Source organism: Alosa sapidissima, chromosome 12 (assembly GCF_018492685.1).
Source record: "Alosa sapidissima isolate fAloSap1 chromosome 12, fAloSap1.pri, whole genome shotgun sequence".
NCBI lineage: Eukaryota > Metazoa > Chordata > Actinopteri > Clupeiformes > Clupeidae > Alosa > Alosa sapidissima.
This window is the reverse complement of record NC_055968.1, coordinates 2798367-2909685: the sequence shown is the minus strand read 5'-3', so window position 1 is coordinate 2909685 and position 111319 is coordinate 2798367. Positions and strand designations below refer to the sequence as shown.

Here is a 111319-nt window from a genome sequence, read left to right as displayed (position 1 = left end):
AGGTCAACCCTATGCTCTTAAAACAGGTTATGCAGTAGGATCCTCAAACAACTTACACATCAAATAAGTATATGTGCACACACACACACTTGCACAGCATTTTCTTATCTTGAATGTAGTGTACATGTGCCTGTGGTTGAGAGGGAGACCACAAGAGGGAGGAAGGTACAGACAGGGATGCATACGGGGGAAGGGTGGGTGAGCAGGAGGGAGTGAGAGAGCGACTGAGAGGGAGGCGATGATGGAGCGAGAGAAATGAGGAAGCATGTAGGTGCAAACCTTCAGTTCTCCAGTGCATGCATCCCCGTCGAAGCACCTCTCTTCTCTGGTCAATGTGCTTGCTCAAGCACACACAATACATCAAACACTGTCAGACAAATGAACAACGTAAGCACAGGAAAGCCTATGGACTGAAGCATGGACGATGTTGCCAGGTTGGTAGATAATTTGATTTATTTAGCCTGCTCTGCTCCTTTCTTTTTGCAAGCATGTTGCTGTGAATATGGTTGAAATGTAAGCGGTATTAGCCTGTCTTGAGTACATGAAATTGTCTTGGATTAAATGATGTGTCCTTTGTGAATGTGTGTGTGTGTGTGTGTTCACATGCATGTTTTGTGTGCCTGTGGGCATATGCTAGCACATGTTCATGTTGTATGGTCAATGCTTAAGGCTTAGTGTATGGTGATAGCTCGGGTTATATATAAGATTCTATTGCAGTGACCCTAGAGAGGACACTGAGGGAAGATGGAGGCTGCACTGCAGGCTCTAAAATCTCGTTACAGCTGTGTATGGCTGTACATTCAGACATTTAGGGGTCAAACGCACACACACTGCATTTGCTTCCAATTTCTTAATCTTTACCTCTTGGCAGCTAGATAACAGTTTCACCCACCTCTGTTAAAGCGGTCACTTAGTCTGATGTCTTCAGCTGTGAGTCTGTTATGACCTACACACACTGACCCCTATTTAGGACACTGAATTAGGGTGATACACCTACAATGTGTTTAGTTTCTCCTTGAAAATGTATAGCCTAATAGATCTTCGTTCTCAACAACAGGTTGGGATCAAACTGTGTTCTAAACCCTCAATACTATGCTCAAACAAATCTGACCACAGTTTTCACTTATTCTTATGCTCTCAGATTGGGTTTGTCCTTCTTGTCCTCCAGGATTGCTGAGTGCTCTTGTCTTTTTGGTGTAATTTCTTTCCAGCTTCACCTGCAACTGCTGCTTCATGATTAACTGTAAATATATATTTTGTGGATGCACAAAAACAAAAAAACATTTATTGTGACAGGGCAGTCAATTTTGTATTTTCATGCATGCTCTAGTCTAGACTGTCCACCACGTGGTGATAAAGTGTCCTGATAATTATTGTGCAGCTATAAGTTGCAATATAATGCTTTAAATGTGTACCTTTCAGAGCACCATGGCATGCCAGAGTTAAAATGGCATGCCTCTGGGTCTTCAGTGCAACATAATAAATGTGTAGACACATATTGTATTTAATATAAATATATTTTTACGGGTATTTTATTGCATCATATTCAATTTTAAACCAATTGTATTATAGTGTAGCCTTTCTGACTCACAACTTAGAGCAACCTCTATCCTAGCTAAGCACATGTTTCTTAAGGGATCCTATCCCATTCCTACATGGCAAATTGTTCCACCGAGCATAGACTTTAACCTTGATCTCCTACCATAGACTCTCAATAGGACTGAAATCTGGGTTTTGAGAGGGTTATTTTTGGACCTTGATTTGGTGTCCTTCAAAAAGTTTTGGACCAACTTCAAGGTGTGATTCAGGACCTTGTTTTGCTGGAAGACCCAATGGCAATTTGACAGCAGATTTATTTACATTATCCTTCAAAACCTCTTAGCCCATACACCCAAACAAGGTTCCCTGTGCCTGAAGCAACAGTGGGAAATGTGTTTTAGGGTTAAAGACTCTCCATTCCTTTGCCAAAAAGCCACATCCATATGTCTAAACAGCTCTGGTGTAAACTAATATCTGTGTTTCAAATGGTCAACAGACAAACTTCAATCTGGCTTGGATGTGCCCTGCTGTGTTGTGTGATCAGAGCAAGTTCAGTGATCTAAAGGGTTAGACTGACAATTAGAAGCTTGCCAGTGAGAATCCCACTTGTGCATGTGATTGTGATTTTGAACAAGTGAATTATTTGCAAATGGATTTGCATAGAAATGTATATTGTGTGGTCATGGCCAATGGTAATGTTTGCATGGCTGAGGTACTTATTCTGCAATTATATTGTATCATGTGGTTATTGATTGTATGTTCATAGAGGGAATCAGGCAGAGGTATGGGGAGCTGCCAGGGGATTTAGTGCTAGTGGACCTGGAGAAGGACCAACAGGGCTTGGGACTGAGCCTGGCTGGGAATCGCGACAGGAACCAGATTAGTATCTTTGTGGTTGGGATCACTGCAGGTGGCCCAGCATACAGAGATGGCCGCATCCATGTGGGAGATGAGCTGCTGGAGGTAAGCACACACACACCATTTATATGTTGATCAAAGGCTGGCTCTTGGGGACACCTGCATGGAAGTGTTTTTTAATGTTTGTATATGCTCTGTGATTGTATATACTTAAAGGAACACTAAGAGCTCAGACAGAGTTTAGTATGTGCACTAAGAGTTCAGACAGAGTTCAGTATGTGCACTAAGAGCTCAGACAGAGTTTAGTATATGCACTAAGAGTTCAGACAGAGTTTAGTATGTGCACTAAGATGCACGTAGATGGAAGGAGACAAGTGAGGGATGCTGGTGAGTGAATCCAGTACAGAGGGTAGTGTTGGTGCAGAGTTAAAGTACTTTTTTGGTCTGTCCTTCTGTCACATACTGTAATTTAAATTTAAAGTAACACTATGCAAATATTTACTACTTTTTGAGCTTTGTTGTTTATAGGGCAATTCCATGGAAAATTACCTTGGAACATCCATAACGTAATAAAATGTGATGGTATGGTATGATGTGAATGATTACATGAAATTTGAGCATTTGCTATTTTTGGCTGAAGAATGTACATGAGGAAAAAATGCACAAAAAATGAATGTTATCATTCACATCATACAAATGCCAAGGCATTTCACTGGTGTTATGGACGTGACAAAAAGTCAATTTCGTGGAATTGCCCTATAAGCAAGTACATTGCTATTTTTGAAATGTTCAAGCTCATCACATGCAGCCCATCGGAAAAGGAATGAGACAATTTGGGACAACATGGGCCAAGTTATGGACTAGCAGCTTAAAGCAGACCCATGGGGCAGTGGGGAGTTACTTTCAGTTTCCGTTTTGATGCCCCCATGGGTCTGCTTTAAGCTGCCTGTCCATAACTTGGCCTACGTTGTCCCAAATTGGCTCATTCTTTGGCTATGGGTCAATTTACACTTTAACTAAAATATGGATTTATTAACCAAATAACAAACAAACAGTGTGAGGTGGGTCAAAGTCAGTCATCATGGTAATGCATGGATGTTGTGTGTTTGCAATGTGTCTGAGTGCAGTGTTGCATGTCCAAAACCCACAGTAAGAATGGCCCTCCTGAAGGGACACCTGGACACCTGCCCTCAGGTGCAGCTCATCAGCTCGTTAGCTCTTGAAGCACCTGAAGACAAGCAGACAAAACGAGTAGAGGACCTAGTGGCCCATCACATGTTTGTAGGACTACTTTTTTCCGACACATATCAACTAATTTCTCAACTTGCAGGACAAATTGCCGTTACTAGTTCTAAATGGATGGTTGCTATGGCCAAAGGCCAGTCGTTAGTTCCAGCTCTCCCATTGTCCAGTAGGCGTATCCCAGGATTCTGATTAACCTTATCTTTAAAACATCACTTTTTTACTTAGCCTACTGCCATCCAATAGCTAAAAGCCACCTCCATCATATGCTAATAGTTGCTATGTTCTGAATGTCTGTATTTTAAGGCTTGGATGCAACGTGACAGTTCATTTAAACTTCACAACGAGTTTGGCGAATTAAAGGCACACTATGCAGGTTTTTTAGCTTAATATGCAAGTTTTTTAGCTTCATTTACCTTCATTTACCAGCTCCAGAGTCATTGAAATGGTTATATGACTTTTTTCGGGTTGAATGGTGGCCGTCTTGCTTCCCCCTAGCGCCTGTGAGCGGAGAAACCACCCTTGCAACTGTGGGCCGGCGGGGCGACGGCCTCCGTGTCAGGAAGTATAACGAGTGAAACGAATTGCTCCTTTTCTGTCTCATGCATATAGCCTAGAAATCTAGATGCACCCTAGCGGCAGCAAAAGTAATTTGCTGCCAGGGTAGTCTAGCAACTCTCCGTTGGCTTGTGAGCTGGAAAAATTCAACTTCGATCAGGCCAATCACATTGTGTATAGAACCGGTAGGCGATAGGCAGGCTTAACATGATGGCAGAGTTGCGACGGTTCAGCGTGGGTAACACTCCAAAATAAGGTGCCATAATAAATAGCAAACTAGTAATTACCTAACCCTTTGTTAATATTTGTTAATTGTTACTAAAATATCTATTTGGCACAAGTTAATAGTTTTTTCATCATTAATTAAATATTAGTTGTTTGCATAAAATCTGTATGTTAATGTTTTAACAAATCTATGAACTAATATTGTATTAATATATGTTAATAGTTAACTAAATATATTTTTGGCACTAATTAACAGTTATTTCTTACATCATTTAAATGTTAAATGTTTATTTACAAACTATATGCTAATATAAAAGTTAATGACATATTATTATTTATCTAGCTTTTCTGATTAGCTTTGTGGATAATTTATGGTTTATGGCTTTATGGTCTTGTGGGGTGTAGCTATAAGGCACCCTACTGCCAGTGGTTGGTTGTGTGAGAGTTTGCGCTCCTCTTCTTCCACTTCATCCTTATTGGATACCTCTGTGGTTGGCTGTCCTGTAATTGGTGACTCTCTGTCTAGTGTTTGAAAGTAGTGTACTCTTTGCCTTTGGAAGTACTATTTGGTTGCTGCTTGAATTTGGTGAAATTCAGGGGAGGGGGGTGTAACAGAGCTAGAAATGTAGTTTAGTGTTTGTATGTGATTTTCGCCGTAATTACAGTTTTTTCTGAATGCTTAAACACATTTTTTGTAACTATGGCTTTTTTTGCAAAACTCTACACACAAATGGCAAAACCACTCACTGAGTTCGCAAAACTAAAAGCACAAACACTGCTTTGCACTCAGTTTGCAATTTTGTAACATACACTTTGCACAACTGTAGGCACAATGGCTATTATTTACACTATTTTGCCAACTCTCTGGCACACTCATGTGAAAACTGTTTTAGATAATTAGTTCACTTTGCAATCAGCCTAAGCACTATAAATAAGCCACAGGTAATGTACAATGGGTACGATGGAGTGAGCAGGAAGAGTGAGAAGAGAAAAAAACAGACAAAAAAAACAGTCTACATGTGGGGATATTGTCATGTCAGGCCTGGATACGTCATTCCAGAATATATTTTTCCCGGTGCCTTGGACTAGGACATTGCATGTGATGTAGACAGAATTTTGAGAGAGACGACCCGATGTAGACTGATTTGTTTTGTCTCAGTGAAATGCTATTTTGTGTTTTGACTTGGAAAAACACACTTGTGTTTGTTTTGATGTGTGTAAATAAACACTAGTACTTGAAGTTGGGATCCCTGTATGTTTACAGAACTACAAGACAAAAGTATGACCTCAAACTGACATAGTCTACCTTGTGCACAGAGAAAGCAAAAGCCAGATGTGTTTTTTATTCATACCATCAGTGTGTTGTTGGCACATTGTGTGCTTACTATTGTGATGGCTTGTGTTTACTATTAGATACGAAAACACCATTTTTACGAAGGTGTGAAGAGTTAAGCAAGGTGTGTTAGCTTTTGCAAGAGAACTACAATGTTTTGCTGATTGGGTGAGAGGTTTTGCCATTTGTAGAGTTTTGCAAAAAAAGCCATAGTTACAAAAAATGTGCTTAAGCGATCAGAAAAAACTGTAAGCAGCTTTATTGAGATTGGTGTTTTGGAGCCCCCTTTGGAGAAACGCTATACTGCAGCTCTGCTGCGTTTTGTCCTTGTATTGTTGCCATAGCCGATCAGTAGCGGTATGCTTTGCATTGCGTAGGTTGACTGTATAAAGCTCTGTTACTTTACATGTATTGTTAAGATTTGGGTGCAATTCTAGCAACTTAGAGAACGTTTATTAATGTTTTCATTATGACCACGAGTGCAAACCCCTAATAGGAATGATGCATGTAATATAGCCCATTCAACTACTTGTTTTAACTTTTCCTAAAGGAATAAATGTGATAAGCCAGTTTTGGTCTCAGTCCCTTCACCGTCTAACAAGTTATATATTACTAATATATTAAAGCTACAATATTAGTTAATAGATTTGCTAAAACATTAACAAACAGATTTTATGCAAACAACTATTTAATTAATGATTAAAAAACGATTAACTTGTGCAAAATAGATATGTTAGTAACAATTAACAAATATTAACAAAGGGTTAGGTAATTACTAGTTTGCTATTTATTACGGCACCTTATTATGGAATGTTACCAGCTTGGGTAGGTAATTTTTATGTTGGCAAAAGTTTGAACAACTAGCCAACTAGCTCCGCTGGTGGGAAAACGCATGGGACTCATGAGTTGTAGTGCTATTCTATTGCGTGCAGAGGGAATTTGAAAGACAACCGTTTATCCCGCCCCTCGGACTGAGCACTGCGAATGATGAGTCCCCAGATCCTACATCTTGATGTGGGTCTGGCTCGTCAGGCTATTATGCATATGCATTCATAGGAGGGTCTGGGGAAAGTGAGAATTTCATGTAAAATACACATAATTAGGTATTCCCCTGTATGTACAAATACTGCCTATGAAAGCGCACATCTGTTTTTTTGCGGTGAAATAATTGTGCCTTGTAAAAGCAGGTGTTAACCCAAATTGCGGTTAAATGTGTCAATAGGAGTTGTTCAAAGACAACAGAATCGATATTCAGAGCACCAGTTTTGCTCTTTTGCGCTATGTCAAAAGCAACCTTAACTTTCGCCGGCTTTTCTATTGCCCTATTCGGACGACATTATTTTTACGTGGGGACGTGGAGTAAAGTAATTATTACCAGGGGTCCGACTGTCTATGGTCCGAATGCGCCATGTCGGTTTTTTAAAATAGGTAACCATAGCCTTTCCACAGCAGCGACACCTCTGTTCAGGAGAAGACTGCAACTAGTGTTGCGACCACCACGCGCGGTAAATGGTTTTGCCACATCACAACTGATGACCAATGTGTCAAGCTTTAGGCTAATGTCTAACTTTTACTTTCCCGTCATCCACTTAAACTTTCCTACCTGCTAGATTTGGCTATTAAAGCCTACGTAGTTCGAGTATATTCTTATGTGGAGTAGAATACTGTTCTGCATTATCTCTCTGCTTGTTGACATTTTAACATGTACAGTATTGCATTATTTCATGACCGCTAAACCCATTCATTCTTACGCTGGGATTTGTGTAATACGAAAGTTTCATGAATCTCATATGAGCCAGCTGTAGTAAGACGATTTCTGCGCTCAGATCTGTGGTGGTTTGATGGATTGATTAATGAGGGCCAATGTCTTTCAAAAACAGTCTAAAATCTTTCTTCTTTTTCTTACTACTTTACCACACTTCTTTTAGATCAACAACCAGGTGCTGTATGGTAGAAGTCACCAGAGTGCTTCAGCAATTATAAAAACTGTTTCACTGAAGGTCAGGATTCTCCTCATCAGGTCAGTAACTTCAAGCATTTTGCTTGATCTCAGTGTTTTTGCAGTTGTCTCTGGTTTCTGGGAAGTAATTTAGTAATTTATTCCTAAAGAGATGGACAATGACAATCTCACAACTTGGATGTCTCAGTCAGATGATGATTAGAAAAGAAGCATGGTGATATCCTTGGTCGGGCCCCTAATTATGTTGCATTGTTAGAGGTCATACATGCTTCAGAATGTTTGTTTGAAGTAAAGCAGCAGTGTGTTGGATTTAAGGTGATCTATTATGCAGTGTTTTCATTAGCTTAAAACAAGACCCTTATTTCTACATGGGGAGCAGGTGGCCCTCCCTGGAGGCTAAGGGCTAATCTTGACACTGACTAGGCTTTTTCCTTATTTTATACTTCTTAACACCCACCATATTTCTCCAATACGTTTGAAAATTGGATGGTGTTCAGATGGTTTCAATTAAGCAACCTCACCACTAGGTGCTACACACTGTAACTTTAAATGGGCCATCCCAACATTCAGAGGTCTCATATTTCTTGACAGGGAAACAGTTGTAACAGTTTAAATTTGTTTAAATTCTCTGAAATTTCACAGAACATCCTGAGATGAGATGAGCCTTTAATGTCTCTAACATAGAGAAATGTGTCTTGGGCAATCAAGATAGTGTGGTTACACAAACTACATTAACATAGAAGCATACATTAACACAGAAGGTGAGCTAACACCAATAACACACACACAGGCTAACCTCACATCCACACACACACAGTCACAACCCCCCACCCCCACCCACCCGCACAGCCTGTGATTATAGGTGTAATGACATCTCCAAAGTACATTTGAAGTGTCATCAAAGTTTTCCATCCTTGTCAGAAGTAGTGTCAGAAGTCAACACTATTGAGCTTTGATAGGAATATATGAACCGTGTCATAATGATCACTGAGTTCCGATCTAGGCAGTGATTTACATCTGTCTTTGATTTGATATATTTTAATTATCTTGTCTTTAAGTATTAGGAGAGTTCAGTTGGTTTTGGAAAAAATTGTGAGGTCCCAGTCTTCCAGACAAAAAATTTGCATTGACATGCCACAAAAACAATATTGAAGCACTTTGCTGTTCCATCCATTTATCATTGGGACATAGGTCTACGAGCCAACTTTTGGTAAACCATTATGTGTTGTTCTTTCTCCTCCAGGAACAAAGATGCCATCAATCAAATGGCTGTCCCTGCATTTCCTACGCCACCTCCTTTTATTTTGTGCAATGAAGTAAGGAAATGCTTTAACTCTTTGGGATGCCTATTATTATCCTTCTACTATTGAGGTTATACCATAGGTGACTTTAATTCTGTACATATGATATGTGTGTATATGGACCATTTTCATGAAAACGTGCAAATAACAATGAAGACATGCCGAATGAAGGTGAAGCTACCAAGAAATGATTGAACTGGGGGAGCTATGGCACAAGCAGCAACATCTGTACCACATACAGGTCCAAGTGCCCAGGAACCGGGTTCAAATCCGACTTGTGCTCATTTCCTAATCCCACCACACCTCTTTTTTGTCTATGTGCAGTCTGTCTCTTCACTGCCCAACAAATATACTTAAAGACCCCCTATGCAACATTTTCAACTTAATGAATCAGTTTAGAAATCATTGTGATGGTTAAATGACCATCTGACAATAAAAGTCCCAAAAGGTGTGCAACAGGTGTAAGCAGGACAAAGTTCCAGATTAGCCATTCAAATGGCATGGCAGTGACTGGTCTAAATTTTAGAGAATCCTAAACAAGTAGCCTGATCCAACTGCCTGTACTGAATGTCCAATGTCACTCATAGTCAACTGCTACTTCATGGGATACTGTGCTGCATCTTACAGTCTTGATCTGTTGTTCATGTACTGTATGTTGCCTTTATAGGAACTGGTGTCCAGTAGTGTTGCGCCTCTGGAAGAAGTTGGAAAGAACCTGGAAATGGAGAAGTCTTTAGTAAGCCCTGACACACACACTTTCTCTTCCTCAAACAAAGAATTATTGTTGAAAGGCATCTTTACAGAGACAAATCAGAGAAAGTTTGGCAATGACACAAATGTCAATGATTTTTGTCTTGAAAAAGAAAAAGCTGACATTTCTCATGTGACCTTAAGGAAAGTTTACATCTTTGAATAACAGCATTTAGACTTAAACTAGAATTACATGTTTTTAATTTGCAACTTTTTATGAAGGTCATGTTATAAAAGGTCTCTCACTATGCTTTCATTACTTTTCCTAAACTCCTTCTTCTCCAGAACCAAATGTCTATAGAAAGAAAAGAGGAGGCTCCTGATGAGGTGCAAACCAAGACCTTCTTGCCGTCTGTAAGTGTGGACATATATGCTGCAAATGCACATCGGTCTTTAGAGATTTTCTTTTGTCTGCTTTGTCTGTTCAGCTGAGATAGAAGTATAATTACACTTAAGGAGCAAATGCTTTCAGCCAAAATGACTGAAGAGGACTGGGGGGAAATAATTAACACATATTTATATTTGTGCATTTACAATGCTTGACTTCAATTAAGTGGTTTCGGCACAGTAACAGAATTATGATATCATGGCTTTTACTGTACCAACAATACCAACACTGACATGGTACCACAGGAAAGCATAAAACATCAGGACACGTAATAAAATGACAGACAATGGAATTTAAAAATGTTTATTTTTTCATTGATAGGTAGAAAAATAGGTAGAGATCATAATTGGTAGATCATAATTGTACGATAATAACAATAGGTTCAATATATGGTACAGTGTTGCCTCCAGACAACAGCCTAGTTCGGCTTGTTTGTACAAAATGAGCCATCCTACCATTACTAAAAAGAACATCACGTATAAGTATATATACTCTTTTGATCCCGTGAGGGAAATTTGGTCTCTGCATTTATCCCAATCCGTGAATTAGTGAAACACACTCAGCACACAGTGAACACACAGTGAGGTGAAGCACACACTTATCAGCAGTGAGCTGCCTGCAACAACAGCGGCGCTCGGGGAGCAGTGAGGGGTTAGGTGTCAGGGTTGCAGTATGGAGAGCTGGACCGAGGGCAAGTCGAGAACGAGGCACACTTAAACTTGAAACCAGGAATCTTTCATGCAAATGCACACCACAACCACGAAACAACATCAATGACCGACAGGGGGCTGAGGGAGACAGAGGATTTAAATACACAGGGGTTAAACAAGGCACAAGTAGACAAGAAACAAGAGACAGGTGAACACAGGGCTGGAAATCATAATTAAACTAGCAGACTAATAATGAGGAACAGGTGAGGGGCGGAGACACAGGGAACTGAGACATGGCAAGACAAACAAAGGAGCACATGGCTGACAGGAACTAAAACACAGTGACAGGAAGTAAACACAGGAGCACATGGCACAGGAGGTAAACAAAGGAGGGACAGGGAACACAGGATCGTTACATTAGGTGCCTTGCTGAAATTCAAGCGCTACAATTCAAGCGCCACTGCAAAAAAGTTGCCTAATTAAAAAAAAAAATTAAAAAACGCAAGTGAACTTATGGAACACCTGCCGTTCGTTCAGGTTTGATGTCAACAAATAATAGTAGGCTAACGTTGAAGGCGCAGTCAGGGATTCCACAGATCACGTTGTTTGTTATGAGTTTATTAGCAGATGCAATTTTGTGCAAAAAACGTAGCCTACATTATGTTAACCAAGGAACCAGATTAAACACGCCAGCGAGGTAGCTCGCCTCGCCCCTACCTTCAGTAGCCTATTCCCAGATGAATTCCACGCATTGTTTCGTTATACAGTCAATGCTTTCAAGCCCTGTGTTGCTAATCCTAGGCTGTGAAACTAAGGTCTAGCCTATGGTGGGTTTAATTGAATTTGAGTAATAGGATACGCAACCATTTGCATCTGGAGATAGTTTGTAATTCCTGTAGAGCTCACCAAAATCATAGAAATGATACAAGACACTATCTCCTATAATCCAAGATAAGTTTTCTTCGAGTTGTTAGGCTTTTGAGCATTTATTTTACCAAATGACATGGAAAACATAATTGAATTTCATCCACATATAGCCTACTTAAGCACGATGCACAACAACGCTACTAAGTTAGCTTAAAAATCGTAAGAATCAAGCAAGCATCACGGGCCGTCACGGCCTTAAAGTGACAGGCACTCAATTCGACCTGCACAGCACTAAGTAAGGGATAATGTATAGAACGCCGGTCATTGTCGGGAGATAGGTCCCGACAGGGCGAACCGGACCCTGACGCGCAGCGGAGTACACGGCTACTTACCAAAACGACACAATAAACTCCCCACGATATGACTCTTTAGCCTACATAGCCTAGGCTATAGCCTATTTGTTACCGTTTCATCATGGCTTTTGCTGAGAAACAAATAGTTCGCAACAACACACGCTGAACTTGAATCAAACATTCTTTAGAACACAGCTGATCAACCGTCTGCTTTCACTTTTGAATGAAGTTCCAATCCTTGCGTAGTGATATGAAAGAATTGACTTAGAAGCACAAAGCCCATATTCCTTGACAGCGGTCTGTTATACTTAGCAACGGTCTGTTATTCAGAATTAGCAGACCGCCGAACGTTGGGAAGGCCCATTCAAGTGAATGGAGCGTTCTGCAGCACTATGAAGAGCCGTGTAATAATACAGTGTAATGACATGAAAGAGAAGTCTATATAGTTTATACAGTGTTGTGCAAAAGTTAAGACAACCATGCTAAAATTGACTAAAAGGAGGAATAAAAATCTTATCTTTTAGAAATTGATCTTAATGCCTTAATCTTAATCAATTCTTTTTGAATGTAGCCTATCATGTATGGTAAATAAATAAATGTTATTATATAAATAAATGTCTTAACTTATGCACAGCACTGTACATTCTAAATAGTAATAGTTTGTACAGTGGCCTGTGATTAAGCTTTATTTTTTGTAATTAAATGTAAATAATAATTTTCTGTTGTGTGTGTGTTGTGCCATTTCATTTTTGTTTCATTTCAATTTCTAATAATAATGTTAGTAATAATTACTAATAATGTAATAATAATGTTCAAGTACTACAATAATCATGCTTTGTAAATGCTTGTGTTGATGGTTATGTCATAATTTGTAACTCAATCTGTCAATTTCTTTTGACAAAATCCACCAGAAGTCACCATTTAAGGAGTATTTTTTTCCCTACGATCAACAGTACCGCTGCTGGAAAAATTTCTAGGGGAAACACTGTTGATATTGCCATTTTCTTACAATATAATGTCATCTGATGCATTCAGTAAAGGGATTGCTTGACAATTTTATTGGTTGTCTTTTATTATTTTTCATATTTATTTTATTGTTATTTTATGAAACCTTTCACTAATTAACCTTAAACTGGCTCTGTCCATGTAGTGCCTTTGATCACACCTTTATGCTCACTGCTTGTGCAAAAGTGCACATTTCCTCCCTTTCTGGCCAAAAGATATTCATATCGACATAACCAGGGTATTACTCTATTATTTGCAATATTTGTATCCTTTCATGGAAGACTCTCAGCTTTCATCTCTTTTCATGAACTCACTATTCTCCAGAACCTTAAGTCATTGGAGAGGGATAAAACGGTTCCTGACGAGGAGCCAACCAAGACCTTCTCAAAGCCGGTGAGTGTGGGCATGCCAAATATGCCAAACAAATAAACAGGTTTCTTATAGTTTTTTGTCTTGAATATTATGTACTGCCTTATGTGCTGCTTCCAGATTGACAGTCTTCCTAATAGCCCTCAGACCAACAGTGAACTTCCTGTGAAATCTTTGGATACTTCCTCCTCGATATCAGCAGCACCCCCTACCTGCACCAATCCAGACTTTGATTATTGTAGTAAAGGTTTGTTTTACTCATACAGTATGCTTTTCATTGACTACATACCATTTTCCACTAACCCTGCTCAGTGCCGGTTCAGACCTCCATGGGGCCCTAGGCAAAATCCTGCTAAGGGCCCTCCTATCTGAACTCTGAGGGACAAAATGTAACCTTTTTATATATATATATATATATATATATATATATTATCTGACACCTCAGTGCTCCCAATACAATCATCCCACCCCATTTTGGATGTCTACGGAAGTTACCAAATATAGTGTTTTTCCCCAAACCTTCACAGCTATAAATGGCCAGTTTTAGGGTCTGGGTTGTTTGCTTTTGATGCTTTCTGTACATATCCCCTTACAAAAAAATAACTGCAGTTTTTAACTGCAGTACAGTTCAGTTTTCATGTCCAAAATACTGCATTTCTGTAGTAAATTAAAGTACTGTGCAGTTTTTTTGTGTCCAAAATACTGCATTCCCTGCATAAGAACTATAAATAATTCCAAAAAACTGTGGGTTTGGTACTCAGAAATCTGCAGTTTGACACTTGACACTGTTCATTCTCGTGAAGTTTCTTTACATTTTTCATGCCCTGAATGGTAATTCGGTTTCATGTTCATCTTCCTACTGTATGAGGCACTGTCGCTATAACTGTACACATGTCTGTCACTAGCTTGACTCAAGGGGAGACGGGGGAGGGGGACTTCATTAACTTGCGGGGCCTTACGCAACTTGCGTAGTGTACGTATAGGGAGAACCGGCCCTGACCCTGCTTAATTTTTCTTTTCTTTTATTAATCACATAATGTCATCATCTAAAGCAAAATAATACCCACCCAACACGCAATTATTGTGTCATATTTTGATTATTAAGATATTGGGGCAATTCCACGCAAAACTGTCACGTCCATAACGGCAAAAAAATACCATGGCATTGCGCGGAATTGCCCATTGATAGTTGGCTATTTAAAAGTATGTTATCCCTTGAATTGAATAACAACAGTAACATAAACCAAAGCAGGGACAGAAGCATTGTCTCACAAAAGTATTCAACCCTGTCAAAGTTATCACTAATTTCTGAACTACAAAACATATAAACATATTGTCATGCTTGCTGCAGTAGAGGACAGTGCTACAAGCCGGGCTTCAAGTTGACTGTAGGCTACTGGAATTCAGGCTGGGGCTATACTGTAACGATTGATGAGACACACGTTTGTACAATGAACAGTTTATTAGCAGAAGCGGGGATCACACATACTCTTATGACGCCATTACAAAGAACACACAAGGGTAGTCACTAAAACATGCACGATACACAAACAGGGTAGTCACATAAAACACACAGGGATAAACACATGACATACAACCAAGGAAAGACTACGTATACTAACACACATGACAAAGTAAACGCAATTACACCTACAAAAACCGACATTACACAATCTAACATTCACACACATTGCATTCTGGGAGGATAGCACTCAGTCCGGAAGACACAGACGTTACAATACAAAGGCTTTGAAAGTTCTGATTACTTTAAGCACCTACATTTTCAAGTGCTTCAACTGAAAAATAATGTTCTGGTTAGGATAAACCCAGGAGGAGAAGGAGAACACGACATTTCACCTTCTCTGGCCTCATCCACAAGAACTGTATGTAGACTATAGGTGTGTGTGTGTGTATATATATATATATATATATATATATATATATATATATATATATATATATATATATAGAGAGAGAGAGAGAGAGAGAGAGAGAGAGAAAGAGAGAGAGAGAGGCGGGGGGGGCACCTAACACCTAACATGCTGGCTACACCAGGTGCACAACTGGATTATTCTGTGAGCGTAAAAATGATTTCCGAGAGACTTTTTCTTTGTGCCACTTTCACATCTGGTGTTGCCACTTCCATTGTTGCGTCATAAACTATACAAATGGAATGCATTTAATAAAAATATATAATAATAAAATGTATTTATACAAAACTTTTTAAGCATAGAGCACAATGTGTTTTACAGACAAAGGATAAAGGATAAGTTCATGTGCACAACTGCTCCGTGTGCTTACTTACTACTACTTACAATACAACACATATATATAGCGCTTTTTCTATGCACAGAGTTCAACCCAAAGCGCCCCACACACAAAAAATAAACAAACAAATGAAAACAAAAATCCATAGTGAAATCAAACAAAAACAAGATGCCGGACGGAGTGGCGTGACTCGCCAGCGTACCTCTAACTTAGCACAGACAACAAACAAATTAACAAATAATAAAAATGAATGTGTTCAATTAGTTATTGGTTGAATTAAAGCGGCTGAAGCAGCTGTGAAACAGCACACCGCATGATGACTTTGAACCAAAAAATAGATGGAAGATGGATCTCAACAGAGCTAGGGATATGGCTCTATCCAAGCTCTTCACTTCAGCCCAATAGAGTAATGTTAACATTAACGTTCACTTAACGTTACAGGTATCAGCGAACCAATAGGCAGAAAAACACAAAGACTAACACAAAAACAATCGAAAATAACATTTATATACAATGACTAAGTCTAACTAGACAAGTAAAAACTAAAATCTTAACAAAAAATATAAAAAATCAAACAAAAACATGAAGCCAGATGGAGTGGCATGACTCGCCTAAGTACCCGTAACCTAGCAACATTATACCATATACATTATACGTTACGTGCCTGGTGTCTGTTACAAGTTGAACATTTGTCACAACCAGCCTGATTGCCCTCATAGATATAATACTGACTAAATGTTGTCCACACTGCCGCCATCTTGGCGCGGGGATCTAAAGCTCTAAACTAGTTCTCCCTTGTTCTCAGTGTTACCTATTTAGTGACTTTTGGCCATCCCCAGCGACAGAAAATCTTATCTAATGACTAGCGATACATTTGGTGACTTTGATAAATTTGATGGCAAACTCAGTTCCATTGAAATGTCAGAAAATGACCCTCCATATGACTTTTTTGCTTGTGAATTAAGCTACTTCTAGTTTTCCCAAAGCCCCATGATTATAAAAGTAATGACTGGCCTGTGTAGTATTAGATCATGTTATTGCACGGAAGTAGATATTCTATAGATCTAACAGCTCAGCTGCAGCAACTTCTGGTGAGATTACAACCAGAGTCAACAAGACGAGAGGTAGGTTATGTAGCCTCAATCAGAGCCCATCTACAGGGAGCTTGTTCATTCCCATTGTATCGAAACTGGTTGCAGTTCAACCATATTTCCCATAGGGGTGGTCACGAGCTAGCGCAGAATAAATGGGAGTCTACAGGGCTAGATGGCTCCAACAGTATACTGTGTTTTAAAGAGTGCCTAACAGCTATGATGAATTAAAAGCGCTGTGTTACACAAGTGCTATACAACCATTTAAATAATACACTTCTCTCTCTCTTTTCTCATAGATCCTACCATAAGTCCCATCTTGCCCGGGCAGGAGACTGTCATTGAGATTTCTAAAGGTCGCTCTGGACTTGGTCTCAGCATTGTTGGTGGCAAAGATACCCAGCTGGTAAAGGCATCACACAGCCTCACAACGTCACCATAGAATACAACAAAGCCATCCAAGAATCACACACCTGCATCATATCAACACACTTAATCCAATCCACGCCTGGAAGTGAAAAAAGGGAATGCCACCTTAAAACTTTCTGATTCAAAGTAGTCACAGTCATCCAAACAATACAAGCCTAACATTAAATATTTTAGGAAAACAGCTTGCTTATCATTGCTGAATGGCTAACATTATACAGGATTATTGCATTAGAAGAAATTATTCTGTTCATAATGGACAATGAAGACATTTGTAATTTGTTGAATTGACTTTGGTTGGATATGATGAAACTACATTTATATGACTCAGGAGAGGCTGAATGCTTTTGCTATGCTATTAAAAAAAGACAATGGCTCTGTTCGAAACAGGAAAAAATGCTGCATTTTAAGATATCTAACAGGGGAACGAGGCAACAAGTGCTGTTCGAAACCGATACACTCTCTTTTCCTGACTTCTAAGATCTTAGAACTACCCCCATAACGGTCGTTTTTGAAGGCAGCAGCGGTGTATCTTCTATGCTGCCTATTATCCACAAATCTGTGCGACAATGTCTGAAACAGCTGTGTAAATTAAATGAAGATGGTGGATGACATTCGTATCGGCTGCTGATTGTGTTGAAATGTCATTTGTGTGACATTTCTTTGCTTAGATTGGTAAAAATCTAGCGATAAATAAACACTGTACTATGATTATACAGTACCATTGTTGTAACCATTGATAGCGTCTGATCCGTCTGTCAGACAACATTATACCGTTCACAACAAAAATAGTGTAAGTAAAACAAAATAAAAAAAATAGTGTAAGTAAAAAAAACTTATCCGGCTACTAGGTATGTAATGATATGCATATCAAATCCGATACCATCCATCTTCTTTGTTTTCAAGTAGCAGGGAATTCACGCGGAACACTTGCATTGCAACTCTGCTGTCATGATGTTGAGCCCGTCCACTGACTATACACGATGTGATTGGCATGACTTGAGTTTGGTTTTTCCAGCTCGCAAGCCAACGGAGAGTTGCTACAATACCCTGACTGCAAATTACATTTGCTGCTCCTAGGGTGCATCTAGATCTCTAGGCTACTAGGATGAAGCCCCGGATGATGTACCTCCACACTATGGTGTGGGAGTCTGCATCGGAGAACTCCTTCCTCCCTGGCATGCAGCGTTCAGCACCGAGGCAGGCGTACTCTGTGGTGCACGAGGCTGTAGCAAAGCAGACACAGACACAAAGACCCACATAGGCCCACACACATGGCTTTACAAACACATACACACACATATATTGGGTATAGTATATACACACAGAGGTATGGTAGTTACGGATGATAACACAAAATGAAAACAGACAGAATTATTTATGCATTTACTTTAAAGGGGAACTGCTATTTTTTTAGCTTAATTTACCTGAACTTAACAGCTTTGGGGCTGTATTTTGCACCCTGGCGCATGGCGCATAAACAATGCGCCCAGGGGTGTGGTAATTAACAACCTAGGGAGTGGCCTGGCGCATGTATAAAAATCGCTATTGTACACTTGGTCAGAAGTCTATGGCGAGTTGTTTATATGCTATTTTAAGAGCGCATTGTCAACAGTCATATTGGCGGGTGCACAACGCACCATCCTTCTATCATCCATGCACGCACACCAGCACACGTCCATGCAAAACATTACAAATTGCACGATTATAATTGGAAACATAATTACAATAAAGACATTACGAAATATTGTACATCTCATGATGAGTAGTTATTCACCATATTTGGGGCAGCCATTAGTCTACTGGTTAGCACTTCGGACCTGTAACCGGAGGGTTGCCGGTTCGAACCCCGACCAGTAGGCACGGCTGAAGTGCCCTTGAGCAAGGCACCTTACCCCTCACTGCTCCCCGAGCGCCGCTGTTGATGCAGGCAGCTCACTGCGCCGAGATTAGTGTGTGCTTCACCTCACTGTGTGTACACTGTGTGCTGTGTGTGTTTCACTAATTCACGGATTGGGATAAATGCAGAGACCAAATTTCCCTCACGGGATCAAAAGAGTATATATACTATACTATACTACTATACCATCATTTGCAAATTGGTAATGACAGTTAAAAGTGATTAGGGAAGAGGCACAGCTGAAGCACAGCTGAAGACGACGCACAGCTGAAGACGACGCACAGTCACGAGATATAAGCAACTCCTCTGCAGGATAACTGTTTTTTTATTCAGTCATTTGAGCAATATAGGGTAGATGTTGCTTTTTCCAACCTATTTTTTTGATGGTAACCCATTGTCAGTCAATAGTGAAAGTAACTGCATATAACTGTCTTGTCGTTGACTGACACCATGGTGAAGTTAGTTTCACTTTGCTAATGAGTTCAAATAATAGAGGAGTGCAAATGTGTGAAGGCTATGCTAGGTTTTAGTAAAGTATGGTTTAGTGGAATGACTATTCCATACGGTATCGCAAGCAGCCTCCTTTAAATGCGCCGTTGAATGTCAAAATACCGATGCATTTATTTGACATCGCGCTTTGCGCCGTTAAAGGGAATGTCAGATGTCATTCTCATTGGTTTAAATGATGTTACGCCCCAAACACACCCATGACTGATTAAAAAAACCTAGGAACACCTTGTTGCGCCATGCGCTCGACGAAAACCCTCCCAATGTGGACTGGACATCCTACTAAATTTGAATAAGCTTTTGACGAGTGACGATGCGCTTTTGACTGTCATGATAGGGTCCTTGGAGTCATTGGAATGGTTATATGACTTTTTCTGGGGTGAATGGTGGCCATCTTGTTTTCTCCTAGCGTCTGTGAGCGGAAAAAACAGCCTTGCAACTTTGGGCCGGCGGGCTGGCGGCCTCAGAGTCAGAAAGTCTCGGCTAGAACAAGGTAGCGGTGGAGTTTCCCAGACATTTGTCATGGCAAAGCCAGCAAAAAGAAGCAGAAAGCACGCACACCGTTGTCGAAGGAATAGGGAAAGAGGAAACGTCAGACTGACCGAGCGAGAAGTGTCGTAAAATATATACTCTGAAGCTGTAGAGGGAGCTCTGCAGAGAAAACTGTGAGCAAAAAACGAAGTCCATGTTACAGTGTCAGAAACCTAGAAATAAGTGCTTCCAATGCCTAAAACACGTGAAATTTAGCACACACATTAGATGTGTGCATTTGACACACACACCACATGCGAGTACATTGTTGGATGATGAAATGTGGAATTGCGGAATCTTAGGTGCTCGGGCCTGTCATTGCTGCTTGCGGCTATATTATTTAATTTGCTTTTGCTAAATCTTACACCCATCAAACCTTCTGGCTCTTCTCTTTGTTAACTTTTTAAAAGAACTTTCTCCATATATATTAGCTAACTTACTAAAACTCTTCAATCTTCTTTTTTGGCTAACATGTATCTGGTTGACATTGCACTTGCAATTCACTAGGAAGAACCATAGCCATCAGTCTTGGCTGCTTAATTTAGCTCTATGATCAAACCCCAAGAAGACTGCAGTGTGACACATGTAAACACATATCTCTCTGTGTGCTTCCTCTCTGTCTTCTTATCTTTAACATCACTCACTTCCCACCATCTTCAGGATGCTATTGTGATTCATGAGGTTTATGAAGAAGGAGCAGCAGCAAGGGATGGGCGTCTGTCGGCTGGAGACCAGATACTGCAGGTGAGACTTATCTGAGACCTCGGTTTACACACAATTTCAATTATACCTGTACCTGATTGTTTACATTGTCTGCTTACACCTAACAGTATACTTGATTTGTATCTAATAGCTGTATTTAAACCAAGTCCAAAACTGACCCTTGAAACAAACCATGTATGCATTCAATTGCTGGTGATAAAACATTGGTAGTAGTAATAGCAGAGTTACTTCTTTTGCAAATAGCATTTATTTGGAGTTAAGACCATTCCCAAGAGGAACATTGTCTCAAAAATGTATTTTCTTTAGCTCACGAGAAATAAATCAGCTAAATAAGGTGAAATAAGAATAGATTGAGAAAAAAACTATCTTTTGAGATCTTACGGCTACGTTTAGACTAAACTTCTTTTTTGAAGCTGCCAGTGTCCGTTTAACATCATAATACTATGGAGACTGTGTTTTCAAAAAAGTCCTCGGCTTCTTTTAAAACACGATCGTGGGCGTCTTTTTCTGCAGATCAGAGCTGTTGAGAAATGTTCAAGTTCTAAGGGTAAAACGCCCTATGTCATGCTGTTTTTTTGACAGCTGACCAATCACAAGCGGATAACCAGAAAAGACACTTTTTGGAACAAAATTCTCTTTTTTAAAAACTGAAAAAGTGGTCTGCACAACTTTCCATTGTCAGAAAAAGATGCCAAGTCTGAACGTAGCCTACCCTAAAGGTGAAGTCATGAATTTTATGCGATTTCAAGCTCATACCTTTTTTTGTCACATTCAGCAATCATCTCTTTACAACTAGCTGCCCATTCCGTGATTACACTGTAAAAAAATTGTCTCTGTAGGCAGCTCAGGCTCTGAAAACTGACCAAATAAACAGAAACAAACAAAGTGGGGCAGCCTGTCCCCAAACAAAACCAAAACACTGTGTGGAATTTCTCTGGGAATAGGTGGCTGAAGGTGGCATGTTTCGTTTGGTCCTTGGTTAAAATATAATATAGGCCTACCTTTTTTTTGCACAAAAGCGTAGACCTGCTAATAAATTTAAAACAGACAAACGCGACTTCCAGCGCAATCCCTGACTGTACCTTTAAGCTGAACCTAAATCGGACTTGGGCTGAGACAAGAGGAGGGCATTTACTCACATCTCATTATTGGTGATTTTGAGGCTGTAATAGTGTTGTGTTCAGTCTGCACCATTTTGTTTGTTTTACAGAGATTGTTAACTCATTTACAGAGCCAGGACTAATACTGCCATCATGACGAACATAAACTCGGAAGACCTGACTTTAAGAATCCCAAATTCCAAAAAAGAGTGTTCATGACATCAGCTCGGAAAACAAATATAGATTCCTGCAGTAGCCTAGCATGATTGTATTTTTGGGTAGTCTTTACAGGGAATGCCTAAACAAGTTAGTAGAACTGCTTACTATGGTTCAAATGTTTATATTTGTTTTAATTTAGTGATAAATTACCTTGCCTATTTGTAATGAGAGTAAGGTTCACCTTTTGTTGTGTTGTTGCAACGGAGGCCCTTGCCATTAGAGAGCTTGGTTGTGATGTCAAGTCAGGCAATTTGGGGTAGGCTCCAAGATTTCCGCATGAGTCTCCGAGCATAAAATCTGACCCGACTTTGTGTTCAAGTCATCTTTCTGAGTCGGAGGTCGAGATTTCCAAATATCTGGTGCTAACCTGACATTTCTTTCTTTATTTTCCTACATGTGTGCTCTCCCTATTTGCACTGTCACATTGCCACCATTAGGCCCTGCTGCAGCACTACTACTGCCAACATCTTTTTACATTGATTTTGAAGCACTGTTTGCTGTTTACCTTAGGGCTGTTTCACATTTCCTACGTCTGCATTACAAAACAGCTGTGTTGTGTTACTGCTCAGGCTAGCTTGCATGTGTACCCACAATGCCAGCATTGTTGCTGCAGCTCTGTTTCATTCTGACTCTATCTTTCCACACTGAGCATAAAGAAATGTACCCTCCACCTTCCCCTTTTATAAATCTATGTTATTTTCATTGCAATTGTGCTCACAATCGCTTCCCTCACACTTACCTCATACGTGCAAAATAGGGTCCGAGCCCAAACTAGATGACTTGTAGTTGCAGCATGGATTGAGCTGCATCTGAGATGCACATCTTGTGCAGGCAATGTGAAAGCTCTAATCTGTTGAAATGGAGATTAAATGAAGTCAGATCTATGTGCTGCATCTTCGACTCTATAGAGCAGTGGTCCCCAAACTACGGCCCGCCACCTCATTTTGGGTGGCCCCCCAAAACATGTCCGTTGGATTTAGCATCTGCCCCGCATGGGAGTATGACATCATCAAACTATAACCTCCATAATTTCCCCCATTCATTCTCTATAGCGAGTCTTAACAGTACACATGTAATACTCTTTTTGTCCACTGGTGGTTGTTTTGGCGCTGTTTCGCGCTTGCCATCGAAAACGGAATGAAATGTAGGCCTACTTGCAAACAATGTAAGAGGCCTATGCTGACTGTATCAGTGCTCAAAGTATTCTAAAAGTTTATCAATTAATTGCTAATAACTAACTAACTTCTATTTAAGTCATTTTTCTGGGACTTTCTGGGATAATTATTTCGGTTCTCATCAGGTGAGTGAAAGTGGTCATTTCAGATGTTTTTGCCAGCACTTCATAAAACTCTCATAGTTTGAGAACTTTAAATTATTTGTAGGATATTGCTTGTTCACAATTTGAGCTGTGTTTGCAAAGACACAGAGTTCAGAGTTCACATTTTGAATATTTCATTTGAGCTACATTTTACACTGATATGGCATGATGGCAATATAAACACAGCTAGCAATGGTATTAAATTACAGTAGCCTATGATTAAATGTAATGGAATATTCAACTAAGGTAGACTGTTCACAGCACTAAGCTATTTATGGTTACTGATATACTCCGAATCTCTGGCCCTCTATTAGAGCCAGGCATTTTGAGCTGACCCTCGGAAGAAAAAGTTTGGGGACCACTGCTATAGAGCATACACTAGTATTGTGTCTGTTCCACTCAATTTTGCTAACTCAGTTACAATGTCAGTGCAGCGCTCACTTATTCAAAACATTTACCACATTAGTAGACTATATGAATGAGTATTAGGCCTTGACTTGCTGAGAGTAATGGTGGAAGACACTAAAACAGTCGTACAGACTGAGGTTGGCTCCTCAACCAGATGATAACAAGGCGTTCTGGTGTTGCTTGTGATTAAGGGCCCTATCTTAGCGATCTAAAACGCATGGTCACTGGTGAATAGCTTACATAAATTTAGGGGTTTGTCCAGTCCACATTGGGTGGTTTTGTTATCAAACGTCGGGCGCCTGGCACAAAAAGGCGGTTCTTATGTTTCTTAATCAGTCATGGATGTGTTTTGGGCGTAACATCCTTTAAACCAATGAGAGTGACATCTGTCATTCCCTTTAACAGCAAGCAGGGTGACTTCAAACAGCACATTGGTATTTTGATGGTCACCGGCGCATTTGAAGGAATTTGCTTGCACGCGAGACCGTATGGAACAGGTATTTCACTAAACCATGTTTAACTAAAACCTGTTTGTGACTAGCAGAGTATAGGCTACACACATTTTGCTACTACACACTTTTGTTATCGAACGTTATCAAATGCCAGGCGCCTGGCGCAAAAAGGTGGTCTTATGTTTCTTAATCAGTCATAGGTGTGTTTTGGGCGTAAAGGGAGTATAGTACAGTGGGTAGTACAGTACCCTACAGTGGGTACTATTGTCCGGCTTCACATGTGAATCATGCGTCTTTTATTTATATTTCCCCAGTGAAGCTGCAATGACCCAAACAACCACAGGTGGCACTTGTGAGCAGGGTTAGGAACGTCGGCTTTTGCCGCTTTGAGTCTATGCGCGCCAGTATGTTACAGTATGGATGATATATTAGGGATGTCCCGATCCAGCTTTTTGCACTTCCGATCCGATACCGATATTGTAGCTTTTAGCATCGGCCGATACCGATACCGGCCGATCCAAGCATGTATTAAAGATTAAAGATATTTACTTATTTTGTTGTTATACTCATGTAGAAAAGGGTTTTACTCTTAAGAACAACTAGCCAACTTAATTAGGTTAGTTTGAATAATCCACAGTGGTTGGTAATGAGAAGCTGACCTGTTTATTCTTAACAGGGTTAAATAAACACAAAATAATAAATAGTCAATTAACCACACAAACTGAATTGGCATCAGTGCTCTGCTCTTGAACAACAAGAGTGTAAACCAAGGCTTAAAAAGCCATTAGTGCAAACAATATTGTAAACTGTATAAAAAAAACAAAACACACAGAAAAGCTGAGTAGAAAATAAATAGTCAATTAACCACACAAACTGAATTGGCATCAGTGCTCTGCTCAAGAGTGTAAACCAAGGCTTACCAAACCAAAAAGCCATCAGTGTAAACAATATTGTAAACAATATAAAATTATATATAAAAGCAACACACACAAAACCTGAGTAGAAAATAGTCAAATTACCACACACACACTGAATTGGCTATAACAACACAAATAACAGTCACGCCTTCTACAGTATTGCTATCTCCTCCACACTTTACTGCTCCATCTCCATACTCCCTTCAATTTCTACTGTTTGCCCTGGCTGCAGTCTGAGCATGATGGGGAGATTCTTCTTCTATTCACAAAGGTGATCATTTCAACATGCTCAGGTGTCAGCCTGCTCCTGTGCTCATCAATGATAAGTGAGACTGCGCTAAAAAGCCTCTCACTGTTGCGTTTTAAAAGCGAAACTGATGCCACAACTGGTCTGGGTTTGCTGAAGTAACCTAGGCTACAGGCTGCATTTATTACAGAAAATCAAGCAACATAGCACGTAGGCCTATCTACACTATTTAGTGACAGGAGCTTAAGTTTACCGCGACAACAGCTGTCACTAATTCACATCGTCGTAGGCTGCGCCGATGCACAAACGGTAAAAAAAGTTATGATAGCCTACTGGAAGCTTCTACCCTTTTGGATGTGTAGAGTTGTAGGCCTAGGTGCACTTAGTTGTTAGCGATTGACCAGGTTGCTTTTTGAAATGAAATGCGTTTGTTAGGCTAGCCGATTGTAAAAATAGGGAAATTAAAGTGCGTGCTGTGCCTATACATTACACAAACAATCTTAAATCGCGGAGATAACATTCGTTAGACAGGCAAAGCTGTCAGCAGCAACATGCATAAGAGCCTTAACCCTTTCGTGCCCGTGCCGAACATTCCATTTTTGGTGCTGGATGACCTCCTCACACAAAAAACTTTATTTCTTGAGTGTAATACATACCATCAATGGGATATACATACCATTGTAATCAGAAGGATCAGTTCTATGAAATGATGTAAAATACATATGGTAATGTTGATATAGTAATGAACAGTATTTGAAAATCCTCTCCAAATGTATATCCGGAATTTGTCAAAATTTAATTTCATTCACATAAAAATGAATTTTCATCATATTTCTCTACAAGATAGAGAAAAATATAGACTGTAAAAGACTGTATTGGAATATCATTAACCTTTCAAAAGTTATGATAATTTTAGTGATCAGTGTAAAAAAATGCAGGAAACGGGATTTAGAATGTTGACAGAATTCACATTCACTTTCTCACCAACAACATAAAAGTATGCATAAAAACTAATAATCAAGTCAGAAACAATGGTTTAGATGTATTTGGTCTATAAGAATAAACCATTTATTTGTATATAAGCAAATGCTACAGTCAATAAGAATGACATAAAAAAAAAAAATACTGTACCTTACCAGTAATACAGGAAGTAAGTATACTGTATTCATTGAAGACCATTTCGGAAAAGAGACATAAAATACATCTGATTCAACAAATACAACTTCCTTATATAAATCAGTATAATATGAAAATTATATACATATATAAAATTTATTATTATTCATGAAAAGCTAGGAATACAATCAACATCACTCAAAACTCAATGTGTCCTAAACATTTGAAAGTGGATTACATACTTAGAACAAGCCTGTAGAGAATAAACACATACACACATATACACACAAACTCATACCCACACACACACACTTACAGAGGAGGATAGGGAAAGGTGGGGTGGGGAACCTGAAGGTTGAACACAGAAGAGCTATGACCTAAACGCATCCCCTTTTGCAGAATGCCAAATCTGACAGCAATTTGTTTATCAATAAAACAAATTTGCCTACCGTTACACTCCAGGGCCATACAAGCTACTTTAGTTTTATTATGTACGTTTTTTATAACAAGCTCCTGCTGTACAGGAATATGTACTTGATGGAAAGACGATAGAGTAGTAGTTGGAGCAGCTGAAGGTGAGGCTGAAATTTCAACGGAAATGCCTACCAGCTGTTGTGATAGATTTCCTCCAAATTCTTTCTGGTTGTAGCTACCAAACCTAGGTTCAACACCAGATTCTGCATTGCATTGTCAAACTTGAAATAACAAGAAGCTACTGACAACGGCAATGTCAATGGAGAAAAAGTGCTTTCTGGTATTCTGCGTTTTTTGGAGTACACAATATGTATTCATCATTTGGTCAATGTCCCCTGATCCCTGCCAAGACTTGGTTCCCCAGTAACAATGGATATTAGGGAGGGAAGTGAACCCCATGTAAATGATCAATCCCAGAAACCTGTGAAACTCTTCTGGGGTCTTTGTCCCATGCCCCTGCACTGTTTGCATACGACGGCCTACTAAGCACAAGCTCCCATTCCTTCCGGTTGGTAAAACCACATATGCCTGGGACAACAATGTGAGTAAAAAAGAACATAACAAGTCTATTTCACACAGTGTTTTAGTCTGCACCATCCTACGCACGGCACATAAATCTATACCTTCTTCCTCCATCCCCTCATGGTCTTCAGCATTGTGAGCGCAAGCTCATGAGCAGTCAGCTACCTCAGGTCAAAGAAGTTTGAGAAAGGCTGATGTAGACGACAAAGCAGCAAGGAGGCGTCGTGTGATCATTTAAACAAGTTTTATGACGAGGTCGATGAGGGTGGGAAAAAATCGTACATTTCTGTGCAAACTTTGCCTGCACTTCAGTCCAATTTTCGGTTCCAGCAGCCAACAACCTCAGAACTGACCCTTCAGGCCTCTCAGGAGGCGCTGGCCTCCTAACCTAGTGACCACCATAGCAACCAGCATGATTGCCCTAGCAACCAGCATAGCAACCACAATATTTATGCGTTTTAGCTTATTGGATGTTGCGTTAATGCAGATAACTTTTGATCCGTGTGCCCGATTTTCATAAATGAGGTACCGTTGAAATCCTTGGATGAGGCCGAGTTCCATGCCCCTGATCAAACCCACTCTTGCAGTTCCTCGGAACCGTAATTCTAGTTATTATTATTATTATTGTTTGCATTGTTATTTGGAAGCATTTGAATTGCATAGAAGTGACGTTTGCATAAGTTTGCATTTAAGACATATGACACACTAAAACAGTTGTGTCATGGAGATAGGTTTCAGAACATATGGACACACCACAACTTTCACTTTCATTTTAATCCCCTAAAATAAATACCAAAATACCCCAGCATTCCCAGTAAGCTTCCATTAAAATCTTGTCATCTTGGAAACATCAGCTTTCACTTAATTTTCAGGTGAATGGAGTGGATTTGCGTAGCGCAACGCATGATGACGCCATTTCTGCTCTGCGGCAGACTCCAGCCAAAGTGCAACTGACAGTTCTGCGAGATGAGGCACAGTACCGGGATGAAGAGAGCCTGGATGTGTTTGCTGTAGAGCTACAGAAGAAAGCTGGACGTGGCCTTGGCTTCAGCATTGTGGGCAAGAGGTGCAGGGTTTATAACAGCACCAATGGAAATGTTTAGGTTCAGATATAGACTTTAGTCTTTATTAAGCCCCACTGATAAGAGCCCATCCATGTTTCCAATATGCTCATATGGTTCAATCAACCCTGATTTCTGAGCACACTTTTTAACAGATTCGTTTTGTTTAGTTTTCTGACAGTTTGTTCCTCTTGGTTACTCACAAACATTGTATGCATTTTACTGTCTTAATACTCTTGAACACCCTGTGGATTCTTTAGTTTATTTAGTTTGAGTTAGGCAGAGAGGACCAGACAAATCTGAGAGGGCATTTGAATATGCTCCGGCAGATCCATCTGGCCATTTTCCATTGCTAGTGATTTCCAAAATAACCAAAATCCCCGGAGCTAACCTCTTATGACAGAGGACCGTTTGCACCACTTATACAGAACTACACTTGTACAGAACTAATTGCTGTATGAACAGCAAGAAGGTTTAAAAGGATTCGGTATGAGTTTGATGTACCAACTTAAGTGTAATTTCACTGCTGTTGACACCCCTTGGAAATAGTGAGAAAGTAAACTAAATAAATCTCAAATTCTCAATTGGTTTAGATTGGTAGTGCAGAAGTTGATGTTTCAAAATGACGAAAAAGAACAGCCTGTTGTTACGTGATAAAGAAGGGAACCTGATAGAGTGTGGAGCTGACCAACATCATTTTGTATGCATCAGATGAACATTTTTGCACTTTGCAGTTGCTACACCTCTGCTACCAGTGAAAAACACAGAACTACAAAGAGTCTCCTAGCTAAATGCATCACATGGTGTGCAGACGCTAACCATAGTTAGATCTACTAATCAAGGATTACAAGTTTTCTCACAACAATCACACTGTTAACATATTGATTAGAGAAGGGTTTGATAACCGCAATCTGTTGGATAGTGTAAATAGTCAGCCTACATGAGAAGCCAAGGGGAGTGAATAAAGAGTTAGGCTATCCGTAACCATGGATCCCTTTCTAGAGTCCCACTTGCTGCTCCGGGCAAGCAACATGATGTAGTCCACCTAAGTTTTGCTTTAGTGTTTTGGTAGCCATATCTTTATTTTTACATCCCTTCATTTAGCATGTTTATAACCTTCTACTTATTTTGTCTGTCTTCATAGAAATGGTATAGGTGTGTTCATCTCTGACATAGTTCGGGGTGGAGCAGCTGATGTTGATGGCCGTTTAATGCAGGGGGATCAGATCCTTGCTGTGGATGGAGAAGACATGAGGCAGGCATCCCAAGAAACAGTTGCAGCTATTCTCAAAGTAAATATTACACACACCATATTTAAAACTGAACTATAAGTAAAAGTAAATATTACACACACCTATTTGAAAACAACTATAGTCATTTTTAGGGCTGTAACGATATGCGTATCAAAACCACCTTTCTACTGCTGTCGGGCTCCATAATTCCTCCTCCTCTTGGTCGGTAACATGTGTGTCGCTATCACCGATATATTCGGCACTCTGGCAAGGATGTACCCTCTTGCAAACGTGACTCGGCCTAACACCCACTCTGCTGGACTTTGGTAAAGTTAGACAGAAATGGGCAGATTCGCAAGATTCACGTTTCGCGATTCAATTAATCATAGGCGATACATTTTCATTGGAATAGAAAGCTATATCTAACCGTAGTAAGGTAGACAACAAGCTACAACCCGGTTTTCATCCGAAAGAACCACGTACATATGTGGATAAATAAAATGCAGCCCTGTGAGCATTCTGCTTTCAGCCGAGAGTCTAGGGACCATCTACAAAGTGCAAAACCGAAAGTGGATACAAAGATACATTTAAATAGCTTCACTGTTATTGAGCCTAGTGCTTCCAAAATCACAACACACATCTAGGGCCTCCCTAGAAACATACTATATCCAGTGCTATTTTTGAATTCACAACAGTTTTCCATGTGTTTGTTTTCACTGAGTTTCACCGACCAGACGTGGCTGCATGAAGTCCCTAGAAACATACTACACCTGCTAATTATGGAAAAAAAACTGACTCACCCTATTTATAATATATTTTTTATTGGGGATAACATTCAATAGCTTCACTCTCATTGAGCCTAGTGCTTCCAAAATCACAACACACATCTTGAGCCTCCCAAACAACATACCACACCTTTCATCATTAGTTTCTACCAAATGGCATTACCCCAACATGTCCTTACCTCAACAATTTGTACATATAGTATGAATTTTACCTGCTGCTTTTAGGCTGATGCAGTAAAGATGTGTTGCAGAAATGACATTTCTGCTAATACTGCAGATAAATAGCAGTTAACAAGGTTTGTTATGTTAGCTTTCAGTATTATCACGTCATACACATGAATTCAACAGTAATATGAATTTATTTTTAAAAAGTATTTAAAAATACACAATTAGTAACTGTTGTGGTAAGGACCCATAATTAATACTTCAAGAGAAAGACATGATCTTTACCTGGCTTTTTCTGAAATTTGAGAGACCTGGTATGGTTGGTAAGCACATGTTCGCCATGTGCTCACTTGTTAATTTCTGTTGCCTTAGAAACTAGATTTCGTTTGCTTTGTAAAATACATTTAATATGGGATTTAGTTCACAGTTGGGTAAGGACTCAAAAGATAGGAACAGGTGTATTTTGATTTAAAAAAATGATCTAGAGTAATATGTTTGTGAAACACTTTCATTTGAAATGATGTCATTTTGCAATTGAATTAGCTTGTTTTAGGTCTTTCAATACTGAGACCTCAGATGAGGGTCAAGTACAAAAGTGGTATTTTGACCCCTAAAATGCTTTAAATATCTTATTAAATAACATTTCCTTTACATAGGGCTCTATTATGACAGTCAAAAGTGTGGCTCAAAGTGTTTTCTCATCACGACGCAAAGTGTATTCCTATTGTACACTCGAGGTTTTTGCCAAGCCTGTCTCTTTTATTGAGCAATGCGCTCAGGGGTGTGGCAATTAAACCTAAGGTGGGGTCTAGCGCATTATCCTAGTCCTAGCGCTATCGTACACTATCTAAAAACCATTACACCACTGACCAAGAAAAACCTGGTCTATAGCGAGAGGCGCATATGAAAGACAGCTGAAGATGCACTGTCACGAGATGTAAGCAGCAAATCCTCTGCAGGATAAATTTCCTTAGGTTTTTCATATTTTTAAAACTGTTTTTCCATGTCTCACCTCCATACATTACTGTATAAACACATATATTTGTGCATTTACTTACAATTAGGGCTGGGACTCGATTAAAAAAAATAATAATCTAATTAATTAGAGGCTTTGTAATTAATTAATCGAAATTAATCGCATTTTAATCGCATATAAATATTTGACCTGAGAACAGTGAGAAGTAATTTTTTTCACATGGATTTTCAGTATACCATTGAATAATGACTGAATACATAAGCTTAAGCAACAAAAATATTGTTTATTTTTGTTCAAGTCCAACAGACCAGTGCAATTTTTGCCATTAAGTGTAGCAATACCATATTCAGAAATATAGTACATTTCAGAAATTCAGGTAGCCTATAGATAGGTAGACCTTCTGTAAACTATAATACTTTGTTTTTTTTTTAAAAGTAAAACACAATACTTTCAAGTACATTAAGAACATTGGAAACCCTGACTATTAGAAAACATCTCTCTGTTGCTTCACAAGCCATAACAGACTTTGTTGATTTACCAACAGCTGGTTTAAAAAAATCTAATTAATTTCAGTGCAACTCTCTCAATAACCTTGGCCAAAACAATAAAGAGTTCAACCTAAAGTGCCAGTTGCACCAACAACATAATAATACATAGTAATACAACATAGTTCAAGATAAAATGTACCATTTAAAATAAATGTAAAAAAAAGTGCCAGTGATTGACCTCAATCCCTTCTATTCTTCCAATATCCTGATGAAAAATAAAACCTCTCTGTTGCTTAGGCCACTGTTTGATCAACATTTCAGTAACAACAAGCCCATTGGCCTCAGGATACCTCTATGACTACTTCTTCTACTTCTCTTTCAGCCAGTTGCTGAGACAAACTAGCCTGTTCACATGTTCAGAGCTCAAGGCTGCCCTTTTCTTTTGAACTATGTTACCTGCCAATGAGAAAAGTCTTTCGCAAGGGACAGAAGTCGCGAGAAGTCCACGCTAGCTACCACACTAGCGTCCACACTAGCTGCTCTATGTTTTGCACTTAAGGCTCGATGTGCTGCGGTGATATGCGAATTCCTTGTTGCATAGCTTGCACACAACCATGCTCTATGACGCTTCCATCCGTTCGTTTTTTGTTGTGGTTTGTTGTTGTCTGAACCGAACTCATGCGCGTTAGTTGGTGCTCCAGTACAATCGGTCCGTCTGAAACTCATCCAGTGAGAAACGTTCCGCGGTGCAAAAATAAATACGATTAAAATGCGTCATTTTTTTAACGCACTCATATTTGTGTAATTAATTAATCTTAATTAACGCGTTAAAGTCGCGGCCCTACTTAAAATACATGGAGTTACAGCCTGGTCGGGACAATCATCCCGACAAAGCGACAAAGACATATGCCACTATAGCCTGTTTTGCTTTCCATGTAAACAAGCATGCAATATGAAAGTCTGGGATTGTGTAGAACAGTGTTTCTCAAACTTTTTCAGACCAAGGACCACTTAACCAATAAATAGAAACTTCACGGACCACCTAGCTAAAAAATAAAAAACAGTAGACCTACTTCAACAGTATATTACACAATAGACATACTCACTGAACAACCTTGCTTATTATCTTGGCACCTTGCTTATTGTGTCAGAGGACTCATATGATTTAAACTGGCGTAGCTTACACAGTGTTGCAGAACTGTTTGGATTTACATACAAGTTGGTTCAATATTGCAAACAACTCATCTATATTATATTTTACCACGTCTGCCCGCGGACCACTTGGTATAGCTTGCGGACCACCAGTGGTCCCCGGACCACACTTTGAGAAACACTGGTGTAGAACACTAAATGGTCTACTGAATTAGCATGAAGTCGAACCTTTAAATGAAAAACACTCATTAATAATCTAAAAAATGTTACCGCTAATTAAGTATACTTTCGACCATCAAAACTCGTTTATCGCCTGTAACTCCATGATAAAAGGACATAGCAGGAAGATACAAGGATACAAGGAAGTTTATTGTCACATGCATATAGTTACTGGATGTAAGAAATGCAGTGAAATTATGTCTGGTGTCAGCCTATTTGTGCATTTATGGGGGGGGGGGTAAAAAGTGCAGTAGAAGAGGGGTTTAGTAGATTAAGTGGCAAGGGCTGCATAAGAAAGGTGGGGGAGGATTGGGATTGGGGGGGGGCACCAACAAGGAGCACCCAAGAGCAACAGGGGCAAGGAAAAACTCCCTTACTAAAGAAAGAAACCTTGGGCAGATCCATGGCTCAAGGGGCTTTGCCAGGGGTCTTGGTGTGTGTGTTGGGGGAATGACAAGGGAGATGGGAAAGTGTGCTGTGTATGTGGGGAGAGGGCAGTGTGCAATATGTGTGTTGGAGAAGCTTCCTCATGAGACAATGTGCTGTGTATTTTATACTGGCTAATAGAAGGGGGTTAGCTGATAGAAGGGGGTTAGGTTACACTTTACTTGACAATATCGACATAAGAGTGACATGACACTGTCATGAACGTGTCATAAACAAGTCATAAACGTTTATAACATAACGCTTCTGTTATTAAGTGACATTCAGTTTTTGCTAAGTTAGGTTAAGATTAGGGTTAGGGTTAGAGATTAGGGTTAGGGTTCATGTGTCATGACAGTGTCATGTGTTCATGACAGTGTCATGTCACTCTTCCCATCCAAAACACCCTCAAGCCTGCCAATGGCATGTCCACCAAGAGCTCAGGTGCAGCACAGTAGAACATAGGCCTTCAGGGGGCATACACAACCTTTATCAGCATCTACTAACTGCAATAACCTACCCTTAGAGGGACATGTCTCCTTTACCCATTATTTTAAATTGAACGAAAATATGTTAACATGCTCTATGTTTTGACCAAAGGACATCTGTCTATCATCATTGCACTCGGAGAAAACGGGAATGTTTCAATTGTCAAGGTCAAGGTTTCAAGGTCACAGTAGCATACAGACAACATACACACACACATTCACTAACAGCAGAAAAAGTAATTAAGAGTATGAAATATAAAAAACACAACTAAGCAATAAGGACTGTAGAATATAAAGAATATACTAAATATACTAAAATACAAAATACTAAATAAAGCTTAATCTAAATCAATTCTAAAAAACAGTATCCACATAGTGGGTGATTAATCAATCAGGTGCGCTTGCAATGACTGAAGCAGGGACTGAGCCTGTGGTCCTCTGTCCATAAGGTAAGGTAAGGTGCTCTTTGTGAATGAGTCAGTGTCATGGTGATGGTGCAAATGAGTAAGTCAAACAGTGCAACAGTGCAAGAATAAAGTCTATATATCTATGTATAAATAACTATATTAAGAAAGGTATAAGTGTGGTCACAGTTCGGCTGTGGCATGGAGGGAGGGGTTGTGCATATGTGCTATTAAAGCACGCAAACAGTGAGGCAGAAGACAGTGGTAAAGTGGCTAGTGGACAGACAGTTCAAGACATGGAGGTGGTGAAGAGGCAGACAGACTATGCGGAGAAGTCTATTTCTCCTCTTCCCTTAAGTGATGCATTGAACAGTTCAATGGCCCTGGGGATGAATGACTTCCTCAGTCTGTCTGTTGTGCAAGGCAGTGAGCGAAGTCTCCAGCTGATCAGGCTCTTCTGCTTAACAATAGTGCTGTGGAGTGGATGACCCTCATTGTCCAAGATGTTGATCAGTTTGTTCAAGGTCCTTTTGTCAGATATTGAAGTGATGCACTCCAGTTCAGCTCCCACTACAGAGCCAGCTTTCCTTACCAGCCTGTCAAGTTGCCCCGCATCCTTTGTGCTTCCTCCCCAACATACCACTGCATAGAAGAGGACGCTGGCAACAACAGACTGGTAGAACATCCTGAGGAGCTTGCTGCACACATTGAAGGAGCGCGGCCTCCTCAAGAAGTACAGCCTGCTCTGCCCTTTCTTGTAGAGTGCGTCAGTGTTGGCTAACCAGTCCAGTTTATTGTCCAGGTGGAGACCCAGGTACTTGTAGGTGCTTACCACTTCAACATTGACCCCATCAATGGAGACTGGTAGCAGAGTTGGCTTAGACCTGCGGAAATCCACCACCATCTCCTTGGTCTTTGAAGTGTTGAGTTGGAGATGATTGAGTTTGCACCATTGCACAAAGTCCTCCACCAGGCTCCTATACTCCTCCTCCTGCCCGTTCCTGATACACCCCACAATTGCAGTATCGTCAGAAAACTTCTGCATGTGGCATGACTCAGTGTTGTAGCAGAAGTCAGATGTGTACAAGGTGAACAGGACTGGAGAGAGCACAGTTCCCTGTGGCGCTCCGGTGCTGCTGATCACAGTGTCAGAGAGACAGTTCTTCAGTCTGACGAACTGTGGTCGCTCCGTCAGGTAATCTGAAGTCTGAGGGGTTGGATGGTGTGAAAAGCACTTGAGAAATCAAAGAACATGATTCTCACAGCACTTTTCCCCTTGTCCAGGTGAGAATGTGTCCTGTGTAGAAGATAAGTGATGGCATCGTCCACGGCCACTTTCTCCTGGTATGCAAACTGTAACGGGTCTAGTGCATGGCGTACCTGGGGTCTGAGCTTACCTAAGACGAGTCGCTCCATTGTCTTCATCACATGTGATGTTAGAGTGATAGGTCTGTAGTCATTAAGCTCACTAGGATGTGGCTTTTTAGGGACAGGGGTGAGACATGATGTCTTCCACAGTGTTGGAACTTGTCCAAGGCGTAGACTTAGATTGAATATGTGCTTCAGTGGCTCCCCCAGCTCAGCAGCACAGGCCTTGAGTAGCCTTGGACACAGTCTGTCAGGCCCCGCTGCCTTTCTCGTGTTCAGTTTCTTTAGTTTAGCGCTCACTTGTTTTCCTGGGATGATGGGGGGTGGAAGGGGAGGGGAGGCGGAGGGGTGCATCTGGGATCTGTGTGTCTGATGGCTGTTGACTGAGGTCATTGTCGCCTCATTGTTCGTGATCGCCATGTGGGGGAGGGGTGCAATATCCAGTGATGGTGGGGGTACGATAACCTGTGATGGTGGAGGTGAGTGTTGCACTGGTATTGAGGGGGGGTGGGGGCTTGGGGATGACCACCTCCTTGATGTCCCTGTCAAGGCTCCCAGAGCCGTGGACGCCTCAGCAGGCACAGGCAAGGAGGCATCAGGCGGGGGCAGGGCGTGAGGTGGTGATGGTTTAGGTCGTTGGGTGTCACCAGGATGCAGAGCTGGAGAGACTGGGAGGCTTGGAGGTGGGGATAGGGCAGGCACGCAAACAAGAGCAGTGCCTGAGTCTGTAAGAGGTGGTGGACAGACCACTCCCATTGGAGCTGGAGCAGGGCAGTCAAACCTGTTGTAGAAGTGGTTCAACTGGTTCGCCCTGTCCAGGTCCCCCTCCACAGAGCTGCTGCTCTTCATCAGGCCAGTTATCATTTTCATGCCGTCCCATGCCTCCTTCATGTTGTTTTCCAGCAACTTCTGTTCCACCTTCCTTCTGTAGTCCTCCTTAGCCTCCTTCAGCTTGACTTTGAGTTCCCCTTGCACGCGCCTCAGCTCTGCCATGTCCCCCTCTCTGTACGCCACCTTTTTCCTATTAAGAAGGGTCTTGACATTGCTGGTTATCCAAGGCTTGTTATTGGGAAAGCAGCATACAGTTCTGGTGGGAACAACAATGTCCATACAGAAATTCAGGTCAGTTGTGCACTGTGTGACCTCCTCTAAGTCCTCTCCATTCTGTAACACACTCCAGTCAGTGCACTCAAAGCAGTCTCTCAGAGCCTCATCCGCTTCAGGTGTCCACTTTCTGAAGCCGGACAGCTCAACGTTAGAAGTGGGGATATGGCTTGTTATCCACGTCTCCGTCAAGCATAGCAAACTACATTCCCTGTATAATCTCTGGTTTCTTACCAGGGCAGCCAGTTCGTTAGTCTTATTAGCGAGTTCACGTTTCCCATCACAATCGATGGAACTGATTTTTTCTTCTCCCGACGCCTCATCTTCACTTTTACTCCCGCTCTGCAACCCCGAAAGCACCACAGTTCCTCTGGGATGTTGTCGCGAACACAGCCAGCATTCCGTCGTAATGCGATCAGCTGATTCTTTGTGTACACAAGTTTGCTGCCGCTGGAGCGTTGTAATATGTCCGTATCCATAGGATAGAATAAAAACAATCCTCAAAGTGTGTAAAAATCCAACAAATTGCGAAGTAAAAAGTAAGCAAAAAAACGTAGATAAAAACACAATCTACACATCTATCTATCTACTGTATCTATCTATCTATCTATGGGGCTGCCGTGGCCTACTGGTTAGCATTTCGTAACCGGAGGGTTGACGGTTCGAACCCCGACCAGTAGGCACGGCTGAAGTGCCCTTGAGCAAGGCACCTAACCCCTCACTGCTCCCCGAGCGCCGCTGTGGTTGCAGGCAGCTCACTGCGCCGGGATTAGTGTGTTGCTCTTGGGTGCTCCTTGTTGGTGCCCCCCACCCAATCCCAATCCTCCCCCACCTTTTTTATGCAGCCCTTGCCACTTAATCTACTAAACCCCTCTTCTACTGCACTTTTTACCCCCCCCCCCCATTAATGCACAAATAGGCTGACACCAGACATAATTTCACTGCATTTCTTACTTCCAGTAACTATATGCATGTGACAATAAACTTCCTTTTATCCTTGTATCCTTGCTTCACCTCACTGTGTGCTGAGTGTGTTTCACTAATTCACGGATTGGGATAAATGCAGAGACCAAGTTTCCCTCACGGGATCAAAAGAGTATATATACTTATACTTATCTATCTATCTATCTATCTATCTATCTATCTATCTATCTATCTATTCACAACATGTTGTGAGAGAGAGCGCATCTCATCTCTGCTGTAACATCCAGTTGAGAGTGATATATTTCCCCAAATGTCCTAACAAGCTAATTCCTTTGTTTGATTAACTCACCTGGTTGTTTTGCTACTTTGTTTGGAACTTCAAACCATTCATTCATCCATCCATTCATTCTGTCTATCAACATCCATTAAACTACCTACCTATACACATACATTAAACTAATCTATCCATTAAACTTGTCTATCAACATTCATTGAACTATCTGTCCATCAACATCTACTAAGCCATGTAAACCTAACAACCACCATAGCAACCAACATGATTACCCTAGCAACCAGTATAGCAACCGCTTTATGTGGCATAGCAACCACCATATGTACTCTAGCAACACTCTAGCAACCATCTTAATTACCCTAACAACAACCTAGCAACCACTACTACAATGTAAACCAGTGTTTCTCAAACTTTTTCAGACCAAGGACCACTTAACCAATAAAAAAAGTCACGGACCACCTAGCTAAAAAAAAAAAAAAACAGTAGACCTACTGTACTTCAACAGTATATTACACAATAGGCCTACTCACTGAACCACCTTGCTTATTGTCTTTGCATCTTGCTTATTATATTATATGATTTAAACAGGCATAGGTTACATAGACAGAACTGTTTGGACCACACTTTTTTATGAAACACTGATGTAAACCCAGCAACCACCATAGCAACCAACATGATTACTCTGGCAACCATCATAGCAACAGCTATATTTAGCATAGCACCCACCATATTTACCTAAGCAACACCATTGTAACTATCTCTACATTATCTGTTTTAACGCTGTATGATATTTTACATCATTAGCATTTTCATGCACTGGTAATTCCTTGGAAACACATTTCTATAATATTAATATCATATAATATTGTATATGTACAGTTAACAACAACATTATTCATACCCTGGGCAAATATTAATTTAATGTTGCTTTTCTCTTTATCAATATGTTTGCTCTGACTGAAAATGACACTGCCACAGGCCAAAAGGTTGTAAGACAATGTGGGAAAAACATGGAATCAAAAAAAAAAGTGTTTTCATCTTTTTTAACATTTAATGAAAATGGCATGTCCAATGGCAATGGCAAGTAAATATTCTAATCCTCTAGTGTTCCAAATTATTGAAATGTTGTTTAATAAAATGTCTAGGTTTTTTCCACCCCCCCTCCTCCACACACACACACACACAAAAGAATCAAGGTATGTATCGAATCGTGGATCAAAAATTGCGATACAAATTAAATCGTGAGTGGTGTATTGTTACAGCCCTAGTCATTTTTTATGAAATGCAGAGGGACTCAATTTGCCTATCAATGCCAATGTTGACATCAGTAGCCTATTGTGGTTGGTGACCTATATATGCCCTGCAGTGTGCCAGGGGAAAGGTGGTGTTGGAGCTTGGGCGACTGAAGGCCGCTTCTTGGGTGTCATACCATCACAGCTCTAAGGCAGGCCAGGTGTGTATTGGGACCATCATCCTCCTCAGTCTCATTAACAGCGTACTACCATAACTACTACTAAAAGAAGCTGAAGCCTATGTATGCACTTGCTCTACAAGCACAACCACCACTCTCAGAAGCTGTATGCATACACTTGCCTCAAGAACATGATCACTATGAGCTATGAGCACTTTCTCTAGCTACTCAAGGTGACCATGAACTGGCACTAGCATTACTGTGGTGCAACTGGTCTATGAATACAGGTTTTATTTTGAAATGTATAGGTGTTACCCCTACTGACAGGCACTCTTTGTTTCAGCATTAGTGAGTGATGAATTCAGCTATGACGCTAACTTTGTACTCAGCTCATTTAACTATGATCATATTTTATCATTTAACAGTGCATGAATAGGCCTTCTTAAAAGTGAAAGTAAATGTGTTAATGTGTCTGTGTAACTCATTTCTTTGTCCCTTTCGCTCTGGCAGATAATACCAAATACCAACAGCAGCAGTGCCACCTACGCTTCTCTGGCAGCAAATCCCATCCAAAACACCCTCAAGCCTGCCAATGGCATGTCCACCAAGAGCTCAGGTGCAGCACAGTAGAACATAAGCCTTCAGGGGGCATACACAACCTTTATCAGCATCTACTAACTGCAATAACCTATCCTTAGAGGGACATGTCTCCTTTACCCATTATTTCAAATTGAACGAAAATATGTGCAAGTGTCAAAATAAGATAATTAAAGGTAATCAAAGCTTAAAATAGACATAACCAGGATAACCTGGATCAAATAGGTAGTAGAAGCTGTTTACTCATTGCTTGACCTTTAGCATGCATTTCGACGTAACTGTCATGCAGTAAGGATTGCTTGAAAACAATGCACACAATTGTATGATTGTTTAAATTGCATAAAAACAGTAACACAACAAACTAAAGTAAAATCATTTATTTGGAAAACTGTAAATGCAGTATTTCATTTATCATACATTGTGTTTAGTCATAGCCTTTGTCAAGAGAGCTTTGTCAAGGCAATTATTTTATTAACATCATGAAACCAAGGAGAATATCAGCATGTTTTCATAATAAAACATTTGACTAACTCTTTTATTTTGTCTTTTATTTTATCCATCGATAGGTATGATTCTCTGTAATTGTATGTTCAGTCAGGACCACTTTGTCCAGATAGTTAATTACTAATTGCAATGCATAATGTTTCATTTGGCAGTATGGCTCTGTTCTGGGAGCCCCCTGCCCTTCCAGGTGCAAACATGGAAACCCTAAGGCAAAGGGAGCAGTGAGGTAAACTCCCCATAGGGTACAGAACAGACCAGACATCAATGACAGCAACATTGATAAGTCAGATGTATGAGGAGGGGATGGGGTGGAGGTGGGTTGCAAAAAGGTTCGCCGAGAAAGCGGCAAGAATAGGCAGGCTATGGCAGCTTAACAAAGGCGCCCCAAAATGATATATAAGAGCGAGTGATCAGTTAGCTGGGTAGTCAGCTGAGCAGTTAGCCAAGTTGCTGGGCGTGACTCAGTGGCCTGTCTGAACTAACACTATGCTCCATTTCTGTTACAAAGTAATAGTTGACGTGCTTTGTTGAGTTTCCCGTTTTACCACAGGCTACACAGCAAGCTGAGGGCTGGCCACTCAGGCCTTTGCTTAGTGTTGACAAAGACTGGGTTCCCACACATCATGGTCATGGAAACATCAGGAAATGTGTTAAAATGACCAGAAATCCTTGAAATAAGCTATATAAAAAATCAAATGAAATATAAAATATGAAATGCAAATTTAATTGCATTTGAGCCACTGATTATTGTTTGACTATTATTTGAGCCACCAGATTATTGTTTGACTATTATTGGTCTGGATTGGCTTTTCTTCTGTTTTTTTCCATTTGCTATAGATTTTATTTAGTATAGTATTAGGGAAACTGGTTGGTTGTCAGTGGACAGGATGAAAAGAATGGTTCCCTCCCTCTGCTGTAGTGAATCCTAGGTGACGCAGGGGCAGTGCTCACCATGCCGGGATGCCTCCCTGAGGTTTAGTCAGTGTTGGCCTTAATCAAGGAAATAATATTGGGCTAGAATGGACAATTGGACCCACATCATCATCTGCTTGGAAGTCAGCAAAGCTGACCATTGTATTATCAATGATCAATGGGGCACTTATTAACACACCATTGAAATGGATATGTAGCTAATCAGATCAGCCACAAAATTTTGTAAGTATTCTTGACCCATGCCTTAGACTATGCCTAAAGTAAAGACTATACTTCCATTATGGCATTTGGTCTGCAAAGTCCTTGAATTTGATGTTCAAAAAGTTGTGGGAACCCTGATCCATATTATTACTAATGCTAAACAGAAAAAATATAGAAGAGCTCATGAGCTAGTTTAGCATACCAAATAGCTGTTAATTCAGATAAGGGTGAACAGAGGGTGCACCTTCAATTTAAACAAAACAGATGATGCTATATTGTAATCTTGAAAATGCATTTTGAGGTAATTGACATCAACACTGCTTACAAATTGGAATTCACATGTCAAGATCATGTGGAAAGCCTTCCCAGAAGAATGGAAGCTGTTATAGCTATCCTATGCCTATAGATTTAAAAATGGGATGTCCCAATACGTTTGTCCATATAGTGTGTCTTTCCTCTTTGGACCTTGTTGGATTTGGGGCATTGATGATGGTCATCTACAGTAGCAAATAGAGAATGTTAAATTGTTATTGAAAGGTGAAACGATGGTGTGGTGGTGGTAGGTTTCCTTACCATGTATGGATCAAAGTGCCCAAAGGGACCCAAATTTGAGTTCCCATTATTTTTATTTCACATAGGTGGAAATGTAAATACACAGCAGCTACCAAACTACAAGTCATGTTCAGTTTGTTCAGTAACTGCTTGTTACTGTTACATCTCTATTATTCTAAGTGTTGTTTGATGATGGACAACCTGAGTTTGTATCTGTGTGTGTGTGTGTGTGTGTGTGTGTGTGTGTGTGTGTGTGTGTGTGTGTGTGTGAGAGAGAGAAAGAGAGAGAGAGAGAGAGAGAGAGAGAGAGACTCACATGACTGTTTTATACGTTTCCTGTGTGACCCTACAGGACCTGATACAGGCCTTCGTACTGTGGAGATAAAACGAGTAAGGGAACAGAAATACACAAAGTATTCAGTGTAGTGTGAAAAGTTCACCTTTCATTATCTTAGGATGGGGATATGGAATTTTCTGTAATCTTGCTCTGCCATGTTGACTTTGTCTTTTTTATGAACTCCTCTCTCTCTCTCAGGGTCCTAATGATGCACTAGGCTTCAGTATAGCAGGAGGGAAAGGCAGTCCTTTGGGGGATATTCCTATCTTTGTGGCAATGATCCAAGCCAATGGTGTGGCAGCTAAGACACACCGGCTCAAGGTAGGCCAACAGCATAGAACATGCAACATACTCTGTGTAAGGCTTGCAAACTTCAAATGTACTACACCCGAAAGTTCTCTTTCAAGCACTGGTTCGGTATCTCATTATGGGACACCCCCTCGCGGGTTCCCCAAAAGCCATATTTCATTACGCCAGCCACCATTGGCTGGACGACTGACATATGCGTCACTGCTTCAGTCTAAAATCTTTTCTCGCCCCCAGAGGCTTGCTCTCTCGTGTACAGGTGCTGTGGCTCGGAGGGTTAACACTGTCACAGAGCGAGGTAATGAGTCCCTTCCATAACGCGTCCTTAACGCCACGTAATCTTTGAAGAGATGGTTTGGACTTGGCTAAGCTGTCTCCAAACAGTAGCCTTTTCCTCATCTAGTCTGTTGCCAAACAGTAGCTCGCTAGTCTATCACCAAACTGTAGCAACCGCTATTCTTTCCTTAAACAGTAGCGAAGAAGTGCAGTACATGTGCCCTGCCACCCGGCTCAGAAGTCTGAGATATGACCCCCTCCAAAGCTTACAATTTCCAATCTTCCATGGCTGAGAAAAGCTACAAGACAGTGGCGTCGGCAGTGAGAGCTCTCAACACCTCATTCCTCTACCACTGCCACTTCTCGTCCACCCCCAACCAACCTGCTGTGTGGGATGAAGTTTGTGTGGTCATGGACCTCTGCTTACGCCTACACAGGTGTGCGGTGCAAACTCCGGGACAAGCTATGGTCCTCATGGTCTACCAGGAGAGAGCTCGCTGACTCTCCAGCCTGTCCTACAAGGAGAAGACCCAGCTGCTAGATGTGCCAGTGGACCCCAAAGGCCTCTTTTGGAACAGCCGTAGCCACCATGCAGAAGCGGTACGAGGAAAAGTAACGCGACGGCAAGGCACTGCAGCTGTATCTTCCCAGGAAGGCACATGCCCCCACTCCCAAAGCACTCAGGCAGACATTCATTGGGGCAGCGGTGCGCCCGTCGCACTACTGCATACCGAGACGTCTAGCCCCATCCCAGACCACCACTCAGAGCCAGGGCAAGAACGCCGAGCTCAAGGGTGCCTGGGCTAAGAAGCCCTTCATCCCTAACGTGACGCAGGGAAGTCAGCAAAACCCCTCGTCCGCCCAGGGAGCAAGGAAGAAGTAGGCGCTCGTTGTTTGACACGGCATGTTCCCTGCCCCCAAGAGGCATGCAGAGATGGAGCACCTACTGTAATGTTACTGGGTTTCAGAATAAATTGGGAGAAAAGCATTCTGTGCCCATGCCTGAACACCACCTTTATAGGGCTGTCTCTAAACTCTGCCATTCAGAGCGCGCTTGTCAGTGGAATGTGTTACAGCGTTTTGCGCATGCCTTGCACTGATCCGTAGGGGAGCCACTGTGAAATTCAGGGTCTGTCTCAGACTCCTCGGGCTCCTGGCATCAGCCTTGGTGGTCATCCCAAGAGATTGAAACCCTTGTGTCACTGCCATCGCCACGTCACAATCTCAGCAGCCTGCTGTGAGACCCTGCGGACCTGGAAACAGCCACTCTTCCTCACAGAGAACCCCAATGGGAGCGGTCCTACGCAGGAAAGTGGTGACGATAGATGCCTCGTTGACCAGCTGGGGAGCTACTCACCAGGGCAGGTCGATAAATGGGCTATGGGACGCACACATGGGATCTTTGCACATAAACTGCTTAGAATTTATGGTCGACATATGTCAACTTTATTCTCGAAATTTCGAGTTTAATGTCAACATGTCGAGATTAAAGTTGGCATAATATTTCAACTTTATTCTCAACATTTCGAGTTAAATGTCGACATGTCGACTTTAATCTAGTCATGTCAAAGATATTTTTTTTTCTTCATGTGTGTCCCTAATACTCCGTCGTATTAGGCACAGACAGCAAAAGATGGTAGTAAACAGAAAAATATTTGTAGATTATCCTGTTTTTTTAAACTGCTTTTACATTTAAATCATGTGGCAATTTGATATATGATTTTGCAGTAGTGACAATTTAAGTTATTTAATGATATCTGGGAGGGAAAGAGTTCACCTGAAGATACCCTGAAGCTGATTTAATTTTTTTGTTTAACGTTACTCTGCATTTAATCATCTGTGCCATGAGAACTTTAACCTTAGCTATAGCTTACTGAGCTTTCTTCGGTCATAACTATTACATTATTAACCTGTATTAACATTAACATTTAAAGATAAATTGGCTACAAGGAGGAGGGGAATGGGAATGGGAATTATGTGAGGATGCTGTTCATTGACTTTAGTTCAGCATTCAACACGATAGTAACTCTCACCTTGGTCACAAAGATGAAGGCCTTAGGACTGAACACCACCCTGTGTCACTGGATATTTGACTTCCTCACCAACCGTTCACAAGTGGTTAGAGTAGGGGGTCTGACATCTGACTCATTAAGTCAAAGTCAAAGTCAAAGTCAAAGTCAGCTTTATTGTCAATTTCTTCACATGTTCCAGACATACAAAGAGATCAAAATTACGTTTCTCACTATCCCACGGTGAAGACAAGACATATTTTACCAATTTAAGTCCACAGACAAACATAACATTCAAGTAAACAAAAAAGTAAGTAAATAAGAGGGCACATATAATAATGAAAAAAAATAAGAGCAGCAAAATTTGGTTGAAATTGTGCATAGACAGTCAATAAAATACTAGTGCAAAGTCAGGCCAATAAAAGGCTTGGGTAGTTCTGTTTGACCTAAGTAAGAAAGAAAGTGACATAGTGGTGCAAGTTATGTAAGAGCAGCAGAAGTGTTGTGTTTTCAGGACAACAACAACAAGTTGTAAAGTGTACAAGTGTGCAAGTGTGCAAGTGGAGTAGTGCACGCGGCCATTGTGGGTCCAATGTCCAGGATGTTATGTAGCTGAGGGTGGAGGGGGGAGAGGAGGGAGAGAGTTCAGCATCCTTACAGCTTGGTGTATGAAGCTGTTGGTGAGTCTGGTAGTGCGGGAGCGCAGGCTTCTGTACCTCTTCCCAGAGGGCAGTAGATCGAACAGATTGTGAGCGGGGTGACTTGCATCACTCACAATTTTGGTCGCCTTGCGGGTGAGGTGGGTGGTGTAAATGTCCTTCAGGGAGGGGAGTGAAGCACCAATAATCCTTCCAGCTGTGTTCACTATGCGCTGCAGGGCTTTCCTGTTGTATTCAGTGCAGCTTCCGCCCCACACAGCGATACAGCTGGAGAGGATGCTCTCAATGGTGCCTCGGTAGAATGTGGTCATGATGGCTGGTGGAGCACTTGCTCGCCTGAGTTTCTGCAGGAAGTACAGGCGGCGCTGAGCTCTCTTCGCCAGTGATGCAGTGTTGGTGGTCCAGGAGAGGTCTTCGCTGATGTGCACCCCCAGGAATTTGGTGCTGCTCGCTCTCTCCACCACAGCACCGTCGATGGTCAGTGGCAGGTGTTGGGTGTGACCTCTCCGGAAGTCAACAACAATCTCTTTGGTCTTGCTGACGTTCAGCAGGAGGTTGTTGTCCCTGCACCACGTGGTCAGATGGTCGACCTCCAACCTGTATTGAGTCTCGTCGCCCTTGGTGATGAGACCCACCAGAGTTGTGTCGTCAGCAAATTTCACTATGTGATTGTTGCTGTAGGTTGCAGTGCAGTCATGCGTCAGCAGGGTGAAGAGCAGCGGACTGAGCACGCAGCCTTGGGGGGCCCCTGTGCTCAGTGTGATGCTGCTTGAGGTATTGTTGCCAACACGTACTACTTGAGGCCTCTGACAGAGGAAGTCCAGTAGCCAGTTGCAGAGGTAGGTACTGAGTCCCAGTTTGTCAAGTTTGCAGATGAGTTGTTGTGGTATTATGGTTGAATGCAGAACTGAAGTCTATAAACAGCAATCTCACATATGAGTCTCTTTTTTCCAGGTGGGTGAGGGCTGGGTGGAGGGCAGAGCAGATTGCATCCTCTGTAGACCGCTTGGCTCGGTATGCAAACTGGAAGGGGTCCAGGGTGGGGGGGAGAATGGATTTGATATGTGACATAACAAGCCGCTCAAAGCACTTCATGATGATGGGTGTCAGTGCCACAGGGCGGTAGTCATTGAAGCAGGATGGAGCAGTTTTCTTCGGCACAGGTATGATGGTGGCAGCTTTGAAACATGATGGGACGATGGCTTGCTTCAGGGAAGTGTTAAAGATGTCTGTGAAGACATCCTTAAGCTCCCCTGCGCAGTCCTTCAGCGCACGACCTGGGATGTTGTCTGGACCTGTTGCCTTACGGGTGTTGATAGCAGCAAGTGTCCTCTTCACGCTGTCGGCAGAGAGGCACAGGGGCTGCTCATGTAGAGGGGGATGGGTCTTCTGTGGGCAGGTGCTGTTTTGTGCTTCAAAGCGAGCAAAGAAGCGGTTCAGGTTGTTGAGCAGAGGGATGTTGCTCTCACAGCTCTGTGGCGCGGGCTTGTAGTCCGTGAGGGCCTGAATGCCCTGCCATAGGCTTTGTGCGTTCCTGCTGTCTTTGAAGTGGGTGGTTATCTAGTGAGTGTATTCCTTTTTGGCTTCCTTGATGCCACGGGACAGGTTGGCTCTCGCTGTTCTCATGCCAGCTTCATCCCCAGCTCTGTAGGCTTTGTCTCTGGCCCTCAGCAGCCTGAGGACATCCCCTGTCAGCCATGGCTTCCAGTTAGCCCGAGTGATGATGTCTTTTGTGTGGGTCACATCATCGATGCACTTGGTGATGTAAGAGGTTACAGTGTCTGTATACTCCTCTATGTCTGTCCGGTTGTTGTAAGTGGCTGCCTGCTTAAACATTTCCCAGTCTGTTGTGTCAAAGCAGTCTTGAAGAGCATCGGAGGCTCCCTCAGGCCACACTTTTACCTGCTTACGAACCGGTTTGTTCGCTTTTACCCTTTGTCTGTATGCGGGCATTAGCATAACAGTTATATGGTCTGAAAGTCCAATGTGGGGGAGGGGGGTGGCTTTGTATGCTCCTTTGTGTGTAGTGTAGACCAGGTCCAGGATGTTATCTCCTCTTGTTGGAAAATCAACATGCTGGTGTAGCTTTGGAAGTACAGTTTTAAGATCAGCATGGTTAAAATCTCCAGTGAAGATGGTGAAACCGTCTGGGTGTGCCGTCTGTTGTTCACTGACAGCCTGGTACAGTTCACTGAGAGCCGCGTTCTTATCGCTGTTGTTGTTGGTAGGCGGGATGTATACTGCGACTAGCAGAATCGCAGTAATTTCCCTTGGCAGGTAAAAAGGACGGCACTTTATGATCATAAACTCTGCCAGTGGTGAGCAGTGTTTGCATACTACTACAGTGTCCCGGCACCATTCGTCACGGATGTAAACACAGATTCCTCCTCCTCGTGATTTACCTCCCTTTACAATGGCCCTGTCTGCTCGATAGCATGCTAGCTGCTCCAGTTGTACAGCAGAGTCCGGAATGTTGTCATTTAACCAAGTCTCAGTGAAGACGAGCACACAGCAGTTACTTACTGTCCGGTTCGTTGATCTCAGCAGTCGTATGTGATCCATTTTGTTGTCCAGTGATCGTACATTTGCCAGGAGAATGGATGGTATGGCTGGGCGAGTTGGGTTGGCCGCTAGCCTGGCCCGGACGCCTCCGCGCTTGCCCCTCTTCTGCTTCCTCGCACACCGCTTCCGACGCTTTCTTTCCGGGGCTAACCATCAGCACTGGTGCTCCCCAAGGCTGTGTTTTGAGTCCACTGCTGTACAACATCTACACACATGACTGCAAAGCCAACAGTAGTCATACCTCCATCATCAAGTTTGCAGATGACAGTGATCTTGGGCCTGATTAGTAACAACAATGAACAGCTCTACTTGGATCAGGTTGATGAGGTGGCACAGTGGTGTCAATCTAACAGCTTGACACTGAATATCAATAAAACCAAGGAAATGGTAGTGGATTACAGAAGGAAGCAGCAGAACTACAGTTACACCCCACTAATGATCAGCGGGCAACCTGTAGAGAGAGTCACAAGTTTTAAATACCTTGGTGTCCACATTACTGAAGACTTAACATGGACTGTTAACACTCAATATGTTCTGAAGAAGTCCAGACAACGACTACTTCCCTTGTCAGCTAAGGAAATTCAAAGTTTCTACATCCATCATGAAGGCCTTCTACACTTCAGCGGTTGAAAGTGTTCTAACTGGTAGCATCATCACCTGGTATGGGAACTCCACAGTTAGAGATTGTAGTACTCTGCAGAGAGTAGTGTGCTCAGCTGAACATACTATAAGAACTCAACTCCTTGCTCTACAAGATATCTATTCCAGAAGAGTACTCCTAAGAGCAATGGACATTGGACAACAATGGATTATTCCTACCGCTGAAATCAAGAAGACGCCTATGTAGTCACAAAGCCAGAACTGAGAGACTCAGGAGAAGTTTTTATCCCCAGGCCATCCGAACTCTGAACTCACACTATACTGACTTAGCACACATTCACTCCTCAGCACTCTCAAACATTTCCTAACTCTGAATTCACACTATACTGAATTTGCACTCATTCACTCCTCAGCACTCATGACCCCCCCCCCCCCCCACACACACACACACACCTACATGACTTTTAGCACTTTTACATCCCTCTCCCTATGCTACAGACCTTTTATTTGTTTTCTTATTTCATCACACGTCAAAACACACACACACACACACACATCTGACTTTCTCCAACTTTTGCACATCTCCATAGATCTTTTTATTTATTATTTTTGATTTCTCCTCCATCTATCTACACATGTCCTTGATTGCCTAGCCTTTCTGCCCCCCCACCCCCATCCCCATCCCCAACACACACACACACAAAACACACACACTTACATCATCACTGTCATCACCTCACATACATACAGCACACTGCTTGCTACAGTAAGCCTCCTCTACATACTTGCTGCACACTGCCCCCCCCCCCCCCCCTACATACATAGCACATTGTCTTCAGGATCTTCTCCAACACACATCCTCTACATACTTACAGCACACTGCCCCCACCTACCCACACACACACTACACACACACACACACACAGTCACTGCTCCACTCCCCTCCCGCCCACACACACATCTTCACTGTCATCACTCACATACATCATACATACAGTACTCTGCTTGCAATAGTAAGTCCCTTCACCATACTTGCAGTACACTGCCCCCCCCCCCTCCCTACACAGCACATTATTTCATCAGGAAGCTTCTCCAACACACATCCCCAACATACTTACAGCACACTGCCACCCCCCCATACACAGCACATTGTCTCATGAGGAAGCTTCTCCAACACACATATTGCACACTGCCCTCTCCCCACATACACAGCACACTATCCCATCTCCCCTGTCATCCCCCCAACACACACACCAAGACCCCTGGCAGTTGGGTTTGCCCCTTGAGCCGTGGATCTGCCCAAGGTTTCTTCCTTGGTAAGGGAGTTTTTCCTTGCCCCTGTTGCTCTTGGGTGCTCCTTGTTGGTGCCCCCCACCCCCAATCCTCCCCCACCTTTCTTATGCAGCCCTTGCCACTTAATCTACTAAACCCCTCTTCTACTGCACTTTTTACCCCCATAAATGCACAAATAGGCTGACACCAGACATAATTTCACTGCATTTCTTACTTCCAGTAACTATATGCATGTGACAATAAACTTCCTTGTATCCTTGTATCCTTGTACATATTAGATAGCTGTATTTGATGTATTTGATATGCTAACAGCTAATGCACTTGTTTTTAAAGAACTGTCATCTCATCAACTTAAGGTTGAACATGCTGGCAAGCAATGGACATAATTGAGGTCTATGCCGTGCTGCTGTAACCTGCGTTGTGTTGAACCGGGCGACTCAGCCTTGCACTCGGCCAGTGTTACGGATCTTAATGAGATGCATGCTAACTGGGAATAAACCATTAGCACATCATCACGAGCAGGCATTTTACCTTATTTAGCCTAGGCTACTGCAGATGTGACTATGATTCGACAAATAGTCAATATCTAACCTTATTTATCAACCTTATTAGTTGACGAATACTGAACCAGTTGCTCCACAAATCTAAGTTCATGTTAATTTGGGAGAGTGCAGCCTGATAAGCGGCTCATGCTAACTTGGAGAGGTGGAGAGATATAGCCTAGCTTCGGTAGGCCTATAGCCTACTTATCAGGGATGTAGTGGCTAAACACAAGTATGTAGATTCTAAACAGATGTAAACACAGTTTATCAACCTCTGAAATTTTAGAAATAGAGTTTATCCACCGGTCAAAACAGTTTATTCACCAATTGCAACTAATCACACTGTATTATCCACATTCACAATATGTACACTCATCAACACTCTAGGAATACCACTGGTATTGTATAAACATTGGACAATAACCTCCACCATCATCAAACATGTTCTGAATGCCTTTTTAAAAAATCCGATACCTCATGGCACAGTCCACCTCACCGTGATCACAGAATTCATATTTTATCCACCTCTTATTTTACCACTACATCCCTGCTACTTATCATTTTTGAATAGCTGCTTTAGAGTATGTTGTTAAAAAAACTCACTTTTCTGTGCTTCCATTTGGGTCTCTGATGCCTCTACAAACACTCCAGGTGTGAAACAAAACCATGCGTTGGGTTTTTGTGGGTTAGTTGAGAGAGGTTGATGTCAGAAACTATGCGCTTCTGTGAGCTAGTTAGAAATTATCCTTATTGAGACGTCACAATAAGGGAAATTTGAATGTTACAGAGCCATACAGGGCACTGACTACCCACCCCCATCTGAAAATTCCCACCCAGTAGGTTAAGAACTTCCTGTCGAAGATCCTCCATTTTGGTTGTAGCCTATCGTTTCCAACAGTAGGCTAGGCTTGGCTACACAAAATATCCATAAACAGGTGTACTAACAATAAACAGGTGTACTGAAAAAACTGACATGAAATGACATGGAAATGACAATTACATTTTTGTACCCATGCCACACAAAACACATACATGGTCGGCAGACGCGCTAATCAGGAGCTTCAAGTCAGACTTGTTCAGAGTTGCATGCAGCAGATTATAACAGTGCCCACAGGCTGTTGGCTACAGCATTTAAATGTGGGCAATTTAGTAACCGAACATTGGACATTTTAGACGAGCCTACAGCGAGACCATTTTTCGGCACTTGATTTAATCTTTAGGAGAGATTATTAGGCTATCCCTCTTACAGTCATCAAGATAATGCAATGCAGCATTGTTGCATTTGTGGAAAACATTATATATCTCTGTGAATAGGCTTCTATCCCAAGTTAACATGCCAATGTAGCCTATGCCTAAAAGGTGTAAGTAATCTTGTTGTGTTGTGGCATGGTACTGTACTGTAAGTGTTTGATTGCATGTTTGTTAGCACATCAGTCTTTCTATCTTGTATGTCACTGGTGCGTGAGTTCGAATATAGGATATAGGGATATCAGGGGTATTTCTTTGTGTAACCTGCATTGTGTTGAACCTGCGTGATTCAGCCCTGCACACGCCCGGACTCGAACCCGCGAACAGCAGCACCTCGGCTCGGGAGGCGAGCGCTAGTGCTGGGCAGTATGACCAAAAATCTATATCACGGTATTTTTAAAAATTCTTACGGTTTCACGGTATATGACGGTATTTTTTTTCCATGCATAATCCGATGTTCACAGCATTTTCTACAAGTTGAGAGAGGAATTGCTGCAGTAGCCTACATTGAGTAAGGATGGTCTATTTTACTGTCATGATGTAGAATAACTCCACACTAGTGGTAATGCAGTTTTGCATGGCCCCAGAAAATGATACTGTTTACAAAGAGCCACTCATGATTCTATGAAGAATCTAATCAGAATACAAAGACAATTGCAGTCAAAATACAGAACTTTTACTGTGCAAATTTCACAAACATCTTGTATAAAACTAATACAAAAAGTAGGCTAGTGTAACTTGCAATAATTATACTTTTTTGAAAATTATACAATTTAAAATAAAACCTCTCTGCTAATATGCTTACTCTGTCAAATAGGCCTATCAGAAACATGCCTTATTGTTATTGTGTGGTTTACATGACGTTAGTGGTAGGCTCGTTAACTTCATGTGGATGTCTTGTTAGCCTGCCATGAGCTTCAGTTCGGTTCGCTAGGCAAAACATTAACAAAAAAGTTTGTTTTGGTGCACTGATGACAGTCAGGATCATTTCTAACTAGCCAGCTAGTATTGCTCAGTGCATGTCTATAACATGCTTTACTTGCTACCTGGATAATTTCAGCGAATATTCTTAAGCTGAGATGAATGATAAGAACATTAAACTTCACTGTGTTCGGTGGGTTGCTAACTAACGACATCACCTACTAGCCAGCTAGTTACAGCCATATGGTTACAGCTGTTGAACAATCTCAATAGAATTTTCGTGACGGTAAATCCCTTTCAATGCAGTATCCCTTAACTAAAGAACAATTTAAGGTATTCTGTGCAACACCCTTAAATAAACCCCCTACCTAAGGAGAAATTGAGCCTTAAGGGTCATACTTCAGGGGAAAAACTTGTGGGTGTTTTGTGTTTACCCTCACTATGCCTGGCATTGGCACCATGCGTGTTGTGAAGAAAGTCCTGTCTGAAACACTGTCGCGCGGCGCAGCGTTCCAAACGTTGTGTAATCAAATACACCGGTATGGCGGTATATTAAAAATTCATATCATAATGAAAATATACACCGGTATACGGTGTGAACCGGTATACCGCCCAGCACTAGTGAGCGCGCTAACAATTGAGCCAATAGCCCAGGCTACTGGCTCGCATGCCAGCAGCACTCTTGAGGCGTCGGGGAGTGAGGTTTACCAACGTTCCACAAGCACAGCTAAGCTAGCTGGCATCCGTTACACTCACCCCCCTAAACCTCACTCCCGATCAGGGTCACGGCACCAATGTAACCTGCGTTGTGTTGAACCTGCGCGATTCAGCCCTGCACACGCCCGGACTCGAACCCGCGAACAGCAGCACCTCGGATCGGGAGGTGAGTGCGCTAACAATTGAGCCAATAGGCCAGGCTACTGGCTCGCATGCCAGCAGCACTCTTGAGGCGTCGGTGAGTGAGGTTTACCAACGTTCCACAAGCCGTTACATTTGCAAAGGCTTTTGACAGTCAAAAAAATGTTTAATTAGGCCTATGCCGTTTTTTTTTGTCATGGACACGAATAAAGGGAAAATTGTTGTACTAACCCATATTTCTTCATTACATAGAAGTAGGTTCACTTGGCAAAGTTAGTGTGGTAAATGTCACCATTTCTCGAATCGGAGTCACATCTGCAGTAAATAAGGAAAAACCACCTACTCGTGATGACGTGCTAATTGTTTATCCCCAGTTAACATGCATACAATTAAGATTCGTAACACCGGACTCGAACCAGCTGGTCTCGAACACCCGGACCAGCTGGCTACCTTTACACTGTGGTAAATTCTATGCTGTGCTGGCAAGCATGATTGAGTTCTATGCAGTGAATGACAGTTTTTGGAATTAATCTCCATAACCCCAGGGAAAATGCCACCATTGTTTTTCTGTGGAAGTGTCACCATTCTTTTTTCTCTACTGCTCTTATATAAAAGTTCAAGTAACAAGATTGATAATTAAGATTTCAGTAGGCCTACAATGCCATACAACTCAACAGCACCACAAACTGCAGCTTTGAAAATGAGCGCACAGTACCAACCAAAATAAACATTATGCTAAATATTACAACATTCATGATAAAAAGATGTATTGCTGGATAATGTATTACACAGCATTAGTTTTGGCTAAGTTTTCCTAACTGGGTATTGAGTTTATGTACAGTAGATAGAGATGTATTAGTCCTGACTGCTACCACTCTTTCTAGGTGGGTGACCGTATTGTATCCATAAACTCACAGACTCTGGATGGACTTTCTCATGCAGAGGTGGTCAACATGCTGAAGAATGCCTATGGAGATATCATCTTACAGGTGCATACACATACTTACAGTGCACACCTAAACATCAACGCAAGGTAATGAGTGTGAGAGCGAGACTGAACTTCCAATGTTGCCTCCCCGATGGCTGAATGGAGCCTCTGCTGATGAAAGCCGTAAGGTTGTCTCTGAAAGGCCTAGATCTCTGGGCAGCAACTCTGGGCAGCAGGCTCCAGCACCTAACTTCTATGTTTTTTTCCCTCTTGAAGTAGTTTGAGGAAGATAGGTGTTTAAGCCTTCTTCCTTGAGATTATGCTGAGAAATATTTATCTCTTTAGACAGTATGGAAACCAGGTAAATACAGTAGACTGCCAGGAAAGGACATAATCAATGTGGGCTGAGCTCAACATTGAGCCAACGTTGAACTTGTCAGCTAGGGGCTTCTCTCAGTGAATGCCAGACATGGGCCAGACATGGGTCAGACTCGAGTCACATTTTTTAGGACTTGAGACTTGCTTGATCAACATGTATAAAAAACCTGACTTGACTTTGACTTGCTATTCATGACTTGAGACTTGACTTAGACTTGAGACAAATGACTTGAAATGACTTGACTTTTTATTTTTTCATAGATATTAAGGAGTTAACGATTTTAGAAAATCTGCTTAGGTGCTGTTGCATGCTTCACGCGAGCGAACCTGTCATTATTACCAAGTGACGCGACAGACCAACAGCAAGTGCCAGGTCAAATGAGACAGACTGAGGTAGGCTAACTTGCAAATATGGAAGGCTCTACGCTCTACAAAACATAATAATGCTTGGCTACACATATGATTTATCTGACAACTCAAAGGAGAAATGAACAGCAGTCTACAAGTGCGCAAATTAGCGACGTAACCACCTCCACGTCGATTTTCATCCGTCAGAAGTCGTGTTAGAAACCTAATGTCAAATTTAAGGCACATTAAGTTAAGAGTTGGCTCTGAATCTATTATGCTTTTTAGTTAACACGATATTAGGTTTTGTGTGAAATGGCAAAGTGAAACATTTTCTTGTCTAAGTTTAATCTTGATATGCAAGCAAAATGTTGCCAATATAACCTAAAGTAAGTGCCTCTCTTTCTCCCTCCCCCTTAAACACGTCCCTGTTCCATACGTTACAGCCTAGTAGTAACAACAGTCAGTAGGCCTAGCTAACTGCCAGCGATCAGCATAGAAAAGTACTTCACATGTTAGGCTTATGTAGCCTATAATATGATACAGCATTGACGGTCCTAAACCCTACTAAAACCCATTGCGCAGTCGCACTTGTCAAAGTTTGGCAGTGACGTCGGCGGCAGCGTTTGATTCATTGATTGATTCACTTTTTTCATTATTGGGTCCCTGGAGATGACGGGTATAACTGTTTGAATATATTTTCATGATTTGATGTAGCTTACCTAATATTTGAGGCACATAGAAACAATAATAGGTCTTCTTGAATAATAGATCTACTTGAAATACATTTATTTTTATTCGTATACATTTCATCTTATTCTAAAAATCGTTCAGATGTATGTGGCTTGAATGAATGCAATATATATTTGTTTGTTGCAAAAAAAACTCCAGCAGTTCATAACTTGCCTACTGTAGCTTATTTTAAAATGAAAACGTGGGTAAATCATCATGAATTTGTATGATTTGGCTATGACTTGACTTGCTTGACCCAAGCTATGACTTGACTTGGCTTGCTTGACCCAAGCTATGACTTGACTTGACTTGCTTGATCGTCACAAAAAATGACTTGGACTTGCTTGAGACTTGAAGGTTAAGACTTGAGACTTGCTTGTGACTTGCACATGTGTGACTTACTCCCACCTCTGGTGAATGTCCCTCCTACACCTGGAAGCCCTTATTACAGTGCATGAAAAACTGTACTGTTCTTCCTAGGCTTCTTCTTCTTCTTATTATTCTTCTAACGCATTTAATACAGCTTCAACCGTTTAACGTAGAAACTTCATTGTTACGTAGGTCTTACTTAGGACATGGGTGCTTTGTATGTTTCATCTTTGTAACTTTTATACTTTTTAAACTATTAATTAAAAACTATTCAAAATGGCCCCATAGACTTAACATTGGGCTGATGACATCACAATAGAGCCGTTAAGCAATTAGAATCCTATGCCAGGTGGCCAGGCCACCTGCAGCAACTGCCAGTCTCAGGCTTTAAGCATACAAACTGGCTCTCTTAAGACTACACATCCTGTTCAACTGCTTCCTCTGCCAAAAACTGTTTCAAAATAAAAGTCCTCACTACAATAATTCACTGATAAACAATTTAACCCTTCAAACTACTGAACTTTTTAACTGTTCAGCCATTGTAACTGTCACTTGTCATCAACTATGACTCCTACCCACTGTAGCTAGTTAGCATGTTAGCATAGTTAGCAGACATGTGGACTCGAGTCACATGACTTGGACTCGAGTCAGACTCGAGTCATGATTTTAATGACTTCAGACTTGACTTGATAAAATTCGGCATGACTTGCGACTCGACTTGGACTTGAATACTATTCACTCGAGACTTGACTCGGACTTTGCCTCTTTGACTTGTGACGACTTGACATGTCTCGAGTCAAAAACTAAATTTCCTGATCGTGGACCAGTCACCCCAGAGATGCTTTCCCTCCGCACTAAAAAAAAAAAAAAAATAGCGGAGACAAGCGGCCAGTCCAGAGCACAGTTCAGTGCTGCCGCTACCCCCACATGCGTTACGCACTGTGTGTAGGGCACCAAGAGACAGAGAAACGACCAACATTTAGCTAATAACTAGTAGCTTTACTGCAAACTGATTCGCACTCTTGTTAGAGAACGTTTACAATGTCAAAATGCACCAACAGCATGTTACATAAAGATGATACTTTTCGAGTCCTCTCCATTAAGATCCAACTTGAACTTTTGCTAGCCTACTCCATTTAATTGAGAACCCCATCTAAGCACGCACGAGAGGGAGAGAAAACGAGTGGCAGGTTCCAGCTGGCTTGTCATTGTTGATGATGATTGATATTTTCTTTTAAATATAAGAAACGTATAAAAGGAAATCATGAAGGCAACAAATACGAGATTAGGGGAAATTGCGGATTTATCCGGTTCTCACTACTGTTATAAACTATGAGATCCAGGTCACTATGACATAGGCTGCACTCACTGTGATTTGGAAAGTGGACAAGAATATGAAGAGTTGTCTTTGCCTTTGTTTAATGGAAATGGTGAGTCTTGAAGTAGGCCTATTCAATAATTTGTTTACATGAAGCACATTGATATGCCGATTGAAACGCATTCCACTCAGCTAGCTAGGTGGCTACTGGCTACCAGGCTCATAATTCACATTTAATTGCAAACAGAAAATGTCAAGCAAGCATCATGTCATACATGCATCTATTTCCAAAGGAATGAAAGCTGTTTGTGCCAACTTAATATAATGCTTATCATTGTTAATATTGTGCTATTCATGTGGCACAAACAATGTTTGAGTTTGTGGACTAGCCATAGGAATGGAGCTGGTAAAAAAGATCATTATGAGAATGTGTGGACAGTGGCACACAATGGGCTTAAAGTGACAGTGCACCATTTACAAATGAGATAAACAGCATCAAATGTGTAGTATTTCTTAAGAAATGAATACTTTAAAACAAAATTACTGTGTCATTATTATCTTTTAAATAATATAAAAGTGTTGACCTTGGCTTCCCTTATGAGTCGCCACTGGCAGACAGCCTAATAAATTGTTTGCAGGCAAATCTGTGGCCTAGCGCAGTGAAATGCCATCAGTCAAATTATTACTCATCCTTACAGTGGGCTCCGAAATTTGGAAAAACAATATTTTTATTTGTCATGTAGCTATCCGTTTTGTACAGATTACTCAGGTATGCACATGTGTATATTGTATGCGCATGCATATATCGTAAAAGATTTCAAGACAGAAACATTGAACATATTTTAATCTGTATTTATAAAAAAAAAAATCTGTGGATTAGATGGAAGTGTTAAAATTATGATCGATAGTCTAATAATGCCATTATTAAGTGAAGAGTACCTGATGACTTGTTCAGGACTTGAAAAAGATTGGGACTTGGACTTGGACTCGACTTGGCTTTGATGAGACTTGGACTTGGACTCGACTTGCCCTTCTCTGTATTTACTTGGGACTTGACTTGGACTTGAGTGCTAAGACTTGGGACTTACTTGTGACTTGCCAAACAGTGACTTGGTCCCACCTCTGATAGTTAGCATTTTTAACAAAACTGCTAGAAAACATTAGCTAAGTTAGCTAAGTAGCATGGTTAGCATTGTTTACATAGTTAGCATTTTTTGCAAAACTGCTAGAAAACATTAGCTAAGTTAGCTAAGTAGCATGGTTAGCATAGTTAACATTGTTAGCATTTTTAGCAAAACTGCTAGAAAACATTAGTTAAGTTAGTCAAATATCTACACAGCCATTAAACTATTTGAATATCAACATTCATTAAATTTTCAGTCTGTCAACAACTTTTAAACTATTTACATTCAACTTTTAAACGGTCTACTTTTAAACTATCATTAAACTATCTATCTATTAAATTAGCTGTCTATCAAAAACTTTTAAACTATCTACATTCAGCTTTTAAATGGTCTACTTTTAAACTATCATTAACCCTCTAGGCGCCACGGTCGAGTTTACTCGACAAGATGCGGTACTGGATAAAATGGCCGATTTAGTCAAATAGGGTGTCATATTTCGTTCGACCTCCACTCCACTAGATGGCAGACATGTCATACGTCATCCCCGAGTCCAAAAAAGGTCATGCTTTAAACAAAACTTTCGAGCTACAGCGCATTGAATCAGTGCGTGCAATACCGGAGCTAGTGTGCGTGTGAGCCACTTTATCAGAGCGATATTGTCAACGTCAGCGAGTATTTGCATTAGATTATCGTCTAATGGCATCAAAAAAGTTTACCCGAAATGAAGTGTTGGGTCTTCTATTCGCGGACCCTGATTCTGAAGGGGAATATCTGCCTTCAGAAAATGACGGTGATTCGTTTAGTGAGGCTTCAGATGCGTCCCTGCCTTACAATGTTGCAGCTGGACAAAGTGAGAGTTTAGCTTACACCAAGCACAAACGTTGAATCGTTTGCCCTATGTCAGTGGTGGGAATAATGTTTCACAGGGTCGGAGTGTTCATCGGGAAGTTAGCAGGGTGTTAGTGGTGTGGCGAACGAGGCTGGAGGTAATGTCCATGTAGCGCTAGCTTCTGTCTTCTGACCGTGTGCCTCTCCGCAATCGCAGCGACAGTAACGTGGTGGAGCCTTTGTCTAATGCCACTGGGTATGTTAGACGAGGTCGAAGTGCTCATAGGACAGTTAGGAGGGAACGTAGAGGCAGTGTGGGGAGTCGCAATGAGAATGACAGTAGGCCTAGTCAGAGTTGCGCAAATTCTCTCCACTCGGCGCGCGCGCTAGGCAGATCTGACCATGCTGTTCGCAGCAGGAGCAGAGGTGGTGACACGGGGCAGGGGAGCCATTAGGCCATGCATAGTCTATCACAAGATGATGGGAATGCCGGCCCTGTATGGATAGGGATAGGGAGTCATTATCTCTACAGCAAAAGGCCTGCTACATAAAAAAAAAAATTGTCAGCCATTTATTAGTAATGATTTACACTGTTGATTTGCTATCTATTTCCCTGACCATTTAGGACATACACTATGTGTTCTTTTTTGTGTGTTCATATCCTTGTGATGTGTGTGTCTTTGTCAGCTAAGAAAAAAACAACAAAAAAACATCAACAAAAACAACAAAAAAAAAAAAATACTAACATTGTCTCTCGTCTTGTCTCGTCATCTCACTCCTGATCTGTGCCTTGCCGTGGCAAGTGAGCTTTTGAACTAAACAGGTCTTGTCTACTTGTGTTTGTGTGTCATCTGAATAATATATATGTGCCCCATACATGGAATCAGAGTGCCTACTGTATGAAGTAAATGGAAAATCTCTACAGCAAAAGGCCAGCCTACCGCTACATGCATTTGGTTTGTTTCTGCCATTTATTAGTAATGATTTACACAGTTTGTTTACTACTTACTATTTACCTGAGCATTCAGTATTGTGCAATATAGCATACAGAAGGTGAGGGACATTTTGGGGTGAAAGAAGTGGTGCATTTTATCATTCAAACATGCAACTTTTCATGAAAATTCTATAATCCAAGATGGCCGCCACCATATGACGTCATAATATGCAAATTAGATATAAACATTTAATCTCCACATAAACTTTGGGTCATCCTTAATATTTCTCTAATTTACAGAAAGTCTCTATCTCATCACTTTTAAGATATAGCCTTTTGAAATGTAGATGTCAAAATCGAATGTTTCGAAAAAAAACCTCTGGCGCCTAAAGGGTTAAACTATCTATCTATTAAACTAGCTGTCTATCAACAACTTTTAAATTATCTACATTCAACTTTTAAACGGTCTACTTTTAAACTATCAACTTTTATTAAGCTATGCAACCACCATGTCTATCCTAGCATCACTGTAGTAACCATCTCTGTATTATCTATTTTAACTATACATGATATTTTACATCACAACTTTTGCATTTTCATGCACTGGTAATTCCTTGGAATTGCATTTCTAGTTTCAAGCCGCAACTCCGCTGCAACCGTATCATTACTCACGACATGCCCTGTCTGCAAATTCTCTAAGCAAACAGTACACAAATGAATTGACCGTCACCGTCAGTAGCACTTCAGTCACTCCTGTGCCAGTGAGCGGCCAACACTCTACAAGCATTGTGGCTCAGCCACAGCCAGACACAATCACTTGTCAGTATTCTACTGTAGCGACATATTGTTGGCCTGCATTGATGACCATCACCTGGGCACTGCAAATATAAAGGGGTCTCATGTTCAAATCCTAGTGCCTCCGGTAACAGCCACCTCTGGCAGCTCACCATCAAGTGCTCATCAGTCCATGTAGGGATGTGTAACGCCTCCGATAATGCACCCCTGACAGCACTCGATTGCGTCACCCCCGCCATGGCCAGACACTAGTGCTGTCATTGTCCTGCTTGTGCTACATGGTCAGCTTCTTTCCAATGCTAACCGCCCTTACAAAAATGTAATGTTTGCTGCAGATTTGCAGCAAATTTGTGGGTGATTTGTGGGAAACAAATGAGTTCACTAGAAAATATCGCCAGAAGTTTGCCAGTGTTGGCCGCTAGAGGCAAACTTCCAGCAAAGTTCTGGCAACAATGAGAAGTTTGCCACTAGTGGCAAATGTGTTCGCCAGTGATTTGCCATCACACTTAGCCAATAATGGCAAACTTCCAGTGAACTTCTGGTGACAAACCTAATTTGCATAATGACATTGCTGCAAATTTGCTGCAATATTACCAAAAGTTAACCGCAACTGTTTGCCAGAAACCTAATTTGCATGTGAAAATATGACCTTGCCAGAAACCTGAAATTTCTGTAAGGGCGTGCATGCAACGACCCCAGTGAGTCTGTCAGAGTGAACACTTGTCCATCGTCGCCAGTGAACTCAACTGAAAGAGAACATAAGGTTATGAATATAACCTCAGTTTTATGAAGGAGAACATGTGATGTTAACCTTTTCATGCCTCATTGCACTGGTACGAAAGATCACTGCAGAATTATTAGTGAGGACCACTTTCTCGCTGTGTGCCCTGATATAGACATGGGCCCTGGAAAACACCCAAACAAACACAAAAGGGTGGTTTGAGATTGGTACAGATTGATGACGTCATCCGAGAATGATGTCCCATTGTTTAACGTCTTAGGTGTTTTTATGACATAGCAGAAGAGTACTGGTTCCATGTCTGCACAGTTTGATTGGCTACTGTCATATCCTCTTTTACTGGTTACTGCCTTTACTTCTCTATTTTCAGCCATTTAATGAAAGCCACCCTTTTAAAGAAGTTTGGCTGAATGTTTTTGTTAAGTGTTGAATTTGTACGAGCCAAGTTATAAAACTAGATGTACCGCAGAGCGGTACAAAATATGACCGCCGCCCAGTCCAGCACATTTTTTCCACAAAAATAAATCGTGCTGAAAGGCCTATATGATTCTAACTGTCTCACTAAATTGCATTATCCACACTCAATTCTCACTGGTATCTGCTAGACAACAAGTACCAAAACATGATTAGTTCATAGATTTTACATGTAAAATTCATTTTATACAACCCCACCCCCATCTTGCCTGTTCATAATTCTGAGAAATTCTTGAATTGTGTGCATGTGTGCGTGTACACGTTTATGTTTATGTGTGTGTGTGTGTGTGTGTGCGTGCTTGTGTGTTTGCCTGCGTATGTGTGTTTGTGCATGTGCATGCATGTGTACATATGTCTACTGTGTGAGTATGTGTCATACGTATGATTACTGTGAATGTATGTGTGTGCGTGTGTATCTGTTTATGCACATGTGTGCACATGGAATGGGTTAACATGATCTCTAGAGGCAAACATACGGAAAAAATTGGTCATCCTAGGCCCTACGGTTCTCAAGATATTCACAGAAAACTGTGTCTGCCCTACCCTCCTTTGGGGGGGTCCACTACAGCGGGGGGGCTACAGATCAAAACGAAAAACAATGGTTCCATGCTATCCATGTGGGGTTACATGCCCACCAAGTTTCGTGTACCCCGGTCTTTCAGTGTCCCGGGAATCCTTGTTGGTGTACGGTCACTAAATGTACACATAAATTATTTTATTGTAAGGCCCCCCATGAACGAAAGTTCACAAAACTTGGCATGCATTTGGAGGGTGTCATAATGATCCTACACTTTCAATTTCGTGCAGTTTTGACCATGTCAGCCAGAGATATTGTGATGAAAACACCTAATTTTTTGCTTTTTAATTTTTAACTAGGTGGCGCTATACATGAAATAAGTGGTAATGGGATGGGTTGACATGCCCCCTTAAGACCAACATACAAAAAAAAGGTGGACCTCCTAGGCCCTACAGTTCTCGAGATATTCACAGAAAACTGTCTCCGGCCACCTACAGGCCAGTTGGTGTATAGTAACATAAATTAATTTATTGTGTGGCCCCCCATGAACTGAATTCCACGAAACTTGGCGTGCATTCAGAGGGTGTCATAATGATCCTTCACTTCCAATTTCGTGCAGTTTTGACTATGTTAGGTCACAGATACCTGCGATTACAACACCTCATTTTTACTTTTTTGGGTTTAACTAGGTGGCGCTATACATGAAATGAGTGGTTATGGAATGGGTTGACATGGCCCCTTGAGATCAACATACGAAAAAAAATGGTCCTCCTAAACCTTACGGTTCTCGAGATATTCACAGAAAACTGTGTCTGCCCTACCCTCCTTTCGGGGGGTGCAGTCCAGCGGGGGGGCTACAGATCAAAACGAAAAATGATGGTTCCATGCTATCCATATGGGGTTACATGCCCACCAAGTTTCGTCTACCCCGGTCTTTCAGTGTCCCGGGAATCCTTGACGGAAATTTGGACAAAAAAAAAAAAATCTGACTAAACCTATATGACCGCCGCTTCGCTGCGCGGCGGTCATAATAAGTAAAATCTCATTATCATGCCAATTTCTCTTGGTTGTTTGATATTACCGATAACATAGCAGAGCACAAAGAGATTTAAAAGATCAGAGAATGCTTCAATTCCCAGAGAAAACTCTGCGTGGCAAGCTCTGTAAGGCATGTAAGGATTTTTTTGCAGGCATGGTGGTCTTTTTCAAGTAATGCAATAAAAAGATTCTCCAGCCTCAAATCAAATCATACCTTCGATATATAGTACATGCATTAGATAGACATTTTGATAACCAGCTGAAAAGACACATGGGTCATGTGCAGACATCAGTCCCTGTGTCTTGACAGAGCAATCTTCCCTCATCTACAAACTGCAACTAAAATGCACATGTGCAGCGCAGTTTGTAGTTGCACTACACAAAATTATGTGAAAAGTAAACACCTAGTTGCTCTATTTCATAATGTTGTCTGTGTGTCTCTGCATTAATTATGTGTTTTGCAGGTGATAGCAGACACCAACATCAGTGCCATTGCCAGTCAGGTGGAGAGCATGTCCACCAGCATCAGCAGCACTGCCAACCTTGAGGCCCCAAGCAGTGAGCCTGAGTGAGTTTACACATACTTCTCAGTACTGCAATACTGCATGTACATTTGGCCCAATGTACCAGTAACACAAGCATGCTGAAACTCACAAACAAACATGCTCAGCAGTGTATAGGATATGTGTTTAAAAATATTTGTTTTCCAGTTTTCCAGTGGCTTTAAAAATAATTTTCTTCTGTCATTCAATTGTACTATACAATATAATAACCTCTGTCTTTACTGGAAAAAGGATGTAAAGTAGAGTCATAGTGGTATGACCATGGAAATTATACAGAAAATGCGAGTTCCCTCCAGTATTATACAATTCACTGGATTTTTCAGGACGTTGTTTTCCTATTGCCTCGTTTCACTTCTTACTTTTTCCTCAAACAATCATGATCTTTGTATATGTGTTTGTTGGCAGAACTCCAAAGCCAAAAAATGTCACATTGGAGAGGGGTGCTGAAGGCCTGGGCTTCAGTATTGTTGGAGGCTTTGGTAGCCCTCATGGTGACCTACCTATCTACGTCAAAACTGTATTCAGCAAGGTAACAACTCTGGGAGAGGGACTTGAAGAAACTGTCTAACCCCTTAACCTTCAAGACATTGTGATGATTTATTGATGGCTTCATGAAAACATACACTTTAACAGCTGTCACTTAAAAAAAGAGTGAGTTTAAATGGTGAGATAGGTAATTCTGCCTTACCAGTGAATGATACGCACAATTCGAATTGCAATTCTGCTTCCTGTTTGCTACCTCAATTGAAATGCAAGTGAAATTCAAGAATTGAATTCGAATTTAAGAGCCAGTTTCAATTCTGGAATTTTGCACAAGCCTGAACTGCACCTATAAAGAGTTATGTTGTAGCCCTTACACCCTACAATGCTTTATAAAGCTTTTTTACCTCATCATTGCATTATCAAGAGGTCAAAGAAGCTTAATAATGCTCAGTGAAACCTCAAGTTGTAAAGGCTTTTAAGACAGTAGGCTATCATAATACTTCATAAGTGAAGTCATGGTCATGGATATGTATAAATAGTTATTACTATGTCACTTATCGATTTATTAATGCTTTATTACCCTTTATGGATGTATTTACCAAACTTTTTAATCAAATATGTTAACAAAACACATTATTTTTAACTTGACTTTATCCAGAATTCATATTTCTGTTTTTTGGAATTATATGCATATTACCATATTTTTTACACAGATAATGCTTAATTCAATCAAAAGATTTCAGAAAACTTGCAATACTATTTACAAATAATATTTGTATTTATGTGAGTAAACAATTGGGCAACTTTTATGGTGATATCTATTAGAATTTTACCCTATTCACTTGTAGTGATCGCTTTTTGATCAAAAGTGTTTTCCATGGCAAGGCCCCCAAAATACGACTAGGTTCTCGAAAAGGCCCCCCTTTTGCAATATGTCTTATTAAACCCATTGACAATACTACGGCAAATGGAAAAAATAAATTAAGCTAATATTTTAAGCTAATCTGTTTAGCCACAAGCACTTCACGATAGAGCATACAGTGTGTGAAAACTGGATTCAGGGCTATTTCTGCTTGATGAAAGCTGTCACTCCACTGTTACCAGTCATAGGCCATAGTCCCGAGGCCCCGTCTGAACACACTCCCACACAACAATGATGTACTCGTCCAAAACTTGAAAATATCTCTCCCTTTGGTTCTACTTTCAAAAAGGTTTCACTGTAGTTTCCTTTCTAAAATATTTAGCGAACTCCATCCGCATCAACAAATTCACAATGGCCAATCTTTGAAATTAAACGGTCTCGGTTTTATTAGGAAGACATGAATTCTGGGTGGATTTGGACAAGCCTCTGACTCGTGTTGTGGGTGATATTGGAGAATTTGGCGAAATTGGAGCGGAAAAGAATGGCCGTTCCGGCCTATAAATTACAAAGCGCTCCGCGCTCCAACAAAATTCCATCCGCTATAACATAGTGGTATATTAGTATTCCAGTTTATGGTTGTGACATTTTTTCTCTCACCTGTAGGGGGCCACAGCAGTGGAGGGTCGTCTGAAGCGTGGTGATCAGATCCTCTCTGTTAGTGGTGAATCCCTGGAAGGGGTGACTCATGAGCAAGCAGTGGCAATCCTGAAGAAGCAGAGAGGGGTAGTTACCCTATCTGTCTTGTCCTGACCTCTTCAACAACTCAACTCATCCCCAGTCAAACCAGGACATACAGTGCCTATAAACAATAATCACCCCCCCTGGATATTTTCCCTTTTATTGCTTTAATAAATTCAATCAATAAAGTCAATTTGTACTTTTTTACAATAATTTACAAAAAACTCTCTTTAATGTCAAAGTTAAAGCAGACTTCTACAAAGTAATCTTAATTAATTACCTGCCCAGGCTAAACTGACAGTTTACATGATGATAAAGGTGTTTGAATACCAGACAATCAGAAAGATGATCATTGAAAATATAATGTTCAGATATGCGACGACCAGAGCTAGTGAGCGGTGCGAATATCCCGCTCCTCGCTCAGGTGGATGTTCATTCGGCCGCTCCTCCGCTCAAATTTGTGTCAGTTCGCTCCGTTCAATTTCGCAAATTCAATCAATAAAGTCAATTTGTACTTTTTTACAATAATTTTCAAAAAACTCTCTTTAATGTCAAAGTCAAAGCAGACTTCTACAAAGTAATCTTAATTATTTGCAAATGTATAATGTAGAATAAGTGGTTCCATAAATATTGAAACATGGTGGTGGCAGCACCAGGGGGGTGCTTCTCGATAACATGCCCTGGAAAGCTTGAAAAGGTAAAGGGTAAAATAAATTCAGCAAAATATATGGAAATCCTGGAAGACAACCTGATTCAGTCTGCAAGAGAACTACGACTTGGGAGATGATTTACTTTCCAGCAAGACAATGACCTAAAGCAGACAGTGAAAACTACACAGAAATGGTTTAAAAAGAACAATGTGAATGTTTTTGTGTGCCCAAGACCTCAATCCAATAGAGAATTTGTGGCTGGACTGGGCTGCCTGCGCCTAATCCCTGTGCAACCGGACCAAACGAGCAGTGGAAAAAGAAAAGAAAAAGAAAATGGAGTAAAATTGCAGTATCCACATGCGCAAGCCTAATTGTGACGTATCCACGCAGACTACATGCTTTAATTGCAGCCAAAGGTATATCTACTGACTTGCAGGGGGTGAATATTTAGGCAATCTCTTATTTTTTACATATTTTTAATTAACATTACTTTGTAGAAATCCACTTTCTCTTTGACATTAAAGAGATTTTTGTAAATTATTGAAAAAAAGGCCAAATTAAATTTCAGTTTATGAAAGCAATAAAATGGGAAATATACAAAGGGGGTGAATACTTTGTATAGGCACTGTATGACCTGAGGAACTTTATATTAACTTCAAAATGGATTTGGGATGCTTTTGGTTTAAACCTATCCAGCACCTGCCCAAACTTGAGCCCTTTAATGTATGTGATCTTGACCGCGTGAACATCTTGTGAAGAGCAGCTTCACCCCATGGTGGACTGTGCAAGAAGAGAACAATTTGTTCAGATACAAAAAATCAGTAGTGTGCCCTGGTGTTGCCATGAATGAAGATATTACAATAACTAATGAAGATATTACAATAAGAGCCCCAACTATGCATATGATTAGCACGCTCCAACCACAAACAAGAGCGAAAGTGCCATCAAGGCAGCTATCCTGGATGATGTGACATAGCCACATACACTCAACCAGTTTAAGTGTGTTTTGTACTGCTACCCTGATTTCATGACTTAAATCAGCTGTGCATAAATCACCCAGATGTGTTCTGCATACAAACTCCCTGCTTTGAATTTTGAAAAAATTATATTGATTGTTTTATTTTTGAAATAAGCACCACGATACAGTACAAAGCAAAAGATTGACTCAAGTGTTATCTTTAATATGTAGTTAGAAAACTCTATGATTGGGAGTCACACAATGCCTCTCTCATGCAATATGTTTTTTTTTATGATTGAGCATGTGTCTTTCAAATTTTCATACATATCCACAATGCTGATGTCCTGAATCATACAGTATGTCCTGAAAGATTTAGAATTTTAGTGTCAGAATATGTATTTGTAATCATCATATTTGACCAGCTACATATGTTTGTGCTTTTCATCATTTTTATACCTATAATGTATAGAAGTCCATAGGACCCATCATGGACCATTAATTATCTCTGCCAAGGAGGTTGTTGTCTGTCTGTCTGTCAATAAGTGGGATTATGCAAAAAATACTAGCCTAGTGTTCACCTTCTTTATCACCTCACTTTCACTATCATTGCAAGATACAGCATCTGACAATTGTAGAGGTCTGTGCACTCTGAGTGCTCCTCTAGTTTATTGCCATGCTCGTGGTAGTTTTTTCATGTTTCTTTCTTTGGAAGACATCCTAAATGCTTACAGTTTTTTCTGATGGCTTAAGCACATTTTTGTAACTATTGGCTATTTTTGCAAAACTCTACAAGAAAACCTTTCACCAAATCAGCAAAACATTGTAGTTCTCTTGCAAAAGCTAATAAACCTTGCTTAACTCTTCAAACCTTCGTAAAAATGGTATTTTCGTATCAAACAGTTAACATAAGCCATCACACTGAGAAAAAAAATCAGTCTTTCAAAATTGTGTCGTCTCTCTCGGTCAGGCCACAAAATGTTGTCTACATCACATGCAATGTCCTCTAGTCCAAGGCACCGGGGAAAATATCTTCTGGAATGCTGTATCCAGGCCTGACATGATGCCTAGTCAATATCCCCACATGCCTACTCCATTGCCTGTAAAAGGGCTATCCGTTGATGGGGATGACAGTCATAGACCTTCCAGCGCCAGGCAGAGAAGAACTCTTCAATTGGATTCAAGAATGGAGAGTACGGGGGGTGGTTGAGTACAGTGAAGAGTGTGTGATCTGTAAACCAGTTGCGGACCAAAGCAGCCCTATGGAAACTAACATTGTCCCATATGATGACGTATCTGGTCTGCTCTGGAGGGGTATTTCACAAAGGCAGAATTAAGACATCAAAGATAAGTGATAAAGCGAGGTTTGACATAGCGTTGTCTGGTCATCCTAGCTCAACTCGTTTCACTTATAGTCCGGCAGCCATAATTTAGGTGAAATGTAATGTTTAAATATGTCAAGGCTAAATTCATCCAGGATAACCACAAAATCCCAGCTTAATCCCTTATCTAGGTTTTGTGAAATACCCCTCTGGTATTAGTGAGCCTGTCATGTAAGGTGTCCAGGAATGTAATAATGTGTGCAGTGTTGTATGGGCCTAGGGTTGCATGATGGTGAACAACACCATTTTTACTTATAGCTGCACACATAGTTATGTTACCACCACGTTGTCCTGGGACATTGATTATGGCACGGTGTCCAGTAATGTTCCTGCCACGTCTCCTTGTTTTAGTGAGGTTGAAACCTGCCTGATCCACAAAAAACAGCTCATGACCCATGGCATCTGCCTCTAGCTCCATCACTCTCTGGACAAGACAAAACAAATGCAGCACAGCAGGCCCATGCACAGCACAGTATGCACTTCCAGATTCAGTACCAATGATACTATAGCTTACCTGCACATAGTCATATCGCAGTTGTTTTACACATTCACTGTTTCTTTCAAAGGGACTCTGTAGATTTGTTTCATTCGGATTCTGTTGCGGGCAAGTACACGACATAATAGAAATGCTCACGTATGTATGTTTTGTAAGGTGGTGTCATCCTCAATTATGCGCTGCTGTATTTCTCATAGCCTTATGGAATTATTTGCAATCATCATATTGACTATATGGGTCTCCTGTTCTGCAGTGAACATTATTCCTCTGCCCCCAGCATCTGGACGTGTAGCAATTCTGTAAAGTAACAATTTCAGTATTTTTACATGTATGGTATTGTTCTGTTTCTCATTAGAGTATTGCAGTGCTACGACTTAGTGCAGAGTGACTGTACTGTGGACAAAAATGTCCAGGCACACTCAGGTGTGAGAAATCCCTGCAGGTTTATTCACAATACCAGGAGCAAGTCACTGGCAACAGCACGTTCCAGTAACACAACTCAAAGTTCTCCATCTACAAATCATACAAATCACATGAGTACAATGTTCTTTTCCAAAACTCCCCATATATGCAGAAATACAACAATACATGTACACTTCTTGGACATAGCATGTGATCCATATGCCATACGGAAGTGTGGCTACTCCAAGTAAGATAATTGGCCAATACTTACACATCCTTCAGCGTTTTCTTGCCATAGTCTAGTTCCTGTCGGGGTATTCCTAATATTACTGCCTCAGGCAGAATACCCTTAACTCATGACAAAGGGGTCGGATGACCTTTATTAGAGTCGTGACATGGAGAGAGCAAATGACAGACAAAGCAAAGTTGATGCACAGTATTGAATGTATAGAAAAGCCTACACATAATGTATGAAAATGTATTGTTAATCACCTCTATGTAATAAGATTTGTTAGTAATCTAAAATTTCTACCCCATTACTAACCGATTCTCATTTCGAAATGTCCTTTTGATGCTTGCTACAGTGTAGCGGCTCAAGTTAGGCTGAACCCGTTGGCCAGCTTCCCTCAGGGTCATTCCATGGTCCACTATTGTCATCGGTAATTCTATTTCTTCCACTTCCCCCTCATAGTCCTCCTCTTGCTCCTCCTTGTCCTCTTCCTTTAACTTCACCTCCTTGTCCTTGTCGTCCTCTCCCTCTCGCTTCTTCACCTCCTCGTCCTCTTCCTCCTCCTCTTTCTCCTACTTCTTCACCTCCACATCCTCTTCCTCGGCCTCCTCTAATTCTCACTCTTCCTGCTCCCTCCATTGTACTCCACACGGACAGCTGACCTGTGGCTTATCTATAGTGCTTAGGCTGATTGCAAAGTGAACTACAGTAGTTATTTGACACGTGACAGTGTGCCAGACAGTTGGCAAATAGTGTAAATAATAGCCATACATGTGTATAGTTTTGCTAGGAGTGTGTTGATCATTTGGAAATTGAGTGTAAAGCAGTGAGTTGTGTTTACAGTTACGCAAAATGAGTGCAGTTTTGCAAAGTGTGTGTTACAAAATTGCAAACTGAGTGCAAAGCAGTGTTTGTGCTTTTAGTCTTGCAAACTCAGTGAGTGGTTTTGCTAAGTATTAATAGTTTTAGAAATTGTGCTATAAGAATCACGGTTAAGGTTTAAGCATTCAGAAAAAACTGTAAAGTGGTAGTAATCTGTCGTTCAAGCTGACTATGACAATGGTCACAATTCGAGAATCACATTGTAGATGTAGCTCTTGAATCCATACAGCCATCATAATTATAAGCAGTATAGGAGTTGGACAAATATGTTTGGACAAGCATTTTGATAAGGTTATTCTCTATGATCAGAGATGATACCTTTAACATCACAGAGACAGAGCACAATCCAACATACTCTGAAAATTATGCCCAACATATGGGCAGCCGTGGCCCACTGATTAGCACTCAGGACTTGTAACCGGAGGGTTGCCGGTTCGAGCCCCAACCAGTGGGCCACGGCTGAAGTGCCCTTGAGCAAGGCACCTAACCCCTCACTGCTCCCCGAGCGCCGCCGTTGTAGCAGGCAGCTCACTGCGCCGGGATTAGTGTGTGCTTCACCTCACTGTGTGTACACTGTGTGCTGTTTGTGTTTCACTAATTCACTGATTGGGTTAAATGCAGAGACCAAATTTCCCTCACGGGATCAAAAAAGTATATATACTTACATACTTATACTAACAGGTCCATTGACTTTGTGTGTGTCTCCTTGTTATTTTTTAAGCCCTGTGTTTGCTCTTGAACTTTATACCTACAGTATCTAAAATCGGGCCCTGTGTTACCACAGCCCTACTGTATGTCCCTTGCATTGAGTCCTTCTGCAATGCATATAACATGCCGTTCACAAGGTCCACCGAGGGAGCAATTCTGTTATTTTCAGAGAAATGTTTTCATTCCAGTATGAGGAACATAAGAATTATGATCGTGTTTGACAATAATTCTCTTTTCAAAACAAAACAGTAAGCTATCTGGCTTGAATATTTTACTATTACCAATTGTATAACACTCAAATGTGAATGAATACTACCCTCCATAATTATATCTAATTTAAAAGTGAATTATGGTATAAATAAACAAATTAATAGATAAATACCTGTTTTGGTCATCACAATTATTTTTATATGCATAAACTATAACAAATGCCCCCTCTATAGAAAGTGAGGTTCACCTAACAGCATTGCTGTGCTTATCATGCACTTCAACATGTTCACAAATTAGAAGTGGCCCAACTTCAAGCAAATTTTGGAATACTGAACTCAGCTGACTTTCAAAAATTATGTTGACGATCGCAATATCTGTCATCTATCACAATTACATAGTTTACTTAAATTGTGCAGGCCTAAATGGCAGGTTACTACATTACCAACACCATTCTGCTAAAGTGACTTACAGTAATGAGTTATGTTAAGTTTCAGAATTTTGTCATGATTAATTTGCCATGAATATACAACAAAACCATGGTTAACTGATGTTAAATGAGCCTTGTCTCACTTGTCATTACTGTTAGCAGCTCCCAACATGTTCTCTACAAGCCTACTACCAAGTACAATAACAAAAAAAATAATGTGCATTCCCGTACACAGGTGCAACGATTTGTACACAATCCACAACGATTTCCAGAGACAACTGTTTCCCAATTCACTTCCATTAATTTGCCGCTTGGTGTTGCCCTCAGTAAGATGTCGGCGCACTTTACAACCCCTGGCAAAAATTATGGAATCACCACTTGGAGGATGTTCATTCAGCTGTTTTATTCTGTAGAAAAAAAAACTTTGTTTTTGAACCTCAAATTGCAGAAAAAGCAAAAGGACATGGTAATTCTGACTTGTCTTTAATTCAGAGTTTTGAGAGGTGACTCCACACAAAACAGTCAAAGATCACAACTGTCAATGATGGAGTCTAAAATACTTTTTCACTATATGAATGAAGGACAAATACACTACACTAAAATAACAGACTAAAACAAACAAAACAAAAAATGCAAAATGATGCTTAAGGGATTCTTCCCAACCAAGTCTCAGTCAGTTTCTGAAATGTATGAAAATAACATTAACAAATAAGACGGTGAGGATGTAGTATCCTAAAATGTTGCACATTAATCTACTACAGAAAACATACAGACTTGTTCTGAATTAAAGCAATACAACAAAACATAACCTTAAATATTCAATACTGTATATTACAGCAAATAGTGTAATGAAGAAAACATAAATTGCAATGCATCTCCATCTGGCCACCTTGCCCTTCCCCTCCACATCTTTGAGTATGTCACACATTTGCACGGCTTTCAGCTAGTTCTCACTTATTAGCTGAAATGAATCTCAATGTGTTTATGGAGCACAAATAAATCTACAAGTCCGAGTGCCAGCTTTTTCAATAATTGGAGTCCAGGACTTATGTGGTTATGCGACACAGAGATCAATATGCCACTCATTGCACCGTCAATAAACCCTGTAAACCATGAGACAGACATCTCTTTATCAATTTAATAAACCATGATCATCATTGTGCCTTTAACAAAAGCAAAAACAATTCATGATGCAATATAACAATTTTTTCCATATAGAGTTTAAGTAGTCCTCACAGTGGACTGATGAACACCATATTAGATAGTGCTGAGTGTCCATTTTTCTGCCTCAGGACCAAAACAGAACTATGAATTATGCATTTCGCTAAGAAAGTAGTCAGCAGACTGTCTGTGAGCTGAAGTCTGAAGTTCATTCGACGAGAGAATTTTAGGCAGTAAACATTTTGGGAGTCAAAGTCTGGACCTTAACAAATGGGAGTCAAATCTGACACATGCAGTAGCAGAACCTGGAAAATAATGGTCATGGGAGAAATGGTGCATTCCATTTGTACTCGTAAGCTGTTTTTCCCAGTTCCGAACAGGAAGTTGCAAATGGATTGCCCCCTTAAGTTTTAATACTTACTAGTCAACTCTTTCAAACCATGAGTACCCAGAGTTCAAATTTCCAAGATGGCAGCGCCCATTAATAGTCAATGAGAGCTGTAGATGCTTATTAGCAGTTCTGTCCTATTTGTGTTCATTACATCAGTTGTAGAAACAATAGTGTCCAACCACTATCTGTCACTATGTTGTTACGACTTTTGTTTGTGTAAAATACTGTGTAATGCTACGTTATGAACTGGCATTGCTATATCTGGTAACAATTGCTCACCAGAGACAATTGCTAACAAACTGTAACATCTTGTTCTTGCGATGTGTTAGCAACTGGAACGCATTCAACTAATTTTTTTCCTCAGATGACGCCATTCCCAGTTACCATTTGCGAGGCAAATTGAACGCAGCAAAAGCCACTGACATCACAGAACTGAACTTGTTCTGGGATGATATTCTTCTCAATTGTTGTGCATTACTGATCAACAGCTCCTGAAAAAGGTTCAGTCATTTCTGTTGGAGGGCTCACACCAGTTATTGGAAGGAGGTGTTTACATAGATTTTCACATTTAATGTCGGATCTTTTGCTTTGGATAAAGGGATAAGGGAAAGAGAGGGGCATTTGTTATAAATCCCTCACAGTGGTTTGTTAATCGAAAAAAAATGTGACTAGACCCTTTCCCATGTCAATCTAAGGCACTTGCTTATGTTGGTCTGGGACATTGCAGCAGTTGCTGGGTTTTCTCCAACCTTTATCCATCCCATCTCCAGCAGCGTGATTCTACACGATCAGTAGTTTCTGTACCTTTCGAGACATACCTTTAGCTTCTTATGGTAACAAGAAAACTGCACATCAATCTGCCTAAGGTGTCCAGAATTAAATTATTACCATCATTGCATTAGTGTTCCCCAATTCTGATGTTATCTTAACTAATTCTGTATTGCATTAGAGTTCCCATAATTAGCAAACAATACCAAACTAGAAAAAAAAAAAGTGTTAAATGCAAGTGACGTCTGTAAAAACCCACTATGAACTCTATTCCCTGGGCATCATAAATCCAGTGTGCTGGTTCAATACTTTGAGTAGTTATTTGCAAACAGCAATATAGCAAACGGGTAAAGAGAGGTCAATGTTTGTAGCCCTAGATTAATTTCTTATGGGATAGTAATTAGGTGTAGTGTTATTACTTAAAATACTAAAGAACACAGAATAAAGTGACATGAACCATGAGCATCTAAAAATTCTTCCTGTATTCCACTGCTGGTGAGTATGCTCCCAATACCATTGTCGAGTAAAGTCCTTGGAGTTACCACAAACCAGCTTAAAACAGTTCCTTTTTACAGACCCATTAGTTATAGAGTAATAATTCGTGAGCAGCGATAGAATGTTGGGCGTATGACAAGTTGCGACTTCCAAGGCAACAATGTAAAGGTCAACAGAGAGCTGTGTCAATTTGAAGAAATGTTTTTCACAGCACCATCGATCAGCAAATCCTGTTAGAGCTATGTGTGGGAAAGGGTAAGAATCTGGAGTGGTGGTAGTGCAGTTGGTCAGTGCTGCAAGTAGTGATCACAAAATGATGAAAAGGAGGATGACAACAAAAATAACTGCCAACAGAACACCGATGGCACACCATTGACGCCGATCTGCAATAGAAAAGGAAGACGGAAAAAAAGATTGCAGAGATGATTATAAATAATCATCCTGTGAGCTTTTCAAAAGAGACAAGTAAAACTATCTTGTAACCTTCCAAGAGTAAAATATTTTGTGAACTCACACACTAGCAGTTGCACAGAGTACTCAAGCAGTGACATCAATGCTTGAGCTTTTATATTGTGCTTGAGTGCTCATTAATCACGGAATGCTAGAGTGTGAATTGAAAACAGTTATCTGTACTACAAAGGGAGTTAAACCAAGTCACATTTAACCCTGAGTCATCTAGGGAAGTCAGGATTGACAAACATTGATTGCCTAACTTTGTGTTAAACTTTAATGTTTAGATGGCTTAGATGAGTAAGATGTTGGTTGACTCTGTGTTACCAAAACTGGAGTTTGTGCGCATTCGCATAGGGTCACGTTCACCAATGTAAGCCGGGTGTATGACCAATTATTTGTACACCACTGTCACATATAGTATAAATGGCAGGCTGAGACCACATGTGTCAGTATGGTTATGAAAGTTTCATTGTGGTGTTTGGTTGGGATATCTTATGAGTGTATACCTCCACTGTTGTGTACCTGGCGCTAGAACCTTTCTGGGATGTCCATGGGGCTCTGACTCATCATACTGATAGAAATGTCTGCTTTCTACATTTGGTGACTGCGGCACAGCAGTGAATATAGTATACATTTGCACTGTTACACAAAGGTCACTATGACAATCATAATGTTGTTTTTTTTCTTTAAAAAATATCAGAAAACGATTTGTTGTCAGCCATCTGACACATGAAACTGCAGTGTAACTCACCACTAGTCATGTGGGAGACCTTAGCCAACTTTTTCATGACATTGTCCAGTCTGGATTGGGTGCTGTCCATTTCGTGGGAGAAGTCGTCCAACATTCTGTAAAATGACACAACAAACAGAATTGTGCTGAGCTGCTACACATAAAATTAAGCTAGAACTAATCTCGGATCAATCAATTTATAAGACATCAAAATAAAAGTTACAGTCTCATTTAGACTCTGGCAGCACAATTAGAGAAAGTATAATCATTTAGGCGTCCTGTCTAGATTTAAATCTAGACTTAAAGACCAAACTATTTTCTGATTGGCATGGGGTACTTTCCATAAGATCATCTCTCAATGCAAATCAAACCAGCTACAGTGGGTACTACTTCGAATTGTCCGGTTTCACGCGTGATTCTCACGTGACCTTGCGCATGGATCACGCGTCTTTTATTTATATTTCCCTAGTGAAGCTGCAATGACCCAAACAACCACCAGGTGGCACCTGTGAGCAGGGTTAGGAACGTCAGCTTTTGCCGCTTTGAGTCTATGCGCGCCAGTATGCTACAGTATGGACCATATACTGTATTTTCCCAAGGTTTTTTCAGTTGTTTCCACAATATTACCCCCTGATTAGCTTTCATTTCGCTGGCTGATAGGCCTACAGTACGTCTCCTGCGACAGTCCCAACATTTAGCACTACATGTATAATCAAAAAATCCGAAAGTGTTAAGTTAAATTCAATCCCAAAGCAAACTGAAAATCTTCTGCTTTTAATATAGCCTACCAATGCGCTGCTCCAAACGATATGCAGTCTCACGATAAAACTTGTTATTGTTTATGAAGGTGTCTTTGTTATTTTATGAAAAGGCATCTGGCTGTTTTGTTTATGTTTGTTTTGCTTTCATTAATGGTTTAGCTCATGAGGTCACGAGGCCAGTGGCTACCCGACTATTCGGGAAAAAATAAAATGTCTCATTTTCCGACGCACCACAAAACATCTTGCCTATTCGTCTGGGGCTTTCTATAGGTTTCAGTACGGGCTGTTATTATTTCCATATCCAGTGTTTTGTCAAGGTGCCAATTGCTATTCGTTTTAACGAATATTTATAATAAAGTACTTTTATATTGTATCTCCTTCTGATTGATTTGTGTCCCCTGGGATTTTTAATATGGAAAGGAATATTCACGTCACTTTAAGTGTTTTTTGACTTAATTTACCCCTGGACTGTTCGATGCAAATTATGGGCACTGCACTCCGAGGGAGATTATTGGTCCACTGTGAAGATTTTCATTGTTGAACAAGTGTCAGGAATTTTGCCTCTGTCTATTGCGTGTCATGGCCAAGTGCATTCTCAATGCATTCAAGTAGCATTCTCTGTTCATTGAGACAGTGCTGTGCAAAGAATTACACAAATAGGCCTACATAAATTGGCTTTATTACTGCTTCAGTTACGCTTCTCTGTTCAGGACCTAGAGTGAACAGAGTGGCAAATATTAAATTGGCTAAAACTTGGCTGTCTGTATAACAATGTCCACAAGCATCACTCAGTAACACGCACAAAGCCAAGGTGAGAGCTAGAAGGTAAGAAAAGGAGAGTTTGAAGAAGGCATCATGCTCATTAGGCTATATTATTTTGTGCACAACTGACGCTATATAATGCATGGGCATAACGTTGTTCAATCAGCCAATATTTCAGGTGGCCTGGCGATTTTCGGTATTAATTAGAACGCTTGCTGATCACCACAGCATCTAAATCTGTAGGCTAAATGTTCTAATGAAATTAGTATGTTGCCCGCTGACTTTCTGTTGGTGAATGGTGGTTTTAAAAAAAGGTGTTCTCACATTCAAGACTATTTAGTTTAGGATGGAAGACATGAAAGATTTACCAAGGAGTTGGGTTGCTTTAGCCTACTCATTACATAGCTTCTGAAAGCAATCCAGCTTACCGCAGGTTGTACAAGGTACATGTTCCTGTTCTCACTGTGAGTGCCACTGCCAGAACCGCTGTCACCACTAGGATTTAATATTTTTCCAGAAAATTAGATGAATCAGATCCAGGGAAAATATGACCCATTTCCCGGGAATCCCGGGAATGCCTATGTAAAACTGAATTGAAAAAAAAAAATGCCTAAACACTCTGCCGCAATATCAGCATTGCATTGAACTTGTGACAAGGCTACACATTTCTTTTAGTTTACAATTCATTCTCATCCTGCCCTTCTTTCTTTTTTATTGGAAGTGTGCTTTCAAGAAGCAGAGAGCGTCGATAGATCTCTGCGCTCAGGCAGTTTCGGATTTTTGTGACAAATTGGCAGCAGATAGAAAACGCACTCTCCGCCTCCACGGATGTAGCCTGAGCTTCAAACAACTGTTGCAGGTGGGGTGGTCTCCTGTTGGTGGCCTCAAAGAGGGGCTACGGTAGGCCTACGGCGCAACGTTACCGCATGACAACAATGGACGCACACTCCTTGGGTTTTTTCATTTTATTTTCCGTCATAACCTTTCCCGGGAATCGGGAAATAGTCTTTATCAGATTTCTCGGGAATTCCGTTTCCCGGGATTAAACTCTAGTTGACACCACCACCACTGCAAACATGTTGTCTGTATTTTTGGCACATTTGGCAGCATTTGCTTTTTTTTTTCTAGCAGCTTCTCTGCGCCTAATTGCGTTTTCTCTCCATCTCAGAACATAACAAATAACGTTATGTTCATCCTACATTGCACTGCACACCGGCGCACTGAGGCAAAGGGAGGAGGTGTTTCATGATATGATTGGGCCATCCCTGTGTCAGTGAAGAAAATAATCAAGACCAGCGCTGGCCGCAGACCAGTGTGTCAAGGGCAACGCTTCTACTTATCTCTGCTAAAACGCTTCACACGGGAATGGAACCTCAGACTCCCACGTCTTAATCTGTAACTCTAACCATTGAGCCATCTACTTCCACTCTTCAGTGAGAGTTTGAGGCAGACTTATACTTCATAGGCCTGAGCGTCACAATCACAACATTTCTGTTAGCTAACAAACCTGGCCATTGTATGTGTTGACTGAATAAAGATTATGAAAATAAAACACAACTTTTCCATCTAACTAAAGTTGTAAAACCCAAACTATTTGAAAATCATGTCTGAAATCATGTCTGCCTGCTTCACTGGACCTGTATCAATTTTCCTACCGTCGCAACAGATCAACAGAGGATGCCATCTCCACAGCGCTCCATCTGGCACTCACCCATCTGGACAGTCCCAATACATATTGTAACGTTTGAAGGTATCAGGACACCAAGCGTTGTTCAATGCAAGCTTTATTGAGTACGAGGGCAGGGACTCAGACACAGAACACAACACACAAGTAATCCCCTCCAAGCTGATCTCCAAGCTAGGCCAGCTTGGCATTCAAACGAGAGTAATGGGTGTGTAGATGAACGCAGAGCTCTATGTAGACTGTAACTATGATGCAATTTCATGATATTTTTTTTAATACTTGAGCGTACAGACAAGTAGAAAGCCCCATATGTGCACATGATAAAAGTGTCATCTTGCTGCAATGAACAGTTCCAGAGCAATTTAACAGATAAGGAGGGGTGTGAATTTTGATGCACAGTGCATCAATCGGGCTCTTAGGCCATCCTTAAAACTATTTTTGTCTGCCTGTCAATTTAGGACCGACCCAATTTTTATTTTTTTCTCCTTTTAGTCCGACCGACTTGCCGGTTGTAAACTTGCATTAAGACTGACCTTTTTTTTTTTTTTTTACTCTCCAAACAACTAATACAAATGCAGTAAAATAATATTAATTATATTCTAGTAAGTATTGTGAATATAAATTGCCTACTTCTTTAAAATAAAAACCTGTGGCGTCATCTATGATTATGTTTACACCAATGGTTTACCCATGTCACACTATGGCCGTTCGCTTTGTTTCAATTGTCAATTGTTCACGCTTGTCTGTAATGATACAGCAAAGGAAATGTTTGTGGTCAGCCTATCAAGTCACATAGTAATACATCTAAAAAATGCATGAAAACATTGACACCGCTTTAACTTGGCATGAAGTTCTGGAAGAACTGTGCCCAGATCTTTTCCTATCCCTTCTCCACTCTAGTCTAACAGTTACCGTGTCGATTGACCTCAAGGAAACCATTAGAGTTTTGGTGGAGGAAACTCAAACAATTGAGGACGTGCTACAGTTTGACCCTCAAATCAAAGTGGTTTCTTTTAAAATGAAGACCCAGTCAGTGACGTTACGATATGCACATTTTTTAAAGTCATACCTACGTAATCCCCATGACCAAAAGTGTACATAAATACATAAATAAATAGACCTACCTACTGTTTGCCTGATACTGCAAACAAAAATATTTTTAAAGATGGTCTTGGGGTTAATAGATAGCTAGATTTGACAGCCATACTGAATACCAATGAATCTATTTAGTCATTGCTGTAAACATATTGTAACAAAATAACACATGAATAAAATGCAGTTGTGTGAGGAAGGGATAGTGACTTACACTGCCTGTTCATCCAACTCCTGGCCAATCCTATGAGACATGTTCTTGAGAACACCAATGGTCCCAGACACAAGCTCTAGTTGCTCATCCTGCTTGTCAGATATGAACTGAAAACCACATAGAGGACCATCAAAGTAACACACAAACAAGACCACAAAGCTAATAAATAAGCTAATAAATAAGCTATATTTATCAATTTTATCAATGAAACATTACTTTTACGTGTCCAAATTATTCATACCCTTTTTAAATAATCAATAAAAACATCTTTGTTTGCCATCACAGCTTTCAAAATGTTTCTTATAATACCTACCAAGCCTCTCCATGTCTCCACAATGACCGTAGACCACATCTTTTTAGCAGCAATATGGGTTTTGAGGCCAGAACCATTCTTTGCAATCACTCTGGCCTTGTTCTCACTTTTGTATGGATTGAGGTCTTAACTCTGGCTGGGCCACTCTAAAATGTTAATATTGTTTCTTGTTCACAATTTATTTCCAACTTTGGCTGGATGTTTCAGATCATTGTCTTTCTTAAAGGTTCCCTGCTCAGTGCCTGAGGTTTTCCTTAAAAATCTTGATGTAGTCCTTTTTTCTCATGAGGCCATTTAGTTTAACAATGTTGCCAGGCTCCACTGTCTGAAAAACACCTAAAACAAATGGGTCAATGATGTGACATTGCGCAGTCAGGTGGTGCAACCAGGTAAAATACTAATTGTTGTGCCTAATTATTCTATTAAATATACTTCTTTTACTATGGCTTACTCATAGGATATATAGCCTGTAGCTTAATTTGAACCTATAGCCTAATAATAACACAGGGGTCGGCCGGGATTTTTTTTCTAGTTGCTATTCACACCAGTTAACGTGATTTGAGAGGAACAGGATTCAGGAACTAAAGACAGGCCCAAGACTCACGTCACCCTATGCATTAAACCGCAGGTCACTGCTTGAACTTAGTTCATGTTGACAATGGAGAAAACGCTTAGCCTACTTGGTTTCTGACAGAAGTTAAGTTTTGTGTACAGCCTTTATTTGGTGCAAATCTCCTTTACTTTCTTTGGTTACATTATAGGCCATCATCGCAAGTGCTTACAAAATGTTTTTGGCCAAGTTTTGTGCCGTCCCCACATTTGCAAAATTGCTTTAATCCCATTTGGTAAGGAAAGCTGGCTCTGTAGTGGGAGCTGAACTGGAGTGCATCACTTCACTATCTGACAAAAGGACCCTGAACAAACTGATCAACATCTTGGACAATGAGTGTCACCCACTCCACAGCACTATTGTTAAGCAGAAGAGCCTGATCAGCTGGAGACTTCGCTCACTGCCTTGCACAACTGACAGACTGAGAAAGTCATTTGTTCCCAGGGCCATTGAACTGTTCAATGCCTCACTTAAGGGAAGAGGAGAGATAGACTTCTCTGCATAGTCTGTCTGCCTCTTCACCCCCTCCATGTTTGGTACTGTCTGTCCACTAGCCACTTTTACCACTGTCTTTATGCCTCACTGTTTGCATGCTATATTAGCACATTAGCACATATGCATAACACCCCCCCCCCCCCCTCCATGCCACAGCCGAACTGTGGCCACACATACATTTTCTTAAATAGTTAAATATATAGACTTTACTTTACTTTATTTCTGCATTGTTGCACTGTTGGACTTACTCACTTGCACTATCACCATGACCACTATCACCATTGATATGTGTGCCCTGATTCTGATACCATGGCGGCATTTATTTTGCCGTGGCAGGCCGCCATCCTAAAATCAACGTAGAGGAACACTGAAATCAACACTGAAAACCCCTATAAATGCTGCACAGCCATTAAGACTTGTTTAAACAGTCTTCCAACTTGCAGAGTGAGAGCCACAAAATGCATTCTGTTTTTTTGAAAGCCCTACTCTCCACTGTGGGTATGGTGCTCTGGTGGTTAAAATGTTCACCCCATTCCATACCACTTGGTCATCATGGATGCTGATCATGGATTTTTTTTTACCCAGGGACATGGCCTGAGAATTTTTTTTTTCAACCAGTGGGACCTGGTGACCTTCTCAAAGTAAATGGTAACACTTAAACAAGGGGCTACATTAAGATTCTGGAGGAAAAGATCAGGCAATCTGCCGAGAGACCTGCCCCAATAGGAGGCTTTGGACCATTAAACCACACAATGATTCTAAACATAGTAAGTCAAATTTATTTTTATAGCACATTTATACACAGCTTACGCTGACCAAAGTGCTGTTTTCAAAACAGAAAAATAAAATAAGTAAAAATAAAACAAATAAAAAATAAAATACATATACATACATCTACACAACAAGGAACAGCAGGACACAGAAAGAAAGCATAGCACGCTAGAGGGCAGAGAAGGCCAGAGAGTGGATTTTGAGCCTGGATTTAAAAGCAGTGATGGAGGGGGAAGTTCTTATATCAGGTGGCATCTGATTCCACAAGCATGAAGCAGTGACTGCGAAGGCTCTGTCGGCTTTTTGCCTTAGCCAAGAGCGGGGAATGTGGAGAAGGTATTTGTTGCCAGATCTAAGAGACCTGGGGGCTGAATGAGGTCAGAGATGTAGATTGGGAGCAGACCATTTTATGCTTTAAAAACCATTAGCAGAATCTTAAATTGGATCCTGAAATGGTCTGGGAGCCAGTGAAGGGAGGCCAAGACTGGAGTAATATGCTCCAGTTTTTTGGTACCAGTTAGCAGCCTTGCCGCTGCGGGACCATCTGAAGGCGTGACAACAGTGATTGGGGGAGACCTAGGTAGAGGGAATTGCAGTAATCAAGCCGTGATGTTATGAAGGCATGAATGACTTATTGAGGGTTGTGATATGACAGAAAGGTTTTAAGCTTGGTGATGGTTCTCAACTGATAAAAGCTACTCTTGACAACAGATGAGATCTGTTTATCAAGACAAAGCCCAGAGTCAAAGATAACCCCCAAATTTCTTGCATGTGGTTTGACAAATGAGGAGAGGTGACCTAAAGTTGTCAGTGAGGGTTACTAAATTTGGACAGGCCAAAAAAGTATTTGCCATCCAGACTTTGATTTCATCAAGGCATTATTGGAGAGCCTGTAGGGAGTCCCTAGATTTAAGTGGGAGATACAGCTGTGAATCATCATCATAGAAGTGGAAGGAAATATTACCCACTGTTCACATACAGTCAAACAAGGCAAGAAATGGTTAACAGAGAACAATATCCAAATTTTAGAGTGGCCCAGCCAGAGTTCAGACTTTAATCCATAAAAAAGTGAGCACAAGGCCAGAGTGATGGCAAAGAATCATTCCTGCCTCAAAACCTGGATTGCTGCTAAAAAAGGTGTGGTCTACTAGCCTGACGTCATCATACTCAATTCTAGTCAGAATTTGAGTCTGATACTGCTCCATTGGGACATAACGAAATAGCTTACCGTGAACATGAGATGACGTGACAGACAAGGCACTGTTGCTCATCAGTCTATCATCGTACAAAGCCCAATCTGATTAGCTGGTTGGCAATGGGAAATTGCATTGCAACCAACAACTTAGCTTTTGGGAAACGCACCCCTGGTTCGGGAATAGTTGCTCCACAACGGAACAAGTCCAGACCAAACTCCCCGACCTCAAATGTTGTGGGCGGGGCTACGTTTGGCTGGCATCCAGGCTAGCAGTCTACAATCATTGTGGAGACATGGAGAGGCTTGGTAGGTAATATAAGAACCATTTTGAGAGCTGTGATGGCAAATAAAGATGTTTCCATTGATTATTTTAAAAGGGTGTGAAAAATTTTGGACATGCCATTTTTCATAACATGATTCCATGTTTCTACCACATTGTCTTACAAACTTTTGGCATATGGCAGTGTCATTTTCAGTCAGAACAAATACACTATATGGCCAAAAGTATTGGGTCACTTACCTTGACTCGCATATGAATTTAAGTGATATCCCATTCTTAACCCATAGGGTTTAATATGACGTCATTCCACCCTTTGCAGCTATAGCAGCATAGTTTAGTGAGTTTAGTGTGAATGTGAATAAACGGAGTCCTGACCTCAACCCTATAGAACACCTTTGAGATGTATTAGATCGGAGGCTGAGAGCCAGGCCTTCTCGTCCAACATCAGTGTGTGACCTCACAAAAAAAAAACCTTTGAAAAGCCTTCCCAGAAGAATTGAAGCTGCTATAGCTGCAAAGGGTGGACCGACCTCATATTAAACCCTATGGATTAAGAATGTGATGTCTAGGGCTGGGCGATAAAACGATAGCGATATGTATCGCAGTAGACATGTAATCGATATCAATAAAAAATGCGTTTGATAGAACATTCGATAATTAAAAGCAACATACACCTCCCGCCTTACGTTGTCCATAAATAAATAGGCTAAATATATCTTACATTGTAGCTAGTATGTGCAACTTTACCAGAGTAGACGATAGAAGTAGGCCTACCTCAACACAGACTCTCAATGAGTCCTTGCCCCGTTCTCTCTCTCTCTCTCTCTCTCTCTCTCTCTCTCTCTCTCTCTCTCTCTCTCTCTCTCTTTCTCTCTGTGCATCCCTCCTCAGCATGCGCATGTAATCCAAACATTCACAATCGTGCAAGACGACTGAATTGCTATTAAATCCGGTTAGCATCATTAGCACGCTGCACGAATTTGTTCAAAACTGTTGCATTCAAATTGACTGCTAAATTCTAATCAACTCAATCCCGATGCAAATGGAAAAGTATTTTCCAAGACTCAAACGGGCCTGTTCCAAGGAGAAAAAGTATTCATTTGAAACTTAAACAAACGTGGGGAAACTGAACAGTCTAACCAGTAGACTTACTATGATAAACTAGCAAATTACTTTGTTTACAATATTTCCAGGCTTCAACCAGTGCACTCATTCAGACTTATGTGCACAATTATTTATTTGAGTGTTTTTCATGATTGTGTTGCCATTTCTTTTCCCTGTTTGCTTTGATTGATAACTGAGGTGATTCAAATCAGAGGAAGGTTAAGTTTAAAATAAAAGTGTTTAAATTTAACTTTTTTTCCCCTTCTGGTCCTTATCTGAAATAGATAAAATTAAAAAAAAAAATCAATAATTATCGATATCGACTGATATGAAATACTTATATTGTAATACAGTTTTCAGCCATATCGCCCAGCCCTAGTGATGTCACTTAATTTCATATACGAGTCAAGGCAGGTGACCCAATACTTTTGGCAATATAGTGTATTGGTCAAGAGAAATTGACTAAATCTTAGATCAATATATGGCAGGGGTATGAATAAAAAAATGTGTTCCTAACTGTATTAGCTTATTTATTAGCTCTGTGGCCTTGTTAATCGAAATTGACTCGTTATTTGACAGAAAATCTACACGTTTGAATGGCCAAAAAAAGGATAAATCATAGGTGGTATTCCACACATTACCTTGGTGTTAGGGAAGCCTACTCTGCACATGTCATTGACAGTGAGTGGTAACTTTAGTCATTTACATCTATCATGCTAAAAATCTGACTCCAGGTACTATGCTGATGCCTGACCCGAAGGGAAAATTATAATAAAAGAGACACGTTGATATTTAAAGTCTATAATGTTGGTTTAGCTGTTCATTGATACTCATCTGCCAAACTTGTTTTTAAGATTTATAGTAAAAATGGATGCATGCAATTCATTTAGATTAATTAATCACAGAGTATGTAATTAATTAGATTACATTTTTAATCGACTGACGGCCCTAATATATATATATATATATATACTGAACATCACTGAACATACTTGCTGCTGGGTCTGTTGCTCCTCAATAAACTGGGAGTTGGCAGTATGCAGCTCCCGATCCAGAGGAGTATACTTGTCATCTCCAGGTTGCCAGATTGGGCCCTGGGAACCGCTACCACCAACTAAAGTCTTTGTAAAAATAGACAAGACAAAAATAGTTGGGATATTTTCAAACCATGTTTTTTGGCATATATAAACATAATTAAATTATTCATACATTGTCACAAAATAACCTAATTTAATCTCTTTGCAGATTCTCTTCATTATTCGATTTTTCATACTCATCACATGCGCTTCAAAGAGCCTGTCACTATGCTTGGTTTATGAACCCATTTCTTTCTTTTACCATAACACCATCTAGCTGTTTATAAGGCTGGGATAGTTTATCTGGCGTTGGTTTTGGTACAGTGTGTTAACCTCTGTAGCACAATACATATACTGTATAGACAACAGTAGACATGACACATATTATTGCTATAGAAACATACACCATATAGACTACATAGGTAGGTGGATGGAAGACAGCAGTAAGTGAGCAAAGGACTACAGTGAGTAGTCCAGCGGCGCTTACTTGATGAAAGGAGCTGGAAGAGGCATGCAGTATGTAAAATGTTGGAGGTATTTGCTCACTTTACAGTCTAGTGCAGGGGCCTCAAACACCCGGCCCGCGTCCTGCCCAATTCCGACCCGCGACGTATGACAAAATAATAATGTAATCCGGCCCTTGAGGCTATTAATTGCGACAAACAACGATACTGATTAAAATAGACGATAGATCCAGGTACGGTGACAAATCTCATTTGTAGGCCTACTCTGCTCTACTATGTGCAAGACATCCAGAGCTTGATTCAAATCGCAAAAGTTTTCAGGAAATACTTGTATTACACGCGAGAAACACAAAGACGTGCATTTGTAATGACGCGGAAGCGATGCAGGCCATAGTGTTGCAGAAATTAAGCAGAAATAGGCCTACACCAAATGTTGAAAAACGTTCACGTGTGATGAAGTCTTAGGTAAGCTATGTTATTCACCTATTCTAATTCTGAAGGAGAATATCCTTTTGGAGATTATGATCGATCGTCTATGACAGTGATAGTCACGGTGCGTCTGTGAATGGAGGTGCGTGTATACAACGGTGTCCACTAAGCATACCATGCTTGTTTCGACCCTCTGCCCAACATAGCTTGGAGGTTGCAGTGGTAATCGTGATGATAGTGTCCGTAATGGATGTGGTACAGACAGCAGGGCTAGTAGAAATAGGGCTCTAAAGAACTACAAAGTCACCCGCAATATGATGCGAACTTCTGGGTACTGCAGATTACCCGCGATAGGAACTGTTTGACCAGAATACTTAATTGTAGGCCTATATTGTAGTAATCTATTACTAAACCACAACATCTTAGGTGTTGGTATACATCTTAGGTGTTTTCCTGTTAATTTGTTATGTGGGTAATATGAAAAAAGGAAAGTAAACCTGCTTAAATATGTTCATCCAGTATTTACTGAAAGGTGCATAATTTGAGGTGCTTGCCATCCAGGTAAATTTACCCCCTTCATAAACTTTTGTTTTACTAAAGATTTTTACATTTACAGTAGGACTTTATCTCTGACCACTTTCAAGCCATGGCCTTTTGAAATTTTGATATAAAAATCCAATGGTGTTGCTTTCTTAACCCTGATGCCTAGTTTGCCAGATTTAAAAAAGTTATGAGAGGAAATATTTTTATTTGGTGTGAAACACACACACATACCTGTTTTTATGTTTTTCATTTTTTTTTATAATTTGTATTAATATTTATTTTATCATTATTTTATTTATAAGCTAAGGTTGCTAGCACAGGTGTCTAAAACTAGATAAAAACACTTGCACTTTCTGTTTGCAGTTTTGTGTGGTATTTGAAAAAAAGAACATTGCATTTTCAGAAATAGCCGGCCCTCCAATCAGATGACGTTGGCAGAATTGGCCCCCAGCTCATTTGAGTTTGAGACCCCTGGTCTAGTGAGTGGTTTGCCTACGATTTTGACAATATGTTGCAATTTTCCTGTGTTTGATTGTCTGTGCTGCTGTATCATATCATAATATAAGATGTTATGATGGATAATAGAGTGACTATGAGTAGAAGATGAGATCAAGTTATGTTATTGATTGGCTAGATGCAGGAGTAGTCATGTGTTGCTAAGTTCACTTTAGCTAGTGATTATATTATTCCCTAAATATTTAGAACAACTTACCGTCACTCAAACTAATTTCTCTTTAATTTTGCAATTTGCTTTCTGAAATGCTAATTTTGTGCGACCCTTCTGGGACACCGTACAAATGAGCTAATTAGTGAAAACACCTGTGTCAAGTGCAAAAAAAAATGCATCTTGTCCAAATCTATTGCAGAAAGCAGATGTTTTTACAATAATTAGGTTTTTTAATCTATACAAGATGTTTCCAAACAAATTTCACATTTTGGTTTACAACATCTTTAAAATTCTAGCATCCAGGTAAGATGCATCGAGGATATAAAGGCCTGGCAAGCACTCTGAACATGAACCTTCTCTGTTGCAGCCTAACTCACTGACAGGTGGAAAAGTCACATACTTCTTCCAACTCATTAAACCACCTCATCCTAACGCCTCAGCTACTAAATCAGCTAATTATTAATATGACTTGTGTTTAAGTAAGTAAGTAAGTAAGTAAGTAAGTAAGTAAGTAAGTATGTATGTATGTATGTATGTATGTATGTATGTATGTATGTATGTATGTATCTATCTATCTAAATGGGGAACTCATCTCATCATCATTAGCTGTGTTTCCATTCAGCTCTATGTGCCATACAACCACAGGTGGCACTGTGGTAACTCTATATAAAACATATTAACATATGGGCATTTTGCCCATGTTCAGGGTGGAAAATAAAAATGAAAGATGTGTTTAAGACAAGTCAAATTGGTGTTTTTAAAAAGAAGGGATCATGGAGAATAAAGAAAAAATAAAATAAAAAATAAAACAAATCTTTGTATATTCCCACAAGGTGTTTGGGTGCTCTGAAAATGAGAACCAAAATGATTTTTCCGACTTGTGAGGTCTGCTGTTCAGACCCTGAAGGAATTTATTTTCTGTTCATTGCTTTTTGTGAGAGTGTTTCTACTTATCTCAATAAGGAACATAAATCAAGAGCCTATGTTGAGTACAAATATGTCTTCTGAAGGCCTAAACAGAGCCCAGCCAAAAACTCCAATAAACTGGCTGTATCTTGGAAAGTATTGATCTTACATAAAAGTAATTTTAAAGTGTGTCTCCTGGGTGACATAGGTACACCTGGTAATTTTTTTTTTTTTTTTAGACCTAAGTGCGTGGGCCTGGTTGAATTAAGGTGGAATGACCCTATAAGAAGCCTAGTGATAACAGTACAGTGGATTTTCATGCACTGCAATAAAAAGTAGAAGAAGCCACAGAATAACAATACAGTGCATGGCTTTGCATGCACTGTAATAAAAGGGGAAATATCTAGGGGGATGAGTCCTTTTTATAGGCACTGTATGTGAAAAATTGCCAGAGCTTTTCTTTACCGGGAAGGCTACACCTGGCTCGTAACTGAAGCATTCCATTCGTGAAGCTTAAAGATAGTCCTAGGCTCTGTTCGAAACGGAAGGCAGCGACTCGGAATGGAAGAGACTTAGAAGACTGGTTTAATTTTTTAAAACGTGCGTGTCAGCTGTCCATTTCAATTTCGGTGCCCATGTTAACAGGTTAGAGCGTGCACACTGCCTGTGCACATCTCACACGCATGCATACTAAAAATAGGACCGGCGCCTATTTTTCACGCAACACGCGAGTGTGTTGGAAGTGTTGCCATTCAAAAGAGACAGTAGAGAGATGTTTTAATAGGCAGACTGGCCACAGCAGCGGTGCATCAGAGACGTTTCTGATATGAATGCACATATAAAGCCACAGAACAGACACGCAATGCACATGCCACATCGGCGGTCTGAACCAGCCCTAATTGTTGCAGCAGACGCTATGCGAACAGAGCGCTTCAGTTCATTGTTGTGACGTCAGACTACTGCATCTCGGTGAAGTTGGGGTAGATTCATCAAGTGGCATTCCAATGCACTTTTCCTTGTCGGATGTCTGTAATTTCCAACTTCCCAGTTTACTGGAATGTAGCAATAGATATTGACCAGGAAAAAATGTAGCTAAACACCCTTCATACATACGGTCCTATAAGTCTATAAGGTTTTTCACTTCATCACAAGGTACACTGAACGAGATCAAACACTTACAAACAAATTTCTTCAAATTCACAATTTCAGAGGGAAATACACCAGTGAATCTTGCATATAATGAAAATGTACATACCTGACGATTTTTCTTTTCAGTCATTGCCTGAGCCATTGGACTGGCCATATAATCTTTCATGTCCTGAAACATATCCGTAGAATTTTATCAGTAGACATAAGTTCATAAGTGCAGCAATCAAATCTTTTTTGTAAATGAAGGCTTTAAATGCAGTTGTTTATTTAGTTCCAAAGAAAATATACATCTGTATCTGTTTAACCTTGTCACCACCAGTGACTAGGTTCTCCCAGGATACCATGGTACCAAGGTACAACATGCTTGGAAATGAGATACGATAAAACTATGATCTGCTTAAGCAATATTTACTTTGAATTTTCCATCAATAGCTGGGTATACAAAAAATATTTCTTGATGATCAGATATGTTACACTGTTACTGCCCATTTTCTTAGCAACCAGCTAATAAATGTCCCATAGCCTACATTTTATTGAGAAATTGGGAAAATGATGGATGCACTGTGTGACAGCTATATTTCTGTAGAAAGTAATGTTGACTCTCGTGTTGAATACTAAAATGTTTTTATGACAAAATTATTATTTTTCTACATGCTGTATAAATTGTAAATAAAAGCACAATGTTATGATCTGCAAATCTCAAAAGTTATTAGGAGGTATGAGGAGGAAACCATATTTAGACATGACCCATAAACTCCACTGTCTTCCCTAGACCCGAGCTCATTAAAGATGAAGTGAAAACTGTCCTGTGATCAGACCAATCAAAATTTTAAATACTTTTTGAAAATTATGGACTTCGCATCCTGTGGGTTAAAGCAGAGGGACCACCAAAATTGTTATCAGTGCACAGTTCAAAAGCCAGCAACAATGATGACAATGATGTATGGGTGTGCATTAGTGCCAATGGCACTGACAGTTTGCATATCTGGAGATGCACAAATAATACGCAAGGGATAATGTATAGAATGCCGGTCATTATTGGGCGGAGCGGACGCGGAGCGGAGGGGTCTTTTTCCGCCCTGAAGGGACTTATTTTCCCAATAATGGCCGGCGTTCTATACATTATCCCGCTTATTACACAGCTACTTGCCAAAACAAAATAATAAACTTCCCACGATATGACTTTAGCCTACATAGCCTAGCCTATTTGTTACCGTTCATCGTGGCATTTGCTGAGAAACATAGTTCGCAACAACACACATTGAACTTGAATCAAACATTCTTTAGAACACAGCTGATCAACCGCCTGTTTTCACTTTTGAATGAAGTTCCAGTTCTTCCGTAGTGATATGAAATACCTGAAGTAGAAGCACAAACTCCGTTGCCATTGACAGCGGTAATTATATGTTTGCAGCGGTAATTACATGAAAATATTTTACCGTAGAACTTGGAAAAGCCCATTCAAGTCAATGGAGCGTTCTACTTGCCTTGTGAAGAATAATACAACATTTAGAAAACATGTTTTTTAGGGCAGGCCTAGAATATTTCAGGAAAACAGTGCCAAACTGCATTCTTCACATGACAACGCATGGCTCCATAGTGAAAGAGTCCAGGTGTTAAAATGACTAGCCATTAATAGTACCTACTGTACAAGCCTGTTATGATCTGGGCTTAATCTTTCCTTCCGTCATAGCATGGCATGGGAAAATTCCAGGACGACAATGCCAGGAAGGATCTAGCTCAAACTGTGAAAAAGTGGATCAAGGAGAATGAAGAATCATCTCCACTGATAAATTGGGAACCACAAAGTACTGACTTAATCCCGATTGAAAGTCTTTCAGGTATACTGAAGAAGATTTTATGCAAAGGGTGGAGTAAAAGTAACAAAAACGTAAAGGTAGTCAGCGTAATAGGAAGTGTTCCTCGCAACAACAGCGGCACTCGGGGAGCAGTGAGGGGTTAGGTGCCTTGTTCCAAGTCTGAAGCGCTAACCAGTAGGCCACGGCTGCCCACAATCTTGATCATTGCTTTAAGATAGCAGGGAGCAGATCCAGTCAGTGTCCTACAGGCCAAAAGTGAGAGATTTAAATATAATTCTGGTCACTATAGTGAGCCAGTGGAGAGTAGTTCAGAGAGGAGTTACATGCGTCCTCTTTGGCTGATTGAAGACCAGGCGTGCTGCAGCATTCTGAATAAGTTGTAACGACCTTACTACACAAGCAGGTAGACCAGCTAACAGTGAATTACAATAGTCCAGCTTGGAGATAACCATGGCTTGTACAAGAAAATCTTGTGTCAGATAAGGTCTGATCTTAGGATAAACCGACATGATTTTGCAATTGAGGCTACATGCTCAGAGAAGTTAAGTCGGTCATCAATTACGACGATAGCATACCCAATATTACCATAATTAACTATAAATATAGTGCCGGTGTGGGTCACTCTGTCAAACTTTATTTGTGTATATATATATATATATATATATATATATATATATATATATATATATATATATATATATATATATATTGTACTTGTTAAATTAAAACAGAAATATAAAATATTTAAAAGTAAGTTCAGTTAAATATTGTTAATCCTGTTCACAATATAGGAATATTATATAACACTATGGCCTATCTATTACAAATAATTTAACATATATATATATATATATATATATATATATATATATATATATTGTACTTGTTAAATTATTTGTAATAGTTACTTGTTCTATAAGTTGTTATTGTCTTTTATTTCACCTCCCCACATACCTAAACTGGTCCAAACCTATAATTTTATTAAATTACTACGGACAAATAAGATACACACTGTACATATTAAAAGTTGTTCGTCTTGAGGAGTTACACACACCTACCAAATGTTGTGCATGTAGGTGAAATATATATAAATTAGACTGGTAAGACAGAAGTTGGACAGAAGAAAAAGGGATAATGCCTCTCTTTTTTTAATCAATCAATCGAGAGACAGGGAATGGGTACGGGAAATGACCTCAGGTTGGACTTGAACATTCTGCTGCATTATGGTTCCTCTGAGATTTCCCCTCTCCTCTGTGCAGCCACATTACTAGTAGTAGTTAACAGTTCATCAAGAAACCAACAATGATTTTTTTTTATTACAATCATAATAGATGCCATTAATGAATGTCTTATCTACTCTACTCTCTAAGATTGCATTACACTGACCTTGACTGTCTGTCTGGTGCTTGTGATGAATGCCTTACGTTTTCCAAGTTCTACAGCATCTAAGTTAAACTTCTTTGGGTTGGACTCAACGATACCTGCACAAAATGTTAAGGCCAAAATACATCATCTGTATCAAGATATATTTTATCCACTGGAATGGGCAGAATAGAAGGTTTACAGATGACTGAGAAGTTTGTATTAAAGGATACTGATAGTCTCATCCAGGTCCTCCAGGTCCCACTCAATGGATCTCAGGCTGTTCCTCAATTCATTGGTTGTCCAGTCTACCTCCTCTGTGGAGGAGCTACCAGGGTTCTGAAGTAGCTCACTCCACCTTTGGTGCAGACTTTGGGCAGTGTTCACGGCCTTCTGTACCTCCCTGCAGAAAAAAAAAGACACACTAGAAGCTTGATCAGTAGTTAAGACTTGAAAATTATCTGATGTGTAATATAATAACCCAGAGCCATCTCCCAAAAGTCAATACCATTCGGATATTTATACACTACATGAAATGTATACAATGAAATGTAAACAGTCCATGAACCATCAAGTTGAAGACTAAGAGCTGTTTTATTGGCAAAAGAGGCTTTTAATACAGTGGTATAATTAGGCTATAAAAGTGTTTAGATTGTACTGGTCACGCTAAAATGTGCCATTTTATCACACAACACAATGCCACGTGTAACTGGCAAGCTGACGGCAGGGATATCCACCAGAGTAGTTGCCTGTGAACTGAATGTATAGGTGAAGTGCTAACTAATACAGATTTCACCACTTTTGTTAACAAAATTAACCTTTGTGTGCATAGTCTCTAGATCTTTTACTTCAACTCTAAATAGCCTAGGAGTGAAATCTAGTGTGTTGTTTTTGTTTAGTATAGTTCAAGTTTAAGTTTATTGTCATGTACTCATCAAAGGATTTATCAGTAATGAAGTTTCTTGTGATCAAAAGCCAGCTCAATTTTACAGAATAAATTAAATAGTAGTAATAAAAAAAAAAAATTGTGTGTGTGTGTGTGTGTGTGTGGTTGGGGGATGTTCCCCAAATGGTAGTTCTCCATCACATTCAAAATGTATTAGGAGTGAATGATGAACTGAAGCTTCACCTTTAAACTTGGTAGAATTTTTTTTTTTTTTTTTTTTTTAAAGATTTCTAGGCTAAAAAACTTCATGAGACTGGCTAACGACATACGCCTGAACAAGTGAAATACAGGTGGAAGACCCTTAAGACGTTGTATTATTCAACCAAAAGAAGAAATTCCACCAGCAGAGATTTACGTCTTGACGTTAGGAGCCTATTTGTGGGCTGCGTCGCTGACTTATTCCGAATAATGTTGATTGCTATGTAAACAGGAATATGCTCAAAACGTGACATTCTACTTGCATGTAAACGGGTTAAACGGAATATTGACATAAACGGAATTTGGGCAATAAACTGATTTAAAACGGTTTATTCCCGGCATGAAAACGTGCTCATTGTGAAGGGTGCTGTACATACATAATAACAAAAACATTTGTTGTTTGTCACATGTAGTAGATAGGGTGGCTGACTATACACCAGATGGAAGGGGGTTGGGGATTAGGCCTATCCTTGCACCACCAGTGCACCAGTAGCCTACATTTTAAATTTTTGGAAAACACTACATGTACACACACACTTCCTAGAGGGATTGAAAAAATGCTAATATTGTCATTGTGGACTTAGTGGCAAAGGAGGAATCCTATACGGATCAAAGCTCATTGGTTCAAGTCAGGACCAATACTTTTAAAATAAACCCGACATTGGTGTTAATTTCGTCAGGCGAGACGAGATATTGTCAACGACCTTTTTTCCCATGACTAAGACGAGACGATGACGAGACTGCACTAATGTCCTGAAACACTGACTAAGACTATCTTAAGATGCATTGTTGTTAATGAAAAAATACAAGACTAAAATGTTCTGCATGAAATAAAAACTAAGATAAAATCTCTCTTCATTTTCGTCTACAAAATGAGAACACAGAATATGCTGTTACGTTTTACGAATATGCCGTTACGTTTTACGTTTTCAAAATATTCCGAATGAGTTCATGCACAGCAGCTTTCCTGTAGGCTAGTCTGCCAGAGCCAGAGCCAGAGTAGTCTATGTGCTGTTGCTGCAACCCTGTGGCTACAACACGAAACTACATGGAACAAGAACACCAGAGATTTCTGCCAGAGTTAGCAAGCTAACTACCTAAGCTTTATGCCACTATGCTACATATCCAGAAGTTGAAGCTTCTCTCATACAAATTAACATCCCCCAGAATGTCCTTACGAAAATGTTCAGCAAGTAATGTCAACTATTTAACTAGCTACACTGCAAAGTTTGCTAGCAAGTAAGCTAATATCAGAGAATGTCTAATAAGAGGAGAACCGCCACTCTCGGGAAACTTCCGGTTTCTGAACTGGTTGCAGTTCCTTTTCTGGTTCCACATGAGGGCGCTCACGAATAAGTGCAGAATGAATGGAGGCCTATGGAGCTGTACCCCTCAAATCCACTTTTCTCGGGATATAATTTTTTGCCCAGAAATTCGTATGTTGCAGTCGAAAGAGAGGGGCAGAGAAAATACAAACCGCTGAGTATTATATTTTTTGAGTCACTTATTTGTTCTAAAAAGTCTTTCAAATGTGTCAATGACGTCATTCATTAGCAGAAAGCTAGTGTGTTGTGGGCAACAACGACCCAACCTGTAAGAAATCGAAAGGACGTGACTACTCGTTCATTCAACTTTTGACCTATAATCCATATTGAGCTTGCAGAAACCACAATCAAAAATATTCAATTTCTCAACGACAACCAGGTGGAAGAGACAAATTTAGCTGTCTAACTCCAAAGACCCCCATTGTTTTTGCACTTATTCGTGATCGCCCCTAGCGGAACTGCAACAGATTGCAGGTACAATGGAGTTAATAGGGAGTGATCCGGCTCTCCGTAAACGGGCTCTGCTAATATGGAAAGTTCGCTAGCAAGTTAGCTAAGATGGAGAGTTTGGGGAATGTGTTGCGTCTGGGTGCATATCGCCATCTAGTGTGGCGGAGTTAAACATTAATACTTGGGTCTACAAAGATCATGCTAGTGGTCCAGTCAAATCTTTTACTGTCTATGGTCAAATCCAAGTCAAGCTATAACTATAGCTCGACTTACCTGTGCATGTAAACATACTGACTGACAAAAAAATCAGAATGAGTAATTATAACAGACGAGTAGCCCTGTGGACAGACAATATTGTTTGAAATTGAGATGTGTGAATCACTATTTGACTGAAATGGTAATCAGAAATCATTTGTTATTAAAAAAATTAGACTAAAATGTTTTGACTAAAACTTGACTAAGACACCTTTAGTTTTCTTTTAAATAAAACTAGACTAAAATGACGAGACTTTTAGTCGACTAAAACTTGACTAACAAAAATGATGTTTGAATGACTAAATGTGACAAAGACTAAAAAGGACATTTCGTCACAAGACTAAGACTAAGACTAAATTAAAAATAGGTGACGAAATTAACACTACCAACATCTATGTCCAAATTAGGATGCAAGGACTGGAAACAACCACCAATGGAGAGTGACCAGACCCAAATCGCAAGGTGAATTTGTTGTGCCCTGGATCTTATTACACTCCAGCCATGTACAGTCACATAATAGAAACATTTATGTATTCCCTTGATTTGATTCCTCTATGCAATTACCTCCAGTATTCATACATAAGCTCATCTGGGTCTATGGTGCATTCATGGGGTCTGGGAATGAAAATCAACATAGTAGGCTGACACGCTATCAGGAGCGCCATCTCAGACTTGCTTAATATTTGATGCACTAGATTATAACAATGACCGCTGGTTGTTATAGGTTACTTAATTTAAATGTCAGCAATGTAGTAAACAATTTAAGACCCATAGCCTACAGGGAGGCCATTTTTTCGGCACTTGATTTGATCTTCAGAAAACATTACGCTAACCGTCTTACAGCCATCAAGATAATGCAATGCAGCATTGTTGTTTGTGGAAAAACTATCGTTATCTATCTTTCTAAAAACAAACTGGAAACAGACAGCGCTGATGGTTAGCTTAGCACGCTAGTCATGAAAATCAAAAATTCAGTATTTTAGTCAGTTGTTAATTAGTTGTTTATAGATCAATATACTTTTAATATCGTATAATATTGTATATTTTTATATACTATATATATATATATATATATATATATATATATATATACACACACGTGTGTATTTTATGTAGGCCTACATAAAATACACATGTAGGCTTTATTCAGTGTTCAAATCAGTCCAGTTTATACAGGTGTATACACACACACACAAATCGAGGTATGTAACCGTGGTACAAAAATGTAAAATGAAAACCATATACAAACCGAATGGTGAGCCCTAATTGGCATCCCAAGTTGCTCCCCGAACAATGTAATAAGTCACAGGGGATAGGAGTGTCTGCTAAATGTAAATAGGTGCATCCCAAAATAAGTATATTTCAAATTCTTATTTAATATAGCCAGACCTTACAAAAAAAAAATATTTCGGTGGGGGGGTCGCCCCCTTTGGCCCATGGTCTAAATGGAATTGAATTACTTATGTCAACTATTAATTTCGTTGTAGAAAGTCCTATGTTGTTTCACAACTAATTGCCTTAAATTTACATTACTTTAAAACCCCGTCTTGGCGATAACATTTCGAATGATTCTTGAGAACAATACAAGGTGAAGTCTCCAAGATGATAACATAGATCAGCCGAGTATAGTTAACGTTAACAGTCACACCCACGTAATTAAAGGAAACAGTGACCATACAGTGCAGATATGTTCCGTTAGACCTAACGTAACGTTACACTAGTAAATCGATCGCTAAGTTAAAGTTATGTTAATCTTTTCGTTGGTACAGCTAGAAGCAAAATGAATGTATGGCTAACTTCAATGGTAACGTTGACGTTATCAACCGAATGGAAAACATTTCTTACCCTTTCACGACGAAAAATGGATCTTCCATAGACATTTTGTACGTAGTGGCAGACCCTTTATGTTGAAACCTTAAATGCTCGCCCTGCCCGACTGCAATCTTCACGGTAAGAAAACACAACTATACAATGTTTACATGTAATACTGATCCTCTTTTTTGAACACCATGACCTACCGAAATTGCATCCGGTTCATGAGTTCATATATAATATAGAATTTTTCATTTATATTGAGTTTTATTGAAAGCATTTCAAAATATATACTTCAAACTTTTAAATTATTTTTTTGTTTGTTTCTGAACTTTAGTAAATAATGATAGTGGGCTAGTGTTTCAAAAGTAGAGCCATAGAATGTGGTAGAGCACTGAACCAGAGAATGTCTGTAGACGGGCTCTGACCTGGCTCTGACTGAACGTTCAAACCGGACGTAGAAAGGAGTTAGCGAATGTGGCTAAACGTTAGCCTAAATTTCAAAATTAAAGTCCCGCGAAAACAGCGGTTTGCAGGAAGAAATTTAGAATAATAGACCTCGACAGTCACGCCCACAGCCGACAGCCAGGAAGTAAGAATCCAATACAATTTCTCCATTGACAATTGGGGTATAAGCCATAAAAACATAACCGTACATAGACAATAATTTTTATTGTCAATTTCAGCTGGTTTGGAAATTGGACTAATTTAACATTATTTTTCCCCCTTTTTAAATGTATTTTCTTTTTTTACTTTTTATTTATTTATTTGTTTTGTTGTCTGTCTTGTATGTCTTGGTGTCACGGACACTGGCGACTACGCCGCTCAGTCCGGCATCTTTTGTGTTTGTTATTTTTTAAATGTTGTCATGTCTTGCTGGCGACTACCCTGCTCCATCCGGCATCTTTTGTCTTTTTGTTATGTGTCTTGTTTGTGGAGCGCTTTGGGTTGCACTCTGTGCATGTTAAATGCGCTTTAAAAATAAAACTGACTTAACTTGACTAGACTTAAAACCAGCTACGGCTGGACTAGCGTTTCATATACAAGCCAGAAGTTCATGGGGCACCAATCTTGTTTTGAGATTAATGTCTTTTATTCGCGATGTCTTGGATAAGTACTTCATTACCCATAATCCTGAACAATCACACTATCCCACAGTGATGCCTCTGATTGGTGGAAAGTCTGTTACGGTAAAGTTTGAAAGTTTCTAGACAATCGCTGACCAAGATGGTGGATATGGCTCTATAAAACAAAAATCTTAATGTGATTAAAAACTTTCTAGACGAACATTACTTGTATCAACAAGGATTGTGGTTTATTATTTTGGGATTGATTTTAAAATCCTCCTTATAACCTATAAAGCGTTACATGGTTTGGCACCTGACTATTTAAAATATTTATTAATGAAGATATACAGGGGTCTTTATGCCTCGACTAATGCTGCTTTCCAGTAGTCAGTAATCATTGTACACTCACCTGTACAACATGTACCAATGAGTGGCTTTAGGAACGCCTGTCTCTCGAGCCACGAGGGGCATTAGCAGGAGGCTAGTCATTGTTATTGTTTTGTGCTACATGTAGCCTCTAGCTAAACGGCTGGAAAACAAATTGTTACATTGTATTGCAGGCATAGCAAGACCGTGCAATGCATGAATTGGTGAACGGATTGAAGCAGCAGTGTAATCTAGTGTGTAAGAGTATTACATCAACTTTAACTTGACCAGAACACAGTACATATGCAAAAAAATACATGTCATCTCATCTCAACTATGGGCGCAGCCATGTTTGTTGTAAGGTCGTACGTCCACCTCGGGGTACCCTCAAGTACTCCGAGGTAAAGTGGGCGTGCCTGCCCAAAATGCCGCAAGAAAGCTGGGTAATTTACACTTTCCAACTCGGGCGGCGGATTTACGAGACATCTCGAAAGCAGCATATGTTGATGTTGCCTATAAACAACAATTCATGTTCATAGAAACAACAAGGTCACTAAAACATAATATATTTCATATTGCAGCATGTAGCCTAAACCTTAGCTACCCTGGCTAGTCTTACAATGAAATGCAATGTCGGAAATGCTAATGATTGGCCTGTCGGCTACCTGAAAAAGTGTTTAATTAAGTACTTAAACTTTTGAACTAGCTGATAGCCCAATTAGCTCATTTCACCACCACCGGCTAGACACTGCAGTCAAATGGTTTAGCGGTTTGGCCGTCCATGTCCCCGAGGCAACATTTCGCTGTTTCAAGGACGAGAACAAGAGTGTCCAAAGGGGTGAAAACCACTTTAAATCAGGTCACATTATTGAGTGTAGTGTGTCCGAGAGTCAGCTTGTGGGTTTTGTAAAGGCCAGCACACATGGGCTGTTGCGCAAAGAAATTAATTAGTGATCTGCATCTCCGTTCACCAAAAGCTAAGTTTGTGCTTACCCATTCACACAAATAATAGCCTATGTTATGTTTTCTCCATTGTTAACGTGAGATATGTCTCTATGTAGGGTAGTGTAGTGATAATGCATAAGGTAGCCAATGTTCACGTCACATGAGCCAGCTGCTTCTGTAGGCTAAAAGTATTTCTGAAAACATATAGCCCAGAGGCCTCAGGTGGTATTAAGGCGCCCCTGACTGTAGCCTTCATACTGTATGAGTCATATCAATCATACTTCTTCATGCATTTAATGAACATTTTGTATAATAATTCACGGCAAGTTAATAAACTGAATATGATGGTGGTCCAAGAGCAGACCATGCACCGGTCCATGCATCAGACCGACAGCCTGAGCGGTGATGGCAGTCGTACGAAGCACTGCACCATTGCTAACATTAACGTTTCGCTTTCACACACAAAGACTTGCTAATGAGGAGACAGAGCACTCAAAAAATCCTCCATAGAAATGCATTGGGTTAGTTTGTAACGCCAATATGGCAGTCGTCTACACATAATTAAATCCCTTCCCATATCACATACAGTATCCCCCACGTCGACATGTGAATACATTGAGCCAATCATGTGCTGTGTTGTGAATACATTGAGCCAATAATGTGGTGTGTTGTGAAGACATCGTGCCAATCATGTGTTGTGATCTCGCCGCTGGAGCAAGATGAAGCCTTGCACACGCGCATTTCTGCCGAAATAGATGCCTGATAAGTGCTCAAAAACCGTTGCAATATGGCCACCAAGTGGAGGGACTTGCCTAAACGGACTTTGCTTTCACACACGATACACGATGATAAATATAAAATCCAATATACAATACCTATACAAAACACTATTATTTACACGATTACCACTGAAAGAACTGCTATTAACTGCACATTCACTATATCAAAATCACTGTTTGGAGGAAAAGGTGTGCGTGGTTTTCGCCAGATTGGAAGTTGTTCAAATGGCTTTTTTATTTCAGAGCTTAGGGAATATGGGAGTCATGGGAGGCAGTTGACATGATGTAACACCGGTGTTACATGTCAATTTGCCGTCCATGTTAACTTGCTGCGTTGATGACGTTTCTTCGACAGAAGTGGCCGTTTGCTGATTTGTCACTTTCTGATATAAACTGGAGATGAACAAATACAAATAGCCTATGCATGACATATTTAAATCTCAAACATGTCCTTGTAGCACAACACATTATCCTGGCCGCATGAGCCGATGTATGAACAAATTGTTGAGAAAACTAGATGTCCTGCACATTCTCTCTGCAAAAATAAATCATGCTTGTCAATTTGTCTTCTACTCCATCCCCCTTTCATAGAGAAGAAAATGGCAGTGACAGAAACAAACTCATTGGTCAAACATTTGACAAAGCAGCACCAGTCATGGTATAATTTCTTAATGTGAACTTCTAAAGCAGTGTTTCTGAAACATTTTCAGACGAAGGACCACTTAACCAATAAAAAAGAAATGTACGGACCACCTAGCTAAAAAAAAAAAGGATTAGACCTACTGTACTTCAACAGTAAGCCTACACAATAGGCCTACTCACTGAACCACCTTGCTTATTGTCTTTGCACTTTGCTTATTGTGTCAGAGGATTCATATGATTTAAACTGGGATATCTTACATGGACAGTGTTGCAGAACTATTTGGATTTACATACAAGTTGGTTCAATATTGCAAACAACTCATCTATTATATTTTACCATGTCTGCTCGCGCACCACTTTGAGAAACACTGTTCTAAAGTGAACGCTGCACATGCAGTTTGTTGTTTGTTATGCACAAAGGTTCAATAGTGTAAAGGAGCAGGTATCCCAGAGGCAAAGATTTGTGTTAGGCTATATTACTGTGTGCATATGCATGTCAGTATGGCAGTGAGTGAGCAACTCCACAGATTTTTTTATCAACGTCAGATAATCTACTTCCCAAGAACAAAATGACTGTCCAGATTGCCCAAATCATGCTGTCTGACATTAGCCTCAATCCGATTTTGATGAAGTGGTAGGCTAGGCCTATGGCCTACAAATGCTTAAAAAGAGACTAAATCACATTTTAAACACATATTGTCATAAACTCACAATGAAAACAATGAGAAAAAAATCCATCCTTGAATGGAAGCAGATTTATTCTGAGAAATAAAAATAGCCTACCCCATAAAGAAATATAGGCTACCATATTTTAACAGAAACACAAGTGACACAATTATTGGCATTCCATATGTGTGCCTGATTGCGGATAGAACCAAATTTCATGGCTCGGGATCAAACTAACCATAGCCACAACATGCACGAATTACAAAACGTGCAAAGTCTTGTGTTTTCTGATAAGACACCTTCAGACAGAGGATGGCGTGGCGTGACATGCGGGAAGCAGGAAGACACGACAACCAGCACGACAGTTGGGTAAGTGATAGGCTACGGCGGAAACTGGTGGGGGAGTGGTAGTGGTAGCCTACCCCGTCCCAAAGGACCACTTTGCAGCATAATTAATCGTGTTACTAAGGAAACCGCGTACAGCGGGATGTAAAAGGATGTAGCCTACCACTGAGAGAGCCTGTTGGGAGAGGAGGGAGCGTGGATATAAAATGCAGGGAGAACACAGCTTGCAGACCACGGAGCTGACACTCTTTGTCACTGTCTCGTCTCATCAGGACACTGCAAGGAAAGTGCGAGGAAAGTTCGTAGCCTGTGGTCCAACAAAGTCCACCAGCTTTAGAGCGATGCTCCATAATCACATCACACAAACGCTCTCTAACAGGTAGGCTAGGATATGCTATTCACATTTGTCCATATTTTGTCGAAACCTAGCCTAGGCTACTAATTTTACTCTGTGTATGCAAATGAATATTTCAGGTCAAATAATTAGCTGTCTCATTTCTGTTTCAGCGGATACCTTGGAAATTCCAGTCGCATGAAGCGTAACGCACCTTACGAAGTTGAAATCACAAACGGTAGGAGCATTTTAGATCTCATGGAGGCATTGGTAGGCTACAGGGTTATGTTTTTGTGTTGTCTACATCAGAATGCAACAGTCATATTCAACACAGAACATTATTCTCCCCTGAAATCCTAAAGTAATTTAGCAGAATTTACAATAGGCCTATGTGTTTTTGATTGAGCACGTTTAGTAGTTGGTTCATAGATTAATTTTAACATGTGTCATATGATGCCATTTTTAAAGGTTACAAAATATTTTAACATACTGGTTCTAGTGTAGTGTTTCGAGAAAGTGTTTTGTGTGTGTGTGTGTGTGTAAAAAAGTGCAACTGTTATGCCTATAACGATCAGTTCATTAATCTGTTCATGACCAAAATTAAGTCTGAAAAGAGATTATGAACCCCAGGCAGTGATTTTGAGCCATGTAATTCTGGTAGCAGTGTTTTATTAGGAGCAACTTGTCGCAAATTCAGTCAGAACAGAACAGTCATGTGATTGCATTGCTCAAAAAGTTGCCATCATGACCTTCTCTATTTCTTTTTTTAACAGGTTCTCATCCAAAGATTGTCCGTCGGACCTTCACAAACAGCCGTGAGCGCTGGCGTCAGCAGAATGTGAATGGAGCATTTGCTGAACTCCGCAAGATTATTCCCACACACCCGCCTGACAAGAAACTTAGTAAGAATGAGATTCTTCGCCTTGCCATGAAATACATTAACTTCCTTGCCAACTTGGCGAGTGATCAGAAGGGGTTGATGTTTGAAGGGGTTGATGGCAAGGTACCTAAAGATAAAGAGACAGACAACCTAGGCAAGGTGAGAGAGAAGCTGATGCAGGACATGCTGTCTCCCAATTCCAGTTGTGGGAGCTTGCTGGATGAAGAGAGCAGTCCCGAGAGCTTCTCTGAGGAGGTGGATTCCTACTTGGAGACGTGGTCCACGTCACAGGGACACAGGGACAATCAACAATTATATAATCTAGTGCAAAGAAAGGAGTAGAAATTATTTTTAAAAAAACATGTCTTATGACAGAATATAAAATCCCTGCAATGCAGTCATGGTCAGTAACTGACTTAGTAACCCTTTGAGAACTGTTTTTTCAATGCATTTACAGGAGCTATGTACTTCTGCTGCTATGAAATGTCACAATGTAGGCTAACGCATTTTAAAGTACAGTTCCGACTAGGGGTGTTACAATATAACAGTCCAGTATGGATGATAATGGTATTTACAAAAACAATGATCAATATTGTGTTAATAATAAAAAAATGTTCATATTGTATATATATTTTTTTATCAGTTCATGTGATTGCAGTTTCACTATCCACTCTGTAATTGTTCTTTTTGTATGCTTTTGTATTTTGAGAGATGAGACACACAATAAACAAGTTTTGCCAGATATTATTATTATTATTATTCTTGTTATTTGTGTACTAGTATTTTGTTCAAATATTATTATCTTGAATTGGATGTTTTCAGAACGCCTAAATATTTATATGAGAATGAGAGACTGAAGGTGGCAGTTAAAGGAACACACCTTTTTTGGAATTTAGCTTAAATGCTGTATAGTCCCCATAGTTAGATAAGACCCTTCTACACCCTTCTCTTCTCAGTGCTTCTCTGTACCCAATCTGACACTGTTAGCCTATATTTGCATAATTCTGGAAGGGTTACACTAGTTAGCCTTTAGCTGCCTTTTAGAAGGGTATGTATGTATCCTCTTATCTAAGTCTGGACTTGCAATAGCCAACCAACTGTTTGGCGGTGACACTACCACCTGCTGACCGCTCCTGAAACACCCTATAAACTGATAATCATCATAGCTTAAAATAACACATGTGGAATATCTCTCTCGTAACAGTAGGTGCTTGGAATCGCCCAATGTATACTCTAACTATTTAAACGTGGGAACCAACTGATTTGGTGGAGTAGTCAGAATGCAGAATGTCACTGGTTGATTTCAGTTTCTGGATGATTTGGATCCAAATGATAAGCATCAAAGCCAGTTTATGGCCTGCAGCTCCCAGAGGAATGGAAAGGCGGGGCAAGACAAGACTCACTGGTTTCCAGCTCATCATCCAGAGGACACAAAATCAATAGCTTCTGCCACCCCACTTAATCCCTCCTCCCCTACACCTCATCTCATCTCACTCTTACCCAGATTTCATCCTCACCCTAGATATACTGTATATGTATTTATGTTTAAATGTACTATACTGCGTTTGTCTGTGTGTGTGTGTGTGTGTGTATAATATGTGTGTGTGTGTGTGTATATATAATGTATTGCTTAAAACAAAAAGTATATTCTCTTTTATATGAGTAATATCACAAACAGAGACTTGAAAACGAGGTTTTGAGGATGTAGACGCTCAATGCGTTGTTTTACTTGAATAAATCAAAAAGCCACAGTGGGCAAACACGACAAAAAGTATTCTCTATACACAGAGCTTCACATTGAATCCACAAATAATAACCGACAACACACACTGAGAGTCCAGGGTTTAAATAGGAACTTAATTACAATTGAAAACAGGTGGGCACTGAACAAGGCAGAAGACTAAGAAGGCAAAACTAAAATTCTGGGGAGGATGAACCATTTGCTGGTTGGGCAGGAAGCCGGACTGGAGTAGCTGCAGGGACTGGAGCAGGAAAAGAGGGCTGGAATAGTGAATGTATTTGATGTCTGTTGTCTCTATCATTCTTTCTGTGGACACAGTCATGACCCTCTGTTTTTGGATGCAGGCCTATTTTGTTCCAACCATCGTCAACTGATGATTTTTACATGATCTAAGACGGTCCAGGATAATAATTGAAAATGTATTTTGCCTATAAACTATTCCATTTCCCTCAAGATTCCAAATGCTATGAGGGTACCATTTTTATGATGTAGCTTCCAGTTTTGTCATGACAAAAGAACCCAGGTACAGACAGATAAAAAGAGAAAATTAATTAAATGATGATGGAGAGAGAAAATCAATTAAAGGGCCTCTCCCTGTGAGGTGGAGGAGTCTGTGGGGCTCCAGAGAACCAGGACATGATCTGGTTCTCACCCTGTCCACTTGGTAGTGAAAAGAACTCCCAGAGGAGTCTCATGGCCACTATCAGCACTATCATCACAGCCAGGGGCCCTGGGCTGGGGATGCATTGATGGGTGGGCGGGACAGAGAGTACTGGTTGAAAGGACTTGTTAATTTACTAGATGCTCTGGTTAGTTTTAGTTCAGATCCATATACTCCTTTGCCAATGTATGCCTTGAGAGTTATTCAGGAGGATTTGTCTCATGCCCTTGTAGTGAATACTATGCACCTCATTATTAATCAGCCCTTCATTTTCAGTTCCACAAAGCCTCCAATCTTCCCTGAACACATTTTATTCAGTGAATGTCTACTTCTGCTTCAAAACTTGTCCAGCATTAATGGGGCAAAGAATACAAGTAATCTTTAATCTACCTTTGGAGATAGAAGTCTTTGGGGAAATATACTCCCGGGAATGAGAGCCTGTAGGTCAGTATTTACTATGTAATAACCATATAGTTATAGCATCTAAAAATTCTAGCATTACAGCATTTACTCACTAAGAGCTAAACACAGTTTAGTTTAGTCACTACTTTGCTGAAAACATCTCTTATGACCAAGTTTGGTTAAACAGTGACATGGAGTTGGGCAATCTGTACAGCTTTGAGTAAATCAATACCTATATCTAAGGAAATATTAAATGCTTCTATGCTGACATGACAATTGATTAAACCAAACCAAAAACCATTACAAAGTCAAGCTTAAATACAACAACATGATACATGTTCTTACATCTCAACTTCCAGGTAACTTAGACCGAAGGAAGGAGTGTTGCAACCATAACTTGGTAAATAAAGGAACCTACTGTATGTTATGTTCGATCATACTTGTAGCCTATATAGTACATTAACTTTACAACTTTACATGTTTTAATAAAATTGTATGTCCTTGGCCTCATAATAGGGCTGATTGTTGGTTGATTGAGGGCTGATTGATGGTTGTAACAACAGTTGAGCATAAGGTAGTTTCATATTCATTCAGACCCATTTTACATGTACATCCATATTCTTCTCAATATTTCACATGCATTTAGATAGACCTTTGTCTAAAACTAAACATTTTAAAGCAACACAATGTAAGAATTTGTACTTATCTCTTATTGTCAATTTATCCTTTGTCATTTTGGCAATAATTTCTCAATGTGCAGGGTTCTATGAAAGTATGTTGGACAGGACATGTTGAAAAGTGATGAAAAGGGTTGGTATACATGGTGCAGTACCAGGCAATGACAGTCTCTATATTATAAGTTAAAGCATACCATTAAAATGTAAAGGTAAAAACAACATTGTTTTGCTTTAAAGGTGCGATTTGTAGGATTGTTACCGAACGTTCTGTAGGCCAAAATCAAAACACTGGTGAACGTTCTCAAGACTACCAGAAGCGAGCCTCTTCTGGGTTGCCAGATGTAATGAAGACTGAGCTAGTTGACCTGCAGCTGCTTTAACATTTCTCCAACCATGTCCCAGCTACACATTACGGAAACAGTGAAAACAAAAAATACCTCTCTAACCAACGTAACATATTTAGCTGAAGTTAGCGATGCAGATGAAGTTTAGCCTAGGCTGTTGTGGAGAAATATGGCCAGCTCTGCGTCAGACTTGATATTCTTCGTTTGACCAAGACGTCACCATCTCAGGAAGCTCCTCCGATGTCCACTTAATTTGTTTCTTGTTTTAATTTTGGAAATTAAAATTTGCCTGCCTCTCGTGGGCGTTCATGACTACTGACAGCTGTTGACAGTTGGCCTTTACTAATTTGGCAACCCAAATAGGACGACGCGCTACCCCATTATTAATACGCTATTCTAGAATTAATCGTTCAAAATATAAACGAAAATTCCAAGAAATTCCGCCCCGTAACTCTTTTTTTTCATGGGTTTTACAGGGTTTTACGGGTTACAGTAATGTTATCAAATAAGCCATTACTTCAATTCATCGTGTTTCCTTACTCTCTGACAACATATGGTGATCATTTTTGGAATGGTTACAGTTTATTTTCCATTATTTCCTACATACTGGACCTTTAAAGCCGACGCCAATGCTTTGAAGGTGCTACATTTGAAGTCAGACTAAACAGCAATGTTTTTTTTTATTAAAGCAGACTCCTATCTACTATGTTGTAAAAGGCGCTCAAACAATAGAATTCTTTGACACTTGCATGACAAGTTTGAAACCAGCATCAGAC

At 40.4% G+C, this 111319-nt stretch overlaps 3 protein-coding genes across 7 annotated transcripts; 2 read left to right on the top strand and 1 right to left on the bottom strand.

Moving 5' to 3' along the window:
- Positions 1-226: 226 nt before the first annotated feature.
- LOC121677437 (multiple PDZ domain protein-like) lies at positions 227-70064 on the top strand. Of its 2 annotated transcripts, none has more exons than XM_042056166.1 (20): positions 227-434; positions 2306-2502; positions 7684-7775; positions 8959-9031; positions 9684-9752; positions 10052-10120; positions 13354-13422; positions 13519-13645; positions 17057-17163; positions 20782-20865; positions 28490-28683; positions 29823-29970; positions 40065-40151; positions 40620-40725; positions 43249-43286; positions 43432-43554; positions 55425-55496; positions 65491-65594; positions 65995-66118; positions 67598-70064. In XM_042056166.1, the coding sequence occupies exons 1-20, from the start codon at positions 425-427 to the stop codon at positions 67742-67744; spliced, it is 2040 nt and encodes a 679-aa protein (XP_041912100.1). In that variant the 5' UTR covers positions 227-424; the 3' UTR covers positions 67745-70064. The 2 variants fall into 2 exon arrangements, with proteins under 2 accessions (XP_041912100.1, XP_041912099.1); XM_042056165.1 differs by having other exon boundaries at positions 55392-55496.
- Positions 70065-74480: 4416 nt separating this feature from the next.
- On the bottom strand, positions 74481-100863 carry stx6 (syntaxin 6). Of its 2 annotated transcripts, XM_042056222.1 has the most exons (8): positions 100728-100863; positions 95942-96111; positions 95733-95827; positions 92633-92695; positions 88285-88413; positions 82525-82631; positions 78033-78127; positions 74481-77211 (listed from the first exon to the last, which is right to left on the bottom strand). In XM_042056222.1, the coding sequence occupies exons 1-8, from the start codon at positions 100760-100762 to the stop codon at positions 77135-77137; spliced, it is 771 nt and encodes a 256-aa protein (XP_041912156.1). In that variant the 5' UTR covers positions 100763-100863; the 3' UTR covers positions 74481-77134. The 2 variants fall into 2 exon arrangements, with proteins under 2 accessions (XP_041912156.1, XP_041912157.1); XM_042056223.1 differs by lacking the exons at positions 74481-77211; positions 78033-78127; positions 82525-82631 and adding an exon at positions 84707-85289.
- tal1 (T-cell acute lymphocytic leukemia 1) lies at positions 100706-107404 on the top strand. Of its 3 annotated transcripts, none has more exons than XM_042056225.1 (5): positions 100706-100832; positions 105465-105528; positions 105777-105883; positions 106012-106076; positions 106612-107404. In XM_042056225.1, exons 2-5 carry the CDS (start codon positions 105472-105474, stop codon positions 107058-107060), a joined length of 678 nt encoding a protein of 225 aa, XP_041912159.1. In that variant the 5' UTR covers positions 100706-100832; positions 105465-105471; the 3' UTR covers positions 107061-107404. The 3 variants fall into 3 exon arrangements, with proteins under 3 accessions (XP_041912159.1, XP_041912158.1, XP_041912160.1); XM_042056224.1 differs by having other exon boundaries at positions 100711-100832; positions 105455-105528; XM_042056226.1 differs by having other exon boundaries at positions 100796-100832; positions 105436-105528.
- Positions 107405-111319: the final 3915 nt, after the last annotated feature.

What these genes read in the sequence shown, in the direction of transcription:
- stx6 (XM_042056222.1), bottom strand. Translation starts at nt 100,762, where the DNA reads ATGTCTATGGAAGATCCATTTTTCGTCGTGAAAGG. An exon ending in GCACCAGACAGACAGTCAAG is followed by an intron (nt 92,696 to 95,732) that starts GTCAGTGTAATG and finishes GATATGTTTCAG; the next exon opens with GACATGAAAGATTATATGGC. An exon ending in GGTCTCCCACATGACTAGTG is followed by an intron (nt 77,212 to 78,032) that starts GTGAGTTACACT and finishes TTTCTATTGCAG; the next exon opens with ATCGGCGTCAATGGTGTGCC.
- tal1 (XM_042056224.1), top strand. Translation starts at nt 100,802, where the DNA reads ATGCTCGCCCTGCCCGACTGCAATCTTCACG. An exon ending in GCCCGACTGCAATCTTCACG is followed by an intron (nt 100,833 to 105,454) that starts GTAAGAAAACAC and finishes TTTTCTGATAAG; the next exon opens with ACACCTTCAGACAGAGGATG. An exon ending in ACAACCAGCACGACAGTTGG is followed by an intron (nt 105,529 to 105,776) that starts GTAAGTGATAGG and finishes TCGTCTCATCAG; the next exon opens with GACACTGCAAGGAAAGTGCG.
- LOC121677437 (XM_042056165.1), top strand. An exon ending in GTCAGGATTCTCCTCATCAG is followed by an intron (nt 7,776 to 8,958) that starts GTCAGTAACTTC and finishes TTTCTCCTCCAG; the next exon opens with GAACAAAGATGCCATCAATC. An exon ending in TGGAAATGGAGAAGTCTTTA is followed by an intron (nt 9,753 to 10,051) that starts GTAAGCCCTGAC and finishes CTTCTTCTCCAG; the next exon opens with AACCAAATGTCTATAGAAAG.